The sequence below is a fragment of the Glandiceps talaboti genome, chromosome 21 (genome assembly GCF_964340395.1).
Source record: "Glandiceps talaboti chromosome 21, keGlaTala1.1, whole genome shotgun sequence".
In the NCBI taxonomy this organism is placed as follows: domain Eukaryota; kingdom Metazoa; phylum Hemichordata; class Enteropneusta; family Spengelidae; genus Glandiceps; species Glandiceps talaboti.
In genome coordinates this window covers 6,750,619-6,884,039 of record NC_135569.1, presented here as the reverse complement: position 1 = coordinate 6,884,039, position 133,421 = coordinate 6,750,619, and the positions used below count along the sequence as shown (strand labels likewise).

General features: G+C 35.1%; 2 protein-coding genes across 2 annotated transcripts in view; one reads left to right on the top strand and one right to left on the bottom strand.

Annotated features, from left to right (window-relative positions):
* LOC144451780 (H(+)/Cl(-) exchange transporter 6-like) overlaps nucleotides 1-1,836 on the bottom strand; it is an 18,845-nt gene extending 17,009 nt beyond the window's left edge. The window contains exon 1 of the mRNA XM_078142683.1: nucleotides 1,774-1,836. Within this exon, the coding sequence (XP_077998809.1) occupies nucleotides 1,774-1,836 (63 nt within the window). The remainder of the gene's footprint in view (nucleotides 1-1,773) is intronic.
* Nucleotides 1,837-19,408: 17,572 nt separating this feature from the next.
* Nucleotides 19,409-113,036, top strand: LOC144451096 (calmodulin-binding transcription activator 1-like). The gene is made up of 20 exons (XM_078141868.1): nucleotides 19,409-19,612; nucleotides 30,250-30,374; nucleotides 87,201-87,268; nucleotides 91,394-91,532; nucleotides 91,803-92,013; nucleotides 92,606-92,649; nucleotides 93,397-93,592; nucleotides 93,832-95,378; nucleotides 96,123-96,249; nucleotides 96,856-96,990; nucleotides 97,705-97,793; nucleotides 98,479-98,672; nucleotides 99,282-99,357; nucleotides 100,095-101,217; nucleotides 101,525-101,589; nucleotides 102,080-102,154; nucleotides 102,822-103,018; nucleotides 103,441-103,515; nucleotides 104,900-104,923; nucleotides 106,799-113,036. Exons 1-20 carry the CDS (start codon nucleotides 19,525-19,527, stop codon nucleotides 106,896-106,898), a joined length of 4,698 nt encoding a protein of 1,565 aa, XP_077997994.1. The 5' UTR covers nucleotides 19,409-19,524; the 3' UTR covers nucleotides 106,899-113,036.
* Nucleotides 113,037-133,421: the final 20,385 nt, after the last annotated feature.

The window sequence follows — 133,421 nt, the reverse complement described above, 5'->3', positions numbered from 1 at the left end:
TTTGCAAGCACAGCAAATTTCAGTCAATATTGATGAGTGCAATCATACATTTTGGTGTACCAGGAATGACCATGTACTCATTTGCATATAATTTGCATACATGCATGCAATGACTAGTATGTCCATGCACCAAAACAAGTAATCACTGGTAAATATGTAATAATAGCGCTGGGGGGGGGGGGGGGGGGGGGGGGGGGAATTGACGTTCTGTCAAACACGTACGTACATCAGTCGAGTCCAGGGTACACAAAAATTATGACTTTCCTGGGTCTCCTATTACTGCTGCAGCTATGATAACATCAGCATCAACTTTGTTCCCCATAATTATGACATTCCATTTACCTCTTTAGCGCATTACTATGTACTCAGTCAGACTTTATGTGGAAATAAGACCGCTTCCTCTTTTCAATTCCTCATTTATAATTACTTATTATAAGTATTTTGTCTAACAACAAGTGGCTATTATTTTTGTCACATACAAAACTGCTTCCCGCAAACATAATGTCTGCAATATCAAGCACTTGATACATTTCTACTGCAAGGTCATATGAAAAATTTGATTTGTCTCGTCTTATCTTGTCTTGTCTTGCCTGCTGTACAAAGTAATAACTGCGGGTGATAGGACTTACATGACTAAGATGTCATGATGGGCAAATGGTTATCTAGAGTAGCCAGCTTACACTGTGTGTTTCACAGTCTACAGTAGTTTGGGAAGGCGGCCACTTGACAGATGACAAACAAAGAGTTCATTAAAGACAAACACAATAGATGTGAAAAAGGGTATTCAGAGACCCTGGAGTGAACCCAAAGATATCTGAATAAATTAAGCAAATAGAGCCTCCTACTTATCAGATTTTAATCGGATTAATCACAGGACCATATCAACCATGCCATGTAACTGCTATAATCATGTCTGTTGGTCTGGTTTATATACAGGGTTTAAAATTGGTCATCACAGTGTACAAAATATTACACAGACAACAAATATCACAGGTATGGGCCAAATGTGACAAAATCTTCTTTTTGTCATGATCAAACTCACAACGATGAAAACCTGTTGCCAAAATTTACAGAAAAAAAATGTTTCACTATGCAATGTGTTTGCTAATGTTTGCACAAATTACTATATTGCATTAAGTTGTTTCAAACTTAGTGAAAACATTGCAACGTTTATATAACGGAAAATCAGTCCTAAAGTGTGGTAACATCGTATTATCTTGTCTTGTCCGTATAATGTTCCACTACAAATCGCCTCAAATAACTATTAACATACAGTTCATCATATATCGTATAATGAATATTAGTAATTTTCTTGATTGCCAAGTGAAAATTTGGTCCTATACAAATGTGTCATATAACAGGATTTTATAATATAACGGGGTGGAGGCGGGGCGCTAAACTGTTATTGTTATTGTTGTCGAGACGTTTATAAATAGAGTCACGCCGTTTCTAATTTATCTTTCCTGTGTTTTATTCTATGCAGTTACTTTACGGAAGGCAAGAAATAACAACAGCAACATTCAAGAACAGGAAACAAATAAGGCGTTAACCATTACTAGCACGAACACACTGTTGTGGACTCGTGTAGTATTAGTAATACACGCCCCTTTCCAGTTTCTCTTCGTTCACCATGTGGACGCGATCGTACAATACATTAACACTAGTACCACACAAACATCACTCGGTCGACTCGTAGAGGCCACCGTCCCCATGATCGTTATACAATTTGATATCTATATAATATCTACTCTTTCAATATATTCAGAAACTCACCATTTCTTCAGTGTTTTCTTCCGGGTTCCTGCAACAGCAACACAGACATCTTCTCGCAGCCATGTTGAATGAAGAGGCTTTGTCATTTGCATTATCTGCGCATGTCACGGTTAGTTGACCCCAACTTGAACTTACGTCGTTTGACCCGGCGTGACCTTTCTCGATGATTTCGATGATACATGGCCTGTAAAAATCACAGGAGCATGCAAGTTTGCTTGTACAGATGGATATATAGAATATTACGTTATTATGTTCAAACTTTTACTCCATCTTGTTTGCAGTCATATTTTACTAGTAGTCTAAGCAGAAAATTGAAATTAGGGGAGGGTCACGTTACTTTGGGCCATTTTTTTAATTTATGGCATTATCCCACCGCTGCCACCGGTTTCAAATCCTATCACATCCCACCACCACAACCACTACATGTAAAGTACCAAAATCCCTGTCTCTCGCTAGTGGGATTCGAACCCCGTACCCCCTGATTACTATTAATCTTTTTACATTGAAATATTTGGACAGGGGAGGGTAATATTTTAGAGAAAGGAAATTGATGGAGGGCAATTTTTTTAGCAAAACGGATAGGGGGAGGGTCCCATTTTATTGTGTATGTGAGAGTAACTGGCCATCGAGTAACACTTGCTTCAGAGAGTGGTTATTCTGGCAGCTGTATTTTGTGAGCGTAGTAAAAGATTGATAACATTGTCTGGAAGGTCATACAACAAAGCATTAACATAATTCAATTTAGTTGACAAATGGCATGAATTAATAATGTATTGAAGGTTTAATTGCCCGACGTTGGTAATGTATTTATGATATTTTGTGCACTTTTCTGCAAGGAATACGATTTTCGTATCCCACAACTCCTATCTTTGACCTCAAGGAATTTTGTTTCACACTCACAAATTTTTTTCGTACGTACATCTTCCAAAGTTTCTAGACCACTGATTGAGAATAGTTGATGTGGGAATGGCTATTGGGAATGAGAACAGTTACAATTTCTGGGTCAAATACGACGTGATGGAGTAGCATAGAGATAGGCCACTATATGTACATTATTTTGTATTAGGTTGGGCAAGCGAATCGCAAGCTTCTCGTCTGTCGACTCGTGCGTAACACGGGTTTTATTACTAGCGAAATAGTAAAGGGACAGTCGATACCTGTTTACGGGCTGCCGTGCACTGGTTTTTGTATAAATAAACACAGCATGGCCGGGCAATACTAGAGAAACATGATCTATATGATCAGAGAGACTTGCCATTGGTTAGCATTGTTTCACGCAATGTAAGGTTTACAACATAATACGTCGGGAAGCGGTACCTCGTTACCTTAGTAACATGGCTGAACACATCCATAGCTACAATATACAGTTAACACGGTGAGTCAGCTACTGTTTCTTTCGAAACATTTCCATCTATATATCATCTTGTAAGTCATCAGGATAGTTAGCTTATCACTAGTCAAATTCCGTCAAATTTCAAAATATGGGACCTTGTTTTCAGGGATGACATTGCATGCAGCGTTCATTTTGATATAACGCCATAACGCCATAACGCCATATTACATGTAAGTAGAACACAGTCATGTATATATTATGGTTTCATGCAAGGCCGCCGTTTATGATCTGATTATCAGCACATGGCTATTTACGTCTACGTGATAACAAACATTTATATAACACCAACATACCTGTAACGAATTAATATTTATTCCATTACAAAATGTATCAAAATTGCACATTCTGTTCTAAATTTTAACACATTTTGATCATGAACTTGCCTAAGGTGCCATGATGTATTGCAATGTGGTATGACGTGTTGTGTCCACGTTGTATACATCATTTTGACATTCAATATATGGGATGGATTGAAACGCTAAGTCAGTTGCCAATGTGAGATATGCGCATATATTTACCCCCTTTCCGCAGGGAGGGATTACTCCAGTAGAAAGGTATTGGCTGTGCCGCCTAAATGGGTCACCTTTTTCATGTAAAAATCCCTAAACATGCGTCGACCTTTTATCTGAAAATTCTCTAATCATGGGGTTGATATGGGAAACGTATGTCTTCATGCTTTAGTAATACCTTCTTAGCGCATCAGAATAAATGTATAAGTAACCGGATGATTATCCCCCAAAAATCCCTAACAATGTATTTTTGTGTGGATTATATACATCTGTGTATCTGGTTTGGCTTCATTTTCAACTAATCTTAATTTCATATGTAATTAATGTATTCATATTCTGTATATTTAGCATCGATTTTTCTGGTCATTCAATGCAATAATCAATACATACGTATGTTTGATCGTTATGTAGGCAACAGGGACGCGTACTTTTGCTTAGATTGTTGTTTATATTCCACATGAATCCTGCTACTACAAATTATACGATTATACTATAATAAGTGTTCTTACCATAAAAGTAAAATATATTGAAGTCAAAACGTTGTTATACTTAACTTGTAGACATTCAGGAAAGCAGTGATCTAAGATATGCTACCCGTCCCTATGGTGTAGAATTGCTTTGAACGTGAGTTAGATAAGTAACCGAATTTACAGCGGTGGGCTTAGAATTAGCATGGGATTCGAAAAGAAATTGGGTGCGCAAATGGCTGGTCTTATAAAGTCGCACAGGCTAATGGGTGTCTTGAACATTGTGATGGTCTGAAAAGGGATGGGGCTTGAAATATAATGCTCTTGATTTGTGGCTCTTTGCACAAGGCAAACCTCGGGAGTAGTCGTTATTTTGTACGTTTACCAAATTTCTTGCAACTTCGTTGGCTGACAAAAAATTATCAGCAAAGTGGACGTCGGTTCTGAGTTTGCCGTTGAAAAGACTCGTGTGGGTGGTGTATAGCTTACTGTTGTAAAAACAACTAGCCGTAGACCCGAACTTGATCCGATGTCACCTGAGCTTCCAATCGTTATGAACACCTGCAGCTCAGTGTTAATACTGTTTTCGTTGGGTTAGTTTCCAATGCCATGCTAAATTTGGACCAGTTGATAAACATAAAACCTTTGTTCATCACCTTGGGACCATATACGTACTCTCATTTTATACTGTGGTAAAAGATATGTCTGCAACCAAGCTCAACAAGCATTGTACTGAATAGTATAAGCTAAGATTACTTTAATTATCTCAGGTACATATAAGACGTATAGTCACGACTTACAGATATCGAGTTTATATACGAAATAAAACAAAAATTCTAAGATGTATGCATAGCATGAATGTATACCTTCATCATTTATACAAAGTGTACATTTATTTGCAATTTATTTATCTTTTTCCAGGTAGCTTATGCGCATTCTGTTCAGGGACGTTGTTGAAATTCTTATAAAAACTGAAGGATCGGAATGATGAAATTTTAATGCGACATTATGGCGGACGATTCCATTCTACCACATGAAAGGGAGGTAAGGGTATGGATGTGAATAGTTGAAAGAGGCACAAGCTGAGTTCATGATAAGCGGTTAAAATTACTCAAGTGAAAACACTGACATAAAACCTTGATTAAACTATTCTAGTATAATGCTAATGCGTCCGGCATTGTAATAGGGAACTTGCAATCCAGACTGAGCATGCTCAGACGCAAAGAACTATGGGATTATCTGTGCTTATCGTAATACCTTATCTGGAGCTACCGATAAAAAACCTCCCACAATAGTCAGGGTAAACTATGAATTGACCATTCGTGGTTGCAAACAATGTGACGGTATTGTTTACAATACCAATTTATTAGTGTTTATTATCGCATTTCCCATGATGCAACATTCAACATGGCGGGTTTGCAAGTTCCCTGTTGTCTTAGTAACATTGTTAGAGCTGTTGACTGCATAGTAGAAATCTCCCCAACATTGTTCATAGTATAGTAATTACGTCACCAGAAAGCTTATAGTTATAGCTTAATACTAGAGTTCAGTTAATTGTGAGTGGTGGTTAAGTATACTTCAGTGAGTAGAATACTACCGACATCTTTTTTAAAAAATATACAGGAAAAATTGTTCCCCAAAAATGTATAAACTCAGTGTGTGCCCCTATAATTTATAGTCGATGAATTTATATTATGATCTGACATGCAATCAATGGCTGTTGTACTAGAAAGGACACGTATGAAGTGTATTGTCAGTATTGACATCATTTCGGTTAATATTCTTTCACTAAATAAATCACCACTGTGTGACACCGATCCTATCGAATTTCTTTTGTTTTCTACAGCGCTATTGTCATACGAAGGGTTCAGTTTTTACGCTCAACTCATCGGAACGTCAGCTTGGTGAATTTCAGTTACAGTACTCATCCAGACGTGGTCGGTATGAACGAGGGAATAAAAGTAAAGAATGTTCAACTATAGAGGGATGGGAAGCAGGTGCATTCTACCATAAAGGAATTGACAACAACAGATATATCGAAAAGGTATTAATCAATATCTTTATATTTCCACTACTTTTGGTATTTATTGCCTTGTGAAACAATTGGCCTGACATCAGAGAACGAATACTAACAAGATACCGATAAAAAGTATTATAAGTAATCACAAAGTGATGAATGAGAGAGAGAGAGAGAGAGAGAGAGAGAGAGTTTGTGTGTGGGGGGGGGGGCGACAGAGACAAAGAGAGACTGGGAACAACAGACAGACAGACAGACAGACAGACAGACAGACAGACAGACAGACAGGCAGACAGACAGACAGACAGACAGACAGACAGACAGACAGACAGACAGACAGACAGACAGACAGACAGACAGAGTCACACACAGAGACACACAGAGAAACACATGGAGACAGGGAAAATGTATATATGCTCATATCGTAATGTGTGATATCGAAATTGGCCCCTGCGCAAGACAGGAATTAAGAACACAAACGGATAAATCTAAAGGAGTATAGAGTGAAAGGGGACACCTTAATGTTATGACAAAGTTAGACTCTATTAGTATTTGTGATTTTCAGAATGGTCACGTACCTGGAATGGCGAATGAGGACACGGCCTTGATTGCCTGGAAGTTTGACTTTGGAGCTTATCGAGTGAATGCTGGAAAAATTAAATGTTTATCCCACTCATCAGTGCAGTGGAGATTATTTACCAGGAAAGATGACACTGGTGGGTATCCTTGGCAATCACAAATTACAGGTAGGTATGGATTCTCCACCACCACCACAACCTCCTCCTCCTCCTCCAGTAATCCAAGGGATGCACGAATGGGTTTTCCCCCACCCCCACCTTCCTCCATTTATCGCAGAAACATGCATATTTAGAATTGTTTCTGTAGCGTTGCCCTTATTCCACCAATTATAGGTTAAACGTGAACGTTGGAACCTCCAGAAATATTAAATAAATGACACGTTTCACCCTCAACTACTACCTCCAAACAATTGCGATGTATTTGTGCATGTTGAATTTCATCCCTGCGGTGACAGCTATTATAACATATAGATATTGAATTTTAATAATTGATTCACTGCATGGTTGTGAACAGTGTTTTGAATTATATGTACTGACAGTACAGTACAGTGGTGGCAGCGGTGGGATGCGATGGCAGAAGTGGGATGCCAAAAAATCACAAATTAATGGATAGTCAGAAGATACAATGAATCAATTAAAGTAAAAAATACATGACTCGCCCCTAATTCTTATATTCTTAAATATAAAAATCGATTTGCAAAACCCCGAGAATCGATTTGCAAAATCCCCCCACCCTCCCCCACCTTTAGTACTGAATGCTCCCAGGCTGCAGTAATTGACTCGACATCATATGCTTTTTACAGGTACACGTCAATTAACTGATATACGTGGTGCTTCATTTCTCATATTGACAGCAATATTTCCAAACCACCAACCAAATCAGGACTTACCAGACGTATTGAAGGAGGGCTGCAATGCATGTCATCTCTTTAAAATCAGTGTTAACCTTGAACGTCACCAACAACCAGTCGATAAAGTGAGTTTTATTTTACAACAAGTGACAGGCAAGCGTTAATAAACGGCGCACTTACTCATTCGATAATAACACTTGTATGACCTCTACGTAATAGCTCTCATTCACAAACGAATTTCGAGTTTAACTAGCATTTTATGTACACGTAAATAAATTAGGTGGTTGACTGACTGAATGACTGACTGGGTGGTTGGTTGGTTGGTTGGTTGGTTGGTTGGTTGGTTGGTTGGGTAAACGCAGTCAGTCAATGTACTGCAATGCTATGTAACAGTTGAGTCATGTGTTTACTAATTCTAGAGCATATAGACATGCTGTTTTAGGTAATGGCTCAGACTCTTGGGGGTAATGGTTGGCTAAGAGTCAAAATATGGATTGCTGACACAGTCCCGTCATGTTGATGGGATTGTTTGGTTCGATGTGTATGTATGGAGGGAGGGGTATTTGATAGTGTTTAGTTTCGTTGACGCTTGCTTGCTTGTTTGTTTGTGTTTGAGAACTGTGGCAGCTGGTTATTACTTTGCTGAGTATAACTATTGGTTTGTTTGCTTAATATTTGTATGTCTGTCTGTCTGTCTGTCTGTCTGTCTGTCTGTCTGTCTGTCTGTCTGTCTGTCTGTCTGTCTGTTGGTTGGTTGGTTGGTTGGTTGGTTGGTTTGGTTCTGAAGTGTGTGGTTTTCACGAATCAACCTTGTGTGCATTTCATATAGCACCAGTTCTATAGGAATGGTTTCACATAAGTTTTGAAGATAGTCTCAATAGTTCCGTTTCAAGATACGACCCTACTAAGTACCAACTAAGTGCTTGATTTCATTTTGTTTACAGGGCAATGACTTGTCAGCAGCCGCCGTGAGTAATGACATTGACAGAATTGATAGTATTCTGCAAGCTGATTATTGTCAAGATGACTTGAAGAATTGGAATTCAGAAGGAGTAAGTTTAAAACTCACTCCAAAAGATCATTCAATTTGCTAAATTTTTATTTAATGAATATTGTGTTTATCAAAAACCTTCGAATCGTTTTCCCCTGTACTGTGGACCATATTCTATGAACATTGGCTTGATATTAAACTATATATATGCTTTTGCCTTTGACCACAGGCCAATAGCAAAGAAAATGATACATATTTAATAAATGTATAAATTGGTTTGATATAACTTATAATCCTGTACATAATGTCGTGAACAGTGACATGTATCACAAAATAGATCTAGAACACGGTTATTTATCAGCTAATTAATTTCGTAGATTGACTTTGTTGAGTACACGTGAACTAGCCCTTTAGCTTTACAAGTAACACCTTTCCAGTTCCATTTAACCCAAGTCTGAGATAAAACATACTCCTGACTACATATTTTCTCTATAACTATAGACTGCTAGATAACACATATATATGTGGCCCACTATTTATCGTCGAAGTCTGGGGAACTCTTAGACTATAGTACCAATTGCAAGCCTCTACAAATTTAACGGATAAAGTAATCTATATGATTTGATATGTTACATTTTAGGATACTGCTCTCCACGTGGCCTTCAAATGTCGTTCAAATGATATGTGTATTCATCTGATCCAGAAATACCCTGAACTAAAACACATTGAAAACAAGAACAACAAAAAACCTTGGACTTATGCAAGTAAGAAAATGAAACGTCTTATTGAAAGCTACCAATATGAAGATACAGAAGAACAACATAAACATTGTAAGTATTGAGACTATGGGGGAGGGGGGGTTATGCATTGGGAAGAGAAATCAAAACACCATACGTCACTCCTTTTCACGGAAGGATGCTACTACCAACGTTTGTCATGTAAATGCGGGTAGTCCCCATTTAACAAATCATTCGATCATATCGGAATTCCCTTTTCTATTGTGTCAGTTGGAACCTTTGACCAATTGACATTCTTCTGGCCTCCAGGTTCCGTCAGTTGATTGTTTCAAAACAAAACCGAAGACTGTTGGTTGGTTGGTTGGTTGGTTGGTTGGTTGGTTGGTTGGTTGGTTGGTCGGTCGGTCAGTCAGTCGATCCATTCATTCATTCATTCATTCATTCATTCATTCATTCATTCATTCATTCATTCATTCATTCATTCATTCATTCATTCATTCATTCATTAACTGTTAATTTCTATGATCAGCCAATTTCCCACCTTACAAAATAAATGTTGTACCTACTTTCACTTGAAATACATTTTGTTGAATTTACGCACAAAAATACTTCAATTTATTTATTTCGTGTTAGTCTGAAGAACAAATATATTGATGCCATTTTCACAGATAATGAAAAAGTGTGTGTTGGATATGACCTACGCAATGACCGTGACATTGGAAAAGACGCAATCGGTCATGATAACTATGCAAATGGGCTGGCAAATGCTTTGTTTAGTCCACGATTACCTACCCCTCTCACTGTGGGTATATTTGGACCTTGGGGATCTGGTAAAACATTTCTGCTCAAGAGGTTAAAACGTAAGTTGTCCGTCCTATTATAAATTTGTCCAATTACATGAGTGTTTACGAATTGATATAAGTGACGTATAATGCATTTACTGACCTGATGATGTGCTGTTAACAGAGCAAAAGCTAGTCAGAATTTTTGGAAACCCTTTGAGTTGAGTTTTATTGGGATCGTCAAGTTCCCATGTGTGATTTCATCCAAGCCATCGAATCGTTTATTGTTCGGCTAGTGCCAAAGGCAAGTGATTCGATGGCATGTTTTCATAAGTACTGATAGAGACGTACACCGAGTACATGATTTATTTAGGAGTAATATTTCCTCTAAAGCAATGCACACATACACACACACACACACACACACACACACACACACACACACACACACACACATACATACATACATACATACATACATACATACATACATACATACATACACACATACATTGTATGCATACATACACACGCACGCACACGTACGTACGTACGTAAACACACACACACACACACACACACATACACACACACATCAGTATGGAGTTGGCATCAAGCAAAAGTTAGGGGAAGTGACGTACGGACCTTGCCAGGTAACTTCCGTTAAACGTAGTGCAGACTGGTCGTAGTCAAATAGTCAGCATGCCCTTTTTAAGTTTTATACTGACTGACTGTTTAATACCAATGAATGTATTTTTATCAACAGAAACAATGAAAGGAATGGCTCAAGGATATCGCATCAGTAGGGTCAAACTGTGGAGTGAATTTAAGCTGCTCTTACAGATAATCTTCTTCCTCCCTCCGCCACCTACGATGAAATATGACACCAAGGAAATGGATTTTGTGTTCGTCAGCTTCGAGGCATGGGAGTACGCAGGTTGTGACAAACTTTGGGCAGGTATTGTGACCAATCTTGTCAGTGAAGTGGAAAGATATGCCGGGTATTGGAAAACGAGATTTTTTCGAATCGTGGTGAAACAAAAAGAGCTAACATGGCGAAAGACCAAAGATAAAGGCAAAAAACTGAAACCAAGGAAAACTATCGGTATTGCAAACTTTGCCTGGGCTGTTTTCCTTTTGATAACATTGATTGCTGGAATTGTACTGGCGATTTTATATGGTACCGGTGACATTACTATTTCGGAAAGTGCGGGAAATGCAACTAATTCAACAACTGGGGAAGATGAGGGGGTTTTTAAGTCAAGATTGGTTGCCATAGAGGGCGCTATCGCGACCGTACTTGGTGGCGCTGTTCTGATTAACATCAAGAATGTAGGTAATGGAGTTGTGACATTCTCCCGCTCTCAGAAAGATAAGATTGAAGGTATGGTCAACAAACCTAATATGCAAGGAAAACTCGGTTTCATGGCAAGTGTCAAGAAAGAAATCTTAATTGCAGCTCGACTTATTAATTGGATATCTCGGTACAGGAAGATACCTATCCGCATCGTTATCAGCGTCGATGATCTCGATAGATGTGACAGTAAAAAGGCTGTCGAAGTCATTGAAGCCATAATTGTCTTGCTGTCAGATGGAAACTCCCCCTTTATTTGTATCCTTGCAGTTGATCCGAGAATCATCAGTGAGGCCATTGAGGAAAGTCTTGGCAATGTATCAAAGGATGCCTACGTCACTGGACATGAATATCTCAAGAAATTCATCCAAGTTACATTCTGTATTCCTCCCATGACAACCAAATCAAAACAAAAGTTACTCGAACACTTGACAGTCGAGGCACGTGCCAGACCAGCTAATGCAGATTCAGGTGATGATGATGACGATAGTTATAAAGAGGAACTGAAGACAACAAAGTCGAAATCTTTTATACAGAAGTCGTTCTCGTCAAACGTGCGGCCATATACATGCTCGACTGGAAACAAAAGCAGTGGAGAATTAACGAAAGTCACCGTTGATGGCGATTTATACATGGAGGATTTACTGAAAGAGTTCGAAGACAAGGCTGTCCTATACTATATGCAAGGAAACCCAAGAACCATCAAACGAATCTTCAACCTGCTTTGTCTCACAGCCCACATGGTCAAAGTCAACGGCGGCCCCAAATTTCTACCACGTGATATGATACTGTGGACCATATTGGTGGACCAGTGGCCATATCGGACCAATCAAATGATTCATTGCATCGAAGACAATTTTCAGAGACAGGAACTTGGCATCCAATCAGAGAAGATTACATCGTCTACAAAAATGAGGGACATTTTGAAACTGGTGAAAGATAGGCTACAAAGACCAAAAGATTGGCAGATGTTGATGTCCCTTGATAAGGACCCTGAAATGCTTGTACAATTTCTTTCATCTGAGATGAAGGACTTCGAAGTGCAAGATGCTATGCAGATTGTCCGCCACACACCCCATCTTGATCGATCTATAATGTTCTCAATTGCGCACGCTCAGGCCTTGCATACTACCGCGGAAAACGAACTTTCACCATGCTAAGACAGACACAAACTAAAAATGCTGTTGTTCAATATGGTTTATTATACACATGGGTGATAGCAGTGCTTTTGTAGGGATATCACCACCTATTAATACATTTAAGTATAGAGTGAACACTGGTGTTTCCCAAAAAGTTACACTGCAAGATTATCACCTTAAGGTGAAATGCACCTCGACTTTGAAAGTCGTCGGATCACTTTCAAATTTGTACCAGTGGTAGATTATGATGGAAGATTTATATTTTTGGAAAAAAAATTGGGGGTCCACCGTCTAGTTTTTGAAGGAGGGCGCCCTCTAGAGTTTCATTGTTCTGGTTTCGGTCAAAAAAAGCATATGTCAATAAATGAATCCCTGGCAATATAGTTTTTCGATGAATATAATTTTTTCAGGTCATTTTGCTTTCTTAATAATATGGTGCTTACATTCATGTCAAATAATAGCAATATTTGTGTTTTATTTCAAGATTAACAATCAAAAATGAAAAACTTTTTGACATATTTTTTTGAAAAAAAAAAAAATTTTTTAAACTTTTTGCTATTTCCTCGTTTTAACTTTTTGAAATAATTTGACGAAAGATAAACCTAATCATGCCAATCGATTGAATGGGAAAAAAAATTGGGGTCGCGGTACAAACTTTTCAGATATTTTACATCAAAGTCACATGGTCACAATGCATTCCAATGTCTTCCAATGGGTATTTATGGTATCTTGTTGTCACATTCGTTGCCATGGAAACAGTAAATAGTGGTAATCGTTGATGTAACTAATGTTCCCTCCTAATATGAGATTTGGTTGGAAAACTATAAATGTGTGTAACTATAGTTACTATAAAAGAAAACAACTTGAAACATACACCCTGGGAGAAACCAAGATGGCTTCTCCTATTACAATTACTGGAGGTATGGATCAAACAACCATAACATAACAATGCATGTAATTGTGTGTGTGTGTGTGTGTGTGTGTGTGTGTGTGTGTGTGCGTATGTGTTGTCTGTCTGTCTCTGTCTCTGTATGCTTCACCACCAATCTGCCTTGCAACCTGAGAGAAAGCAGTAAAACTTGAATAGGCAAAGGCTACAACAGTCAAAGTACACAAACCAAGAAACAGAAGACTTGATTTGATCCAATCATTCAAAGACCATTTTTATTCCTTTTTTTCAGATTTCAGTTTTGCTTCAAGTTAATTTAAGGCAAGCAGTTTGTATAGAAATGAATAGAACTTACAATCAAGACCATCTCAATCAATACCATGGTAGTTTATCTCCACTTTTCTGTCATGATTGATGTGTTTGTACGCAGTGTATACATAAATGAGAACTATTCCTGTCTCAGCTAGTAATGTAATGAAAAGATGTAAGACTTTGCTAACTATTAAACATGGAGTATGCTCATTGCAACTGAATTCTGCTGGAGAAGAAGTTGATCATTTACAAAACCATAATGTGTCTGTGTTGATATACAGACAATGAACACACAAGCAATCAATCAAAATACAAATTAGCAACCATCAGCAATTTTTTGACAAATAGAAAGTAATATTTATTAACATTAAAAACAACTAGAAAACTTGACAGCTTTTTAGGAAAGTGAGGATAACATTGTCTTCTAATTTCATCAAATAGATGACAATTATTGCTAAAACTCGATACGTTCAAATCTGAGCCATATTTATATCTAAACTTAGATAAATATCCAAACAATGGCATGACTACTTTTTTAACCATGAACTAACACAAATTTCAGTACTGTAATATTCTGAATTCAACAGTCAAAGCATAGAAAGCATGTATCATGTTACATAATCTAAGCAACATTAGGACACATATATTGACAACATCCATAAAAGACACGTTACCTTCAGTTAGGTGCATGAATTGTGTAAGAAAATTACCCCCACAGAGAGAGAAATACTTGAGCCTCTAGCCTAAGAATTGTCAAGTTTAGGTGATGCTGGCATTGAAGTATATTTAGTCCATCAAATATTACATGCATCATTGTTCACAAAATTATTTAGTAACACTAGCTGGCATTTTATGAGAACAGTTTTGCAGAACTGAATGGTATTCAGAGGGTGTGATTATCATTACCACTGTTGATCACTTTCATCAACAAGGAACTGTAAATGGCTGTACTTTTTCAGTAACAATAACATTTCTGTACACATTCCCCTGGAGAGAGTGGTGTACTGGTTTCTAAATTGATCTTTACTTTGTGAATTTGGAACAGCAAAGTGTATAAAAAAAAATTTCTTAGACACTCGGATGAAGATGTAATCTTCATGTTTACTGGGTTAGCTAGTGGTAGATTGCTGACATCTCAATATTGGCCTGGCAATAGCTGATGTAAGGTCTTGTAAGCTAATACAAGTGACACCACTAGAGGGTTGTCACCACAAACATCACATCTGACAATCACTTTCAGTCCATTTCTTGCAGTGGAATTTGTCAGCATTTGTACATGTGTAAGCCCTGAATAGAAAATAAAACATAACAGACATTTAATTAATAATCAGTTGGTAACTTACATTATGATATCAAATTAGTTCACAAACTTAACTTTCTCTAAGTGAAATAAAATACTTATAATAATATTTAAAGTTTATCTCACACATTTACTTGAAGTAGTGACATTGGAGACATGGCTATATTATTCACACATGAACAGAACATCATCCCATCAACACAAACAAAATGGTAAACCTAAATGATGTTTATTTTGTAAATTTGCAAAAAGCTGTTGAATCTTTCAGTAAGTGAGCAGTTTTATTTATAAAGTTCATAAACTACAAAATTGCAATTTTAAATGTTGTAACTGAAGGATTTACATCTACATGTGGAAAGCAATGTCTCCTAACAAAACTGTATGATAGACAAAACAAAGTTATGATCAGTCTAGTATTCATAAAGAGAAATTTTTTTTTTTTTACCTATAGTCAAAATATAGCAGCCACACACAAAAAATTTCATGCTAGTGGGAAATGTTGTCTAAATCTCTCTATGTGATCTCATGATCTTTGATTGCTAAACCCACATGAGCTAAGAAAAAAACTAAAAGAAACAAAATTAAAAATAAATAAATAAATAAATAACGCTACAATTATTAGTTAAAATTTCAAAGTTTCAAGGAAGAGACCACAGACATTTCATCATGAGGTCAAAACTATCCACTCTAAACCGTGTCTAATAAAATTGTTTGTAGCAGAGGTTTGTAGTACGTACATGTACGTGTATGACACATGTGACAGCCGATACGTATTCATTTTTGGTACGTTTTCTCTTCATGAACTCTCCCCATATATCCAATGTTGTCATTTGTTTCCTGAGTGGAATGTACATGTCCGTTGAATGAAAACAAAATGGCTGTCACTCGATCATGTTCCAGTGCGTCGGTAATAATCAATGTGCACGTTTTAGAAATACAATAACTTCTAAACTTTCCACAATTTGAGGTTTCGCTTGATTATAGTTGATTATATGCCATTCTGTTATTGGCCCACGCTTGCAAAATTGATACGATCGTCACTAGTGTACTACTCCACAAGTGTACACACATAGCGGATACACCACATAGCGTACAGAAAGTTTGAAACTTACCTTCGGGTTTTCTTCATTTTATCTTTCACATTTGTAAAGAGAGATCCTGAGGTTCGATGAAGGAGGGTATTAGACTACATTTGACTGTACCCGCTGCTGAATTACAACAATTCACATGTGGAAAATATGATGAAAGGTCTCGGGAGAGAGGTGGGCTGTGATGGTGACATTGTACTTTTTTCGTGTCTACTTCCGAGTTTGATCGGTAGTTCATAGAGAAAGTTGGATACTTCGGAGCGATATTCGTATGTATCCAACTTTGCAGTCACAACGATCAGAGGGTCAACACGAACACAATAATGGGAGACCCAAATTGACATTCGCACTCGTTTGTCTACACTTATTTCTAGTTACAGAATGCTTTTGCTACAAAAAGCCCCAGGATCAATTGTCATAGATGTAGTATAGCTACATAGTTGCACCCTTGTCTAAATACATACCTCAAAGCTACAAAATTAAAATAGGTCGGGGTTATGTTGTGACTACTGAATACAGACAGGGAGTACGACCAGATTGCAGATCAATTTTGAGTTTGTGTGGGTCGTCGATCCGTTCGTCGTCCATTCTCTACGTTTCTAGATACATAATATCAATGTACCATGAAATAGATGGATCATTTAGCTCGTGATCGAGCTACAAAAGCAACAGAAGATGTGGCTAATTTTACATTACGGCTAAACTTTGAAATGGAATGGGTACATTTTTAGTTTAGATGTATGATGGACTGTACGTTTATCGTAAAAAACTAGACGTGTTTATACCGGAAGTGATAGTTGTTCTTTCACTGGGGATGCGCACACACATGCGCAGAACTCCAAAATAACCGAGGCGCGTTCTACGTTAATCTTAATTTTTATTTCTTATAAAAGTGCATTACATTAAAAAATAATGACAATGTGCTGTACATAGGAATATAGGAATCTGCAACATAAAAGACAACAAAAATACACCATTTGAAAAACTGTTAAAAATGTCCAGATATCAGTAAAAACTAGCAAAAAGTACACATACATAAAGGTAAATATATAAAATGTCTAATGATAAAAAGGTAACTTTTAAAACTGTTGAATGAAGAAGCAGCTCGGATCTAGTGATGGCAAGACATTACATAGACGAAGGGTACAGATTGAAAGAGCGTACCATAGTACTGCCAATAGGCTAATGGTACCATTGAACTGAGAACGAAGGGTACGACAAGTGTAGTCCACCCCTAACCTCGTAGATAGAAATATACAATACATTTCAAACTGCATGTAATAGCATAGAGGAACAATCTATATAATTTTTATATGAATTGCATATTACCATGATTTGAAAAAAAAAGAATTTATAAATACTCAAGAAAATAAACAAGTTGCATTCACTTCATATGGCGTATGCTTTGTTTCCTTGTAAAGATTTGACACCAAGTAATAATTTGGGCCTTCTTTCTGACAATCACTGGATCAAATCTGGTAGACAACCATTCAGGATGAACGGATCTCGGGACAAAATTTGTGACATTGAGATTGATAAGAGTATTTGCGTCTTTGTCTTCAACAAGAAGCAACTTTCAAAAACTATAAGGCCAAAATAAAAATGTTTGTTTGCTTCCGGGAATGGCTTGTTATTTTAATTATTTGACTTAGATCCAAAATACTTATCCTTGCTTTTTAACTCCTGTATGATAAAATTTAACTATAGCATGATTGTGTCACTAGTATTCTCCCCTTCTATACTATAGCTATTCTCTGGTTGTTTGTTGTAGTTTGTTGCTGTTGCTGTTGCTGTTCTGCTGCTGCTGCTGCTGCTGCTGCTGCTGTTGTTGTTGTTGTTGTTGTTGTTGTTGTTGTTGTTGTTGTTGTATTATTGTTAACATCTTTCTTTTTATTTCAATCGTGAATAAATAGTAAACAACTGAGTGAATTAGTGCCTTAAGGACCTAACTCTTACGCATGGGCTGTTTTGAGAACTTGAAAAATGCCAAGAACGTAATTACGATCAGGCCCTAAACAACATCTGATATCACATTTTTATCCACATTTTATCTGCCTTCATTCAGAAGACTTTTTGTGATCTTGAGATAAGAGAAGAAACAGTAAACTATCGGAAATATAATTGGGGCTTTTGAGAAATATGTTATTTTTAGAAAAGGGTCTATGACTATAGGCCTCCTGGCCAACTTGTATTTAAAGATTGCTGATAAAATGTCCACGGTCCAACAAGGTTTTATACTTTGATCTTGTATTGTAACTGTATTTTTTACTGGTTGTCTTTTTTGATATTTCTATGTATATTTGTTTCGGGGTCCACGTTTATAGGTGTTCGTCACCTGTGTTGACTGCCTGACTAATGTCAAAGTTAGATAAATAAATAAATAAATAAATAAATAAATAAATAAATAAATAAATAAATAAATACATAAATAATAAATAAATAAATAAATAAATAAATAAATAAATAAATAAATAAATAAGAAATAGCTACCGTTCCGGACCTTTACTCGTGTTACCACGTTATCTTTAAGAATAAAGGTTGACGTTTCCTAGATCAGAAATCACACATGGACGAAGAATTGTTAAAAGTGAACCCCCACCCCCACACACCCACACACGCACAAAGAAATGGAGGATGGAATTGGCATGCGCTAACCCCATTTAATTACTCTGTTTAGGCTATAAAATAATGCGAGCAACGTTCGAAGTTTTTTCCGTCTAATTTTTCTTCGCTTATCAACCTTTCAATATTAAAATAACAGTAATTTTGATGGTTTTGTGTACCTTATTCATAACATTCGGTTGTGTACACCAAACGACAAATAACCAGACTCCACATACTAGTAACGCCGTCCTGGGTTTTGGTCTAGGCTCCGGCGGAATCAGTCCCAAACGTGATATTCCGAAATAAACACACACCTACCTTCAAAATATAATATAAAAAGAAAAACTAGGAAATATGCGTAGTAATTATATTACAAAAAAACCTTTGCACACTCAAGAATATGCGGCCCTGGTGGTGGTGTAGATGTTCATCGTCATTGCTCGTTGGTTGGCGTTCGAAAGTTTAAAGCAGTTGCCGAGGAGACCGAAGGTAGGACGCCCTCATGCAGTATGACTATACGAAGTTACAGGCACGAGATCTGTGGCAGATTCTGAATCCCGCGAGACTTTCCTACCGGAGACGATATGAATGTTTTGAAGAAACATGGACTGAAATATCATGGCGTTGACGTCCAATGAAGGTAGGCGAATACTAACGGTAGAGAAATATGATTTGCAATCGACTGTCGCTAACATTATGACTTAGGTATCCCGCTGTTATAGCCAACGTTTGTGCTGTCCATGTGCTCAGAATTTGGAGCTAGGTCTATGGATATTTGCGTTGATGACCAAGACGGTGCACGCTCGGCTCGAGTATCATCAATGTATAGTGAGTATATAACAGTTATATTCATTGGGTTGGGTTGTATGGATAATGTTTATATTTCATCGAAGATGCACCACGACACTGTTGTCACATACTTGTGGTAATTGCCCGTTATCGCTATCTCAAAGAGCCGTGTGAGTGAGTGCAATTTGCGATTCGACCCACATTAACTCGCACTCCATCGTTTGTTTTGGTGCGATTTGATCGAGTAAAAGTGTCAACACTGCCGTGGTAATACCAAATGAGCTTATGAATACTCGAGTGACGAGAGGGGGCGGAGGATGCTATAGCTGACACCAGAAACATATCTGTATTATTATGCGATAACTGTTATCAAAATCATGACAAGCATTCCTCGGAGGCGGAAAGATTTATTCGGATAAGAGTCTCGAGCCCTTTCGCTTATTATTAATTATTACTGCGTGTAAAACTCGTGTGGTGTAGGGGCCCTGCCTGGCATATGATATTGTTCGTACTATCTGCATAATTGTAGGGGCCTAGCGTGGTGTTGGAATGGTATGTCACAAGTATTTCCTAAGACGAAGTCAGCATGCGAAATGGAAGAGACTGTTTTCGTAGTTGCTCTCTCAGCTGTTGTGTCAGTTTGACATAAAACGCATGGCAAAGATCACATGCTTATTTTCTTAACCAGAACAGTGATTATAAACACTGATGTGATTTACTTTTTTTAAGTTTATACCAATTTCCCTTTTAAGTGTTACAGTGTTGACTTTCAATTAGCAAAGTGGTTATTGTGGGTGAAAGGCAATTAATTATACCATAGAGAATAGACTCATTTATAGGCAGTTAAAAAGAAAAGATCGCAATTACATAATACAAAGAAACCATTCTTCTGGAAATCAAAATAATTTCAACTGCAAATATGCAAATTAGTAAAATTTCTCTTTCTCAAAGCAGGGTCAGCTTAAAAAGCAGATGTGGAGGCCCTTTGACTGATATGATGATGTCTTTTCGAAACCATCTGATCATAGGACAGGTCAATGAAAGGTCAGGCCACAGTGTGATGGTCGTATATACCATGCACAAATAGGGTGAATGTGATCTGGCACTGTGCAGTTAAATGGTGGGATTGGGGTAGGATGTAGCAAACCCCCCCTAACAAATACCTAGAAGTTTAGTATGTTTTGATAGCTGTTCTGCTGTGCTTAGGGGTACGATATCATTTATATGCAAATTATGCAACAAGTGGATACTTGCAATCCTAAAGTTTACCACTGGTGTGGTTCCCCTTAAAAAATCCATGTGCATATATTTTTTCAAAGGTACCATGCATATATACCGTAAATCCTAAATTGGCAAAAATTAGGTTCAGGTGAAACGATGAATTACTCTTTTGAGTGAAAACAAAATGAATATCCCATGAAATTATATGCCATTGAGAAAATAAAACTCTGTTCCTATATTTCACTACTGGAACATTTTTTGCTAATTTGAGGAAACTTGTCAAATATTCAAACCCTGTTTGTAGGCGTTTGCTAGCGATAAAAAATATTAATATAAAAATAAAATAACAAACCCAAAATAAAACGTTTTCTTCATAATTGTAAGCGTAACATTTTCATTGTCACTGCGTCATTGCATAACGTGCAATTCTTAAGCCTCTTGTCATTATAATGGAAACATAAAACCTCTGTTGATTTTCAGTCAGCTTTAATAAGCACGATGTTGACTTTCTGAAATATTAATCTAAAGAAAACTGTGGGGTATAGATTGCCAAGTCATGCATATCTGTCATCATTTGTTTATTTTGTAGAATCTGCCGTAATGCATATGATTGTCCGACCAGGCTATTTCATAGGGACACGTAATGTTTCTTAGATTGTTGTTTTCCTTGTCTACAGGCCAAATATTTACTGCCAGTTTTGCCTTGAATATATTCCCCCATACCTTTATGGAAACGACACTTGTCTTACACAAGTACTGTAGTAAAGCTACAATGTACTGTAGTCTAGTGATGTCCTTCATCGAATCTTATAAGATCTCTGTGTATTGACTCGATACCTTGTTGTCATCTAGACTGGGCAAAATAAAAAAAGTTGTTTGGTTGTGGTTACCTTACCCCCACCTAGTTTTTCACATCGACCCTAAACTTTTTTTTACATATTTGAGAAAAATAATAATAAAATCGCAAAAATCGTGAAGTCTCTCAAGAAATAGTGGGTGTGGAAACTGACATCAACTTAAAAAGACAATATAAAACTATTCTTCCAATCTGTAATGGCTGTACATCTGATAGGAAGAAATAAACAACACAGAGACCATTTGGAAAACAATGGAAAACCTGAACTAGACGCTCACACACATGAAAAAAAAAATATAATAAAATAAAATAAAAAATCTACCTACCCCACCTATTTTGAAATTGAATGTAATCAGAACCATGCAATTTTTTTAAAAGTCCTAATAAAGAGTATATTGATACATTTGTAGTAGCAGGATTTGTGTAATATTTTCCTTAGGAAAACAGTAATTTAAGTAATACTGTATAATATATCCCTATGGACTGTTTACTAGATTATTCCGGCCTACCCAGTAATAGTAGGAATATGTGCCAGATTCAAACATAATCCTTTATTTATTTTGCTTCATTTGAAGCATTACATTATTTTGTAATTATTACTGGTAACCATGACGTCTGTGGCATTGAAGTTTATAGGCAAACTTTATTAATGGTAATTTAATTTTGTGTGCCTTTTAAAAATAAAAATTGGCAATGACATCATGTTTGTAGATTAATGACTATGTACATTTGTACTTATGTGTATGAAGATGTGACATTTATTTCAATACAAAATATCAACATAATTTTAACTCGGGGGTGGGGGTGGGGGGTTTCTGCTCCCCCTATTTGATTATACAATGTATATATGTGCCAACCTTCAAGGTGCATTTCCTAGCTCTTTGGTCTAAAATTGTTCCTTTTATTTTGAGCTGAGGAGTCTACATGGGCTTCTACAAATTGTAGCTACCTTATTTTCAATTTTGTTTGGTCTAAAATGTGGTCCATTATCTACCATATCATAACTGTGCCAGTAATTGCTCCCAAAATGTTGCCTCCTGATGGAAGAAAAAACAAGCGTGAAAATTACATTTTTGCGATCCACAATTTCCTTAAAGTATGGAACTACTAGTAAGTTACAAATGTATTTTATCTAAAATTTGATCTTCCAAAAACCTGTAATGGTCGAAAATGTTTTGTTTTTGGTCAAAATGGGTCTAAAATAGAGTCTGGGGATTAGTAGTATTAGCCACACACTCCTAGCAGACCTGGCCAGTGGTGTCGTCCCTGGGACATAACTACCGGGTACAATGTATTACTATGGAGAATATATTATCAATGTTTCCTAGAATCAATAAGACAATGAACAGATTTACTTCGGGCAGTATCTAGGAAATTAATGCGATGTTTCAGTCTGTCTACTACTAGGGGCCTTGATCACACAATGATTTTATTATTCTTTCAGAATAACATATCCAATAATAATGTGATCAAGGTCTGTAGTACTATTAGTAGACAGAAACATGGGTTGTTCCAAAGTAACAATATTTTACTGTCTGGCAAATAACCTAGATACGGTTTACATAATATAGATGTTTATTGAGTAGATGACTCCTCAAGTTGGAGATACACATTCAAGGTCTTCAATTTGTATGCCCCAAAACCACCTCCACAATAAACAATGTTTCATTTACGGTTAATCGTTATTTCAGTTCTGATACCTAATTATTAAGTGTTCGTGTTTAATATTGAAATCTGAGATGGTGGTTGATTGAATAAATGGTAATTCTATACTCCTGTGTTTTTGTAAGTATTTGAGATATTGCTAACTGTAGAGGGTCACTGCATTGATACATCTGTACAAGGTATATATATATATATTTTATAAACATAATATATAAATACATAATTATATATATAGCAAAATTCGAGGACAAGACTCAAGTGCAAGTGTGGCTTATCTAGGATATTTGTTGTACATGTATATGCATATAAATATATATATTTATTGTGTTTCTACATGTACATGTACATTTTAGGTCACCAGCCCATGTGCAAAAAGTTAGAAACCGTGAGAAATTATACATTTTTGTCGTACAGATAGCAGAAGTGAGAAAAGTAAATGACATTGTTTTGATTTTAGATGTTCTCAGCTCCATCGCTACAAATATTTACATAAATATATTTCCACGATTAATAATATTATTATCTGAGCAAAATATCCTAATTTGAATTATTCATTAAAATTATTAAACTTATTGTAATTAAGGTGTGTACTACTGGGGTAGATGTATTTACATGATTATTATTATTTATTTATTTATTTATTTATTTATTTATTTATTTATATTGTACATAGCAGCCTACTGTGATAGTATTAAAGTTACAGATCATATTAAAGGGAATCACAAAATGTTATATTAAAATAAAATAAAAATTAATGTATTTTAATATTATGACTTACGCGGACAACAACATCAAAAAGTGTACAATACAAGTAGGAAAAAATCTGCCACAAAAAAAAAAGGCAAATGGTCTTCAAAGGGTGGGATGAAATATTGTGCTCATGATTTGAACCAAATTACAAATGTACCTGTACACCTAAGAAGCGGTCGTTTATCAAGTACAATTGCATTAGCTAATAAATATTGCTCTAATTTAGATTTAAAGATTTAATTTTGATTTTTTCCATCAGTTGGTTAGTGAATGCCAGTGTTTAGTATTAATGAATATGACCCAGTTGATCTTATGCTCATTTGCATATCATTTGCATACAGGTATGCAATTATTGTTTTTGGTATTAAATGAATGACAGTGCAAATACAAAGTGTACCAACAGTATGTAGGGGTACTGAGGCAAGAAATCACTGGTACATACATATAGTAATAAACCATTTTTTCATTCCATTCTCTATAAAATATAACACTTAACCTTGTTTGAAAAAACAAAATATTTGGTTTACTACCGATATATTTTTTCATTATGAAGATAAAAAAAAATCTGTCAATCAATAATTTTGAGAATGTAATCATTCAAGTGAAGGTTAGACATCAATTTGTATTTCTGTTGCAGTGTCATTTCAAAAAAAGTGAAATATATGCATGATTGAGTGAAATATACATTTTTCCTGTAGGCCACAATATAAAAATTGTGAAATGTATTTATGCGTAATATACATGTTATCTCGGCTATGGTGACATTATTACAGATAGGATCATCAGGAATAGTTTCCGGGCAAGCAAAGTTAATTTATTATTTTCCGTATTTAATGACATTTTTAATAGGCTTATTACAAAGATATAACTCTTTACATGGGGAAACCTTTTTTACTTTTTGTATGTGGAAACTTTTCGGAAGTTATCAATTTCAAAAACTGTCCCCATTTTCTTAATATGTGCATTTAATTTACTTTTTCTAACAGCAGTATGAAACTCTACACTCTGAATATTTTGCAATTATTTTTACCCATGAGTAATAATATAATATGCAAGAATAATCAAAGCCAGGATATGTTGAGTTTTGCGGACTAAGTTTGTATGACGGAAGGACCCAAGTTTCAAGTTCAAGAGAGTTGTAAGCTGCACTACTGATATGAGGTTCTTAAAACCTATATGTGGGCCAGAAAGGTTTTACTCTATGAAATGGCACTGAAACATCATTGGAATCATATAACCATGTATATTGATAGGGAAACATTATTTTTTTGCACAGATATGGAAATATAATATTAAGAAAATATTTAGCAGAATTACTAAGTGAACAGATATCAATAAGCACGCCACTTGCCATATTTGGGGAAAGTGTTCCAGGGCGTGATGATATATGAAATTAAAGCAAACACACACGCTCCTTTGAATTACATATTGGTAGCAATATTGGGTATCAGTATGTTTGCTAAAGGCTAGGAGGGAACTAGTAAAATTTGCATTTAGCTTTCCATATAGCATGTACCATAATGGGGAACTCGGTAAAATGCCCCACTCTTAACAAAAACACTGGTATTGAACCCTGGTGAAACGACTGCAGAACTCAGGTAGATTTTATCCGCTTACCACCCTTAACAAAAACACTGGTAGGGAACCCTGGTAAAATGACAGGGGAATGCAGGTAGATTTTATCTGCTTATGACCTTGAACAAAAACACTGGTAGGGAACCCGGTAAAATGTCTAGGGAACTTGGGTAGATTTTACCTGCTTACCACTAACAAAAACACTGGGTGTGTAAAAAGAAGTGTCTTACCAACATTGTGAGTTGTAAGATATTAACGTACAATTTGTATCTTGTATTTTAACCAAATGAAATCATAATTATATAAATCAGTATAATATTTTACACCATGTAAACATTCATTTGATAATGATAATACAAATTACAATCATACCTTTGGGTTGAGAAGGGTTACATGGTATTTGGCTTACTCACAGTTGGCAGATTTAATACCAGTTCAACAGTTGATCCAAAATGCCAACATTGCAGCTAATATATAGAATACTTCCACTGAATATTACATAATTCTGAAGGCGACATACAGTTAATAGAAATTGTGAAACAAACACACTGACTGAAATATGACAGTGTTCAACAGGTCAAAATGTGGATAATAGTGAATTGCTCAATTAATGACTGAAATAACACACTGCAGGCCACAAGATAGCAATAAATATGTGTACAGTATAGGGAAAGTTGAAATGTTACATATTTCTACAGTCCATGATACAGAAATATACAACATAATTCTGCAGGACTGCTCATAATATAGAAATATAGTACATAATTCTACAGTCCATAATATAGAAATAGTGAAATATGGCGTCTAAAATATTACATAAATCGACAGTCCATAATATAGAAATAGTGAAATATATGATATCTGAAATATTACATAATTCTACAGTCCACAATATGGACTTGTTTACATGTATGTAATCCATGATATAGAAATAGATAAAAATATGGTGTCTAAAATATTAAATAATTCTACAGTCTATAATATGGACTTGTTTACATGTATGTAATCTATGATATAGAAATAGATAAAAATATGGTGTCTGAAATATTAGATAATTCTACAGTCTATAATACTTGTATATATTACATAATTCTATAGTCCTTAATATAGAAATAGTGAAATATATGGTGTCTGAAATATTGCATACTTCTACAGGACTGTACATAATATAGAAATATATGTATATTACATAATTCTACATTCCAAACATAGACTTAGAGAAATACAGTGTCTGAAATATTACATAAATCGAAAGTCCATAATATAGAAATAGAGAAATATACAGGGTCTGAAATATTCAATAATTCTACAGTCCATAATACAGAAATATATTACATAATTCTACAGTCCGTAATATAGAAATAGTGGAATATATGGTGTCTGAAATATTGCATAATTCTACAGGACTCAGTGTACATAATATAGAAATATAGTATGTCATTCTACATTCCAAACATATACATAGAGAAATATAGTGTCTGAAATATTGCATAAATCGACAGTCCATAATATAGAAATAGTGAAATATATGATATCTGAAATATTACATAATTCAAAAGTCCATAATATAGAAAATATAATAGTGAAATACATCTTACATAATACAGTCCAGTCCATAATATAGAAATAGAGAAATATACAGGGTCTGAAATATTACATAATTCTACAATCCACAATATGGACATATGTAATATAATTCTACAGTCCATGATATAGAAATATTGAAATATACAGTGTCTGAGAGATTACATCGATGATAATTTATACTTTTTTGTTCACAGTGTTGAAAAGATTTAAAAGGAATGAATGAAAGCTCTTACCACACACACACTTCACATATAATAAATAATTAAGATCGATAATTTTGTGTGAATGAATGAAAGTAAGAAATAACACCAATTAATTGTTAAGTAGTGTGCAATCAATAACTTTGTGCTACAGGACTCTCTTAGACTTGTGCATTCGCCCTGCAAGTGATTTATTGCAGTCCTTCCCTTTAATAAAGAATTTACAAGTGACCAGGACGATATATGAAGCAGTTTGGCCTTCGTTACTAATTTAATACTGAAACCACATAGACGTCACTAGACTGGAAGTGATCCAATTGTGTTTTCTCAGTAATCATTGCAAACAGAAATATTTGGTGATCATACATTATGTATAGTCTGGCTTTGGTTTTGCTGCTAGATTTAATTTTCTATTTGATCTACATGTAGGTATGTATAAACATGTCAGAAGGAAAAAAAACTACTTTGGGAATAAGATGTTTTGAAAATTTGTGATACATGTACTGTGTCAGAGCACTTTTCAGCAATGTGTTTTGTGTGTATGTGTGTGTATGTATGTATGTATGTATGTATGTATGTATGTATGTATGTATGTATGTATGTATGTATGTATGTACGTACGTACGTACGTACGTACGTACGTATGTACGTGTATGTGTGTTTGTATGTATGTATGTATGTATGTATGTATGTATGTATGTATGTATGTATGTATGTATGTACGTACATATGTATGTATGTACGCTCATATGTACATGTATGTACTATAATGTTGAACTATTTTTCAGCTATTTGGACTTTGAGATGTATGTATATACAGTACTCTTGGTATATTTTTTATTTGAAACTTCCTTCCTGTATGTAGTACATGTCCCAGCATACATAGTTAGAAATCATAATAATCCCTGGGCACATTGGTTCCAATGCATGTTAATAATTGTCCCAGTACAGGCAGATTTTAAAACCTAGGTGCATAAATGTGCGTTATTTGAAACTGTACATTATATATAATTTTCAGCAAAACAGTAGAAATTTTTCAGTGCAACAAATGCTCATATTCATATACAAATTAGCAGAATATACTTTGAGAAAATCTTATGACAAAGATATATGAACCAAATTTGTGACCAATTCGTCGCATGTGATGAAGCTAGCAAGTACAACTGAGTGCGTACATTTGGCAATTTTCTGGGCAACATGACGAGCAACTTGTGATGAATTGCAGAAAATCTGACATACCAGATTCCTTGCGACGAAAAGAACCGAAATCAAAATATTGCTGTGTGGATTTCAAATCAGAATATTATATTTGATTTAATACCTTATATAAATATTAGAATATAATGTGTTTTATTCTTTAAATTATCATAACAGGTCACATCTGTTTTGATGATGTGTGACGTACGATAATAACCACAGTCAACATAAATCATCTCACTAACAAATGTAGTTTATATGCACATATCATACATAGGTAATGTACAGTGTGTGTTCAACTGTATACTTATACCTCAATATTAGAACTGCATACTTATTTTTGCGCAAACAGACTCTTGAGAATGTAAACGTAGCTTAATTTAGGCACATTTAGTGATTCACAGACTTACATTTGATTGTCAATAGTTTGTACCTACACTTGACAACACAGGGTTATTTTCACGCAAGACGATGAATGTGAAATTCAGCAAAACTAAAACTGCGTTTTCAATTTCCAGTTATCTAGTACCTTATGTACAATGCATAACATTGTTGTATGCTATATGCTATCTGTTTGTCAACTATGCCATAAATATTGTATGTGAGATAATACAGGAATTTATTAGGTGGTAATAACTTTATTGCAAAAACTGCATAGCAGACACTACATGTCAAGTTTTAGCTAATAATGTGTAGGAAACCCTGGTAACAGAGAATCTGATAACCTGTCAAAGTTGTCCATATAGTTTACCTTACAGCTAGAACCCTCCCACCCATGGTAAAATGACTGCACTTAGGTAGATTTTATCCACTTATAACCCATAACACTGGTAGGGAACCTTGGTAAAATGAGTGGGGAATGGGTGGATTTTACTATATACTTTCCACCCCAAAGGGCAGCACATATACAATGTACGTACATGCGTACTGAAAGTACCCCCCCCCCCCCCCCCCCCCCCCCAGCCTGAGGCATGTGTGTGTGAATCCGATGCCTGCTGTGCTTGGACTGTCAATTGTTATCTTCAGGGCTTGTTTTACCTTAGATTATAGTTACAATCAATCAATCAATACAGCCAGCATATAGATGAATTCAAATGACCATTCGTGCAGTAGAACACAGGCTAGAGGGGTTTTAACATGTGGATTATGGTAAACTAAGGAGGACAGGGGATTAACATTTAATGATTTCTTTTGTCATTTAATTTCCTGTGATGTGATCTTTCCTTCCAGGTAAATACCTGTAGTCATGTACATTGGATTTTGTCTCAAACACAGATGCATGTACATGTAGTAGTTCTTTATCTGTGTAGTGAAATCCCACAGAATGTAAACATTTCTTAGTTATATTTACATTTGTATTTACATTAACTCTTAAAAATCTGGAAAAGGTAAACAGCTAGGTGAAATCGGGTAAAAATATGGCCTACATACATCACAGATAATCGCATAGTCCTTTGCATCTGAGCATGCTCAGTCTGGATTGCAAGTTCATTATTCTGCTTCAGGTTCATAGTTAGTCATCAGCTGTAAGACATACATTTCTTTTAGTATAAAAATACAAAAATGTTTGACTATATATATCAGTTTACGAGTGATGACATTTATTTTTTGTTTGTTTCTTACAGATGATCAGCATCAACAGAAGCAAAAGAATAAAGTTGTAATTTCAGAAAAAGTGGAAAAATTTATTTCAAAATTACCTAAAGCTGAATTTTTCCCCAAGGAAAGACACCGCTGGAACACGAATGAGGTAAGCGGTTATATCTTGTAAAACACATCAATATTTGGTATTTACCAGTTATTAGTTTCATCAAACATCACCAAAACTGAAGCCCTCATTAAAGCAGTGATGTTTTCAAATGAAAACACAACTGTTTTGTTGCGTTTGTATGAAAGTGCAACAAATCAAAAACGCAATCAATTCTCGTTTGAAAATCGAGTCTGTGTACATGTACATGTAGACAGGCAAAAATGGAAAGATTCAAAAATGGAGTTTTGTAAAATACAACAATCCGAAAATGCACAAATTTTACCTCAGAAATGACCTCATCAATGGTGTATTTATGCACACACCTTTACCACCGTGATATGTTTGCGCATGTGCAACAGCATCACTCCAGATTTTCGTCTTCGTCTTTCCATTTAAGCAATCAAAAACATATCCTGTAAACAGATGGAAATCCATTGAAATGAACATAGTAATGGCGTTTTTATTTTAAAACGTCATGTCAACTCAACCGGAGTCTGTGTTTGCTTGTCTGTTTATCTACCAATATTAAAGTGTCTTGAGTCATATACTTGTAATAACACACTTAATTTTAGCAAGGTGAGATGAAATTGATTCTGCATTGTATTTTATAAACTGAACACCTGTTTATGTTTCAAATCCTCGTAAAATTTAATTTCCCTTCCCTTCATTTCCCTTTACCATATGTACCTGTAAATGAATTGAACAGGCTAATGAAATATTTTACCTCACATTGTGTTCTAAAATATAAACATTTTTTTGCATTCATTTATTTTTCCTGAAATTTTAGTCCAGCGAATTCAGGATATAAAGTAAATAATGGCACAGATCTGTATGTCTTTTGTAGTCTGTATTGTTGACAAACAAACGTCGCTTGTCACGTTACGTCGCGTACATAGCTTTGTAATCTTTGCCTGTTTAGTTACTTATTCTTCCACATTTCATAAACCCTAGAGCGTGAAAACCCTGTTCTGTAACGAAGACATTTTTTGCATAATGTAATTTATTTTGTCTATAATTAGAGTCGTGGGATTTCAACATATCAAATAAATACTTAATTTTGCTGTTATACCCTTGGGCAATTCTGCTAACTCTGAAAGTGCCAAAGGCGCTGTTGACGACTTGCCAGAGTTACTTTCATCCTTGGGTTTTGTCTGGCAACCTTCTGAGTGTAGTTCCAAGGTCTTTTTATGAGACTAATAAATACATGTGTGTAATGTTAGGCTGTGTTTTCATTGGGGATAGTATTTTAATAGATATAATATATATAAATTCTCCAAAGTTTGATACAGAAAGAGTTTTGTCCCATTAGCCATGTCGCTAGACGAGTAGTGACAAAACCCTTAGATCATCAGTATTTTCCGACCGAATAAAGAAAAATATTATACCAGCTTTAGTAATATCAAAGAAAAATCAGGAGAGATATAAATGGTAATTTTGAACATTTTGAATCATATTTTGAACACAACAGAACCAGTGAATGTAGACATGCGTTGTTGTGACATAGATGCACTTGTTGTGATGTAGAACGATCAGGGTATAATTTCCATATTTTTGGCTTTTGCATGGTCATTATGTCAAACAAAACTGTTACAAAAAATGTTTCAGTTACAGCAAGTGTACCTTTAAGTAGAAAGATGATCTGTGAAATAGGGAAAAACTGAATTGAAAGTGACAGGAGAGAAGTCTTCATTTATCACATGTTAATCTGATCACATCTATTGAAAGGCTGACCATATGGTTGTGTTCATTTGTGGAGTGCCTCAATATTGTAGTTACAGAAATTGTGTTGTTTGTGACGTGTACTTTATAGTTGTATATAGTTTCCAGGCTTTGTGTTTCACCATATGGGATTTTCTGGGAAAAAAAATGAATGTATTAAAAGTTACTTAGTTTACACACTATATATTGTAATGTTTCACAGTTGAAGTCTTCATTTCAAGGACATGTGTGGTATTGTAGCCTACCTGTAGACATACTAGAACAAACACTACAACACTACTCTGCTATCGTAACTGACATTTTTTGTCATATAAAGCGAGTGAAATTCAAAAATCAAGATGTCAGTTAGGATAGCAGAAATAGTGTTGTATTGACACGTCTCCAGGTAGGCTACTAGTATCTGGGTAATCAAAAAAAATAACACCATTGATAAAATATTTTTCTGTAATGTGATACATCATACTGTATTCTGTTGTTGAAGAATTATTTAAGGTTTATAAATTGTGTGCCTTCTATTAATAAAGGCAACTTTTTTTATGTGAGTCAAATAGGAAAAAACTGGATATGCTGTGAGTCACAACATATATGCATTTTAGGGATTGGGAACACCAAGATTTGTTGCCTCATGAGAAATTTGCTGTATACCAGTGATGTGTTAAATTTGCTTCAAGGGCACAGTGTTGGGAAGTTTTTGTTGATAGACCTCCCTGGGGCCCCTTTTACCTGTTGCTCCTCATAATAATTCTCCCCAAAGTCCTTGTACATGTACATGTCCTACCAAGCCAACAAAGTGAAAATTCAATAATTCAAAATGTCAGTTGGGATCCTATAGTGGAAGAGTGTAACGATAGTCGTTCTCAAGTCTACAATGAGGGTATACTAAACCACAACTTAACCTCAAAAGTTTGTGTGTTTTTAACAGGTTTCAATTTCTGCTTAAAGACTTGATATATATGTCCGACAATTTTGGAGATGAGGGGGGCATAAGGAACTCTACGATTCTCCTATAAGAGACTGGGCTATCTAGCTTGAAAGTGTCATTTGACAGTGTCAGATAGCCAAATATCTAGGCTATTTTCTGAAGGGAGTGGTTGCTCTAAAAAAGTAACTTCTGTTGGCAAAAGTGTGTCACCGTAGAAACGGATCACTGCTAAACGGGAGCATTTTACACGCTTCAGTATTGCTGTCCTTTAGATACATGAGAAGTATAGAATAGGTTACACCTATGGCAACTCATTAAAGGAGACCTGTAAACAATCACTCAAGGAGAGAGAGTTTTGTTCTCAGACGAATTGAACACAGGATTAACCAAACAGCTGTGGTGACCTCTGACCTGAGCATGTTTGTTGAGAACCAACACCCCCCATGAAGGATTTTCAGTAGGCTTTACCATAGCTTCTAGCTTACAAATGTGGTTTGTTCTGAAATGACAAGAACACAATGCATACACCAAATATAACTACAAGTGTGGCGACCTTTGACATTGGCAGTTTTGTTCAGAAATTTCAGAAGACCGCAAAGGGTTTACCTGCAAGTCTATTGACCTTTGACCTCCTTTTTTTGTCCTGAAATGAAAGGACAACAAATAGTTTACCTTGCAGGTCGGTTGACATCTTGAGTCCCTTACATCTACGAGTGTTTGTGTGGTTGAAATCAGAGATATATATATACATTGTAGCTAGGGTTGTACTGCAGGTTAATGACTTTAAGAATATATGTACATGTTGTATATTGACCTAGCCTGGATGTCAATGTGGTCTCTAACTAATAAACCACCAAGTCTGGTCAGAGTCTCTCAATCAGCACAAAAAGTTGTTCATCCAATCAGTGAACCCCAACTGTTATAGTGACGTAAACAGTGTATAAGTAGCATACTGAGCTGACAAATATACCATATTTGGACATTACATAACTGCCCCAATAAACACTAACTTTATGAGGGACTGTGTTATTGGTTAGAATCGTGTAATTGGTAACAAAGACATGATGTTAATGACTGTGTGGGTGGGTGGCTGAGGATGAATTTTGAATTGCATCTCATGCATCTCAGAACTTCTAGAGTAATGACTTTGACTATACTGTGAGTGGAGGTGTAAATCGTAATGATATTGTATAGGAACTAGACTAATATCAACCTTGAGTACTTCAAGATAACAGGGTTTATGACTTGTAGACCTAGGGTGTTTGCATAGCCAGGAATGTGTACTGTCTTGTTTTAAGTTGTTACATGATATAAAACATGAAAGAACATACATTAAAGGGCCAAAGTGACCTGTATTAAAGATACATAGTCCAGATCCAAAAGTAATTCAATATTATTTTTGATATGAAAAATTATATATGTATACAGAAAAGCGACATTTTTTCATCAAGGCCGAAACGTCAAACTCAAGTCAAAATGTGTGCATAATTTTGTAAAATTATATCTGCACACAAAATTACAAAATTTACAGACCTGTACTAATCATTGCTAGTAACTTAGCCTAGAATCCAGGTGAATGGGAACTTTGAATTTTGATTCCATCAGTGGGGAAATTACGAATTGCCCCCACCCCCCACCCCCACCCCCATCACATGGACTCTGGCAGGCTTCTAGTAACTAAGACGTAAGAGCAGCATCACATTTAGAAGTATAAAAGTCCGGTGGACTCTCCCTTTAAAACTACGAACTCCAAATTTGTACTGCAGCAAATTTCCGGACACCTGTCTAAGAAATATTACTTCTTCCTATTACTAAAGGCAGAAATAAGTCTGATAGACTTTTCCGTTAAAACATGAAGTCTGAGTTTGCACTACAACAAATTTCCTGACACCTGTCTGAGAGACATTCTTTCTTCTTTTCATATTTTTTTATTTTGTGATTTTTATTGGGTGCACAAAGATTGATATACAAGCTTTTTTAGCTCCGCTGTCAGCGAAAGCTGAAAGCGTAGCTTTAGGTATAGGTGGGTATTGAGGTATAGAGAGTAGAGTGAATCATAGGTGTCCGTCAAACTTTTATATTTTTACTATCTACTCCGGAAGTGACAGTCGGAATTCTTCGATATTTGGTGTGCATGTTCCCTGGGGGGAGGCTATTCAGATTTGTTCATGCCAAGTTGATCTGTGCCATTTTCAATTTTTTATGATTTTTTTTCATAAAATGTCATTTTCATCAACTCCTTGAAAACCTCTTATTAGATTGCTTTGATATCTGGCGTGTTGATGCACAGGGGGTAGCTTACTCAGATTTGTTAATTTCAAGTCAGCACATCCTCATTTTTATTTTTTATGATTTTTTTTTTGTAATTTGAAAAAAAAATGAATATGTTAATGAGCATAATGACCGACGCCATATTGGAAATCAGTCGACGAGACTTTAAGTAAACTGCCACTTTTCAAAAGACACTATTGACGTCAAACAAGCAATGTAATATGTGCTATAGTCATAATTCTACGCATTGGACGCCCAAATGACAAGCGTTTGTTCGAAACAGGGTTGTAAACTTCAAATCAGTCCGCAACATCCTCATTTGCATACTCTATCCTGATTCGACCAGAAGCTGAAGGTGACCTCATTTTACCGAGCGATTTTCCACAGCAAGCATCTTGAGTATCAACACAGGACGTTCTTGGTACTCACTAAAATCACACTTCAGACCCACTATAAAAGTGTGATGTTTTCAGATAACATGTAACTTGTGGTTAATTCTATATTGTCGTGCAATTTGGAATGACAGTGAACCAGAATTCAGACAACTTGCGTAAGGAAGGGCATGCCAGACATGCGGTTGAAGTTATGGCCGACAGTTCACATGTAAAGTTAAACGACATGAACGTGTCTTGCCTTTCCAAAATGCAAATATTTGGCAAGTAAAAATAATTAAAATAATTACAACTTTAATTTGGCTTTAGACTTTGCATTATGTTTTGCGTATCTTTCCCCGTTTTACATGTAAATCCGAAAAGGTTCTCTCTCATCATGTCATCAGTGTCAGTGATCATACCGCGCGGGGCTGCTTTGAGTACGAGCGAAGTGAGGCATGTTGAGGTATTTTGTTGAGAATTATAAATATTGCGAAATGTCAAGTACAAGGTTTAAATACAATGGAATGATGAAAAAAATGGCAGAGTCTGCTGACAGGCGCCGGTCACAAGAAATACTGTGAATTAAAATATCAGACGATGTAATCGCCGACAATCCACCCGTATGCATGAGGGACTAACCCGGAAGCAAGTCGTTGTCAGCCATACGTTACAGTGGTAACATCGTCCGAGAAATCGCTGCGTTCAGAGTGTCATTATTCACAGAATTGTTGTTTTCGAGTGAAAACCCGTCTTGAATTGTATAACTCTAACAAATGAAGACATGTCAAGTTATATTTTGAAAGTTGTATCGCTAGTTTGAGACGATTTTCTCACGTACTATAGTACTATCGAGGCTTACTTGGAAGTAGTAGGACCTTACTCCAGTTCATCGGGAAGTTTAGCCAGTCCGATAATTCTTTCTGGTTTAGTTTACAACACTTTTGATCAATCACGCAGATTTTGTTGTTGTGATGAAAAGAAATAAAAAAAAAGATCATTTCAACCATTTCGTTGTGTTTTCTTTGTGAAAGGTAACCGAACATGAACGAGTGTTACCACTGTAACGTATGGCTGAGAATGACTCTCTTCCGGGTACTTAACTTGAGGTTGTCGCCATACGGAAACTAAGATGGCGATTAATACATTTCTTCCCTATATATATCTACCACAACTAGTACAAGTTGAATGTTGTTGACTTTGTAAATTTGTTAGAAAATTGAAATTCAAATTGCCTCAAAATTATTTTAGATCCCTAGTTTATTTCATTCATCATTAAAATTTTCCAGGGTTACAGCTGTAAGACACTGGAATTATTTATAGCCAACCTCAAAATCCTCTTTTTTTCTTTTTCTTGTGTGCATTTCCCAGTCATTTTTTTCTGAGATTTTGTGCAATTTTTCATAACAGTAGATTTTTGTTATAAAATGGTGACTATGGTATAAAAGTACAATACATTACCAACTTCTGTGTAAAATGTGTTTTATAGTGAGACATCATATGAAACCACTAACCACTTTATTGCATCGCTAAAACAAAACTGCATAGTGAAGACCTGAACCACTTCTACATGTCACCAAAATAAAAAATTAAATTAAAAAAAAAAACAGCGGAGCTATTCTGACCGATAGGTCGCTTGTTTACATTTCAGATTTCCTTTGACAGAAAACAGTAAAAAAAATATCGTTATTCATGATGCTCAGTGTAAATATGTTATCAGGGGAGGCCACTTCTTTAGTAAAGGAAGCATTTGTTGATTTTTCTTAGCAATAAAAGTTTCACACTGAAAAAACCCTAAGACTTGTAACACGATATGAAACTCTCCAAAGTGTGGTACATGTACATGTAGCTTTCTTTCAGTTTACAAAAATACATGAATTTCCTTATTAGCAAACTAACAAAATTTATCAGCAATGATTCCTCTGGGTCAGAGACAATCATTTCTTCCTAGCGTTATTTCACACAAACAATTTGTATTCTTAGTTTGTATTCTTAATAATGAAAATTTCTTCTCACAGAGTCAAAAAAATTCTTGAAAATGAATCTTAAATTTTTGCTGATGTTGTATCAGCATTGTCGGAGTGTACTACAATGGGCTATAGAAATTTTCAGTACTGAGTTTAAACCCAGCGACCATGAATAATCATTCGTGCAATTTGTATTCTGGTGTGCCTACAGTCATACTACATAAATCAACTTTTGGATAGTATCTAGGGATTTAATGGACAGGGGTGTCACATTCTCTAGTTTTCATTTCTACTCACGGTATGTACAGACAGTTTTTGTAGCTGTTCGATAATAATTTTCTACATCCAATAAATACAACTTAGTTCTCGTAAAAATAAATCTCCACTTGAATTTAGATTTACTTCTCACTACACAATCAGTTTCTAATCCTAAAGTGTTTGCCCAATCCAGAACTTTTGAACAAATTTGTTCCTCCTTTTTTTTTAGTACGCTGTCAGTTTTCCTTTGATTTGCATAATTTATGCATATAGTCTTGGATTCATCCTGTCCAGACAGCATGGGCAAATTCCAGGCTATTATATTTCCTAATATCTGTTGTCTGTCTGTTTGGTATCATCCACAGCACTTTAATAGTTCATTGTGCAGATCCCAAATACATTGTGTGAGACGACGTTGTTTGTGTTGTTATGTTTATGCATGTTTTGTCGTTATTTTACATATTTTGAAATAATATTTCCATCGTGAAATGACGACAAGACATGTTGACTTCTTTGATTGTGAGTGATTTTTATAGAACAAAGAGTAAACACCATCAATGAGAGAGAACGATTTTACTGCTAAATCCCAGGGTATCGTTAGGTGATAACCATTCCCTTGAGTAGCGTGTGCAAATCTCCTATGCATACAAAATACATACATGTAGAGCTGTATGGAGAGACATGCGATGCATCCTATAGCTGGCAACAGGTCAATTGTCTAGATCTGATGTGTACTATCAAGCTATGGTCAGGTTCATCAGACATAAAAAATGTACAATTTTATGAAAAATACTACACTTGTTCAATGTCATGACAATTAGTCTAGTTAATTCTTAATCCTATACAGTATCGTTACGATTTATTTGTACTTTGTACCCGTCTGTGACTTGTATTAATTAACAAGGCCCCCTATGTCACTTACATTTTCAATAGCTGAATACAGAAAAAATTGGGGAAATAATATCTACATGTAAATTGTGACTTTTAACTGTATTTTTACGTATATACAAATGTACCTGTATGTGCCATTATGAGTACAAAACAGTATTTCTCTTGTACATATGAATAAAGAGATCGTTTATTCCCAAATCATTTTCCTGAAAGAAAATGTCACACATGACTGAATTGTAATGTTCTCTTCAAAGTGACAAGGCATGTAAGGCAGTTTTCAAGGCAGTTGCATGTAAATGAGTCATGATTGTGTGTGTGACAGAAATAGTTTACATGTAAAATGCATTTTCACCCAATGTATATATGCATTATCACAGCGGGAGACCTACATGTATCTGATACAGTGATAGGTGTGCTACATGTTTTCTGTTAGTGTTATTGATGCGTTATCATATAGGCTGTGAAATACTTAGATGTAATTACCAATATTTTTCTAAGGTCAGCCAAGGAAAATACGAGTGATCTAAGGGGGCTTTGTCACTACAAGTCACTAGATGCTAATTTGCATGATAATTTACATATCAATATCATGTTAATTTGCATACTCAGCATATAATATGCATGTCTTTAACACTGACACTTACCTTGATATGTTTATATTCAATACATACACGTTCACATTTGGACCTCATGATCATCTGTTTCTCTTCACTTGATAATTATAATATTGTCGTTCAAAGATTACTAAAAGCTCAAGGATGGTAAAACAGTTTTGAAGCACAACAGAAACCTGCCAAGCATGTTGGCCTCGGTGGCAAGGACATAGTTAGCACTCTGTTTTTTCTGTGTAATGCAATAAATCTTACAGATTGACAGAAACCTGGGCCATAAGTATGGTGGCTTTGGTTGGATATTGTTAGCACCTTGTTTTGTCTATGGTGGTGAGAACCATGCACAATTTTTTCATATTTTGTATTTAAAAAAACAAAACCCAAACAACACCAATCCTTAATATGGAAACAGGTAATTTCTTCTACTACCCTCATGTACATTGTAGTTAGTGATGGTAATGTGTACACTAGTGGAATACACCCAAATGGAATCTGGTTTCCTATGGTCGCCGCTCCTTCTCTTCAGCAGCTCCTGAACTTTGGAACTCTCTACCCCTGGACATTAAAACCTCTCCCAATGTTAACATTTTCAAAAGACGCTTGAAAACCCACATATTTCAGAGAGCTTTTTCATCTCCTTTCTAACTCTAAGCGCCACTGAACATTGTTTTCTTTGGATATTTGGCGCTATATAAATTTATTAGATAGATAGATAGATAGATAGTGTGATGTATGTGTGTGTAAACACTGTTGTCTGTGTAAACATTTCAAATAGTCTACATGTATAGATGAGAAAAGTTTCAGTTATGGAAAAAAGAAAAATCTAGTTACTACATATATAGGTTGATGGTACTGTGTACACTAGCTTGATGTCTGTGTGTAAACATTTCAAATAAATAGTGTATGGTAAAAAGGTTCCAGTTTTGATAGAGTAATAGAAAGACGAAAAATCCAGTTACTACATGTATGTTGATGGTACTGTGTACACTAGCTTGATGTCTGTGTATATTCAAGTAAATTGTGTAGGGAATAAAGTTCCAGTTTTGATAGAGTAATAGGAAGAAGAAAAATGTAGTTACAGTAAGAGAGGCCTTTTATGAATACACAGTTGTGTGAACACATATACATGTATGTAAACGTGGCATAGTCATTGAGTGTGGTTTGACATGTCTGAGTAAGTGTTCATCACGATGTTTGTATTCTTATCATTGATCATGCAATATTTGGTCTCTAAAATACAGTGTTTCTTTGTCCTAGAATAAGGGTTTTGACACATTTACTTCTGTTTTCCCACGCAAACAAGCATTTGGCAGTTTTCTGCTAAGATTTAGTAACCATGGTAATAGGAAGTGAGGGGGACGTTTGTGAGTAGGGTTGTCACCACAATGTTTGTTCTGTATCATTGATCATGCAATATATATGCCACTGAAATACTGTATTTCATTGTCCAAGGGAAAGGGTTTAGTGTTTGGGCATGTTTACTTCTCTTTTGCCGGGAAGGAATTATTGAGCCTTTTTCAGCTGAAGTTTGGTAACCATGGTGATAGGACTACATCAGTGTAGGAGGGGAGGGGGACATATCAACAGTAGGTGTTCACCACACTGTTTGAGCTGTAGACAAAAATGTATCATTGCTCATGCACTATATACATGTATGTCACAATACTGTATTGCGTTCTGCTAGGGGTAGAGTTTGTGCACATTTACTTCTGTCTTTCCATGACAGTTTACTGCTCAGATTTGGGAACCATGGTAACAAAGGGAGGAACCATGGTAACAAAGGGAGGAGTCTGGTAAGAGATCCATTCATGCATTGTATGGATTTTGATTGGGAACCCGGGTAACTCATATAGATTTTTACTATTTACTGGACCAGGTACACCTCTCAGACAGTCTTGTGAATAGTCTAGTGTATTGAATCCCAATGATTCAGTAACACATGTAACATATAGACTATGTTGAGAAAGGCCCAGCTGGATTAAAAGTTATGTGAAAAGCAGTTGGCTAGCAGAGCTGTAGAAAAGTTGGCACTGAACAAAAAAAAAAAGATCCTATCTAATTCTAATGGCTTGACTTGTAAGATTATATGAGCATGTGGGATTGAAGTATGGGCCTTTAAGGTTAAGGTTTTGAACTATAGGGTAATTGAGGACATGTGTGATGGGGGATCTGGTAAGAATACCTAAATTTCCATATCTTATATTTTTCCTTAATTTGGATATACAATGTAGACAGTGGAGGAGAACCAACTGTCTATGATTTGGATGAAAAACATGTAAGTACATTTTACATGTACCTGGGTAGTGTGTATGCCAATACGGTCTCTATGAGTGGAGCTGTAAATCGTAACGATACCGTATAGGAACTAGACTAATACCTGGGAACCTCGGTTAGGTTAGCCCTTCTAACTCTCCTTTAGAAAGACACTGTTATTGTGCTGTAGCTATGGCAGTGACAAATCACATTGGTAGAGTGGAGGAAAGAATTCTGTATATGTTAAAAGAGTAAGGACAAATAACACTTGGTAAAATTTACATGACCATGCACGGATTCATTGACACAAAAACAGTTTATACAATCTCCTTGTAATAGAATACTTGACAATTGTGATGTGTTGATCTGACTATATACACAACTAGTATTAAACTTTCGTATTGGAGTCTCTTGTGAAGAACTATAGGTCAATAAACTTTGCTGAAGCTCCTCGGGACTTACATGTAAGGGTCCACCTAGAAAAAGTATTTATGTCTCAAAAGCAGTTGCCTGACAGAGCAACACTGTATAGAAAAAGTCCTTATGGCTCCATTGATACGATAGTGTGAGAACATCTGAATGAAACCCTAGCCTTTACGTAAAGTGGCCATATGGATGAGGATTGGGTATTTATTTTGGATTTTTAATTTATAAGACAATTTTCTCATGGCGTCCTACTTGAAATATCAATATGAAACAACATATCCAAAATACTTGGTTGTAACTCAATAAATTGCAGGAGATTGATAAATATGTAAAATCTTTGTTATTGTACATACAATTTAGAACACACTTTTTACACGCTTTTGAGCTTTTTGCACTGAATTGAGCTACAAACACAGACTTGGTCTATGTTGATTCACATTGATTTTTCAACAAGGAAGCCATGATAAAACTGTTTTGTAAATCAAAAATCCAACATAACTACCCTAGCCTCATCCATATGACCACTTTAAGGTCCAGTTTTGATTAGGATCGAAATAAGGTCTGAAAAACAGTTGTCTGGCAAAACTAGAAAACGTTGGTCTAGAACAAAAGAATGATCGTATGGTTATCCTTATGGTTTCGTTGATAAAATAACACGAATTGTAAGAACCTGGGATTGAAACCCTGGCCTTTAAAGTAAAGGCCAATGTTTGAATCTCATCTTTTTTGCAAAAGTGTTATCTTATCAGTAGCCTAGAGACTTGTCTTGGTGTTACCATCTCAAGAAGCTCTCAAGACTTGGTGTAGCTTTTTGAGATAGTAACACCAAGACAAGTCTCTGGGGTAGACTGCTTCTTAAGACAGTAATACCAAAGACAAGTCTCTGGACTAGACTGCTTCTTGAGATGGTAATACCAAAGACAAGTCTCTAGGATGGAGAGCTTCTTGAGATAGTAATACCAAAGACAAGTCTCTGGGCTAGACTACTTCTTGAGATAGTAATACCAAAGACAAGTCTCTGGAGTAGACTGCGTCTTGAGATAGTAACCAAGACAAATCTCTGGGCTATTTTATCAGTAGAGTCTTGAGAGTTGTATGTGTAAGGTTATTCTTTGTTCAGGGCCATCTTCTTCTATAGCTCTGTCTGACAGTTTATCTCACCAATAACTTAATCCTAATCTGCCATATGCATGTTCTTCGCCATTCAGGAAGTTGTTGCGAGATTTACAAAATTTCCTTTCTCTGTTGCCATGGTTATACATCTTAGCAAAAGATTTTAACTCTGATGTAGTGAAGGATTGTCATGACAACAAACGGAGAAGTCGTTTGCTTTATTGTGTAGATTACTTTTTGCATATATGTCTGCTCCAAATGTAGACAGAATCATGCAAGGTTATGATTTGGTGTACAGTATGTACAAGCAGTGACGACCACTTAACCAGATGTCTTTGTCAGTCTAAGATAGATCAAGGAAAGACGTGACGTGACATACAACTTACATGTACAGATGTACATTCATAGTCTTTATAAGTTTGCCAAGATTTTGGAATGCTGTTAACAGGAGCTATAGTGTGTGTGTGTGTGTGTGTGTGTGTGTGTGTGTGTGTGTGTGTGTGTGTGTGTGTGTCTGTCTGTCTGTCTGTCTTTCTGTCTGTCTGTCTGTCTGTCTGTCTGTGTCTGCTTACCTGTCTGTCTGTCTGTCTGCCTGTCTGTCTGTCTGTCTGTCTGTCTGTATGTATGTCTGTCCATCTTTCTGTCTGTCTGTCTGTCTGTCTGTCTGTCTCTCTGTCTCTCTGTCTGTCTGTCCATCTGTCTGTCTGTCTGTCTGTCTGTCTGTCTGAATACAAATATATGTATTGAGGATAATAGTGGTTCGACTGGGAGTGATGAAAGATTGATTGAGAGTGATGGGAGTAAAATTTGTATAAATTTTCACATTTAGTACCTTGATGTTGATGGGAAACCCTGGTAAAATATTGAGAAACTCAGGTAGATTTTACATACATGTATTGTACATTGTATAATCCGCAACAAAAACATTGTAGCTATACAACATAATATACACAGTTTACATGTACATATATATTTAAACTATTTGATTGACCATAAATTATTCAGTAACATGGTGTGACGACCTGCATGTGATGTGAAATACTGAATACAAATTACACATTAATAAAAAATGGACTGAGATTAACCGAAGAATACTAGAAGAAGGGTGGAAATGAAAAATACAATACCAAGAACAACATGTGGGCTTTAGTCGGTGAACTAGAAATGTCTCATTTCATCCATAAAGATTGTATGGTGGAATTAATCAAATAAAATTGTATGAGGAATGGATCCTTTATGTCATGTATTGTATGGTATTCACGCTTTTTCTGCCTCGATGCAAAAGGTCTTAATGATGTAGTAGTTGTTACTGGAAGGGTAACATACATAATTTAGTATGTTTTGCACAAGCCTAGTTGTACCTCTTCAAACAAGAAAAACAGGATTGATGTCTTTGTCGCTCTACATCATGACAACATGCATTGTTATAACAAGAGTTTTGGAGGATCAAATAGTCTTCAATATAACTTGACACTTTTTTCCCTAAAAAAATGGCCATTATCAGCTTGCCTGTTTGTGTACATTTGCATAATATTAGCATATATATAAATTATAGCAGTTAACTCCAGTGTTCATGTGAGGAACGAGTGTACATTTACATAATGACTTCATTTGAATATAGTCAAATAGTGTGACATTAAATGATCAATTAGTTTGAGGACGTTTTTTCAAACTACACAATTGTGTTCATGCTGATAATGTTACATATGTACAAGCTGTCAGCAAAAAGCAGAAGCAAAATTACAGATCACAGTGTAGACAGGCGACTAAGAACTCTATATTTTATAGGTTGCTACATAGTGAAATCTAGGCTATACAGTAAGGTGGGAGTTACAGTTTATATGTTGCCATAGCAACAATGAGAGGCTGGCAGCGAGGGAATTCTGGTTTGTAGTTAGCTCTAACAACTAGGTACGAAACAATTGCTAATGTGTGATTAGAAATCAATCTAGTATTTCAAATGATTCTATTTATCCAACTTAATGTTAAAATACACCATAAGTGAACATCATGGGAATTTTCCCACAACTTAATATAGGAACACAGGAATGTAGTTCAATCTATAAAGATTACCATACCATTGTTTGTTTGTTCAATGCCTGTTAACAGGCCTATATAAATTGTACTAACACTTTGAAGTGTTTTCATAAATCAGTTATTACACTGTAATTTGTGAAATATCCTTCGCACAAGTAGTTAATTTACCTTTGAGCTGCAGTAATTCTAGTCTGGATACCAATGTTGTATCAATCATTTCAGAATCTATAAACTTGAAGGAGAGATCTGAAGATTTACTGTTGGATAGTACTAGTGTAAGACTGTTATAATTCCAGAATGTGTCAAAAAACGTAACAGAATTATATCTGTACTGGTATTGTGGAGAGGTGTCTGATATGTGAAAGGTGGGCATGATAATTCCAGAATGTGTCAAAAAACGTAACAGAATTATATATGTAGTGTTAGTGTGGAGAGGTGTCTGTTATTTGCAAGGTGGGCATGATAATTCTAGAATGTGTTTAAAAAAAACGTTATACAGAATTATATTTGTTGTGTGCTTGTGTGGAGAGGTGTCTGATATTTGAAAGGTGGGCATGATAATTCCAGAATGTGTCAAAAAACATAACAGAATTATATATGTAGTGTTAGTGTGGAGAGGTGTCTGTTATTTGAAAGGTGGGCATGATAATTCCAGAATGTGTAAAAAAAAACGTTACAGAATTATATCTGTAGTGTGTTAGTGTGGAGAGGTGTCTGATATGTGAAAGGTGGGCATGATAATTCCAGAATGTGTCAAAAAACGTAACAGAATTATATTTGTAGTGTGTTAGTGTGGAGAGGTGTCTGTTATTTGCAAGGTGGGCATGATAATTCCAGAATTAAAAAAAAAAAACGTAACAGAATTATATCTGTAGTGTGTTAGTTTGGAGAGGTGTCTGAAATTTGAAAGGTGGGCATGATAATTCCAGAATGTGTAAAAATAAATGTAACAGAATTATATCTGTAGTGTGCTTGTGTGGAGAGGTGTCTGATATGAGAAAGGTGGGCATGATAATTCCAGAATGTGTCAAAAAAACGTAACAGAATTACAGCTGTAGTGTGGAGGGGTGTCTGATATTTGCAAGGTGGGCATGATAATTCCAGAATGTGTTTAAAAAAAAAGTAACAGAATCATATCGGTAGTGTTAGTGTGGAGAGGTGTCTGAAATTTGAAAGGTGGGCATGATAATTCCAGAATGTGTCAAAAAAACGTAACAGAATTATATCAGTAGTGGCTTGTGTGGAGAGGTGTCTGTTATTTGAAAAATAGGCCTGGGATAGTGTAAGCATAGTCTAGTCCCTATATCATGGTATTGGTTACAATTTACACCTCCACTCATGTATAGTAACATACACAAAATGTACAGTCACGATCAATCACAGTTGACCATTTTGAAAAGTTTAGATTGTTGCTTTACTTGATAGAGAACATCACTTTTACTGCTGAACACAGCATGACTTTTTGAGGAGAGTCTAAACAGGTGAATAAACATAAACAAAGATCTCTTCAATTACAGTATTCAGTAGTAAAAGTGTAAGCCTCACATCTTGCAACTGAAACAACAACTCAACTTATCAAATGATCAGCTCCGATCATAAAATTCTTATCATCAAATTTGTATGTGACACAGTCTGCTGAGAAGACTTCCTGTTTTAGCTGTTAGGTGATCAATAACATGAATCCATGGTGTACCTTGCAAAACAGTCTAGTGCTATCCATGACATCGAATCTCAGATCTCGCTTCAAAGAGATGACTTGAATCTCAAGAGCTAGCTTACAGAGATGATTCGATAGTATAATTAAGTAGATCTACACTACCATGTACATGTATGGACAGAAGAACTTGTATTGAGATTGAAAATATTTGGAGATGCAAGGCACGTTCAGATGACTCCCAAATAATTCAGATAAATTTTTTTACTGAGGACTTCTATTAACTATACTACATCAACATGTTCCAGTATGTCTGGGATTTCATCTGCTGTGTAAACACCAATAAACATCTGACTTTTCACTTTGAGAAGGCATCGCAAGTATCTGAAGTAGGGAGAGTTTTAAAAGCACTTGTATACATGTAGGTCATAGTGGGTGGTGGATAGATGATATACAGTAGGTGAGTGTTAGGCCAAAACATTTCCTCTTAGATTATCAAGTCTGTCGTTTGTTCAGTACATGTGTAGGCCTACAAAATGTAACTGAAGGCTCTTGTTGTATCAAAGCATATTCTAGTTTATACATGTATCTACCCGTGGTATCAAATCACCTATTTACCCAATGCAACGTACCTGAATGAAAAATCTTAGGCTAGGCTTAATCTACATGTTGAACTATCCGTGGCATCAAATCTCAAGAGCTCTCTATGTCTAGCTCATTGATGTCCTGAGATGATATTTCAAATTCAAGCCATCCACAGCCATTAACATCATGTCTATGGTAATCAATCACAGATGCCCAATGATAAGTTAGTTTTTATAGGGACAGATACATGATGTCCAAATATGTACATATGTCAGATCAGGACGCTACATATATTATCGTAATTGTTTACATCATTCTACTAGCAGTTGTAGTTTACTCATTTGCATAAACAACTTTTGGGTCATGATTCTCATTGAGTTAGACGGTGAAGAGAGCTCTTGAGATTTGAAGCCATCGATAGCTTGTGGACTACATGTACATGAATGTGTATATAGATAATGCTCAGTTAAAAGTACATGTACAACTGTCGACATCAGACCATGGACAAACAGGGCAAGTAAACAACTGAATTGGATTAATAACACTTGTCACAGCATGTACAGGAACTTGTATTACATTCCATCATTTGATGAGAACAGTTTTATGACCACTTTACAAATTTCCAGTTCCCCTTTCATTTCATGTTCACATAAAGAGGCCATAAAACTGTCCTTATCAGACTATGGTGTGTAATACAAGTACATGCTGAGGCAAGTGTTATAACAATTTTCGTTCATCTATGCTCTGGTGTCTGCAGTTGTATGTATGTACCTCCTTATACCTGATTTGCATAAAGTGAAATCAAACATGACATGCATGTATAATTTAATCAGGTAAACAGTTTTTTTTCTCCCACAAGGAATTTATATCTTGACATTTGCAGAACTAGTTTATATTTCTGTATTACTGAAATAAGGTCATAGAAATGTATGATATATTATATAGCATTTAAGGATTATTTTTGTAAATCAGGTCTTCTGACTGAATCACAAAACTGTCAATCTTCAATGTCAGGGTTCTCATATTTCATTCTGTGGTAATTGTTAGTAACAGTAATCCTGCTCACATGGGAGTAAATACGCCTCCACAATTTCAACCTCAGATTATTAAGGAAAGGATTCATCCTTGGCTCCACTCCTTTGAACATTCTCTCATGTTTAGTTGATAGCTAAAGGGGAACACCAACACAAGGAAATAAAAGGCATTTTTATTGACTTTTGGTTCTGGAGAGTCATTTCCTCCATTACACATTATTTCAGAGCAACTGTAATTTTCAACCAGTAACACTGAAGTAAAGCACTTTCTCTATGTGCTAGACTTGTTTATAGCATTCATATTAAGTGTAAAAGTAAACTGTTTCAATTGGTTTATTTACAAGCCTATGCATGTGGCCTTTCTAATGTGGTCAATTAGCAAATGAAACAGCATACTTTTACACTTGATACGGATGCTATAAACAATTGTGGTACAAACAGAAAATGCTTTACTTTGATGTTATGGGTTGTAAAGTTGTCTCCCATTTATTGATCTTTGCTATGGGCCACTTTGCATCATGGGAGTCAGCAGAAATGGTGATGCAATGGTTGAACAATGAATATTCATGACATTTTCACAGATGGTAATAAGCACTTAGGAGTCAGAAAACTCTGACTTGTGAGAGTGATTGTGGTACAGATATTGTGTGATGAGCTGAAACAAGTTTCATTATCGTCTAGTTACTATACAAAATGTACATGTATGTGTAGTTGTTCTATGCAATCTCTTTCTAATGTATAGTCAGACGGACAAATTGTATCGAAAATCTAGCTAAATCTGCTGGGGAAGGGATGAACAGCATAAGTCAGTAGTAATGCATCACACACTCACAGGCAGTTGTAATTGGTTACTTTATTCTGTTTACCACAAACTCAACCTCCAGTTTGAATGTAAGGACGCGATAATGTCATTACGTTTTTATCAACCGCCAATAGCATAAATAAAGAGTTCTATTTTTGTGATAAGCCCAATAAAAACATTAAATTAAATACAAAAAAATGAAACTCGCGGTTGGTGTTAAAAACGAAATTCTGTGCTAGAGAAATCCATTTGACTAAAATGTATACGGTGAAGCTGATCATAACGCTTTTAGGACTAGACCATACTTGACACTATGCAATATGACTACCTACATCATACATATACATGTATGATATGTAGCCTGGGGACTTGGTATTCAAGATCATGCAGGCAGTCATTTCCAACAGTCAGCACAGTGCAAGCCTGAAAGCCACAGTCTTAAGTGCTACCAGATGAGTTGAACAGAATGCATGCCATTAGAAATTATAGAGTGTATAGACCCAAATACATAAAATGTGGAAGTCATCAAAGTTAATGGATTGTGAAAACTTTGTAATGCGAGCTTTGGAAAAAAGTCACACTCTGTATATTCAAAGTTTGAAGCCACACAAGCGTACTCAGAAAGACTGGAAAATGAGGTCCCAGTCATTTAACTTATATGACTGTGTACGTTCAGTCTTTACCAGAAATGTGATTTTGAATCGAAAGCAATCAATATTGAAAAACTTTCCACATAGGACACTAACTGTAGTAACAAGTTGGCGAACCCCAGGAACAGATAGGGAAATACATGTACATTGTATAGTAAATCTGGCATAGTTGCTGATGTATTACTTTGTGCCAAAAGTTTGATGGAGTCCTAACCCCGATAAAGTGACTTGGGAACTCAGGTAGATTTTACCTGCTTACTGCTCTTTCATTTATATAGCAAAAACACTCTGTACGTGTCCCTCCTGTTATCGGGTACATGTACAAATGTATATATGCTAAATTATACCATGCACGAGCCATTTAGAACAAAAAATATGGAATATATACTGTAGTCGTTCTGCTTCACAACAACGTGTGTCTATGTCACGACAACACATGTCTACATCACTGGTTTTGCTGTGTCCAAAATATTAGTCAAAACGTTCAAAATTACCATTACATTCCCCGATTTTTCTTTTATATTACTGGTTTTAATAATTATGTTATTCTCCAATACATTTCTTCATTCACCTGCAAAATATGCGTTTATCAACTCGTCTTTAAAGCCCCTTAGGTCACTCATATTTTCTTTGGCTGAACAGAGAAAAATATTGGGGAATAACATCTATTTGTGCTGTGCTGTTAGAAATACCTTCTGAAGGCAGCGGTTATTGTTGAAAAGCAAACTTTGATGTCTATCAAGGATATATGCGTAACCTGATGTTCGTCTCGGACTCCTGAGACCGTTGTATTTTACATGCAACCAATTTTAAAAGGAAGGAATGATTTATATCTATAAAATCCTCCTTACTGTAGCAATTTGATTCCCAGTAGATCCAGGTATCTGGTATTAAGGATCTCAATTCCATATGTGTGTATTAGAGTCATTCCTCCGGAAAACAGGGACTTGCCAGATTTGGGACATGATAGGGGTACAATGTATTTAAAGTATTTTATATTGTACATGTACGTGTAGACTCTCTCACAGTCTTCAGCGCATCGCATTGCTACAATGTAAAAGGGCTGTTTTGAATGTATTGATATCTACTGCATAATTGTACTGTGGGCCCTCATTGGCTACATAGGGCTTATCATTTGTTGACGACGTGTTACTGCATCGCAATAACACAGAGTCACAGTAACATGCGATTATCCCTATGTAGTTGATGAGGGCCCACAGTGCAAGGATATTCTAGTACAATTATTTGGTAGATATTGGTACATACAAAGCATCTAATAGTGATGCTCCCAATGACTGGTGAGAGAAGGTACATGTACCTCCAGAAATAACAACTTCTCAGAATTGCATGTGCATGTGTATCAATACCATACATCCAGAAAAACATTGACTCTATGCAATAATGAAAAATATATTTATTTAGAGTAGCTCAAATAAGTGTTACAGTACTAAAAGTAAAAGAAACCTTTTTTTTTCTATTGAGGCCCTCGGGCATCTGAACAGTCCCACTATAAAAAAATTAAAAACTTTAAATGTAAGTAAAATAGAACTCAATACTTTAGGAGATACATGTATGATAGAGCAAAAGAAAAAAGCTACAAAACAGATGTGTAAAGTCAAAAACCAAAAGTAAAACTGCAGATATACATGTATCTACATCATATGTATGTACATGTAAAAACATACAGAAGTCATATTGAAAGGTGAAATGTAATCTAAGTTACATGTATGTTGAAGGAACTAGACAATTGAAAATACAGGTGACAACGTAGTGTGTGGCTATATACATGTATGATGTACATGTACACATACTGCGCAGCCCAAAAGTGGGTTTTGTATTCTAGGCTTTTGAGTATTTTCTCAGCTTTCTTATATATTGTCTGGCATGAGTTCCAAATCGTGCCACCCCAATGGATGAACTTTTGGATTGCATCGTTAGATTTGTTGTAGGATGGATAGGTGTCAAAACATGATATATTTGCATATTAGAGTCATTTATATTTTTTAGAAAAGAACGACTTTTAGATCTGTTACAGGATAGGGGGTCTGAAAACATTTATTCAAGCATACTTTCAATCAAAACTGCTATGCCTGAGAGCTTTGCTTACTTGCAGGCTATTATTGTCAGAGCTCTCTATTTTGTAACCAACGCCATACTACATGTAGTATTAACAGACATACATTAACCAGTTATTAACTACTAAACATTCACTTGACACCTCGGTAAATGAAAAAACATTCCATGCATGTAGATGGACTCCCTAGATCAATAACTTTAAGTGGCCAGATGAATCAGGACTGGGTATTTATTTTGGATTTTAAAACAATTTTATCATGGCTTCCTACTTGAATAAAATCAATGTGAAACAATATATACCAAGTCCTTGTTTGTAACTCAATAAATTCCAAAAGATTAATAAATGTGTAAAATCTTTATGTACAATAACAAATATTTGATACATTTATGCAACAGACATTCATATCGTAGGAGCAACATCTATATGGATTTTATTTTGCATAAATAATATTCGATAAGTACATGTATATGATGGTGATCGACAGGAGTTTGTAGTCGATCTTGTGTTGCACTGGTAACCAGTGAAGTTCCTTAACGAATTAATGTATCTATGTATCGGATAACCAACAGGGAGCTAGTCCCATTAATAGGCTCCTTTGGTTCAGTGTTAGCGACAGGAGGAAACCGGAGTATCGGGGGAAAACCTGCATTGTTCGGTAGAGTCAAATTGAACGACACTCTTCTTACTTACAGCGTGGTAAATTTAATCAAACCCCGCCAACATGGCAGGTTCTAACCCAGGCTGCAGAGGTTATAGTCACGTTTCTTGATCCGTGTAATAATTATGGATTGGATGATATAGTGAAAGAGCTAGTAATACCAGAGATATTTGTGGATAAATTGAAACCAGTATCTTGTATATATGTGTACATGTGATTAATAAATAATACTATATCTTCCAACATCTTCCAAACAGCTGATTCTGAGCCAGTTCAAGTAGCAATTCATCACTTCATCATGTTGTAATAAAACTCCACAGAAAGTCACTTTGTATACTATAAACTGCATAACAAGGTGACAGCTTTCATTTTTACATGGAAAGATTCCATATGTTTTTGTACATGACTGTATAACTTTACACAACATAACAAGGCGTTGTCTTTTGTTTTTTTACCAGGTACATTAAAAGAGATACAAAATGTCAGCCCACTTTGACATATGACTGTAAATTCAAATGGTGTGGCTGCTTATAAAAAATATCAGCCCACTTTGACATACGACTATAAATTCAAATGGTGTGGCTACGTATAAAAAATATCAGCCCACTTTGACATATGACTATAAATTCAAATGGTGTGGGTACGTATAAAAATATATCAGCACACTTTGACATACAACTGTAAATTCAAATGGTGTGGCTACGTATAAAAAATATCAGCCCACTTTGACATACGACTGTAAATTCAAATGGTGTGGCTACCCATAGCCAAGATTGTACTATTACATATCAACTGTTGTTTTTTTCATGGCCATATATCACTCCATGTTAGTCATTGAAGTAGAATAAAGATTCGCCATCCCCATGGGCACTAGATCGGAATTCATGTATGCTTTCCCGACTCAAGGAAATAATTGCATGGATTCCAAGTCGTATTTACATGTATGCCAAAAAAAACAATATAAAATTTCATTACGATTAACATCCTTGCTAGAGAAATTGAGTACGAATTGTAGGAGGTCTTTTAAATCTATCAATGCCAAATGTGAAAAATGAAGCTAATGAAATATAGCCATCATATATATTATACATGTATCTGTTCCCCTTGGGTGATATCAATCACCATGTGTGTTTATGACCCCCTGCAGTTTTTGATACGCTGGGTACAACATCGCATTGGACTGAAATCTAGAAATGGGGTCGAAGTTCAGTTAGACCTAATTACTGAATGACATGTTCAAGGTTAATAGTTCACTGACCTGTGAAAGAGCTACACACTGTTGACCACCTTTTAAAAATCACTTTATACAATATAGTGTGATAGTGAGAGTTTTATTATGAAATATGTCGCCAATGTGTTCACAGGACTTAATTAAAATGATACGTATAAATTTAAGATCCTGTCAAGTAAGCATAATGATATCGCATATTTTATCAATTTGTTATTGCTCCACAATATTACTTTATATTCAGAAAAATATATGATATATTAATTTATAAATTACGTATGAACACACAGTCATGTATGCTCAAATATGAATTCATAGAATCGAACCACGAACAGTTTCCAACTTGAACTTGACCTGCATGTTTTTAGGCCAGTGTTTCAATCCCAGGTTCTCGCATCATCGGTACCGTGCAACCATACTAATGAAATTAATTTGCATATTTACAACATGGTTGTCATTGATAATATACAAATTAAATCGAATATGCATATTAATGAAATTAATTTGCATATTCAATATAGATGCCATTAAAGATCAAAAATTTATGTAGAACAGTTACAATAACATGGTATAAAAATTATATTGAATATGCATATTAATGAAATTAATTTACATATTCAATATGGTTGCCATTGAAGATCAAAGATTTATGTAGAACAGTTACATTAATATGGTTAAAATCAATATTGCAGATGAGAATTGCGCACCAAATTGTTGTCACTGCTGTAATATCATAACTCACTGTAGAATGTCAGAAATTTCCAATCAGGAAAATAAATTTAGTAACTTTCATCACTGTATTTTGTTAAGAGAAAAAAAAAGCTGAGGACAAAACAAATGACATGTTTGCGTTGTGGAACTTGATATGAATTATGTTGTTAAGTAAGTAACTTGTCTATAAATTGCATTAGGTAATAGCGACATTAAGGTAATTTGATAATTTCAGTCCAGGTCACTGAATTAACCAATTAATTGTCAATTGAATGCCATTAATAGCAAGTAACAGGTTGTGCGCACAAGTGACTGGAACAGATGACAAACGAAATGAATAATGTCAGAAAACTAGTGACCTCAAATTTTGTGTGCGCGGCGGAAAATTTGCTGTCAGCTGGATGACAGTGATCTATATGATGGAGTGAATTAAACAATTGTGACAAGTCATCAATATGGGGATTAATTGGGATGTAATCTACGGATGTCAAATACTGATGCTGATGTTGTCAGATATTGAAATTTTAATGCACTTCTTTTATTATACCAAGTTGACAAAAAAAATATTTATACCTTTCTGCATCACAACAACGCATGGCTGTGTCATTGGTTCTGATGTGTTCGACGTATGAGTCAAAATGTTCAAAATTGTCATTACTTTCCACAATTTTTCATTGATATTACTGGCACTGGTATAATGATATTATTCCTCAAATATTTTTTCTTCATTTAGCCGGAAAATATTCATGACATAAGGGTTTTATCAATACTACTCTAGCGACTCGTAGTGACATAGCCCCTTTGGTCAGTATTTTCCCTGGCTGAACAAAGAAAATATTGGGGAATAATATCTAATTGTTGTATATATGTACTCAGAAACCATATTTTTAGTTCTCAATATCACTTTTAATCATTCATTCGAACCTGAAATTGTTTTGATATTGAAATTCATAAACCTCTTTCATTTCATGTTATATATATATGCTCAGAAACTATGTTTTCCCTTCTTGGAATCAAGTTGAATCATTCATTCTAAGGCTATACAATTTTGCTGATACATGTACATGTATTGTGATTTTAATAACAGCTCTTTCACTTTTGGTTTCAGTGTACATGTACATTGTGTATATGTTTCTTTTGAACCACTAATTCTCAGAATGCACCCCGATCAAATTTCCCTGAAAATAAAAGTTCTTCAAATCGCTTGAAAATTTACCATATGAAAGCTTGTTCACGGTCCGTTTGAAATGGAAAAGGGAATTTGGGAATTCCCCATTTTATTTTCAAGGAAATAACCAAGCTTTTATTTTCCCATAGAGTTAACACAATATTCAGCGGCCATATTGGATGGCGGCCATATTGTGTGAATATTTTTATCTACAGCATAAGATGTGGTAGATATTTTTAAAGGCCGTATATTAAGTGGATAAACTTATAAAGAAAACATTGCCCTGAATTTTCAAGGACTTCTCAGTAGTTAATGTTTACCACACAGCTAGTTTGAAAATGTACAATGTAAGTAAAGTTAATTAGATTTTCAATGTCTGTTTTACTCTCAGTTTTCAAAACTACAGCAAACGTACTGGTACCATAACAATGCATAATTGGATACTGCAAATGTATCTCTCGTGTCCTATGTCTAAAATCTAATCACCATACTTACACAATGTACAGTCGCTGACATCAGACCATTGACAAATGGAACCTGTTAGTGTTACAAACAGGAGAAGTAAACATTAAATGAATTAGCCATTCCAGACTGCAAACAGGAAATTGAGAGTACAGCGTCCTCGCTCAGTTGGGGGTATCATCTCATTGGACCATTTGAAATTATTCAAATTTCTAATTAGATGAAACAAAAGTCAACTTATGGCATACATTTATCATTGTAGTTTATTGTTGACATTGGCTGAAAAATAGGGACTTGTCAAAAACCAACATAATTTTGAATTTGAAAGATTTGCATTTATGCTGTATAAATAAATTGTCAAAGAAAGTAGATATGCATCTAAAAATAATCTAAAAATAGTAAAATTCACATTTATGATGAAATAATCTATGGAAAGCATAGTTGTATATATCGATCAAATTACATTTACTTTGTGGTTGACTGCCATTCATAAACTTACAAGAGATGTACATACACCTGCATTGTGCTCAGAACATAAAAAAAAGTGCAACCAGTAGCATCTTGTACACATACTAAGTAAATTGACAACATTAGATATCTTACGGGTCAATTGTCAACCACTGTGATGAACCATGTGGTGATATGTTATATCAGACAGCAAGGATAGGTCACGAAGATCGCCAGTTAAACTCAGTAGGAAACTTATGAATTGCTAGCTCTACCCAAGATAAGACCAAAAACTGTCTAGAATGTAAACAGATAGTTATAGATGATAGATGTCTTGATTTAATGACCTTTGACCTGTTGAGGTATTAGTATCAACAAGGACTTTTTCATCAAGATTTTTCTGGATAAAAATTCTTGTATACCTGTCACTTTATTTTAGATTAGAAATACAGAAAAATTTATTTCATGATAGAATTGCTTAATATATGAAAGTTATGAGAAGTAAAAAAAAATTTCCTAATGATGTATTAAAATGTTACTTGAGAAGGACAGATTAGAATGATCCTGGGAGATTATGCCATTTTGTCAGGGATTGTTTGAGAAGGACACATCATGTACCAGACTGATCACGAAAGATAAGAATTATGCCATCTTGTCAGAGGTGTTACATGTACCAGTACTTACGAATGACTAGTGTGGATGCCAACATGGTCTCTAACTAAACCACGTCTGGTCAAAGTCTCTCAATCAGCACAGAAAGTTGTTCATCCAATCAGTGAACCCCAGCTGTTAGAGTGATGTAAACAGTGTATAAGTAGCATCCTGAGCTGACAAATATACCATATTTGGACATTACATAACTGTCCCAATAAACACTAACTTTATGAGGGACTGTGTTATTGGTTAGAGTTTTGAGATTGATTAACAAAGACATGATGTTAATGACTGTGTGGGTGGCTGTAGATGAATTTTAAATTGCATTTCATGCATCTCAGGGCTTCTACTAGAGTAACAGATATAAACAAACTGACAAAAGCATCACTGGAACCTACATCAGAGTCACCCCCTGCTGTGTTTATATCATTTGTATTGTTGTTTTTAAATAATTTCGTCTTTACATGAAGTCTTTCCATAGCTCACCTCATTCACACAAATACACTGGTGTTTTTTTGCGGGTTGTATTTCTCTATCACACAGCCGTTTCTTTGCATATGTCCACTTCCAATACACATGACCAAATCCACCTATAATCCACATCATTTTGAAAGTGTTACGATGAAAAATACAGAATTAAGTATGGTTGGCATGACAACAAGAATAGGTTGATGAAATGGCATTTTAAATAGTGAATATTCAATGATATAAAAAACACACACAGGAAGCTAAGCATACTGGTACCATATCCATCCATATGGTGTTAATATTTGGTCAATATGGATTGTAGATTAAGTTTTATTTGGACAATTGCTTCACTCATTTACATGTAGATAGTGTAATGTACTATAACCAGGAAAGATTCACTCGATGGGTCACAGGCTGACAAATAATGACTAAAGAATGATAATTTTGAACTAAATACACGGATGTTGATGAGTGTGACATGTACGTAAGGTAGATAAAAGGGGTATGCGTATACATGTACATGTATGCCCATTTGTATCTCATAGAGTAAGACTGCTGCAGTTACACGATTGACATTTTGGGTTTTCAATGGGGCCAAACATGTCTATCACGCCAGCATTTCTTCGACTGTCGGCTTTCAAAAATGCCAATCGTTTTGCATGATTATATTTTTGGTCTGCAAGATTGACATTTTTGGTTTTCAAATAATATGGTTGAATATACTTTACTGAGCATTGGGAAACAGAAAGAGAAGTACATGTAAGTCAATACAAGGGAACATATCAAACCATACCTTGGGATTGCACATAGTGCTAGAAAAAACATAGAAAAATGTTTTAATTGTGTAGTGACAAACTCTTGTTTGTAATGTAAGCATTCTAAATGATATGCTCAATGGAAGATGTACAGACTGAGCATGACCCTGCACTTGAATTGCAACAGAAAAAAACATTACATGCAGGTGATACAACATTTGGTAGTACATGTCATGTACTACAGAATTTGATTGGGATAGTTTGTATACTAGTCTAGAGGTTATCTATGGCTTTGAATCCTTCTCCACGTCTAGAGGAATCAGAAATCGTGAACCAAAAGCTGTTTATGCAAATGAGTAAACCCCCAACTGTTAGAATGATGTAAACAGTGCATTGATATGTACAATATCTAATTATTGGTATTTTAACAATTTAATTGAATATATTGTTGGTTGTCTGATCGAAAACAGAATATCCCAATTACAGCGGCCATAAATGTTGCAATCACACGCCATTGAATTTGAGCTACACAATATTATAATAGTAAACTGGCTACATGTATGTGTTACATATGGACATGCAATTGTTCTAGTAAGTAGCTTTCCAATCAAACTCTGATGGAACTGCAGACTGCCTGCAGTGTTGGGAATTCACAGTAATGGGCATCGGGAAGGTCATGTGTGCTAATAAAATACTTGTGTGTGTCTAATATTCATGTCAAGTGTGGTGTGATATTTAATGTGGCATGATCTGATAATGCCCCTAGCTGTCAATGAAAGAGCTGTTCAAACAAAAAGAAGTCAATTTGAACTATTCATGGTACATCATTCTCTTTACAAGTAACTGTCCATTAGTGTACTGTGCCTCACGGTAATCTTACATGTATATCCACCTAGTTAGAGAGGCCATATGCGTGAGGATTGGTATTTATTTTGGAGTTTTTAATTAATAGAACAATTTTATTATGGCTTCCTATTTGAAAAATCAACATGAAACAGGATATTCCAAGTCTTGTTTGTAACTCAATACATTGCAAAAAATTAATAAATGTGTAAAATCTTTGTTATTGTATGTACAATGACAAACCTTTTACACATTTTTTTTTTAGCTTTTTGCAATGTATTGAGTTACAAACACAGACTTTGTCAAGAATGTTGTTTCACATTGATTTTTCAAATAGAAAACCATGATAAAATTGTTTTATAAATTAAAAATCCAAACTAAATACCAAATCTTCATCCATATGACCTCTTTAAAGCTGCAGTAGCTGCAACTGGAATATTATGTTTTCGATCAGACAACCAAGAATTAATCTGTAAGATACATGTACAGTAACAAACATTGATGCCACGCTATCACAGCCAGCACTAAGAAGCCTGATAGGGCTGAACAACACAAGTCGACTGTCGTAAGTTATAGTCTAACCAACGATAGATTCACTGGAAGTTTGTAAAATACTAACGATTAGACATATGTTAATTAGAGGTACATGTAGATTGCATCCACATATCTACTGTCGTAAGTTATAGTCTAACCAACGATAGATTCACCGGAAATTCGTAAAATACTAACGATTAGACATATGTTAATTAGAGGTACATGTAGATTGCATCCACAAGTGTAGACTCTCTCACCACTGAGTCGTATGTAGGGAGCATTGCTAAAACTTGGACTGTTTTGTATGTACCGATATCTACTGCATAATTGTACTCGAATATCCTTGTAACTTTGGATATTGGAGTACAATAATTATGAGGTAGATATCGGATAAACAGTCCTTTTAGCGATGCTCTCGAGGACTGGTAAGAGAGTCTACACACATACATGTACATCAATTACTACAATGAGAGGTTGAAATCGTGATCGCATAGGGCACTGACCTGTGGGTGGGGACACAATTCACATTTGTCATTGATTTTCAATTGTGGTTTGTTGGCTTGTACTTTTACTAGGGCTAAATGTCGTCAAAACCTTTTCAGCAACTGTACAATGTAGAAGGGTTCTATTGACAAAATACACCTACATACATGCATGCACATCAATATAATCTCCTGTATGTGTTATAGTAAGAAGATGCAAACGAGACATTTTGGTTCGATGCCATCCTTGAATCGCTGTAATGTTGGAAGTTCTATGATGAAATCTGGGAGTTCATCCCAGTCCCTTAGTGTCATTGGGTTAAAAAACTTATGAATCTACATTTGTATATATATATCTCCCATTCCATTTTTCCACAATTCCACAGACTTAAATGTATGAGAGGATTTCTGTGGTTGTACATGCATCAGTGGTTTTAACCTATAAAGATGTATTCTCATCTAACTGTACTGATACATTGTACCTAACCTAATGTTTTGTTTTCTGTTGCCATGGCAGTGGCTGTTTTTTTTAACCTCGGGCAAACAGCTGAATTATTGATTTTTATTTGATACGAGTGAATTCATTAGAAATTGAGTAATTAGTCCAGTACATCAACTGTACACGATCAATAATTGCAGTTGAGGATAAAAAAATGTATTAGAAATCTAAAAATAATAAAGTATATACATGTATAAAATGTATAAGTGCAATGTCTGAGCGTGGCTACTATGAAAACAGGTCTACAAATGACACCCTGGTTACGAATTATACAACTTACGACATCAGACCGTGGACAAATGGAACCTGTTTCAAACAGAAAGTAAACAACTGAATTGGATTAATAACACTTGACTTAGCATGTTGAAAGTACAGAGACTTGTATTACATTTTATCATTTGATGCGAACAGTTGTATTTAAAACTTTATGACAGACCCATGGTCCAGAGAAGAACAAAAATATACCACAAGACAGCATAATTTTTATATAACATGTATATGGCCACTTTAAATAATAGTTCACGATCAAAAACAAATTCCAGTTCCCCTGACATTTCATGCACACATATTTAGAGAACGTAAAAGTGTTCTTATCAAACCATGGTGAGTAAAACAAATCTCTGTACTTCCAACCTGCTGTGCCAAGTGTTATTAATCCAATTCATTTGTTTTCTTTCCTCGTTTGTAACAGGTTCAGTGTGTCCACGGTCTAATGGCGACAGTTGTAGTTCTATGTATAAACAGCTAAATTGATGAAATTCATTGAAGTTTATAATTCTCTGTATACATTATAGATATTGAATTGGAACATCAAATACTTGACATTGGCAGGGCACTGTGTAATCATACTATATTACATTACAGTTATTTTAATGTTGTGCAAAGACTGTTTTAAAAAGTGGATTTTCTCACAATTCAGTAAATCGCAAGTTATAGGAGCACACCAAAAGCTCTGCATTCATAATATTCTGTTCAGACAGCAACTGAGTTACATCGGTGTAAAGTTACAACAAAATTCTTACAAGCTACCAAGTTTGCTCCTCACACCCTATACATTGTTTTCGCAAAGCATAAGACAGGCAAACTTGGTAGCTTGATAGAATTCAGTTGTAACTTTACGCCTGTGCAGCACTGCCATAACTGTGTGTGTCTGAACAGGGTAAAGTCACAATGTTATAACCCCTGCCAACCTGTAGCTGGACAGAAAAATGTCACTTGTAAACAATATACAATATACCAGGTGCATTATGTCATGGACATGCACAGCTGTCTTCAGCCTTGAATCCATACTGTCCATGAAGGATACTGCCCTATATGGTTGGAATGCTACACAGAGTAAGAATGGATAGTAGGCTATGTTCTTCGATGAAGAGACAATAAGCAAGTATCATAATTATCTATCTTCTGCTCACATAAATGTACAATAGTAGATTTATACCTGCACTAGCTGCAACTGTGACATTTTTTTTCATCAAATAAGAAAAACTATTATATAATAGTTACTTAAAATTGGTCAGTTCTATATAAACGACATTGTATCTGTTAATTAATGGGAAACACAAAAAATAACCCTCCCTACTTCAGTGAAGACCACTGCAGAGCCAATCATGAACAAGCAAATGACATCTGCCCCACATACACACTTGCTCTAAAGTAAAATAAAAAGAACAAGAACAGTAACTGTCATAAATAGTAGATTTACTGACAGGTTTGTTGAGAATTTAAAAAAAAAAAATAATTGTGTCATCGCACCATTTTAGACAAACAATCCTGACCAGACAAAATTTTTTTTTTTTTCCTAACTGAAAAGTGATAATGTCAGTAGTGTAGATTCAAGGCTTTCTGAAGCATTGACAAGTAGGAGAGAGGCTGTTCAGTCCATTTACTAATGAGTTTTTGAGAACCTGTTTTAACCTTGCATACTCCCCCTCTAGGGAGACATTCTGAGCTATAAAAATGGTCTCCTGTATCACTCCCTCATATGTTAACTACAACTGTTGACATCAAGCCATGGACGAATGGAACCTGTTACGAACTAGGGAACGAACTAGGGAACGTAAACAACTGAATTGGATTAATAACACTTTGCACAGCATGTTGAAAGTATAGAGACTTGTATTACATTCCATCGTTTGATAAGAAAAGTTGTATGTCTTCTTTACATGATAGTTGACAAACAAATTAGAAATTCACGTGGCATTTCATGTACACATAAAGAGGCCATAAAACTGTTCTTATCAAACCATGAAATGTAATACAAGTCTTTGCTGTTCCAACCTGCTGTGCCAAGTGTTATTAGTCCAGTTCATTTGTTTACTGTCCCCGTTTGTAACAGGTTCCGTTTGTCCACGGTCTGATGTCAGCAGTTGTAACTACATAATCAGAAGATGAAAGCTATGGTTAGGTCATACAAGGGTTTGATTTCCACATCAGGTGACGATTTGATCACCTGTCAACCAACCTTTTAGCTTTTTAGCATTCTCAATTTTGCTTGAGTGCACACAACCAATGGAGACTAGGAAATAGAATTGAGATTTGCTGGAAAACTTGGTTAAGTAGGCAATGATCAGATCTTAAAGGAGTCAAATCATCTATGGAAAAAGTAATGTCATCGCTCCGATGAGGTTTAGAGTGTTGAGTTTAGTTAATGCATATGTCAAAAGAGCGTTGTAAAATGTCAAGATGTCAGCTGAAATGACAGGATATTATTCAACGGGCATAATGAGCGTAAAGACTTAAACATTGACGTGTTTACCACAGTACAAGTACATGTAAGTCAAGGTACACACCTTAATATAGGAAGTAATACTATAGGGCAGTAGGGTGGCCATCCTTGTACATGTAATTCTGTGGTTCTCATGACCCGACCGAACCTGTTTCTTCAATCACGTGGAAAAAATTCAAAAAATGATGCCCTCTATGGCAGGATAAGAAATAAATCACATCATCACTGATTGTACGATGATGACCCCATCCTACAAGCGCATATCGGAAGGAAAATAATTGTTTATTGCTGAAATTTTGAAATTTTAAAAAAGCAAACGGTTTAAGATCTTTCCTTATTCTGATTTTAATTCTCATTTCTAAGAAGTTCAGAATTTTAAATATGATTATGAAATGAAAGTATCACCAACATGTTTTTATGTGTACTTACTTTTTTTTAATACATGAATATTCATGATTCTTAAGAGCTTATGCCCTTCATGAATATTCAGTGTGCATCTTATGAATATTCATTAGACCCAAGTATCACTGAAAAAACAATGGAGGTGAAAAAGATTTTCAATTGGTGTTTCTTAGAGGCCAAGAAAAATCTATGTATCGAAAGGATTTAGTTATTTATCCGACTATACTATTGATCTCGCCACTTAGTAAATCCAAAATTGACAAGTTCATTAAAGTTACTGTGCTTTCAAAATGATGTCTTAATATATTCGATTTTTAAAGTACATGTCGTAGTAGTGGTATTCTAAATCTAAGTACAGTAGTTCTCAGGGGAAGGGGAATAGGAATTCATTGAGATAGACACCAGCTGATACCGTAACCACCAGATGGGTTAAAATAATCTAATGAGATCTGAAATAATTCTGAAATTGTTCATTACATTATGCTATGCAAGGAATGTCCTAATTTTAATGGAAATCATTCTTTCTATTATACTTTACTGATGTATAAAGATTTCCCTTTGAAATTATTCCTTACGTTTTCCGGCATTAGTATGTACCCATGGATTAAATTGTTGGTGTTGTATTATATGAATGGAAGTATTTAGGATTACACGCTGGCGTGTTGTACTGTAGATCTCTTATAGTCTTATGAGTAATAGAATTTGAAATACCGTGGATATCTGGTCGTAAGAATGGTTTGCAGATTTGGTAATATTAATGGTCTTTGTTGGATGAAATAGGCAAGTTTATATAATAAGCAAGTGTGTAATTATTTTCTCTAGCGTGCTGTTACATATAATATATTTGATGACAGGTCTGCATAATTGGACACTTCTATACTCACTGCTACTGTTTGCTAGTCAAGGTTCATCATTTGAAGTGTGTAGCTAGTCATTGTTCAGCCTCAATCTGATTAAAATCCAATGTAGTGTACACAGCATGATTTCTTTTTGGCTGTTACGTTTACTGTCATTTGTTTTTTTGTGAGCGCTCATTACATACATCTGACACAATGCCATAGGTTTTCCTGAGCCGCACGAGAGTACTGAGTGAATTCACCCAACCAATGAAAATGCTTTAGTTAATGTGCCAAAACATACGGGTATAGTACTTTAGTACTAAAGTAATACTTTAGAGCGTTCTGTTCATAAAAAGCCAGAGCACAGAGCACAGACAACAATGTTATCGTTATTATTTGGTGGTTCTCTTTCTTCCGATTTCGAATGTGGCATGTTATATTGTAAGATGGATTCTGATTGGATACTTGTTAAGAACAAGATTGGGTATGGGAAAACCTATGGTATTATGGCAAATGTACATGTACATGTATGTAACGAGTGCTCACAGAAGAGCAAACGACAGTAAATGTAACAGCCAAAAAGAAATCGCGAAGTGTACACTACACCAGATTTTAATCAGATTAAGTTCAGCTTATCATGCAATAATAGCCTAGAGTCTTGTCATGTGGGGATTTTGGCATTTGTCTTTCCCCACCTGCCTAGTATATTGCTAATGGTCTTTTACATATTACTCTGGGAATTGTGCCTTCATTTTAGACACAGACTAAAACTATTGTCAGCAACATTTTGATACAACAGTGACAACCTATTGAATGGAAGTTGGTTTAATTGTAGTTTCAGTAGGGAGGCTTTGCAGAATTTTATTGACAGCATGCTATGAACTTGCAGTGTACTGTTTTGGGACTTCCAATGTTTACACTATCTTGATCACAGGGTGATTAGAATTGCACAACCGATGAACTGCTGTCACCAACTTGTGTAATCTACCACATTGAAAAACAATACATTTAGATTGCATGAAGGCCAGAACTGTAATGAAGCTCCAGTGAGAAAACAGGCATAACTTCTTATTGTGGATTTGTAATATTTCGGATTCCTGTTGTGGGAAATAATACCTCACTTATACAATGAAGCTTACACAGCTTTGAAGTTTTCCTTCATTTTGCATTTCATCCTTGTTAATGTTATAATTGACTGTTTTTGTTTATTATGCATCAGAATACGTAAATTCAAACCTGTAGGCAATGAAGTAGAGATCCAATTCTCGGTACTTACAATAATATTTTACTTCATGCTAGAGGGTCAAAATAGAACAAGAAGGTCGACTTATTCTCACGCAAGCCTGTAGTATTAATCTATTATGTGAAGTGTATGCAGTGGAAGTTATGGTGACAAAAAAAAAAATTGAATATTCGTTGTTTTTATGATGAGCATAGGCAGTAATGTTCTATTTCAGGTACTGAGAATCAACGTCCGAATTCACAAGAAACTTTGATGTCATTTTATTGTAATGAAAGACGTAGTTTTCCCGCCTTGTTGTTTTACTGTATTTGATGTAACCCGCCAACTTTGATCAATAAATTATATTGTAAGTGGGTATTCATGCCGACACTGCGTGTGTGAACCTAGACATAAATATCCATAATGAGCAAAGATATATACCTAGTTACTTATAATGAGTGGACAGTGACTTCCTCCTGGATCTATACAATGACTCCAGCTGCTTTGAGATCATTATGTTGCCATGGTAACCAGCAACGGTAACCATAGCAATCCACTCAACTTACGCCATTTGGCAGGTGATGAGAATGTGATCTGCTAGAGGGATAAGAGATTATAGGTACAGATGAGTTGTAATTGAGGAGGGAACGTATAGATGAGTCAGCATCAAGGAGGAAAATTGAAGTCATGAGGAACTAATGATGGAAAAGATTGGAAGTTAGAATGTGAATGTCACATGTCACACTCTGAGAACTGTGTAAATAGGTCATGTCACATGTCGTACTCTGCTCTATAACTCACACACACACACACGACATTCTGAGAACCGTATAAATGTCACACCACAGTTAGAGGGTTGCATAAATATCACATATATCACACTCAGATCTCTATGAATGCCACACATCACTCTTTGAGAGCTGTATACATATTTTGTAAATATCACATGTTGCTCTCTGACTCAGAGTCTGAGAGTTATTTCTAATAAAATTAAAAGCTATATCATTTTAGGATTTATATATACCAGTGACAAATAACCGATCAAGTTGTCACGAAAAACTGTCAAATTCATTGAAAAGTTTACAAAATGCAATGTACATTTACAAAAACTCAGTGCTAATACCAGACTGTCACAAACACTTCACCAGCATGTGATAGCAGCTTGAAAGGTTAATGTCTGCATCAGTCTTATTTTAACACCCGGCCAGCTCAGTGCTAACAACACCAGGCTGGCACTACATGTATAACACCTCACCAGAATATGTTATAGTGACTGTAAGGGTTAATACCTGCACCAGTCCTATCATGTACATGTACACATATGTTAACACCAGGCTAGTTCAGTGTTAACACTAGGCTGGTAATAATATACCTCACCAGAATATGTTGGCAACTGGAAGGTTAATACCTGCACCAGTCCTATGTTAACACCGCGGGCTACATGGACATGTAGCTCAGCGCTAACACCAGGCTGACAGTGGCACTAACACCTCCCCAGCATGTGTTAGCAACTGGGAGGGTTAAGGGCTAATGCCTGCACTCGTCCAATGTTAGCACCAGGCTAGCTCAGTGCTAACACCAGGCTGGCATGAATACCTCACCAGCATGTGTTAACACCAGGCTAATTGGAGGTGATGAACAAGAAGTTGTAGGTGATTGAAACATAATATTAAGTCCATGAAGATTTCATGTCGTGACATTAAAATATGCTCTGATTATACAGTCAAATATAGACTGTAAGGTAAGTCGTGTCTGTCGCTCCACCCTCACTGGTCAAGGGGAGGGTTTGAATGTGCGAGGGCGCCTCATCAAGGCATACCTTACAGACTAAGCCAAATATAGACTGCCTGGTGTATGGTATTACGTACTACGTATTCTCTATGATTCATTCATTTGCATATCCAGTCTAGTAAACAAGATATATAAAGTACAACTACCTTCATAATTCTGTAGGTGTAAATGTGTGATGTGGAGGACAATGTAGTACATGTGTTGTCTTCACATTGCTGTTCGATTTCTTTAAAATTAGAACACAGCATTGCAAGGACCGTTGCCGGGCGTTGACACAATGTGATTTCTGCCCAATGCTGTGAATGTCAAAGTGAAGAAATTCAATCAAGCGTGGGTAAATGTTAACTTTAAGCAGGACAGTCATTTCAGTCATTCCTTCGCTATTTTTATTGGGTTATTGACCTGATTTGAAAAATGGGTCCCTGTGACCAATGACATCATGTGACCTTTCAGTCACCTTTGGATTTCACATGTGGGTATTTTTCCATGGTTGTGTGTATTGCTGTAAAAATGTGTTGGTCTGCACAGCTGATAAAATTGTAGACTTTTGTTCAAGGGAAAGTTATCTTGTCGTTGGAATATAGCGGTAGAATGGTATTCCAGCTGCATACAGATGGAAATTTCAGGATGCAAATCAAAGGTGTCATAAGTGGTCTTTAAAAGTGTCATGAAAGACAAACAAAAATTGTCCATTTAGCCATCCAAATTTTCATATATCCTACAGAATGACGCAACCTTCTTTGGAAACAGGGGAATACAAGGTAAGGGGTATTGGTACAACTTACACAGATTTCAATATTCTGTACCATCGTTTTCATGATATTGGTGTGGAACCGTAGTAAAATTTTACCTTGTTACCGATTCTACTCATTGAAAGCACCTGTCAGAATTTGACAATTTTGCTCATATAGATATTTGGATATCACAGTCACAATCACAGTGTGCTACATATAATTACATATTATCATTTATCTTTGTTTGTCTGAAAAAATACAAGTGATCTAAGGGGCCTTGTTAATATGAATCAAAGATTAGTAATGACAAGGCCCCTTATGTCACTGATATTTCCTTCTAAATGGAAAATGATATAATTATACCAGTGCAAGCATAATATAGTGAAAATAATGGTGTTTTGGAATGTTCTGACTCATATTTTGAGCACCACCGAATTAATGACGTTGATTAGTGTTGCCATGACGGTGAACGACCATAAATCTTCAAAAATCCACAACTAGTATAGCTCTGTGTGTAGAGTAAGCCTTGTGTTTACATGAAGTTTGATTGAAATTTATGTGTTTCCATAAACTTAAGGAAGATTTAAGAGTGTGTGCACCTAATTTCAGATGTTGTATCCTAAAGCAGTAAATTCGCTGAAGGGACTGACACCGTTATATTGAACAAATTTGTTTGACTTCATCCTGATTTTTAAATGCTGTTAATATTGTGGATGTGGTGGGAGAGGGGGTGGGAAGTAAGATCGACAGTTTCTTGAAACTGCTGTGCAGTTTTTTGATGTATCGATCCTTGTATTCAATAATTGTATGTGTTATAAATGCCCTAGAAACTCAATATTTCCAACATCCGCTTGAAATAAAACGCAGGCAATTCTGATATTTTTTAACGCTAAGCTTAGCTATTCTTCACTGTTTTTATATCACCATTATTGCAATATAAGTTACACGTTATCTGTTGTCACACCTGAATTCAATGAATAAAGAATACTGAATAAGGTGAACGGGTGCAGAGGTTACAATTAGATTTTACTCTCAGCTTTCTAAAATGGTGATAATTTATGGTAATTTTTAAGCCGAGTGTAGCTACATAAATTGTGTACTCTTGGCTGTCACCATTACAATATAAGTTACACGTTATCTGTTGTTACATGTACACCTCAGTGAATAAAAGATTCTGTATAAGGTAAACCTGTGCAGATGATAATTAGATTTTTCTCTCAGCTGTCTAAAATGGTGATAATTTATGACATTTTCGAAGGTAAGCTACACTTGACTGTTTTAATATCACTATTACCTGTGTATCTAATAAGTTACACTTCATCTGTTCCTACACCTGAATTCAATGACTACAGAATACCCGGTACTCAAAGGTAAACCAGTGTAGCGAATAAAATTAGATTATACTCCCAGCCGACTAAAACGGTGATAATTTATGATATTTTTGAAACTAAGCAGTACTTGACTGTTTTTAATATCACCATTACCTGTATATTTAATGAGTTACATCTCATCTGTCACTAGATCTTAATTCAGTGAATACAGCGTCGGCGATTTAAACGGGTACAAAGTACAAAAAAGCCAGGATCTGAAATCCGTCGGCAAGATCTTCTTAAGAAATCGACGTCAATGTGACGTCTTTCTGTTCAATAATCTGAATCAGAATGTGACATTTATTTCCTGGCAAATAGGCCGGTTGTACGTCATGTTTGTATTGGAAAATAATTGCTTTTTTCTGGAAGGTGTATCGGCATAATGGAAACGGAATATCCACAGACAGACTAGTAGGGTACATCGTGTATTTTAATAACTTTTATCCGTGAATGTACATTTGTATCAAGTTGTAGTAAATTTTAGATTTCTATAAAATTATATTGATAATAATGACTATATTACAAGTGTTGTAAAGCGAATATATAAAAAAAAAATTAATTCTGATAATGTGACTTCAAAAAATAGGGTAGGTAGGTCGGAATTTTATTTATTTTGCTTATATATGTTAAGTTTTTGAGAAATTACCTCAACACTTAGACAAGATATTTGTTGGTCAGAATACTTTTTTGTGGTAGTTTGATGAAATGTAAAAATAGTACATGAAGACAGTCACTTGTGAAGTAGTTGGACACAATATGGAGACTACACTGTATAAATTCAACTTACATTGTACTTCTTAAAAAAACACGGTTTCTCTGGAACGTGATTTTAAAAAATTGACCAACGGTACTTTGGCAAGAAAATTTACATGCCATTAGGAGTAAATTCTCCCTACGTGTATTTTACCTTTGTGAATTCAAAAGAAATGTTTCAATTTACATGGAAATAGACTCTAAGGTAAATTCTCACCACTCTTACCTGTTTGGATGTGAAAAAAATGTTTAGTGTAGCTGGCTAAAACTAGGAAACATACAATATTTTTTATATGGCCTAATGTGTGTCCTCATAATGGGCTATCCTCTAAGTACAGCACATGATGTCTTTTAATAGAATTTAATATTGATACAGATAAGTAAATTTTGTATTTCTACGAAAATATATTGATAACGTAATGACTATAAGTTGTTCTGAGCAACATGATATGTTACTATTGTTAAAGGTAGTATGGTAAATGTATTATATTGTAATATATGAAAACGTTTTTCTAATGCATGTGTATTAAATCTAGACTAGTTGCAACTGGGTCATGTTTTTTGATGAAATAACTGAAGATTTATTCATTAAAAATTGGTCAATTACGCATAAGACGACATTGTAACTTAATTAGTGGTCAATATTATCTGTAGGTGTTGTAGTGGCAAGTTTAAATCTTGAGCGAAAGCTCAGTTTTGAATCTACATTTTTTTGTATCACCATTTTAAAACTGTGTTAGCGGTAACTAGAGTATCATTTTTCGATCAGACAACCACAATATATTCATTGAAAATTGTTAAAATACGAATAATTAGACATTGTACATGTTAATCAGTGATTGATATTATCCATAAGCAAGTACAGAAACAGGTTGAAATTGTGATCACTGTTCAGGGCACTGATGTTTATGTGCAGACCCATAGCAACCATAGATAAATCCATAGCAACAAGGAAGAGTAGCTTGTTCAAAGATGATAACTGGGATAGGTGGGTATGAATCAGCTTGCCAAGACAGAATAATATTTTACTAATCAAACCCTCTGAAAAGTGTATATCAACTCATTGCCTAAACTCAACATCAGTGCCATTGGTGGTTTTTAGTTATAAATTGTATCTTAAATTCTGGTTTGAGTTCAGTCAATTGCAAGTGATGGCTAAGTACATGCATGTTCAGTAATTAGAATACTGCAAGTGCCTTTGAAACGAGTAGCAAAAAGTACTCCCAAAAGCGTATAAACTTGAGCTTGTACTGACCCCTTTAATAACATCAGGGGTTAAAAATTCTTGTCAAAACCTACTGGACAGGACGAGTGGAAATTGAAATCTACTAATCCTGCTGGGAAATCTGCTAGTCCTCATTTAGTTTCTTATTAAGCCTGTTTACGTTCATAGGGTATCAATACAGTAACTTGGATGTGTGGTTTTTATCATACACGTCTGTATCTGATATGCTTGCAGTATGTATAACTTTTAAAACTAACTAATGGTGAATTGAGCTTGAAGCAGTCCTGTCTATTCGGCGGAAATGTCATATCCAACAGGTGCATGTTAATACTTTTATCTACACAAGATTTTAGTATAGCTTCTTTTTTTTTCTTCTTTGTATGCTGGGAAATTGCTCCCAGCAATTTTCTTTTTTTCTGTCGATGAATACACACATAAACACACCCACTCATTTCTGTAGAAATCCATTTAGATTTGAGACTGCATTTGTATTTGACAGGGCTATGTTGCGGAAAATTATTGAACAGATTCAGTGTATTGAATTACAGTGGAAAATGATATGGTGTCTGATAATATTCCAAACAGGTTCTGCCAAACAAATTCTAGTCTAGTTCCTATATGTTATCGATACGATTTACAACTGCACTCACAGTATAGTCAAAGTCGTTACTCTAGAAGTCCTGTAGTCTTGATCCTATACGGTATCATTACGATTTACACCTCCACTCACAGTATAGTCAAAGTCGTTACTTTAGAAGTCGTGTTGTCTAGTTCCTATACATTATCGTTATGATTTATACCTCCACTCACAGTGTAGTCAAAGTCGTTACTCTAGAAGTCCTGTAGTCTAGTTCCTAATATATATACAGTATCGTTATAATTTACACCTCCACTCACAGTGTAGTCAACGTCTTTACTCTAGAAGTCCTGTAGTCTAGTTCCTATTCAGTACTAGTATCGTTATGATTATACCAAACAACTTTTTGTGCTGATTGAGGGACTTTGACCAGATGTGGTTTCGTTAGAGACCATGTTGGCATCCAGACTAAACAAATACATGTTCTAATATGCAGAATAGATTTGGGTGAAGACTACTAAATATGTACATGTATGGACAAAATTATGTCTAAAATGGGGTCTGGGGTTTGTTGCATGACGCCCCTTTTCAAAGTATACCACAGGTAACATACCCTCTCTACCTCTGATGAATCTGAGATAGAATGTAAAAAGAACATCAACCAAAATATGAGTTTGTTGATAATGTAGTCTTTCCTAATATTAAAAAGTATCATTGAAAATTGTAGTCTGTAAGGTACGCCATGACAGGGCGCCCTCAAACATCAGGCAACCCCTAGAGAGGAGGCCGGTGAGGGCGAAATGTCACAACGTATCTTACAGTCTATGAAAATTGCAAACTTGTACTAAGTTTTGTCAGGTAAAACTTGCTCAGTGTATCCCATGATGAAAGCATCGGTGTGCCATTTACAGAGTGTGATAAAATCAAGCACTCATCTCATTGGCGTTATCTTAGTTTGAAATAACATTTAATTTCCTCTTTCTTTGCTGCGATAAGTGTTTATCATGTTTTTTTTGCAATGGGTGGCATCATACTTATCTGATTGACTGTCATGTGAAACTGTAAGTCCTAATATAAAGAGATAAAACACTGAATGATAGTAAAGATGTATGACAGAATCTCGTGACACGTGAGTGTCTGTGCGGCTTTATACTCAAGGTATTTGTACGATATGCTTTTATTCGTATTACACAATGTATTAAGCCACCGACCTTTACATTCAAAGATTATAAACCAAAATTTGTACAGTAGTTTACCATCATATCTAATTATCAATCAATGAAGCTCTGTTTTGAAAAATAAAGTAAACATTTCGTGAAAGTTGTCGTAATAAATGTTTATGTTTTTTTGTTAATAATTTATTAAATTTATAGAGAACAGGTGGGTCGAAAAAATAATCTGGAATATAATTCCTTCTTATGTCATCATGTGTAGGATAGACAAGACAAAAGTGATCTTCTGTTCATCTTTTACTTGTCTATTTTGACAAGTCGGGGTATTTGTACGACTACTTGCAGTGTTGTCTTTTGTCTTTACTTGAAGAGGAATGCTACTCCAGGAAATGAAGTCATTTTCATAAAGTATGGCAGATAAAAAGTAACAGAATTTGACTACCATGTACTTTACAAACACATTTTGCACTGAACAGTGAAAAATAACAGAATTTTGGCTACCAACATCACTTGCACTGAACAGTAAGTAGAACATATAGCTTTGTTCCCAAAGTTTTTGAGGAAGACAATTTTTCACACTTTGCCAGACAGCAGCTCCCTTCATTTTTTAGACTAGCTAATTTGCTTTCTACGAATCAAATAAAATAATGTGTATGTGAGAAATTGTTTAGTTTTGTGCAGGAACATTATTTACACGCTTTGCTACTTATTTCCTACATTATGGTGGATGAAAATAGGAGAAGTTTTTGCTGATTTAATATATGTGTGCAGGCACTTTGTAAGTTAATGTGTTATTCGTATGCCTGTCAATTGTTCTATAATGACATGTACAATGTTGTTGCTCAGAATTGAAAAAGTGAAATTCCACTTTCATGTTGATGTAATTTGGTGCAAGCTGTGTTTCAGCCATTAAAGTATGCTAAAATACAATCTGTAAACATAGACTCAAAGTACATGTATGCATATATGAATACACTAAAAGGCGGACACCACTTAAAAAGCATTTTCATAAATTGAATACTGGAAAGTCATGTCATGATTTTACACAAACCACATTGTGCGCAATTGCTGAGAAATACAGAAGTGAAACTTGTTTCATATTCATTGTTCACAGGATGTTGTTGCTATGGACATGGAATGTCTCATGGCAGTTAGCAAACAAAAATATGCAATAGCATGTTATGTTGTTGGAATATCCTCTTGGAATTGAGTTCGTAGTCTGGTATAATTGGCATTCTCCTAGATTCCTATATAATTTTGACAAGCTTGATAATGCAATACCCTGGTATATCCAATTACATACAAGTCACTAGTATTGTATGAAATTACTTGAATAAATGAGTTACCAGTATCAACCAAGACTAAAAATTGATTTTTCTCTGATTTCCATTTGTGGCTTGAATTCTGTTACATGGATTTTTTACAAAATTCTTGTATTAATTTCTATATAGAAGAGCAGTACTATTAAGATACATGCTTGTGTGATATTACTGCACACTAGAGGTATTGCCATCCTTGGCATGTTTGGCAACCTTCAGAGCACAGATCAGAGTTCTTACTACAAGACTATAGGAGTTGGCAGGTTAGCTGTTTGTAGCAGTTCAATACATGTACATGTACCAGTAGACAGGCTAGGTGTATGTAACAGTTCAATTCCAGTAAACAGTCTAGGTGTATATAGCAGTTCAATACCAGTAGACAGGCTAAATGTACATGTAGGTGTGTGCACATGTAGCAGTTTAATACCAGTAGACCATCTAGGTGTATGTAACAGTTCAATTCCAGTAGACAGTCTAGGTGTATAGCAGTTCAATACCAGTAGACCATCTAGGTGTATGTAACAGTTCAATACTAGTACTAAGACAGTCTAGCTGTGTGTAGCAGTTCAATACCAGTAGACCATCTAGGTGTGTGTAGCAGTTCAATACCAGTAGACCATCTAGGTGTGTGTAGCAGTTCAATACCAGTAGACAGTCTAGCTGTGTGTAGCAGTTCAATACCAGTAGACAGAGTATACATGTGTGTGTAACAGTTCAATACCAGTAGACCATCTAGGTGTGTGTAGCAGTTCAATACCAGTAGACAGTCTAGCTGTGTGTAGCAGTTCAATACCAGTAGACAGACTATATACATGTGTGTGTAACAGTTCAATACCAGTAGACTGTCTAGGTGTGTGTAGCAGTTCAATACCAGTAGACTGTCTATAGCTGTGTGTAGCAGTTCAATACCAGTAGACTGTCTATAGCTGTGTGTAGCAGTTCAATACCAGTAGACTGTCTATAGCTGTATGTAGCAGTTCTATACCAATAGCCTGTCTATAGCTGTATGTAGCAGTACAATACCAGTAGACTGTCTATAGCTGTGTGTAGCAGTTCAATACCAGTAGACTGTCTAGCTGTATGTAGCAGTTCAATACCAGTAGACTGTCTATAGCTGTGTGTAGCAGTTCAATACCAGTAGACTATCTAGGTGTATGTAGCAGTTCAATACCAGTGGACAGACTAGGTGTGTGTAGCAGTTCAATACCAGTAGACTGTCTATAGCTGTGTGTAGCAGTTCAATACCAGTAGACTGTCTATAGCTGTATGTAGCAGTTCAATACCAGTAGACTGTCTAGCTGTGTGTAGCAGTTCAATACCAGTAGACTGTCTATAGCTGTATGTAGCAGTTCAATACCAATAGCCTGTCTATATACATGTGTGTGTGGAAGTTCAATACCAGTAGATAGGCTAGGTGTGTATACATAGCAATTAAAAATGTAAGGTCAGTAAGCTGTAATTTAGAAAAAGATACATGTCGCGAAACTGAATGGAGATTACAACGTAAGTCTAAGTTATCAACTGACAGACTTTTTTAATCAGATTCAATCAATTAACCAAAATGTGTTTCATAAATATAGACAGTTTGTTGGATTAAAGAGTTTATGGGATAAAGACCAGAGATGAACAGGAAAGGTGTCTTGTCCTGTACTCTCTCAATTTGTATGTGATACATAATGTAGGGTCAATACAACATACTGGCCTTGCATTTACAATGCATTTTCTGTTTGTATGATGAGTTTCCACGTATATCGTTCAATGTACACTGTAATGAACTCAAGGTAATCAGTGTGGTTGGGTATTGTGTTATCTCAAGGATTACTACCGAATCTTGAGGAATTAACTTTCAGAGCTAGGATGAGTAACTTGTGTATGTACCGGTGGTATACATCTGAACAGAATCTCTGGTAGATTTAACTTTTAGATAATTGGATGAGTAACATCTTTATTAGTATACAATTGAATAGTCTCGTTCCCATCGGTGACGTTGACTGCATACTTTCACCGTCTAGTCAAGTCTGTGACTCAAGGTGTTAATTGTGGTTCGACCCCCATAGTGAGCAAAGTGTGAACGCCGCATGTCAGTAGTAAACCATCACAAATTGACAGGCTGTCTTCATCGCTCAAATGGTTTTGACTTTTCTCATTTTTTCTAGGATTGATATGATATGCAAATGTCCAACTAGGACACCACCTCCAGTCTGTTTAAACTAAAATCATGTGGAGACGCGATGACATCATCATGTTTTTATGAATGCTGTTGGGGAGGGAGGCACAGAATTCTGTGCAAGAGTCACAAGATTAACTAGACGGTGAAAGTGTGAAGTCAACGTCACTGTCAGGAACTAGACCCGAAATTGAATAACATCAGAAGTTGGTAGCTTTAGCCATTTAAAGCTTAAATGATTGTCTATGTTTAAAATTGAATAAAATCCGAATCTCGTAGATTTAACTTTTAGATTTTAGATGAGTACTCTATATTTATAAGATTGAATAAAATCAGAAAATTGTCGATTTCGCTATTCAAAGCTGGGATGAAAATGAGATAAAATCAGATGTTTATAGATTTTAGCTTTCAAAGCTCAGTCGAGCGTAGTCTATTAATGGTATAGCATCCGAACTTGCCCATTTAACTTTCATTGCTTGGTTAAATAGGAGTTTACAAATGTATGTATAAAATTTGAATTGATCCCTGAGTTTTGTAGGTTTAGGTATTTGTATTCTGTAGCCTTACATGTACTTTGAGTGAAAGTACAGAAGAAAAAAATTTGGAGCACAAATGCAAATAAACTAAAGTCTATGTCTACACGTATGTGCTATATCCAAGGCATTGAATCTCAAGACGTCTTTTTCTGTCATGATTTCGATACCACTAGCATTGAATCTTGAATCTCAAGACCTCTCTCTTTCGATACGCACATTGTCCTAAACCACGGCCTCTTTTATGGCACTGTCCAAGACTCGCTACTCTCATGAAAGTACAACCGCAGAGAACACTGCAATCACTCACGCAAATACCCGAGTGCACCATACATGTACTTATATTCGTGCGTCATGGGGTTCTGTCATATTACAACCTCCTTATACTCAAGTGAAGTGTTTACCTTGATTGCCGCACTGTTTATTTCATTCATACCAAGTGTAAACTAACTACATGTAATCATAACAAACAGGTAATGTGACAATTGTATTACAATTAATGTATATATTAAAGTCACCCTCTGCATGGCATCATGGTATTGATTCTCATAATAGATTGTGTACTTAATATGTAATTAGGAGATATCGAAGATGAGCACCACTTTCTTTTAATTTGTCCAGTATATGATCACCTTAGAAACCAACTCTTACCAATCAATGTTAACAACTAACCCAATTACAATAAGTTTAACATTCTAGTGAGTACTGCTATATTAAATTCAGATATCTTGCTCAGTTTGTGTAAATATGTATATAAAGCTATGGAGATGAGAACTTCCAAAGTAAACACTATCATAGACCCCCCCCCCCCAAAAAAAAAAAAAAAAAAAAAAAAAAAAAACACATACAGGGTTTATGATAGTATGTAATATATTTCTCTCTCACTTTTACGACAGAAATGTATTTTTCACTATCTGTAAAATAATGGGCTGGTTGCCTAGAAACGCAATAAACAATGTCATATATCTAACCTTACCATAGACGTTGGTGGAGGATCTATAATCTAACACCCTCTGCAAGAAACAGACATTTCTGACTTCTGTTCAGTACGGCTTATTTCTCCTGCTGTAATTAGATTGAAGAACTAATACTAAGTCTTTAAGAATACCACTGCAGTGTTTTCTACAAAGTAAACTTATATGCCACCAAACACACATACACGTAATGCTATCAATTACACAATACAATGTTACAATACATACTTTGAGATTAACTCTTGTATCAAAACCACAAGTACATATATCTCTGTAAAAATTTGTTAAACTTTTTCCAATACATATACACTTAGTTACCTTAGGATAATATTGAGAAAAAATTCAAGCCCGAGGTTCATTATTATCAGAAATAACTAACATAGTTACTGAACAGTATGGGATTAGGATCATATTACGTGTATTGTATAACCATATTAAGTTGATGTTCTATAGTGATATTTATACGATATGTTGTACATAGAAGACAGCTCTTTGCTTAAAGGAAATATGACAGAACCCCGAATCGTATACGTGCCAATGTGGTGTACTTGGGGTATTTGCATGCTTATTAACACCGTTCTCTGCGGCTGTACTTTCAATGTTTTCACCATTTTTTTAAGCCTGAGCATATTTTTCTTCTGACACAACAATGGTGCATCTTAGACATTGCCATTAAAGAGGTTGTGGTTTACATACAATGACATACATGTACGTCCACAAGTGTAGTGAATGAGAGTGCTGTAGAAAATACCATAAGCACAAGTACAAATACTGATTGATGTACATTTTTGTACATCATATTCTATTGATTGCTTACAAAATGTATATCAACATGTTGCAATAACTGTTTTAGTTCATGTCTATCTTAGTTTGCCTATAGCTTGATTTCCATAGTAGTATATCGACAATAGTTTTAGTTTGTGTCTATCTTAGTTTGTCTATAGTTTGATTTCCATAGTAGTACATGTATATCAACATCAGCAGTTTTAGTTTGTGTCTACCTTAGTTTGCCCATAGACTGATTTCCATAGTAGTACATCAACCATAGTTTTACTTTTGATTGTCTATCTAAAGTTTGCTAATAGTAGTATATCAACAATAGTTTTGAATTTGTCGCAAACGAGGAAAGAAAAGTGACCCGTGTAGGAATTGAACCCACGTCCCCCAAACACTGGGTTTAATTCCTACACAAATTTAAATTACGTTAAGACGAGTTTCTTCCATTTATAGAAAACCCAAAAATATTTTTAGTTTGTATTTATACTAGCTTGATTTCCATAGTAGTAAGCCTATCTTTTGTTGTCTTGACATACTTGAAATAATAATGCAAGAAATTCACTGTAGGCAAATTTGTAACTTGAGTCAAATCCTGACATCAGATACACACAATATGGTTTCATATGTAGCTTCCAGAGCCAAATATTTTCCAATGCCTGTTGGTGAGCCAGTAAGAATAAATTCACAACATTGTTGAAATTTTTTCCATTGTTACCATGGTTATCATTCCTTCCTAAATTGTCATTCGTATCTATAATACCTTTACTTTTGGTAAGCTTGGGGGGAGGAGTACGGGGAGGGGGAGGAATACATGTACAATGTAGCAGTATTTTTGCCAAGGTTTGGTACACCATGAACAGAAAGTGTGAAATTCTGATAAACAGTATCATTCTGTATAGATTTTCATACAATCTGAAATAATGAAAGTTGACTATGTAATGTAAACAGCACAATAACCAGGCTAATTTTTGTTTAGAATTCCTGTAAAATGACAGGGGAATGTACATGTAGGTAGATTTAATTGACTTACTAAATACATTGTACTACCCTTAAAGTGGCACAATCTAAAGTTTACAAGCTTTGTGACTTGAGTGAAAATACAACCATTATTAATTAATTGATGTTGATACATGCTATTGGAACATTGATATAAAAATGATGACATTATCGTGTTCTCACTTGACTTTAAGAATGGAAGTTGATTTTTATAGTATGTAACAAAGTAACTATTTACAATTGTCTGTCAATGTGTGATGGATTACAACTGACAAGCACTGTTCAGCCTTTCCCCAGCAGGAGATGTAGCTAGATATTTGGTAAAATTTGTCCATTTGACTATACATGGAGAGAGAGATCATAGAAAACGAGCCCAGGAGTATAGTTTCTATACCTCAAATAGCTCAATGCAGTAAATGAAAGTTGCTTGGGGGAATGTACATACATGTACCCTTTCCCCAGCAGGAGATTTAACTAGCTTTTCAGTAGAATTTGTCCATTTGACTATATGTGGAGAGAGAGAGAGATAATAGAAAATGAGTTCACACGTATAGTTCTTTACTGAAGTGTGACACACCGATATCTGATTAATATCACTGATGTCGTGGGTTTCTAGGTATATACTCTCATCAATACACAAAATTACAATCGCAGCTGTTGATCTAATAAAGTATGTTTTGTTGTGATGTGTCCAAAGAACAACTGCAATAGCAGTATCTGACAACAATAACACATGTATTATGCAACCTGTCTTGGATCAACCATTTTTAAATCGTCTGGTCTGGACTGTTTTTATACTATTTATACAAAACATGTACATGAACATCAAGTCAGTGTACACCATATGATCAGTGACGAGTTTCAAAAGATATAAATGCGATGGTGTGGTAATTTACCCCAGAGAATTGCTGTCATCTTGCTTCATGTACCTGTTCATGTATCTCACCCTGACATATCTCTGGGCTAAAAAGTCAACTCATATCAAGAGAGAGCATCATCAAACATTAACAGTGATTTTTACATGTATCTCACCCTGACAGTCTCTGGGCTATAAGACTCACTTCACAAAGAGAGCTTTACTGATGTGAAACACATACGTGTAACAGTGACTTGTGCATGTACATGACATGTACATGTATCTCACCCCGACAGTCTCTGAGCTATAAGACTCACTTCACAAAGAGAGCTTTACTGATATGAAACACATACATGTAACAGTGACTTGTGCATGTATTGTACATGACATGTACATGTATCTCACCCTGACAGTCGCTGGGCTATAAGACTCACTTCACAGAGAGCTTTACCGATATGAAACACATAACAGTGACTTTTACATGTATCTCACCCCGACAGTATGTGGGCTATAAGACTCACTTGAAGTTGAAGCGAGAGCATTACCAACATGAAAGGAATGTTTTTAACTGCAACATAACAGTGACTTTTACATGTACATGTATCTCACCCCGACAGTCTTTAGGCTTTAAGACTCACTTCACAGAGCTTTACCAAAGTGAGGCACATAACAGTAACTTTTATATGTATCTCACCAAGACAGTCTCTGGGCTAAGACTCACTTCAGTAGAGAGCGTAATCAAGGTACATTGTGTTCCACAACAAAGGGAAAGTTTTGAACAAACGCAACATAACAGTGCTTCAGTTTAGATGGAACTAAACCGTATTGCACATGTTCTCTCCAAAAAAACAAGTGTTTCTCTTGAAGTATATATTATTATTATTATGCCCAGTAATGATCTTCAGAGTTGGGTATCGTCGTCGCTATTATAACCTTGTATGAATATGACACACATATTTGAAATCTGAAACCACAGAGTTGACAATATGATATGCATTATGAATGTGAGTGTCTAGACTGTGACATCGTTGTGCGAAGGCCAAAACTAGTATTAAAAGTCAACCTATGTTGACCTGATGTATTGGCCAATCAGAATCTTCCTAGCGCACATGTACTTGCTACAACTTCCAATTCATTAAGAAAATGTGTTTAATACAGAGTTCCATGTTTGTATGGTGCCATTTTCAAATCAAAACTTGACTGTTTTGTAGCATTTGCACCTACCGTTTACACAGAGACATCAAAACATGTGTTATAAAACTCAATGATTTGAAAACGCTGCCAAAAGTGGATCTTGATCGTTTATTTCGTTAAAAAACAGAGTTTGTGTAGACGAGTGACAATGGAAAGATTCAAAAACAGAGTTATGGAAATGGACAAAAATGTAACTTTTCCAAAATACACAAATTTTTAACTTGAGCATGCCATTACCCCATCGATTCCATACTCACTCACCCATGTGCTTCAAACCTTTTGTTATGTTTGCGCATGTGCTCCAGCATCTTTTTCAAATAATTTTCTATTTGTTCAGTCTTTGGTGTTTCTGTGTAAACTTTAAAAAAAAATATTCATGGGAGATGTTTTACATTGATGGGATAATCACTTCGAAGTCATGAATATTCATTGTTCAACCATGAATATATTAATTCTGCTGACTCCCATGATGCAATAGCCAGTAGTAAAGATACTCTATAAATGCACAAAATCAACGTGATATTTCTCTGAAATTGCAAGTAATTGTAGGTGATGTAAAATCAGGAACTGCACTCACCAGAACTCAAAGGTTATAATTATAATAATTTCATATGACAACAGCCCATTGTAGTATACTTGATGATGCTGACGAGATGTTGACGAGATGTTGGTGAAAATTTGGGAGTTTCATCATTTTTTTCTCTATATAAGTAGACACATGATGTGCAAATTTTGTGCTTATTTTTCGTCAAGATTGAAAATTGGATATAGTGAGGTATGGCCAAAAAAGTATACTGAGATTGAATTATCAAGTTTGCAGGCTGATTGGAATTAAATGCTTTTCTTCCACCCACCCAGTCTCACACGTATATGGAGACGAACATTGTTGAAAAATCATGAGTGGAAATTTTCCATTCTGCCGCCCATCAACAAAGCAAATGCCAAAGTACTATACTTGTAGGCAGACTTTATGCAGCCTAAATGGTAGATGCAATTATCAAGATGACATTAAATGTGATAGGGGTAACATTTGAAGAAGAGAAATTGTATATCATTTTTATAACCTTCTAAATGTCGGATAGGTCAGTTTGATATGAAAATGGAATTGAAAAAATTTAAATTAATTGTGCCTGTGGGACTAAGTTTTGTTATAAGTATGCCATATTATATTTTTGTTAAGGTTTGGGAACCATGGTAACAGAGGTAGGACATGAGGTATATAGTAATTTGCATCTATTCAGTAACAGTGTTTTTGCTTAAGGTTGGGGAGCCCCAGTAACCCTGGTAACAGAAAGAGGGAAAGAAGTAAAAGTAGCATAGTTTCCCATACCATAATTTTGTTTAGGAATAATCGCGGTAAAATAATTTCAGAGCCACAGTAGATTTTACCTGCCTACCAAGAACACTGAGTAATCATTCATTTGCTAAGTGATCTAGACGTTCCCACTTCCGGCAGAGTAGGGACATTAAAAAGTAAAGTGTGATCCTTCAGAATATCAGGTGGTGCCTGGAGACGTTGCTTGCGTGTGTTTCCAGGTTTCGTTCGCATGTAATATGTACGAATTCAATAACATTTTATGACCAGTAGGGGAATGTAATACATTCATTTTTCACTTGTTTGTAAAATGGTATACTTTTATGATTGTATCAGGTGATACATGTAGCTGGGATGTATAAATAAGGGTTGGTTGCCAGAAAAAAACAACCTGGTACTCTGCAATATATTGCAGGCTCCTTTTTTCAGAAATTTGTATTTAAAACTTCTTTTTTCCTGAAAGACACCATTTTAAATGTGTATACCCAAACTGTTAGAGGAGAGTGTGCTGCTCAGACTGACATTTGACTTTGACCTTTCTCTTCAAGGTCAAGTTTAAAATTGTACAATAACTTTGCCACACAATAAACCCGTTGGGTGCTATGTTATATGTGAAGGCTTGTTATAACTTTATTACATAATTAGTGAAAATTTATGCATTTCGCGTTCACTTGTTAGTAAAATTTTACATTTTTACTACTACATGTATTACATGCAATGTGTGAAAAAATGAAAATTTATGTATCCCGCCTTCACTTTTTAGTAGCAGTGTACCGTTTGTATGATCCCATGATGATAACTATTAAATTATGCATCCTGCATACACTTGGTAGTAAAACTTCATATAAATTTATGCATCCTGCATACAGCCGATAGTAAAACTTCTGAAGTAAATTTCAATGCCATTGTCACCTCTGACATGTAGAAATTTATGTTTGCTAAACTGTGCCATCGGTTTTACATGATAACTTTAGTGACGAACTTCCGTATTTTTGACTTTTTGACAAAATTGATTAAATTTTGAGAAAAATAATGGCATTTTCATAGTTTTTAATAATTTTAATTCAAAATAGATTCAAGATTGGCAATATAAAAGATAATTTTTTTGGTAAATATTCATCATTTTGGCAAGAAACATGTTTCATTTTATACAAATTTTGATGATAACTCAGTAACTGAAAGAGTACATAATTATGTACTATAAACCTAGAAAGTCTTATTTTTGCCTGTTTCGCTGCCAGGATGACAAAAATGCAACAATAAGAAGTGTAGTCTTGAATATGAACATAATGTACTAGTCTGGTAATTAGTCCGAAACTTTGCTGTCAATTAAAACTATGTGATGTACATCCCATCCTAATACAGCTGTCCAAAAAATAAAACATCAGGTTTTTCTCAAGTGTAAAACTTTGCAGTTGTTCCATGAATGTGGCAGTGCGTTGAGTGAACCAGTCCCAAACTTTGCTATCAATCAAAATATCTGATGTACCATCTGAATACAGCTGTCAAAAAAATACGAACTTGTTTGCTTTTTTAAGTGTACAACTTAGCAGTTGTTTCTATGAATATAGCAATGCATAAACTGAACCAGTCCACATACGTTACTGTCAGTGAAAACCATGTGATATCTACCATCACAGCACCCTCACGAAACACGAACAGAATACTATGAGAAATTACATATTCAGTCCGCACAACTCTAACTATTCCACCAACATGACACCATAATAAAAATGCACACAGTACATACCAGTAAAGGTGATACCCGTAAAATAGATTTGAAGCAATGGATTTATGGAATAACGCTTTTACTTAATAAAAAATAATCAGCATTATCGATATTAATCTTGATATTTCCTGCTACGTCATATGTAAATATATGAGGGATTTTCATTTTAATTATTGTTTGTGTGTCATAGCTATATTTTCAATTTAAACTGCCTATTTTCATTGTCATAATATTCGCTAGTAGAAATGTCAACCGTGGAAATATTATTTCATGCTTTTACCCTCCAGTGAAACATGTTAACCTTTTTAAAATTGGATGCCTTGGAGTTATAAATATTATTAGTATTAATGATATTTTATTTGTAAATGTCAAATGAAATAGTATGATATATCAATGTATTCAGGCAGAATCTGATATGTTTTGTAATTGCTTGACTAAAACAAAAGGTTTTTTTTTTTAATGATCAAAATTACTATCTGAAAGACATACAGTATAATTTAGTAAATGCCAATATTTCATATTACTACTATGGAAATCAAGATATCGTCAAACAGTGATAGACGCAAAATTATAAGTACCACAGCAACATTTTGATATACATGATATAAGCAAGTAATAAACATTGCTGTACATTGTAATTAGGTTAGTGTTTGTGATAGCAAATTTTCTTTAAGTGGCCTCATATTCAATCTCACACACGTTTATTAGTCCCCTACGGGTGGTACCTGTTGGGAACTAATAAATGGGCGTCAGTTGATATTGTCTATAGTGTGTCTATACTATTGTCTGACATTTTTAGATGCAAAATGAATTGTTTTGCTTGCTTAAAACAGTGAGTTTTATGTAATGTGTACATTCATCATTTGAACAGTACTGTTGCAGTTTTAAATACTCATTTGCAAAGCGTCCGAACTCTGTAGGGAGGCAGGTTAAAATAGCCTTTAGTGCAAACATACAGTGTACATGTTGTATATTGTAAATGTATAGTACATAATTCGGAAAGGAGGTTTTTTGGAACATTAGTATGTATGTGTACTGTCTCAAAAAATGCAAAGAGTCATTGTGTTGGAAGGAATGTTAAATGGAACCAAGTGCAAAGAAATAAATGTACGTTTACTGTATAGTGCATAATTAGGAAAGGAAGTTACTGGAACCTTAGTGCAAAATACACAGTCAGTATACATGAATTGAGAATCATAAATGCATAGAGTGTGCAATACTGTAGGTAGGAAGGTTAATGGCGCCTCAGTGCAAAGTTAACTATCAAATGAATGTACATGTATGCATACTGTATGTCGTAGATGCAGAGAGTCAGGAACGAAAGACTTGAGTGCAATGACTTGACTATTTAATATTCAGTGTTTACCTGTAATGGTATATGATGAAATCTAGTATGGTGATGTTATATGTATGATATGATGCGATGCAATGGTACATAATAAGGTTGTGACACGCATATTAATGACAATTAAATCAAATCCACATCATTCTCGATGGACTTCCACTGATTCCCAGGAATACCTTATATCATTGTTGACTACTTATTGCATGTCGTAAATGTGTAAATATCTTCTAACACATCGTGTTTCTGATTCACTTCTTGCAGGAAATTGCTGTGTATTTGCTGAGTTTTGATAAACATCAGGAATGGCTGACAACAGAGAAAGTACAACGGTGAGTTCAAATGTTATAATCATGTCAACTCCTTCACTTTCAAACCTACATTGAAACTATAATGTTGTCACTTCTATAAATTATACATAAACATTGGTTCCATAAATATTTTCATACATCTACGTACGTACATACGTACGTACCATACATACATATTACATACATACATACATACATACATACAGACAGAGAGACAGACAGACAGACAGACAGACAGACAGACACAGACAGACTGACAGACAGACGTATGTACGTACGTACGTACGTACGTACATACGTACGTACATATATACATTCATACATACATACACACACACACATACACACATACATACATATAACATACATACATACATACATACATACATACATACATACATACATACGTACATTGTACATACATACACATACATACATACACACATACCTACATACATACCTACATACATACATACATACATACATACATACATACATACATACATACATACATACATACATGTACATACATACATACATACATACATACATACATACATACATACATACATACATACATACATACACACACACACATACATACATACATACATACATACATACATACATACATACATACATACATACATACAAATTACAAGCACACACTCATACATGCAGACAGACAGACAGACACACACACACACACACACACACACACACACACACACACATGCATGTGTATATGTGCAGTAGAGAGTACAACACAGAAATGTTTAACTACATCAAGTAAATTATTAGAGTTTAGAGTTTACCATTATATTCCTTTCATGGTACAATCATTTAGTATTCGCTGACAGTTTATCAATATTTAGAAATGATACATACATACAAATTACAATTTTATATTAAAAAGCTAAAATGACTTGAGAGTTTGAGGACATCTTGTCTGTCAAAGCTGTGATCAATAATGTGAAATGCTGAAGGTGATATAGAAAAATAATTTTTAAATCAATGTAATAAAAAATCTAATAACGTCAGCAATGTTTCTTTCATGACATGAGCTTTCCATCAATTTGACTTGATAAATATGGTCAGATAAGGAAAAAAATGCATAGAAAATAGAATTCAGTGTATTCTAGATGCTACAGTGGTATCGAATCATCTCTTTACCTTGTATACATGTAGCTCAATAGTGGGAAATCGTGAACCAAAAGTTGTTCAATGACATATATATGAGCAAACCTCAACTGTAAGAATGATGTAAACAGTGTAGTAGTCTGGTTGCAGACTGTGGTCTACCCCGGTAACCACAGTCTGGTCAAACTCCCTCAATCAGCACAAAAGTTGTTCATCCAATCAGCGAACGCCAGCTGCTATAGTGATGTAAACAGTGTATAAGTAGCATCCTGAGCTGACAAATATACCATATTTGGACATTACATAACTGCCCCAATAAACACTAACTTTATGAGGGACTGTGTTATTGGTTAGAATTGTGTGATTGATTAACAAAGACATGATGTTAATGACTGTGGGTGGCTGTGGATGAATTTTAAATTGCATTTCAGGACTTGTAGAGCAATATGTTTGACTATACTGTGAGTGGAGGTGTAAATTGTAACAATACTGTATAGGAACTAGATGACAGGACTTCTCGAGTAATGACTTTGACTATACTGTGAGTGAAGGTATAAATCGTAACGATACTGTATAGGAACTAGACTACAGGACTTCTAGAGTAATGACTTTGATTATACTGTGAGTGAAGGTATAAATCGTAACGATACTGTATAGGAACTAGACTACAGGACTTCTAGAGTAATGACTTTGATTATACTGTGAGTGAAGGTATAAATCGTAACGATACTGTATAGGAACTAGACTACAGGACTTCTAGAGTAATGACTTTGATTATACTGTGAGTGAAGGTATAAATCGTAACGATACTGTATAGGAACTAGACGACAGGACTTCTAGAGTAATGACTTTGACTATACTGTGAGTAAAGGTATAAATCGTAATGATAACTGTATAGGAACTAGACGACAGGACTTCTAGAGTAATGACTTTGACTATACTGTGAATGAAGGTATAAATCGTAACGATACTGTATAGGAACTAGACTACAGGATTTCTAGAGTAACAACTTTGACTATACTGTGAGTAAAGGTATAAATCGTAATGATAACTGTATAGGAACTGGACTAACATCCTCATCTGGCAACAATTTGATATCTGGACATAACTGCCGCAAGAAATACTAACTTATTACTGGGCAAAATTCATATTTTCCCATGACTGAATGAAGAAAAACATAAGCGAATAGTATCTAACTGTCGTCTACTACGTGTGTATATAAAATTTGACAGTGGTGAATTTCTTAATAACGTAGAACTCGGGAGTTTAAAAAAGCAGAACAAAAAATATTTGATCAGTCTTTTGTTAGTTCGGTTTCCTTGGGGAGAACATATAAAGAAGTGAAAAGTGGAAAACTGTGTTACTGAACATTGGGTTCGTTTCCTTTCATTAAATTTGTATGTCGTCACTTAGTTACTGTAGAGACTATAAAAGGTGTGTGTGTATCCAAAGTGAACTATACAGTAATTATTCATGTATGCCTCCAGGGCAAAAAACGCGAGTGATTAATGGTATATATGAAGTCTCGTATATGTAGTCTAGATCTGAAGCTATAAGTACGACTCTGGTAATTGAGCCTTCGGTTTTCTAAGATAGACACAATCTAAAACTATTGTCGTAACATGTTGACGTACAACTGTGATAAGCTACTGAATGGATGTTTGTTTAATTATAGTCTCAGTAGGAAGGCTTTGCAGAGTTCCATAAACTTGCCGTGCTGTTTTGGGACTTCCAATGTTTACACTATTTTGATCACAGGGATATTAGAATTGCATAACAGAGGAACTGCTATCACCCACTTGTGTAATCTACCACACTGAACAACAATAAATTTAGTTTGTGTCTTAGAAAACTAAAGGCTTGATTACCTGTGTAATATTCACCAGTCATCGAGTTAATTTTTGTCCTTCCAGCGTTGTCTGTCACTGTTAATTATTTATTTGTTGTGCATGATGTTCTTGGTATGGTTTATGCGGCCATCTATGACAAGTCTCACTTGGGACTGATCCAAATTATTTCAATATATTAAAGTTATATTAATCAATATTAATGATTAATTAATTTATGTTTGGCTGTAATTAAATATTCATCAAAGTGTCAGTTTGACATGTATGTTTATTTTAACTTTTTTTGGCATAATTGAACTGGTTCAGTAGTTCTGTAGGCATGGTGAAATGTGTGTATGTCTGTATGTATGTATGTATGTCTGTCTGTCTGTCTGTATGTATGTATGTATGTATGTATGTATGTATGTATGTATGTCTGTCTGTCTGTATGTATGTATGTATGTATGTATGTATGTATGTATGCATGCATGCATGCATGCATGCATGCATGTATGTATGTATGTATGTATGTATGTATGTATATGTGTATGTATGTATGTATGCGATGTATGTATGTATGTATGTATGTATGTATGTATGTATGTATGTATGTATGTATGTGTGTATATGCCTGTGTGTGTGTGTGTATGTATGTATGTATGTATGTATGTATGTATGTATGTATGTGTGTATGTATGTATGTGTGTGTTTGTGCGTGTGTATGTGGGGGGGGGGGAGGGGGGATGTGAACAACTTCAAGTCAACCAGACCAATTGGGAATTGTTCAAATGCAATTTGAAAACAATTACATCACGGATGTGTAATTTGAGCCAAAAACATGCAATTCACACTTAATTGTTTATGCTTAGTAATAATACAAATAACAGACTGCGACTAAAATAAATAAAAGAAATCTTGAAAGTGTTCGTAAAGTGTTCAGTTTTAGAGTATACACAGTGTTAACCTGTGTGAAAAGGTGACTTTTCAACTTTCAATTTTCAATCCTGATTGTGAAACTTTGGTCAGCACTTTCGTGAAAATTTTTTGCCCAAGATGACAGATCATTGCAAATTTCGATTTGCTGTTATAGCGCCACCTAGTGGTAGGAATTGTTGTTCTGAGTTTCCCAATATTGGCACAATGTTTGAAGTATTAATAAATGATATTTTATGATTTGCAGGCCTTCCAGTGGTCGCATGTTGCTGGTCAACAGAAAACAAATGAAGTCTTATCGTCGAGATGGGTTCTGCTGGAAAAAGAGAAAAGATGGGAAAACCACAAGAGAAGACCACATGAAACTGAAAGTCAACGGAGCTGAGGTATGTCTATATGTATACACACTACTTTGGGTGAAAGGTGAAAGGTTATACACATACTTGTGACCTCAGGAATTTGTCAGTTTTCTATTTTACACAAAGTGACAAAGTCCCTTGGGCCACTTGTATTCCTCTTGGCTGAACAAAGACAAATATTTAGGAATAATTTCTACTTTTTTTTCGTATTTCAGCTGTCATCTATGTACGTATATGATAGCTGTGTAAACATAAAATTATAGCACTAATATTGTTTTTGCATCATTTTCATTTCAGTGTATATACGGCTGTTATGTACACTCAGCTATCGTACCAACCTTTCACAGAAGATCCTATTGGTTGTTGCAAAACCCTGACATTGTGTTATTGCATTACCTCAATGCTCCGTCACCCGATGAACCCAAAAGTAGCGCTTTATCTGTGTACACCAGTGTTGATCAAGAACAGTGGTCTAAGGAAGAGCTCGTAGACCAGATCAAACCCATGTGTAAGTTTTCGTTTTGTTTTGTTGTTTTTGTTACTGCTAATGAAAATTATATTTTTTCCAATGAGAAACCTTCTCCAGGTATGATTTATTTGGAACACATATTTGGAATAGAAAATTTACTAGTTGCAAAAATGAATTTGAATAATCAGAGAAATTTGTATAATGTGTTCACCAATCATGTATATGCACAATGATTTTGTTAAGATCGGTAAGAAGGTAAAATCTATGAAAGATTTCCAGTCAGTTTACCATGTTCCCTACCAGTGTTTTTTGTTAAGTTCGGTAAGCAGGTAAAATCTACCTGAGTTTCCCCTTATCATTTTACCAGGGTTCACTACCAGTGTTTTTGTTGAGGGTGGTAAGTAGGTAAATCTACCTCAGTTCCCCTTATCATTTTGCCATGTTTCTCACCAATATTATGCTACATCATTACATGACATGAAAATCCATGTAGGTATTACCTGCTGAAATGAATCTCTTCCAATTTTTGGTTTCTACAGCACTTTGAGTTTTACACTTACATCACCCCAAGTCTTCTTTACTTTACAAAAATATCTCATCACAATTTTTCTTTATCTTATTTCATCAACAGTTAGCGGTGTTCAGCTTCCTATTAATGGCAAGGAGAGTATACTAGTAAGTTATATCTTGTACTAGGATTTCTGACACTTCAGTTTACCCAGAATCAATCAATCAATCAATCAATCAATCAATCAATCAATCAATCAATCAATCAATCAATCAATCAATCAATCATTCAATCAATCAGCCAATCAATCAGTCAATCAATCAATCAATCAGTCAATCAATCAATCAATCAATCAATCAGTCAGTCAGTCAGTCAATCAATCAATCAGTCAATCAGTCAATCAATCAATTAATCAATCAGTCAATCAATCAATCAATCAATCAACCAACCAATCAATCAATCAATCAATCAATCAATCAATCAATCAATCAATCAATCTATCAATCATTTAATTTGTAGAGTGACAGTTTCCAGTCTGATATATAATTCAGTAAAGTGCTGCACAGTTAGAAGGCTCTCAAGAACTGATAGGATTTGAAAAACTTTCTCAAGGCATTAGTTGTAGGTTTTTTGCCATAATTTCCAGTGGTAGTTTGTTACAAATTTAGAGCAAGTAATCACTGATACATGTGTAATAATAATATACTGTATGGTAGCCAAAAGATCTCCTTAAAGGCCAATGTTTCAATCCCAGGTTTTCTCATTAGTATTCTCTTATTAGGAGTGGCATACTGATTAGATGAGATATAATGCTTTTGTTCTGGGTCAGGTTTTCTACAACTCTGCCAGACAGCTGATTTTCACACCCAAACTTTGATCCTGAAATAACTTGCATTATTTTGTTGACTTGCTAGGATAACAATGCAATGGAGGCATTAGTTGAACAGATACTGAGTCAGAATTCTTCCAAACAACAAACTTCTTCAGCCTGTGTGTGTCAGGGTCCTTCAACAACTCAGTCCACAGTCAATGGTCTGGCCGATAACATGGTCCATACTGTACGTCAAGGCTTTATATCTCCAGTCAATATCTCACCCAAAACTACAGCAGGTAAGCATTGATGTAGTGTACTGAACTGCATTAGCGCCCTCACTCAAGCTTGAGCCCAGTACTTTTGTTTTAGCAAGTTTTTGGTAGAGATTCTAGTCAACACCCAGGCATACCCTTACGCAATGCGCTCCCTTTTATCAGTATTTTGTTGAACTCTTGACCCAATTTACAGTTTTCATCTCCAAAATTACCAATTTGAAATAATAACAGTTGTGTGTTTGTTTCTATCCTTTCTCAAGTTGCCGGCAATGTCAATAATTTGACAACTGTTCATCCATTGAATTTTACAAACATCACCTTTCCACTGAGTCAGCGTGTAACTACGATCCCTGCTACCACGGTGACAGGTCAACTCCAGAGCACACCTACGAAAACAGTACAAGTACTGGTGACGCCTGCCAAGCCCACAGCAACAAATGCAGACAACCAGACAATGACTCAACCAAATCCAGTACTGACACTCACCTGTGTACCCACAACCACAACTTATACACTAAACTCAGCAGGGAATTCCATGCCACAGATAACTCGTATAATTACAAATAGCATTGCACAGCCAACCCAAAATGTTCTAATGAGTTTACCGGGAACAGTTAAACCAGGTATTGTGACGCATCAGACTGCTACCGGAAAAGGCACCTTTGTCTTGAGTCCAAGAAATGGAATCGCCAACATCGGAACACAGCCAAGCCCTGTGACATCACTTCCTGTCGCTGTCACAAAACCAAATGCTGTTATAGTAACATCCCTGCCCAATCAGACCACTCAGAGTACTTTTACGCAGACTTTAGTTAAGCAGGAAGTTAAATCATCGTGTTCAGCATGTGGAAGTATTTTACAACATTCATCCAGTGCCAACAATGCAATGACACCGTCGAGTAATGAACAGTTTCCCCATCCAATGAAAACTGTGAACAGTGGGGTGAATGAAGGACATATGCCTATGGAGTGTGTAATGACTAATAGCCAGCCACCAGGTGAACCATGTGCAATAGCGAAAACGAGCGAAGAGGCTGGTTTGTCGCAGCTTCATGCAAATGGTAACTCAGTTCCCATCACGTTAAGTGGTCCCGTACCTATGAATACCAGTACACCAACATCCACTCCTCAGATGGACAGTGAACTTCACAATAAATCAACGATGCTCCATCAAACTCACATGGGTAACCACACCTCCTTGATTCAACAATCGCCCTATAACTTGCCTTTGAATGACAGCTCATCCAGCCAATCACCAAACAGCTCTGGTGGATTGCAGGTGATTGACAGTTCCAGCAACCAATCAGAACAGAGAGAGATGAATAGTTTTGAAATGACCAATGATGAAATCCAGCAAACATTAATGGCTAATCTCAGAGGACAGAGTGAACATTTATCGGAAGAGAACTCACTGGACGGATTAGACATTCTTACCTCATCGACATCAGCTGTTATGGACTTCAGTTCTTTCGATGCTTTTGATGTTCTTGATGGACAGTTAGCAGATCTTCTGCCACACCTTGGAAATGAAAGTGCTCACGACTCGGATAGCATGGCAAAAGACAGGGATACACACTCCAATCAGTTAGTGAATGGTACGGCGATGGTGAACGGTACAGAGATGGAGAGGCGAGACTCTCTAGCCCAGCAAAATCAGCATAGTGACCAATACATGATACAGGATAGTGGTATCCATGGCGATGATCAGCAGCAGACAACAAACGCAAACCTGCTAACTCAAGAAACACTCAGAAGTGATGAGTTAGTTGAGGTGACAGATTTTTGTCCGGAATGGTCATATCCTGAGGTTTGTAGTCCAACTCTTTTTGTTTTTTATCATCAGTAGTTTGTAGAGTGTTTTTCAAAATATATTGAAACCTATTAAAGCTGCACTTGCAGTAATTGGAGTATTGTTTTCAGTCAGACAACCAAGAATTTTATTCACTGAAAATTGTTAAAATACCAATAATTAGTTTATTACAAGTCAATTTTATCCATAAGTAATACAGTAACAGGTTGAAATAGTGATTGCATTGGGCCGCTGATTTTAGGGTGTGGACCCAAAATCAATTTGAAAGGATTCATTGTATCATTGTGTGTGTACAGCTATGCAAAATCTTTTACTCACAGGTGATTGAATACTATTCAGGGAGTCTAATATTATGAATATGTCAATTATATCTAACAAACATTTTCAAAAAAAAATGTTCTAGTTACAGCTCGTGCAGCTTTAAGTAAACATAGAATGCGTCTCGGAAGTAAACTCTTTAAACGGTTGCTGTTAATTTGTTCAATAGAGATTCAAAATATTCTCAGTTAAAGTCAATAAAAAAAACTGGGGTCACCGTTGTTGTTAGAAAATTAACTAAAATATTCTTGGTAAGAGTTGCCACCATGTGAGTAATGTTGTGAGTCAACCTCTCACCTCACAGCCATCTTGTACTATAGCATTCTCCAAGGCTCTCCAGCAGCTGAAGTGAGAGGAGTTATGGTACTAACCAAGACTCACAGTTTCTACATATGACATACGGAGTATTGTTCTACATTGCAGGGTGGTATCAAAGTGTTGGTGACAGGTCCATGGATGTCATCTGAGGCTGAGTATTGCTGTTCGTTTGATGGCTTTAGTGTACCAGCTGCTTTGATACAGAACGGTGTACTGCGATGCTATTGTCCAGGTATTTGAAACTAATGGATTACTGTTAATATACATGTACATGTACAACCTTTATGATAAAAATTATATATTAGTTGTTATGCCACTCTGTGATTTAGAGAAGAACTCAGATATGTTTGCATAAGTTTTAGAGTGTAGAATTGTGAATTTGGTGAAATTTACACAGATTATTAAGTTCAGAAATATGAATGCATATTATATTATATATGCTTGCATATATATATGTGAATGTATATGTGTATGTGTCTGTCTGTCTGTCTGTCTGCCTGTCTCTCTCTGTGTCTGTCTGTCTGTCTGTCTGTCTGTTTTTGTGTCTGTTGGTGTATGTGTGTGTTATGTGTCAATGTATGACAACATTTTGTAGATGGGTATATGGCTGTGTCTGTCAGTCTGTTTGTCTGTCTGTCTGTCTGTCTGTATGTCTGTCTGTTTTTCTGTCTGTCTGTCTGTCTGTCTGTCTGTCTGTCTGTCTGTCTGTCTGTCCGTCCGTCCGTCCGTATGTATCTGCATGACTGTGTCTAAATGTGCCTGTGTGTGTTTATGTGTCTGTATGTGTACATATTTTTTCATTTTCATTCATGATATTTGTACTTGACTGTCACTCTAGCCCATGAGAATGGAATAGTACCATTACAAGTTGTGTTGAATGGAAGGATAATCTCTAAAACAGTCATGTTTGAATACAAATCAAGAAGTATGCCACAGAGACCCACTTCACAACAAGAATGGCTCTCATTGGATGGTAAGTGATATCACATTGAAAATATGTAATGCAAGTATTGTGCAAGTGTCTAGTACTAAACCACAACATTTGTATATTTCACTGCACAAGTGTCTAGTACTAAACCACAACATTTGTATATTTCACTGCACAAGTGTCTAGTACTAAACCACTACATTTGTATATTTCTTTGCACAAGTGTCTAGTACTAAACCACTACATTTGTATACTTCATTGCACAAGTGTCTAGTACTAAACCGCTACATTAATATACTTCATTGCACAAGTGTCTAGTACTAAACTGCTACATTTATATACTTCATTGCACAAGTGTCTCGTACTTAACTACTACATTTGTATATTTTATTGCACAAGTGTCTAGTACTAAACCACTACATTTGTATACTTCATTGCACAAGTGTCTAGTACTAAACCGCTACATCAATATACTTCATTGCACAAGTGTCTAGTACTAAACCGCTACATTTATATACTTCATTGCACAAGTGTCTCGTACTTAACTACTACATTTGTATATTTTATTGCACAAGTGTCTAGTACTAAACCACTACATTTGTATACTTCATTGCACAAGTGTCTAGTACTAAACTACTAGTACATATGTGTATTTTCTGATACGCCTCTAATACCCCTTTTAGACTCTTCATATCCTGGTTTCAGGTTAGTTAATGTGAACATCTCTACAATGCTAATTTTGGTGTTGATTTACTACAGAGAACCAATTCAAAATGGCAATTCTTGAAAGACTGGAACAGATTGAGAAGAGAATGGTGGGTCAAGGCACAGCTGATGAACTTGTACAGGTAGGTTAATAATATGACAGAAATCCATCACACCTGAGTGCTAGTGTGGCATACTTGGGGTATTTACCTGAGTGCTTGCTTTTCTCTCTGTGGTCGTACTTTCACTCGCATATAGCTGAAAACATTCCCCTGACTACCTGCCACTCATGCGACATAGCTAGCGTTTTGTCATTATTACATATTTTATCTGCAACAGCAAAATTATGAAAGAATCGTGTCCCAGGAACAAGTATCCTCATTTGCATATAATTTGCATACATATATTCAATAATGTATTCGGTATTGCACTGCAGTGCAAATACCACTATTGTGTGCGGTATGAAGGGTATAATATAAGTAACCTTTCAGTTGGAAACGAAAATGACAAAAAATACTCACAAGTTGCAGACCATGTCCCACTTTTAAAGTTATAAATGAGAGTGAATGTGCCAGAAAGAACAAGTCTTTCTGTATCTGTTTGAATGTAATTTGTTTTAATCGCCTGAATGGCATCTGTCGTAATAGTGGAGACATCAAGTAGGTTGATAGCAATTGATTATGTACATGTAAGTGGACCAATAACTAGATCTTTCAGATGATTGAAATATTGCAACAATACTCTCAGTTGTGTCTGTGTTACTGTTAGTTTGCCGATAGTCCATCTGCCACTGTTGTTTATTCTGAAGTGATTTCTTTCTATTTGCAGGATTCCATGACCAGTAACTGCAGTCAGTTATCGTTTGAAGGTCGTTTAGTTCAGATTTGTGTCAGATTGATGCAGAGAGAGTGGTCAAATACACCAGAATTACACAATGCTACTCCAATCAGGGGTATGACATTGCTTCATCTGGCAGCAGCACTCGGATATAGTCAACTCATTAGTCAGTTAATACAATGGAGGTAGGTTTACTGGTATTTAAAGTGAAACGCTACTCCAGAAAATATACTTTTTTTTTCTTTTTTTTTACAAACTATGGGTTCTGGAGTGTTATTTCATGATTGTACATCACTTACAATTACTTGCAATTTCAAAGAAACATCAAGTTGATCTTGTGCCTTTATAGAGTATCTTTACTGTGTTCAATTGCATGATGGGAGTCAGCAGAAATAATATATGCATGGTTGCACAATGAATATTCATCACACCTGAGTGCTTGTTAATTTCAGTGAAAAACATCTCATGAATATTCATTGTGCAACCATGAATATATTATTTCTGTTACCTCTGTTTTCTTCTGCCATACTGTAGAGCATTGCTCAGCATGACTCATGAACACTATACAGATGTATAATTTATGCACTCTTGTGTCCTCTCACCATTGATGTTATATTTTAATACAAGACTTGTGGCCTATCTAAATGTTATCTTTGTCAGCAATATAATTTTCTGAGCCCCTTTGCACTTCTCAGATTTATTTTTGGTGCGTAATCGTTATTTGTAATTTATGTCACCTTTCCATTTGATTAGTATGATGCTAAAAAATTCAACTTTCTATTTATCTTCAACAGAGCTAATTCACCAAGTGTGGTGTTGGAAATAGAGTGTGACCCCCTGAACATTGATCATTTCTCCTGTACACCATTGGTGAGTAGAGTGTGACATGACACCCCACCCCACCCACCCACCCCCCACCCCCACCCCCACCCCCCTGTACACCATTGGTGAGTTGTTGTGTTCACTTATCATTGAATACAGAGTTATTATGCTCTAGGCTTTGAGAAGTTCTTGAGAAAAATCTCGGAATTGAAAACCAGTCGTGGAAAGTAAAAGCACCCTTGAAAATTCCTAGAAAGTCCCTGAAAGTTCTTAGTACAATTTCAAAATCACTCCTGGATAGTTCGTGAAAGTCGTGGAATTTTAAAATCACTCCTTGATAATCCCTGAAATTCCTGGAATTTCAAAATCGCTCATGGATAGTGTTTGAAAATCCTGGAATTTCAAAATCACTCCTGGATAGTCTCTGAAAGTCCTGAATTTTCAAAATCACTCCTGGGTAATCATCTCCGAAAGTCCTGGAATTTCAAAATCACTCCTGGATAGTGTTTAAAAGTCTTGAAAAATTTATCTCAACCTTGTGAGAATACTACATCACATTATATCCATCTTTACATGTTTTGCAATTTTGTGATGCCAGAACTATGCCATAACTTTTGTGATGAAAAATTGGCATCTTTCAACTTACACGGCCTGTATTAGATAATACTAATAATAGATGATTCCTGATGTTATACTACCCTTAAAGAGTATTTCCACGAATTTCATGAACATAGACTTTTCTCATGTCACTTGTTTCATGTCTGAAAATGTTGTCTCTTTTCCAGATGTGGGCGTGTGCCTTGGGTCACTGTGATACGACGTTACTCCTTTACCACTGGTCCTCCCAAGCCTTAAACATTCCGGACTCCAATTGCCGACTTCCCGTTCAAGTAGCCAAGTCTCGTGGTCATGTCAGCTTAGCTGACCAATTAGAGCTCTTACAGAGGAAACGATTGCAGGGAGTTTCCATGACAGCAGTTACCAAGCAACAGCTCGCAACTCCTACTGTCACAGTTGAAGAAAGAACAAGTAATTCGACTTCTCCTAGTATCACCATAGCAACAACTGCATCATCACCTTTGAATTCCCCTTTCTCGACACCATTTGACCTCTCACCACAGTCACTTTCTCCCAGATCTTTTAGTCCAAGAGGTGCCTGGTCACCAAAATCTCAACCGTCCACAAGTCCTCTTTCTACAAGTCCGCTGCCTAACCGTAATAGGTCACTTTCTTGTAGTAACTTACTAGGCAAACAAAATCCCCTTCAGAATATAAACCTCAGTACAGTTAGCACAAGTATTTTTTCGCAACCGTTGTCTGTGAACATGGAGAACAGTACCACATTTAAGCACCCTGGGATGGACAACAGTCTCCATGGCAACAGTGTGCCAGATGTTCAACTGCCAATTCCAATGCAAATCGATGAAGATGGAGGTTGTGGTGGTGGACAAGTTTCCATGGAAACTGAGGCAGCACCAGCCTCTTATCGATTCTCAAGTTCTCAGATTGCTGCAGAATGGTGTCGGCAAAGATCCCAGTCAATGCCGGAGAGCTCACAGAAGGAACAGTATTTGATGCTGGCTGAGAAAATCATCGATGCCCTACCAGCTAGGATAAAGGTTGAAAACACATGTCAGGAAAACAACAAACCGTGTCTGCAACCTGGCAACCAACAAAACATGAACGGTATGGAAAGTGAAATGCATAGGACGATTTGTACCGATTTGATGAACTCGCCGGCAAGCACACTGAGTCCTGAATCATCTTGTCTACAAAGTCCTTCAAGCATGGCATTGGATGTGAGTGACAGCGAGGATGAAGACGGTACCCCGACAACTGCCGATCTAACAGAATTCTTACGTGGTGGAGAAGGAGTAGAACAAGATCTGTCTTTGCTGACATTATCCGGTAGGTTTTCATGTGCTTTTGTCATTTCAAAGATACTCTGTATGAGAGCAATATGTGTCAAAAAGTGTGAGGGGTAGTCTAGAAATTAGTCTAGATACTATCTGTGGCTCCAAATCTCAAGATCGCTTCACTCCAGCTAGCTCAATGGAAAATCATGAACCAAAAATTGCTCATGCAAATCAGTATACCCCCAACTGTTAGAATGATATAAATAATGATGTAAACAATGTATAATTAGCATTCAGTACAAGGTCAGTGATAAACAATGTACCAGACTATTCTATACTGTATCTTTTTCCTTACCTAGATTATGAGCAGAGACAGTTGTACAAAGCTGCTAAAACCATCCAGAATGCTTTCCGAATATACAGGGTAAGTCACTATATAAGTACAGTTTGGGAACATTGGTACCAGAAAACAGAAATATCTAGTAGAATCTCCATGGTAACAGAAAATGGGAAAATCTAGTAGAATCCCCAATTTAACAGAAAATGGGAAAATCTAGTAGAATCTCCATGGTAACAGAAAAGAGGAAAATCTAGTAGAATCTCCATGGTAACAGAAAATAGGAAAATCTAGTAGAATCTCCATGGTAACAGAAAAGAGGAAAATCTAGTATAATCCCCATGAAACAGAAAATAGGAAAATTTAGTAGAATCTCCATGGTAACAGAAAACGGGAAAATCTAGGTAGAAACATAGTTCCTCTTAAATTTCCAATTATATTTGTAATGTACATTTAGTTAAAAAGGCAGCCTTGGAGTCGATTATTAAAACACTGGCTGGGAACCCTGGTAAAATGATGGGAACTCAGACTAGAGTTGAATTTCAAGTTAATGTTTCTAATTATTGTATGTTTATAGGGTCGGCAGAGACAGAAGCAGCAGGAACTAGAGGCAGCTGTTATTATACAAAGTTACTACAGAAGATACAAACAGGTTGGTTAAAAGGGAACATCACTGTATGTAGTGAACATATAATTTTGTGTTAAATGAATATTAGGCCAAAAAAAACAATTGTTTCTGGTCAGCGCACGCATCACTTCAGTATCCCTGCATCAGTCTTTTTTGTGTGTTTGTCCAGTCCATGCAGTGTGTAGATCCATGGGGAAACACAAAAATAACCCTCCCTATTTCAGTGAAGACAACTGCAGAGCCAATCATGAACAAGCAAATGACATCTACCCCACATACACATTTGCTCTAAAGTACTAAATAAAAAGAACAGTAACTGCCATAAATAGTAGACCGAGTGACAGGTTTGTTGAGAATTAAAAAAAAAAATTGCATCTTTGCACTGTTTTAGACAAACTGCTCTGACCAGAAACAATTCTTTTTTTTGGCCTTACAGAGGGATTTTGTAAGTTTGATTCTTTTATGTTTATGTCCAGTTATGGAGAGAGGAGGTTGGTGAGGTTGGGCCAATATGACGTATCTAGGAGAAATAAATATGTAAATATTAAACTCTTTAATTCACAGAATCTAAAATACATACTTAACACATGAATACGTCAAAAACTGGGGGTCCAAAAAAAACCATTCCGTGTGTTGCATGCAATGATAAAATGTACTGAAAGTATAGTACGCATTCTCTTTGATCCAGCAGTATGTTTCATATAAGAAGATGACACAGGCCGCAGTGTTGATCCAGAGCCGTTTCCGTAGTTACCATAAACATAAACAGTACAAGAAGAGTCGACAGGCTGCTATGCTGATACAGAATCGGTATCGTACCTACCGGGAACATGAACGCTATACAAGAACTAAAGATTCATCTGTTCTTTCCCATCTACAACCTCTGAGGTAAGTGTGTAGTAACATGGTGGCTAAAATTTGAATATGCAAATCTATCATGAATATGTAAATGCCTAATGAATGTACAAATCATGTATCATGAAAACAATTTATGAAAAAAATTGCCCAGTTTACATCTTTCTAAAGATAGAATTATATCATGTTTAATGGTGTCAATATTTTCACCCACGAGCCATTTTTGTCAATATTAGGAATTTATTGCTGACTGACACTTCTCTGTTCTAAAGTTCCTAAATTTGTTCTAAATTTCTTCAAAATTGTGCAGCCTTTCTAAATTTAGCCAAATTTAAGCAAGCAATTGGGGTCAGCCCAATTGATATTTCATGGTTATTGTGTTCTAATCTAGGCATTCTACAAGCAATTGGGGTCAACCCAATTGATATTTCATGTTTTTTTGTGTTCTGATTTAGACATTCAGACAGTAAGACAAGGGAACAGATAGCTGCCAGGAAAATTCAGAGATTCCTCAAACAAAACAGACATAGGTAAGTCAAAATATGAAATACATTTTTTTTCAAAACTCTGTTCCCTTCATAGTAAGTATGTCCTCTTTCTTTGTCAGTTGTAGCTATTGTATGACACTTACTCTGGGCTGAAAGGCTGCATACATTCTCACTCCAATGCCATTTTCAGAAACTAATCACACGAGGGCACCGTGGTAGTGGGGAGAATAAGGGTTACATATTTAGTCTCGGCCAAATTGTATAATTCTTTTGTTTTTCTGATAACTGCAATAAAGCATGACTTAGCAAGGATGTACTGGCCAAATTGCAAAATCTTTTGTCTTTTTCATGACCGGAATATAGCAATTTGTAATTTAGGAAGAAAAGACTTAGCAAGGGCGTACTACACCAGCTGTACATAGCTTATTCTGAACAGCACTTCTAGTGGCCAAATTGCAAAATCTTTTGTCTTTTTCATGACCAGAATATAGCAATTTGTAATTTAGTAAGAAATGATTTGGCAAGGGCGTACTACTCTAGCTGTGCATAGCTCATTCTGAACAACACTCTTAGTGGCCAAATTGCAAAATCTTTTGTTTTTTCCATATCTTTGAAGCCTTATCAGTCCAGATAATGTTCACATGTTGATTATTTTGTGTTGTATATAGCTTTGTCTTGTTTTTATACCTTTCAGTGTTTTTATAAGTCATTAGTATTCTACTTTCACTTTTATTATTGTCTACATAATACACACACTCACACTAGAATTTAGTGTACATTTATCAAACCAAATTTGCCAAATTGAGAATGACTGTTTCAAACATATTTTACATCACCAAAAAATATATTGATTCTTTTTCAGATAAAGATCATCGCAATAAAAAGCCAAATTGGTCAAATCTGTAGGGCTGTATATTTCACACCTGTCCAATTGTAACTTTATTTTTACATCACAAAAAAAAATTGAACATTGTTCCCCAAGAAATGATACTTAACATTCACACAATATAACTTTTATTTTTACATCACCAAAAATGAATTTTTTTTTTCTCCAAAAAATGACAAATTGGTCAAATTTAAAATAATTATTAAATTCACACTAGTGTGATTTATTTTTACATCACCAAAAATGTACATATTTTCGAAAAAAAATGTCAAATTGGTCAAATTTAAGATGATTGTTAAATTCACACTAACATAACGTTGTTTTTACATCACCTTTTCTTCACAACAAAATGAATAAGAAATTGTCTTTATTTAGGGTATGCTTTGTTTTGTTACACTGTCAGACATCATGACCTTGACTTTCAAATAAAAAAAACACACACTATCCATCTACATCTACACTTACGTGTTTCCTTTCTCTATTCAACATTTTGTAACGTTACTGATGTCTGTAATGTTCTCAATTTTGTTTAAATCAAAGAATAATCTGGGATATGAAAGACCGGTGAGTCTTCATTTGTCACATGGTCGACCTCTTTCACAGTAAAAATTTAGAAAATCAGTAAAAATCTGTCTTTTTTTTTTACTTTCCATTTTTTAGCTATTTTAGTTGAATATGAAATACAGTGAAAATTAAATCAGTGTTTAGTTGTTTTTTTAAATATATTTCTTCACGCTAATCTGGTCTTCAAAATGATGGCTATCTGAACTCCGAACTCTGAAGTTATGTGACAACTGTGAAAGAGTTGACAGTGACATTCTAAAGCACTTTGTATTTTATTACTCTATGATTAGCTAATTCTCTAGAAAACTCACTGATACACTTTCATTAGTAGTTCTGTAAATCTGATAAAGTACTGCATACATCTTATGGAATACATTTTGTTTCTTTGATTTTGTGGACACCATAGTAACGTGAAATGCACCTCAAAAGTAAACTGATAAATTTGCTTTTACTTAATTCAAGAAAGCTTCATCCCCTTCTCAGTTAAAATCAAGAAAAAAAATCAAGGGTCACCATTCAAATTCTTGAAATAGAGGTCAAAATGTTGTCAAAATTAAGCCATTTTCCAATCCAATATGGCCACCATCCAATATGGCTGCCATCCAATATGGCCACCATCCAATATGGCTGCCAAATACTATGTTTAACTCTATAGGAAAGCAAGATGGTGGCCCCAGATTTCTCTTTTTATATCAAAAGGACAAGAAACAAGCTTCTGTATAGCAAAATTTGAAGGGATTTTGAGAACTTAGATTTTCTGCAAATGAAATATGTCCCTGAGGTGCATTCTACGTTAAAATAGTTTTCAGAATATAAAAATGAACATTTAGCTGTTTTTGTCATGTACGTTGACAAAGTTAGATATGTAGTCTGTATAGTGGTCATCTCTACATTCAAAATGAAAATACATCACACAAGTGAAATAAGTTTTGAGCCAGAGTTTCATTTGCAGAATCTTGCATTATCTTATCAATGGAACCATAAGGATTGCATAGGATCATTCTTTTGTTCATCTGTAACTCTGCCAAACATTTGTTTTTCACACCTAAATTTTGACCCTTGTCCAACTCTGAGCCTTTATGGTCACATTTTCTATAGAATTTGCTGCCTAAATTTCACAAATTTCATGAAAAATTCACATAATGAAGATTTTGAATGTACGACCAATAGTTGTATTGACTGTGGTTGACCTTTGACCTGTTAGGTGTTTCTGTCATGATGCATATTCAAAATTTCCATTCAAAATGGTCTGTTTTCAAGTTCCAAATAGTTTGCACATGTGACAATGTGATTAAAAATCTGATGTAGTGAACTCGGCGCAATTTCTTTTTTATTTATCTCTCACGTTTATTGCGTTTGCTCTTTTTTTTGTTCTGTAAGTGCCTGATACCTACATCTGACACAAAATATATGTATTCTTGAGCCAAACAAGAGCGCTGAATGAATTTACTCAACGAATAAAAACACGTAATGGGCTGAGAATACGGGTACTGTACTTAAGAATGTGCTGTTCGAAAAGAGCTCAAGCATGGAGCACAGACAACGCTATTATCATTAATGTTTGGTGGTTCTCTGTCTTTCAATTTCAAATGTCGAGAGTTGTATTGTAAGATAGATTCTGATTGGCTACATGTAAGTACATGATTCAGCATGAGAATACATATGGTATTGTGTCAGATGTAGGTATCGGGTGCTCCCAGAGCAAAACAAGAACAAACGACAAAAATCATAAGAGGTAAATACAGATATCGCGCCGAGTTTACTACATCGGATTTTAATCAGATTGCATATTTGATACATTTTTTAACATTATTTTTCTGTGAATACATGTATAGATTTCATTCAATTGTCTTTTCTTGTTATGTTCTCACACAGACTGAAAAACATTGAGAGAAGCTGTGCTGATTCAAGATGGCTGCCATCCTTAACTACATGTGTGGACCCCACGGATGGATTAGACTCTCCTTTCAAATGATAGCAAAATCTGTAGTGGATCATTCCATTTTCTGAAAATGGGGAGCAGGAGCAGCTACTTGAGAAAAAAAATGAAGGAAAAATAAGACTGGAGATTCCATAAGTTGCAGGTTCTTGATGAAAAATAAAATTACTACATTTACAAGTTGCCTTAGTATAAAAAAAATTCTACCATTATTATATTAAAATCTACTTTTTCCTAACTTTTATGCCGTATTTACATCTACAACTAGCAAAAAAATACCGGTGTGTTTGCTTGAATGAAGTGAGCTAAGAAAAAACCATGCAAACAAAGTAGGTAAAGACAACAAGAATAACTGATACAGAAACAACAGCAGATGTCTCTAATGTAGGTTGATGCGACGCTTTTATCAGATTTTTTATATCTGTGAAAGTTTGTCATGTTGTAAAATAAGCTCAGTTAATAAACTTACAGTGACAGTTGGACTCGATTGATATAGCCTGTAGCGTTCTAATCAGTAAACATTGTTGTGGGATCTGGGATACTATGGTGTTTACACTTTGACAACCTATAGGGATACTAATTACATTGTATGTCTTTGCATGAATCTTGTCCCATTCTACAATCAAGCAAAAACACCAGTGTTTTTTCATGTGTTGTAATCTAATCTACTTACAAAAATCATTCATAGATTCAAATCTTTCCTACCTACTTATTCGTCATCACTTAAAGGGGCACAAGCTGAGTGTATAAACCTTTCACTTACGTGAAAATACTTGCATAAAATCTCAAGTAAACTATAAGTTATAGTGTATTAATGTAAATGCATACCTTCTATGACATTACCATTGCCGTCTGGCATTGTTAGAACTGTTTATTGCATAGAATGGATTCTATGCAATGGACAGTTTTTGGTACATACCATAAATTATGTCATCAGATGATTTATATGTTATATCTTAATACCTGGTGTGAGTTCAGTCAATTGCAAGTGATGTCTAAGTGTGTCTCGGTATGTAGAATACTATGATGGACTTTGAAATACATAGCATAAATCTCATCCAAAAACTTAAAATCTCAGCTTGTGCCCCTTTAATCAATAAAAAAAAATATGAAAATATTTCAGTAGTTCTGTAGTTGTACTTATTTGAAATACCTCCTTGAGGTTCTTTCACAGTGTCGTACACTTTTTTTTGCTAGGAATGTTAAACTAATAATTTTTGAGATCGATTCTACTAAAATCCATATTTTGAAATCATGTACAACTCTAGACACACAGAATTTAATCTCGTTGGAATATGTATGTCAGCTGTATTTTTTAGGAACTAATTCATTTCACTCACTCTTGTGTCTCAAAAAAAAAAAAGATGTCTTTTTTTGTAGAATGTAGTTATCTAACCCCTTCACGTAATGTCGTCAAACTTAACAATATTTCAGATATTTTCCTGTAACTAAAGACAAAATTTCTAATTTCTGCAGAATGGGCCATTATGTTTTTGTTAGATGATGTCTTAATGGACCGATTATTTAATTTATGCATGTTTGAAAAAAAAATTGCCCCAATATAATCAATTTCAATCAAATTTAGTGCAATATGACTTGAATATGAAATTTTTTGTTTCAAAACAGGGTGTGACATATAATCATGTCATTTTTATCTTTCTTTCGAAAATTTAACAGAAATATGACAGAATTTTGATGTGTTTCACCGCCACAGGTGACTGTCTAACCCCTCTTGAAAAGAAAAAAATTGTTGCCTTTATTTTTTACAGGCTTGACTATACATTTTACAAGTTTTTTATTTTTGTACTATGAAGAAGCTGAGTCCTTGCTTGACCTTCACAGAGCAGGCTTTGACCGACATTTCTCTGGAAAACTATTCTGTAGATATTCTTTGAACTTGTCAGTTTTGACCTCTGACCTTTGAACTCTGTGTGTTGTGTTGTTACTTCTTGATCCGATATTTGAATAGTTCTGTTATTGAGATAAATGTAAGTTATTTATTAATTTTGATTGTAGCTGACATTGTGAAGTGTAAATAATTTTGATTTAAGGATTCTAGATTTTCAACAGATTCCTACAGGGATATTTTAAGAGAAAGAATGAAAATAAGAAGCCTTCGACTACTCTTACCTTGGTATTTTATCTTTCAGCCAAAATTTAAAATGTTTTAGAGAATTGTTGTTGTGAGAGTGATTTCTTGGTCAGCCATTGCTTGCTAAAATGTAGCTTCTTGTGTCTGTCAACAGATTACAACTTCATGGCTTTGCTACTTTGACTCCGTGGTTTTAAACACAGCTCTGGACTGCATCAAGAACTGCTAACATGTGGCGTTGTATTATTTTAGCAAATATCTGGGTATACACATCTGGAGTTCTAAATTGTGATTGGTTAGAGTAACAATATGTCAGTGGCTGATTGGCTAGTATAATGACATGCAGTCGGCTGATTGGCTAGTATACTGACATGCAGTTGGCTGATTGGCTAGTATACTGACATGCAGTTGGCTGATTGGCTAGTATACTGACATGCAGTCGGCTGATTGGCTAGTATACTGACATGCAGTCGGCTGATTGGCTAGTATACTGATGTCAGTAGTTGCTATTTGCTGATTGGCTAGTATACTGACATGCATTTGGCTGGTTGGTTATTATACCAACATGCAATCAGCTGATTGGCCAGTATACCGACATGCAATCATCTGATTGGCTAGTACACCAACGTGCAATCAGCTGATTAGCTAATATACTGATGTGCAATATCGGCTAGTATACCAACATGCTATTGGCTGATTGGCTAATATACCGACATGCTATTGGCTGATTGGCTAATATACCGACATGCTATTGGCTGATTAGCTAGTATACTGACATACAATTGGCTGATTGGTTATTTTATCCAGATATAAATGCTGCAATATACATAACAGTATTGAAGTACATAATTGTATGACTGTATAAAGTATGTGTACGAAATGAAAGGATGTTCCTCGAGGAACATTTTCAATATTTATGCCTTTTAAAAGGTTTCAATTATCAGTGCTAAAATTGAATAGCATTCTACAGAGAAAAACTATCCAACCTCCATTGTGTGTAGCCCAGTAGAATTACCGTACTTATCCGTGTTAGCGCCCTCGTGCAAGAAAGGACCCACAGTATGTAAAAGGTCTTTTTGGATTTATCAAAAGGTCTTTTGCCTGGAATGACAAATGAAATTATTCTATAGATGTTTTCTTTCTGTTACTTACAAGCAATGCTATATATACATCACCTTGATACCATAGCAACCATCGTTATGGCAGCATTGGTTATTTCAGTTACAAATCTTCATGTTTTAAATCAGCATCATTACTTTTTCGGAAAAAAATGGCATTTAATTAAAATTGATTTATGGATGAATATTTTTTCGTTATAAATTACTACTGTGGAAATCGAGCTATCGGCAAACTAAGACAGACACATACTAAGACTTTTGTTGTTGGTAGATTACACACATGGATGATAGCGTTGTCTTGGTTACGTGGATATAATCATGACAAGATAGTGTCAACATTAGAAGTCCACAAAATGGTCGCTGTAAGATCATGAACGTCGTAAGAAACACCGCCTTATTGTGAGTATGCCCTTTGACGTACTTTTATCAAGATGCTGCAACAGTAGTTTTAGTTTGTGTATAACTTAATTAGCTTATAGCTCGGTGTCCGCTGTCATACTTGATCACCAAATGAATGACCGTATGTGATAATATTACCATACAAATATAAACAATTTACTCTCATCTCAGGCTGTAATGTAAACTCTAGTCTGTAAGGTACCCCATGACAGGGCGCCCTCACACATCAGACAACCTCTCTCCAAGAGACCGTTGAGGGCAGAATGACGACGTATCTTACCGTCTAAGTAAACTCATGCTTTCAAATTTTGTTCAGTTTATTTTTGACTAAATCTAGAAAATACTTGAATTTTTGCTTGGGTTACCTGGTATAAGTGAAGTTGTCAAGCATATTTTTGTGACAAGAATATTGTAAACATAAATGTTAATCTAACCAGTTCTTGATTGCTTCACTCGTAAAACTCAGTGAGGTCAGATTGGAGCAGCACATTCATATACAGATGTGTCATAAATATACAAAATTTACCGCAATTTTTCCAAAATTAGGTACGTCATGTCGTTTGCCACTCAACTGTATGATCTTTCATTATAGGGGTGTCACCCCATGTGAGGGGGTGTCCCAACATGACGTATCTTAAGGGGAGCACCATTCTAGGAAATGAAGGCGTATTAATAAACTTTGAGCTCTGGAGAATCATTTCATGATTTCACATCACATAAATTTTGCTCAATTGCCAAGAAACACCAAGTTGAAACTTCTTAGTGTAGTGGTCGAGTGTTGCCATGGGAGCATCAGCAGACATGCACATGTGTAAAGTAATACAAACCTAGAAGTCATGAATATTCATTGTTCATCTAATACATTTGCATTTCTGCTGATGCTTATGAGGCAAAACTGGATGACTGCAAAAAACAATGACGGAGAAAAAAAGTTTTAATTTGGTGATGTATAATCGTAAGAATTTTATGTTGTGCTAAATCCGGAAATGATGCTCCAGAACCCAGAGTTTGTGAAAATAACCTTTATTTCCTGGTAAAGTATATAAATCTAAAATTAGCTTTGATGAAAAAAAAATCAACACAAGCTCACAATGCATATATTTAAATAATGCAAATGTTTTCCCCTTTTCAAAATCTGTGCTGGCACAATAACATCCCATCCCAAATATTAATCATTCAATATACTAACATATAAACCCTTTCATTTTCAGAACTTGTACTTAATTTTTTTTTTGAAATTTTTTGCTGCAAATTTGACCTCGACTGACGCCTACTTATGCAGTCATATTAGGTGTACAAACATTGTAGAAAAAGTAAGATGTATTCTTGAAATGTGTTTGTATGTATGTATAATTATCTCTCTCTCTCTAAAAAAAAAGAACAACTTGGGTTGGTTAATATTTTATCTGATATGTATATATTGTATATTACTACTGGTGTTTTTCAAGACTTTGAACATTTTGACTTTTTCCAGTGTGTTACAGAACAATGCTTGAGTGTACTTTTTCCACTATAGTGATTCCTTTAGATGTGTGGTCTGTATGTATTTATACCTACTGGGTTTCTTGCAGGAAATAGTCTGTAAGATTTGCCATGTTAGGGCGCCCTCACACATTGGTGTAAGAGCTGCCGTGTTAGGGCGCACTCACACACTGGTGTAAGATTCGCCATGTTAGGGCACCCTCACACATTGGTGTAAGAGCTGCCGTGTTAGGGTGCACTCACACATTGGTGTAAGATTCGCCATGTTAGGGCTCCCTTACATCTTGGTGTAAGATTCGCCATGTTAGGGTGTTAGGGCGCCCTCACACATTGGTGTAAGGTTTGCTGTGTTATGGCGCCCTCACACATTGGTGTAAAGAGAGGCCGATTAGGGCTGGATGACATGATGTTTGTTTAATGTCTGATAATGCAATGACCAAGGGATTTCAAAGATTGCCGTATAACTACAGAAAGTAAAATTTGTTTGTTTGTTTATTCTATCTGTCCTCATCAAAATGTCACGATTGTAATACACAGGCATACAAGGAGCAGGTTCCATCTGGGATAATATGCAAATTAGTGGAAAACTGGCAGGCAGTGTTTATCTGGATTTGTACAATGGGTGTGCTATTCTGTAATATCAGCATTTGAAAAACCCTTTCCCCTCGTAAAACAACAAACAAACAAACAAATTACTCAACAAACAAACAGATTGTCTTTTCTGTGTACTTTCGTAAAAATGCAAAATCAAGAGTTGTAGAGATTACACATTTGAAATCAACTTGGTATGGCATATTGAAGACAGGTGAAAGAGTTTAAGTTATTGACATTTGATACGTTGTCATTTTGAATGAACGATGAGTTATGCTAATCAGGTGATTAGGAAACCAAACGTTATTAAAACCTCAAATAATCGGATACAGCAATCAACAAAACCCATTTGCGATCAGAAACAAACAGGTTTTGATTGGTCAATCAATGCATGACAAATTTGCATATCCTGATTGAGACAGAGGATGCAGGTTTTGATTGGTCAGTGGATGGCATAACATTTGCATAGCTTGAGTGAGACAGAGGTTTTGATTGGTTATGACAAAAGAGAGACTAAAGGGGTGTTACATATTCACAAAAAGTGACAGAAATGTAATGTCAAATTTATCAGTTATGTCATTTATTTTCTTCTGAGTCCTGAATGTTTCGAAAACAAATTTTATTTTCAAAGTTTGTGTCCCCCGTTAAACATTTGGCAGGTTGGCTTTTTTAGGCATTATGGACCAAAACTATTCATCGGCTGGATTTATGAATAAGTTGTAATGTTATTTCTGATAACGGGTTCCACTTCCTAAATTATGCATTTTTTTTCTTCATTTTCTTTCAAAGTTTATCTTTTATATGACATGTATTGTATTTGCCAGTACTTACTTGTTTCAATGTGTACTCTTACTCATGGTATTTTCACTGCAGTGGAATATCAAAAAACACATGATTGCATACAAGACAGTATGTAATGAGTGCACAATGACTTGCTACGCTTGTGAAGTACATCTGCAAAGAAAACTAAGTACACTACACATGCAACTCCCTGACCATTACATGCTCTCACGTGCATCTTCACTCAGTGTGCTTGTGTTTTACGTAAACCTGCCCTCTCCAAATTTTTGTATGACAATATTTTCTCACTTCCGTACTTTTTGGCAGGAAAGTCAGAATGCAAAAAAAAAAAGCAAGTTATATTGTAAAGGGAGTGTTCAATTAATACATAAATGACACCTCGGAAATGAACAATTGATAAACTATATATGTATCACCTCTTTTTATCCCTTTGACACATATGTCGCACCATCATTATAGCGCCCTCTTGGTTGAAATGTGAAATTCATTTGTTTTATCAAATTTCAAAAGTTTTGCAAACTCAAGAAAAGTTTCTGATATATGTAAGAACTGCTTGAGCCCTGTATGGTATTTCTTGACAACCTTTTTTTTCTGTTTGAAGATCATTAATTATTAAAAAACTATTTGTATATGTATGATTTCCTAATGTAAATACTATGTATCGTGATCAAACCTTCAAATTGAATATCAGTGATTAATGTTTTTGGATATTTATGGATTGTTATTGTAGAAAACCCAGTAATTTTGAAAAAAAAAATCAGAATTGTCTTTTTTCCCAGAAATCTCAAACTATTAAATTTAACAAAAAATTAATTGTATTTAACTGCCTTTAAAATTTGTCTCCATTTTAGAGAACATTCCACACTTGAAACTTTGCAAATTTTTCAAAATCTTAGAAATCTTCCGTGTTCACCCCCACCCCACACCTAATTCCCTTTATTTTGATTAAGATACACTATAGTGTTCCAACTTCTGGGGCTAGAAGATTTGAAATTTTTGACATTTTTTCCTCTGGTTTATGTAAGTATATAAAGATTCAAATATTTCTCATTTGTAAGTCTAGGAACATGTTTGAAATCATGTCATGTCTCACTACATTCTCTTCTTCAAATAAAGATATTTCATGAAACTTTGGTTTTTATTTCTTGATTGTGTGTGTGTGTGTATGTATGTATGTATGTATGTATTTATGTATGTGTGTATGTATATATTTATGTATGTGTGTATGTATGTATGTATGTATGTATGTATGTACGTATGTATGTACATATTTATGTATGTATGTACGTACGTATGTACATATTTATGTTTGTATGTATGTATGTATGTATGTATGTATGTATGTATGTATGTATGTATGTATGTATGTATGTACCGGTATGTATTTATGTGTGTATATATGTATTTATGTATGTACGTACGTACGTACGTACGTATGTATGTATGTATGTATGTATGTACTTATGTATGTATATATGTATTGTATTGTATTGCAGTAGGAACGGGTTTTAGTCTAGGACTCAACGCCATCCCGCAATGGCTAATATAGACTTCAAAGAAGACGCCAGAGATGTGGTGGCTATAACGCCCTGGTCTGTACAGTCTGTATGGTATACCGTCATGGGGTGCCCTTACCTTACCTTATGCCTCTAATCATGACAACTTTAATAATTTACATTTTTATTGTTTGTTATTCATGAGGCTATGAAACTGAAAGTTTCGGGTATCAGATAGAATCACTGGCAAGGCAGACGCCTATCAGTAAGGGGTATTGTTCCTAGAAGTTAATAGGGGGACTGCAAACTCTGCCATCGTCTCTGGTACTTTGCAAGGTTTCTTTTTGTTCAAACATATGCCGAAAGTTACCGAGTTTCCCGTGATTTACTCTTCGGGAACCATCGGTTTTTGTTTTCCCCGCAACAATTACTATTTGCAATACAAAGAAAAAAATGAAACTGACGTTTATCAACTTTTACTAGTAAATCGTTTTCATTTCAATAGTCACTGAATTTTCACCTCTCCCTTCTAGCCAAAGGTTGGGGTGGGGAGGGGTTATTAATGAAGAGACATTGATTAATATTGAATACAGACACAAAAATATCGTCTAAAATTATGAATAAATAGAGAGGAAAATTTTATTACCCGGACATTTATTTACAGTTGGCTCTCAGGCTGAATCCAACCCTAGCAAAACGAAGGTAAATATAAGGTCGCCTGTAGATGGCAGTATACAGCCCAAAAGCGTGATTTCTTCACAAAGGTCAAAAAAGGCGAAATTGGGGTACATTCGGCTGCAAAAACGACTTATTGCGTAATAGTTGAAAAATGTCACTTTCTTTGTATTATCAATGGAAACAGGTGTTTTGGGCCCAAGTAAAGCACATTTTATGAGTTGTTAATGGTAAAACATTACATTTAGAAGAGTTTCGATGATTTATGAATAATATATATTTGAAATAATAACGGAAAATACATTTTTATCATAAATTCCAATTTTCGTTCACATCCAATCGCACTGGGGAGAATCTTGATATATTAATTGATGTTGAGTACACACACACAAATATCGTCTAAAATTATGAATATTAAAAAGGATAATTTTATTGCCTGAACATTTATAATTGGCTCTCGAGCTGAATCCAACCCAAGCGAAACGAAGACAAACATAAGGTCACCTGTAGATGGCAGTATACAGCCCAAAAGCGCGATTTCTTCACAAAGGTCAAAAAAGGCGAAATTGGGGTACATTCGGCTGCAAAAACGACTTATTGCGTAATAGTTGAAAAATGTCACTTTCTTTGTATTATCAATGGAAACAGGTGTTTTGGGCCCAAGTAAAGCACATTTTATGAGTTGTTAATGGTAAAACATTACATTTAGAAGAGTTTCGATGATTTATGAATAATATATATTTGAAATAATAACGGAAAATACATTTTTATCATAAATTCCAATTTTCGTTCACATCCAATCGCACTGGGGAGAATCTTGATATATTAATTGATGTTGAGTACACACACACAAATATCGTCTAAAATTATGAATATTAAAAAGGATAATTTTATTGCCTGAACATTTATAATTGGCTCTCGAGCTGAATCCAACCCAAGCGAAACGAAGACAAACATAAGGTCACCTGTAGATGGCAGTATACAGCCCAAAAGCGCGATTTCTTCACAAAGGTCAAAAAAGGCGAAATTGGGGTACATTCGGCTGCAAAAACGACTTATTGCGTAATAGTTGAAAAATGTCACTTTCTTTGTATTATCAATGGAAACAGGTGTTTTGGGCCCAGGTAAAGCACATTTTATGAGTTGTTAATGGTAAAACATTACATTTAGAAGAGTTTCGATGATTTATGAATAATATATATTTGAAATAATAACGGAAAATACATTTTTATCATAAATTCCAATTTTCGTTCACATCCAATCGCACTGGGGAGAATCTTGATATATTAATTGATGTTGAGTACACACACACAAATATCGTCTAAAATTATGAATATTAAAAAGGATAATTTTATTGCCTGAACATTTATAATTGGCTCTCGAGCTGAATCCAACCCAAGCGAAACGAAGACAAACATAAGGTCACCTGTAGATGGCAGTATACAGCCCAAAAGCGCGATTTCTTCACAAAGGTCAAAAAAGGCGAAATTGGGGTACATTCGGCTGCAAAAACGACTTATTGCGTAATAGTTGAAAAATGTCACTTTCTTTGTATTATCAATGGAAACAGGTGTTTTGGGCCCAGGTAAAGCACATTTTATGAGTTGTTAATGGTAAAACATTACATTTAGAAGAGTTTCGATGATTTATGAATAATATATATTTGAAATAATAACGGAAAATACATTTTTATCATAAATTCCAATTTTCGTTCACATCCAATCGCACTGGGGAGAATCTTGATATATTAATTGATGTTGAGTACACACACACAAATATCGTCTAAAATTATGAATATTAAAAAGGATAATTTTATTGCCTGAACATTTATAATTGGCTCTCGAGCTGAATCCAACCCAAGCGAAACGAAGACAAACATAAGGTCACCTGTAGATGGCAGTATACAGCCCAAAAGCGCGATTTCTTCACAAAGGTCAAAAAAGGCGAAATTGGGGTACATTCGGCTGCAAAAACGACTTATTGCGTAATAGTTGAAAAATGTCACTTTCTTTGTATTATCAATGGAAACAGGTGTTTTGGGCCCAGGTAAAGCACATTTTATGAGTTGTTAATGGTAAAACATTACATTTAGAAGAGTTTCGATGATTTATGAATAATATATATTTGAAATAATAACGGAAAATACATTTTTATCATAAATTCCAATTTTCGTTCACATCCAATCGCACTGGGGAGAATCTTGATATATTAATTGATGTTGAGTACACACACACAAATATCGTCTAAAATTATGAATATTAAAAAGGATAATTTTATTGCCTGAACATTTATAATTGGCTCTCGAGCTGAATCCAACCCAAGCGAAACGAAGACAAACATAAGGTCACCTGTAGATGGCAGTATACAGCCCAAAAGCGCGATTTCTTCACAAATGTCAAAAAAGGCGAAATTGGGGTACATTCGGCTGCAAAAACGACTTATTGCGTAATAGTTGAAAAATGTCACTTTCTTTGTATTATCAATGGAAACAGGTGTTTTGGGCCCAGGTAAAGCACATTTTATGAGTTGTTAATGGTAAAACATTACATTTAGAAGAGTTTCGATGATTTATGAATAATATATATTTGAAATAATAACGGAAAATACATTTTTATCATAAATTCCAATTTTCGTTCACATCCAATCGCACTGGGGAGAATCTTGATATATTAATTGATGTTGAGTACACACACACAAATATCGTCTAAAATTATGAATATTAAAAAGGATAATTTTATTGCCTGAACATTTATAATTGGCTCTCGAGCTGAATCCAACCCAAGCGAAACGAAGACAAACATAAGGTCACCTGTAGATGGCAGTATACAGCCCAAAAGCGCGATTTCTTCACAAAGGTCAAAAAAGGCGAAATTGGGGTACATTCGGCTGCAAAAACGACTTATTGCGTAATAGTTGAAAAATGTCACTTTCTTTGTATTATCAATGGAAACAGGTGTTTTGGGCCCAGGTAAAGCACATTTTATGAGTTGTTAATGGTAAAACATTACATTTAGAAGAGTTTCGATGATTTATGAATAATATATATTTGAAATAATAACGGAAAATACATTTTTATCATAAATTCCAATTTTCGTTCACATCCAATCGCACTGGGGAGAATCTTGATATATTAATTGATGTTGAGTACACACACACAAATATCGTCTAAAATTATGAATATTAAAAAGGATAATTTTATTGCCTGAACATTTATAATTGGCTCTCGAGCTGAATCCAACCCAAGCGAAACGAAGACAAACATAAGGTCACCTGTAGATGGCAGTATACAGCCCAAAAGCGCGATTTCTTCACAAAGGTCAAAAAAGGCGAAATTGGGGTACATTCGGCTGCAAAAACGACTTATTGCGTAATAGTTGAAAAATGTCACTTTCTTTGTATTATCAATGGAAACAGGTGTTTTGGGCCCAGGTAAAGCACATTTTATGAGTTGTTAATGGTAAAACATTACATTTAGAAGAGTTTCGATGATTTATGAATAATATATATTTGAAATAATAACGGAAAATACATTTTTATCATAAATTCCAATTTTCGTTCACATCCAATCGCACTGGGGAGAATCTTGATATATTAATTGATGTTGAGTACACACACACAAATATCGTCTAAAATTATGAATATTAAAAAGGATAATTTTATTGCCTGAACATTTATAATTGGCTCTCGAGCTGAATCCAACCCAAGCGAAACGAAGACAAACATAAGGTCACCTGTAGATGGCAGTATACAGCCCAAAAGCGCGATTTCTTCACAAAGGTCAAAAAAGGCGAAATTGGGGTACATTCGGCTGCAAAAACGACTTATTGCGTAATAGTTGAAAAATGTCACTTTCTTTGTATTATCAATGGAAACAGGTGTTTTGGGCCCAAGTAAAGCACATTTTATGAGTTGTTAATGGTAAAACATTACATTTAGAAGAGTTTCGATGATTTATGAATAATATATATTTGAAATAATAACGGAAAATACATTTTTATCATAAATTCCAATTTTCGTTCACATCCAATCGCACTGGGGAGAATCTTGATATATTAATTGATGTTGAGTACACACACACAAATATCGTCTAAAATTATGAATATTAAAAAGGATAATTTTATTGCCTGAACATTTATAATTGGCTCTCGAGCTGAATCCAACCCAAGCGAAACGAAGACAAACATAAGGTCACCTGTAGATGGCAGTATACAGCCCAAAAGCGCGATTTCTTCACAAAGGTCAAAAAAGGCGAAATTGGGGTACATTCGGCTGCAAAAACGACTTATTGCGTAATAGTTGAAAAATGTCACTTTCTTTGTATTATCAATGGAAACAGGTGTTTAGGGCCCAAGTAAAGCACATTTTATGAGTTGTTAATGGTAAAACATTACATTTAGAAGAGTTTCGATGATTTATGAATAATATATATTTGAAATAATAACGGAAAATACATTTTTATCATAAATTCCAATTTTCGTTCACATCCAATCGCACTGGGGAGAATCTTGATATATTAATTGATGTTGAGTACACACACACAAATATCGTCTAAAATTATGAATATTAAAAAGGATAATTTTATTGCCTGAACATTTATAATTGGCTCTCGAGCTGAATCCAACCCAAGCGAAACGAAGACAAACATAAGGTCACCTGTAGATGGCAGTATACAGCCCAAAAGCGCGATTTCTTCACAAAGGTCAAAAAAGGCGAAATTGGGGTACATTCGGCTGCAAAAACGACTTATTGCGTAATAGTTGAAAAATGTCACTTTCTTTGTATTATCAATGGAAACAGGTGTTTAGGGCCCAAGTAAAGCACATTTTATGAGTTGTTAATGGTAAAACATTACATTTAGAAGAGTTTCGATGATTTATGAATAATATATATTTGAAATAATAACGGAAAATACATTTTTATCATAAATTCCAATTTTCGTTCACATCCAATCGCACTGGGGAGAATCTTGATATATTAATTGATGTTGAGTACACACACACAAATATCGTCTAAAATTATGAATATTAAAAAGGATAATTTTATTGCCTGAACATTTATAATTGGCTCTCGAGCTGAATCCAACCCAAGCGAAACGAAGACAAACATAAGGTCACCTGTAGATGGCAGTATACAGCCCAAAAGCGCGATTTCTTCACAAAGGTCAAAAAAGGCGAAATTGGGGTACATTCGGCTGCAAAAACGACTTATTGCGTAATAGTTGAAAAATGTCACTTTCTTTGTATTATCAATGGAAACAGGTGTTTTGGGCCCAAGTAAAGCACATTTTATGAGTTGTTAATGGTAAAACATTACATTTAGAAGAGTTTCGATGATTTATGAATAATATATATTTGAAATAATAACGGAAAATACATTTTTATCATAAATTCCAATTTTCGTTCACATCCAATCGCACTGGGGAGAATCTTGATATATTAATTGATGTTGAGTACACACACACAAATATCGTCTAAAATTATGAATATTAAAAAGGATAATTTTATTGCCTGAACATTTATAATTGGCTCTCGAGCTGAATCCAACCCAAGCGAAACGAAGACAAACATAAGGTCACCTGTAGATGGCAGTATACAGCCCAAAAGCGCGATTTCTTCACAAAGGTCAAAAAAGGCGAAATTGGGGTACATTCGGCTGCAAAAACGACTTATTGCGTAATAGTTGAAAAATGTCACTTTCTTTGTATTATCAATGGAAACAGGTGTTTTGGGCCCAAGTAAAGCACATTTTATGAGTTGTTAATGGTAAAACATTACATTTAGAAGAGTTTCGATGATTTATGAATAATATATATTTGAAATAATAACGGAAAATACATTTTTATCATAAATTCCAATTTTCGTTCACATCCAATCGCACTGGGGAGAATCTTGATATATTAATTGATGTTGAGTACACACACACAAATATCGTCTAAAATTATGAATATTAAAAAGGATAATTTTATTGCCTGAACATTTATAATTGGCTCTCGAGCTGAATCCAACCCAAGCGAAACGAAGACAAACATAAGGTCACCTGTAGATGGCAGTATACAGCCCAAAAGCGCGATTTCTTCACAAAGGTCAAAAAAGGCGAAATTGGGGTACATTCGGCTGCAAAAACGACTTATTGCGTAATAGTTGAAAAATGTCACTTTCTTTGTATTATCAATGGAAACAGGTGTTTTGGGCCCAAGTAAAGCACATTTTATGAGTTGTTAATGGTAAAACATTACATTTAGAAGAGTTTCGATGATTTATGAATAATATATATTTGAAATAATAACGGAAAATACATTTTTATCATAAATTCCAATTTTCGTTCACATCCAATCGCACTGGGGAGAATCTTGATATATTAATTGATGTTGAGTACACACACACAAATATCGTCTAAAATTATGAATATTAAAAAGGATAATTTTATTGCCTGAACATTTATAATTGGCTCTCGAGCTGAATCCAACCCAAGCGAAACGAAGACAAACATAAGGTCACCTGTAGATGGCAGTATACAGCCCAAAAGCGCGATTTCTTCACAAAGGTCAAAAAAGGCGAAATTGGGGTACATTCGGCTGCAAAAACGACTTATTGCGTAATAGTTGAAAAATGTCACTTTCTTTGTATTATCAATGGAAACAGGTGTTTAGGGCCCAAGTAAAGCACATTTTATGAGTTGTTAATGGTAAAACATTACATTTAGAAGAGTTTCGATGATTTATGAATAATATATATTTGAAATAATAACGGAAAATACATTTTTATCATAAATTCCAATTTTCGTTCACATCCAATCGCACTGGGGAGAATCTTGATATATTAATTGATGTTGAGTACACACACACAAATATCGTCTAAAATTATGAATATTAAAAAGGATAATTTTATTGCCTGAACATTTATAATTGGCTCTCGAGCTGAATCCAACCCAAGCGAAACGAAGACAAACATAAGGTCACCTGTAGATGGCAGTATACAGCCCAAAAGCGCGATTTCTTCACAAAGGTCAAAAAAGGCGAAATTGGGGTACATTCGGCTGCAAAAACGACTTATTGCGTAATAGTTGAAAAATGTCACTTTCTTTGTATTATCAATGGAAACAGGTGTTTTGGGCCCAAGTAAAGCACATTTTATGAGTTGTTAATGGTAAAACATTACATTTAGAAGAGTTTCGATGATTTATGAATAATATATATTTGAAATAATAACGGAAAATACATTTTTATCATAAATTCCAATTTTCGTTCACATCCAATCGCACTGGGGAGAATCTTGATATATTAATTGATGTTGAGTACACACACACAAATATCGTCTAAAATTATGAATATTAAAAAGGATAATTTTATTGCCTGAACATTTATAATTGGCTCTCGAGCTGAATCCAACCCAAGCGAAACGAAGACAAACATAAGGTCACCTGTAGATGGCAGTATACAGCCCAAAAGCGCGATTTCTTCACAAAGGTCAAAAAAGGCGAAATTGGGGTACATTCGGCTGCAAAAACGACTTATTGCGTAATAGTTGAAAAATGTCACTTTCTTTGTATTATCAATGGAAACAGGTGTTTTGGGCCCAAGTAAAGCACATTTTATGAGTTGTTAATGGTAAAACATTACATTTAGAAGAGTTTCGATGATTTATGAATAATATATATTTGAAATAATAACGGAAAATACATTTTTATCATAAATTCCAATTTTCGTTCACATCCAATCGCACTGGGGAGAATCTTGATATATTAATTGATGTTGAGTACACACACACAAATATCGTCTAAAATTATGAATATTAAAAAGGATAATTTTATTGCCTGAACATTTATAATTGGCTCTCGAGCTGAATCCAACCCAAGCGAAACGAAGACAAACATAAGGTCACCTGTAGATGGCAGTATACAGCCCAAAAGCGCGATTTCTTCACAAAGGTCAAAAAAGGCGAAATTGGGGTACATTCGGCTGCAAAAACGACTTATTGCGTAATAGTTGAAAAATGTCACTTTCTTTGTATTATCAATGGAAACAGGTGTTTTGGGCCCAAGTAAAGCACATTTTATGAGTTGTTAATGGTAAAACATTACATTTAGAAGAGTTTCGATGATTTATGAATAATATATATTTGAAATAATAACGGAAAATACATTTTTATCATAAATTCCAATTTTCGTTCACATCCAATCGCACTGGGGAGAATCTTGATATATTAATTGATGTTGAGTACACACACACAAATATCGTCTAAAATTATGAATATTAAAAAGGATAATTTTATTGCCTGAACATTTATAATTGGCTCTCGAGCTGAATCCAACCCAAGCGAAACGAAGACAAACATAAGGTCACCTGTAGATGGCAGTATACAGCCCAAAAGCGCGATTTCTTCACAAAGGTCAAAAAAGGCGAAATTGGGGTACATTCGGCTGCAAAAACGACTTATTGCGTAATAGTTGAAAAATGTCACTTTCTTTGTATTATCAATGGAAACAGGTGTTTTGGGCCCAAGTAAAGCACATTTTATGAGTTGTTAATGGTAAAACATTACATTTAGAAGAGTTTCGATGATTTATGAATAATATATATTTGAAATAATAACGGAAAATACATTTTTATCATAAATTCCAATTTTCGTTCACATCCAATCGCACTGGGGAGAATCTTGATATATTAATTGATGTTGAGTACACACACACAAATATCGTCTAAAATTATGAATATTAAAAAGGATAATTTTATTGCCTGAACATTTATAATTGGCTCTCGAGCTGAATCCAACCCAAGCGAAACGAAGACAAACATAAGGTCACCTGTAGATGGCAGTATACAGCCCAAAAGCGCGATTTCTTCACAAAGGTCAAAAAAGGCGAAATTGGGGTACATTCGGCTGCAAAAACGACTTATTGCGTAATAGTTGAAAAATGTCACTTTCTTTGTATTATCAATGGAAACAGGTGTTTTGGGCCCAAGTAAAGCACATTTTATGAGTTGTTAATGGTAAAACATTACATTTAGAAGAGTTTCGATGATTTATGAATAATATATATTTGAAATAATAACGGAAAATACATTTTTATCATAAATTCCAATTTTCGTTCACATCCAATCGCACTGGGGAGAATCTTGATATATTAATTGATGTTGAGTACACACACACAAATATCGTCTAAAATTATGAATATTAAAAAGGATAATTTTATTGCCTGAACATTTATAATTGGCTCTCGAGCTGAATCCAACCCAAGCGAAACGAAGACAAACATAAGGTCACCTGTAGATGGCAGTATACAGCCCAAAAGCGCGATTTCTTCACAAAGGTCAAAAAAGGCGAAATTGGGGTACATTCGGCTGCAAAAACGACTTATTGCGTAATAGTTGAAAAATGTCACTTTCTTTGTATTATCAATGGAAACAGGTGTTTTGGGCCCAAGTAAAGCACATTTTATGAGTTGTTAATGGTAAAACATTACATTTAGAAGAGTTTCGATGATTTATGAATAATATATATTTGAAATAATAACGGAAAATACATTTTTATCATAAATTCCAATTTTCGTTCACATCCAATCGCACTGGGGAGAATCTTGATATATTAATTGATGTTGAGTACACACACACAAATATCGTCTAAAATTATGAATATTAAAAAGGATAATTTTATTGCCTGAACATTTATAATTGGCTCTCGAGCTGAATCCAACCCAAGCGAAACGAAGACAAACATAAGGTCACCTGTAGATGGCAGTATACAGCCCAAAAGCGCGATTTCTTCACAAAGGTCAAAAAAGGCGAAATTGGGGTACATTCGGCTGCAAAAACGACTTATTGCGTAATAGTTGAAAAATGTCACTTTCTTTGTATTATCAATGGAAACAGGTGTTTTGGGCCCAGGTAAAGCACATTTTATGAGTTGTTAATGGTAAAACATTACATTTAGAAGAGTTTCGATGATTTATGAATAATATATATTTGAAATAATAACGGAAAATACATTTTTATCATAAATTCCAATTTTCGTTCACATCCAATCGCACTGGGGAGAATCTTGATATATTAATTGATGTTGAGTACACACACACAAATATCGTCTAAAATTATGAATATTAAAAAGGATAATTTTATTGCCTGAACATTTATAATTGGCTCTCGAGCTGAATCCAACCCAAGCGAAACGAAGACAAACATAAGGTCACCTGTAGATGGCAGTATACAGCCCAAAAGCGCGATTTCTTCACAAAGGTCAAAAAAGGCGAAATTGGGGTACATTCGGCTGCAAAAACGACTTATTGCGTAATAGTTGAAAAATGTCACTTTCTTTGTATTATCAATGGAAACAGGTGTTTTGGGCCCAGGTAAAGCACATTTTATGAGTTGTTAATGGTAAAACATTACATTTAGAAGAGTTTCGATGATTTATGAATAATATATATTTGAAATAATAACGGAAAATACATTTTTATCATAAATTCCAATTTTCGTTCACATCCAATCGCACTGGGGAGAATCTTGATATATTAATTGATGTTGAGTACACACACACAAATATCGTCTAAAATTATGAATATTAAAAAGGATAATTTTATTGCCTGAACATTTATAATTGGCTCTCGAGCTGAATCCAACCCAAGCGAAACGAAGACAAACATAAGGTCACCTGTAGATGGCAGTATACAGCCCAAAAGCGCGATTTCTTCACAAAGGTCAAAAAAGGCGAAATTGGGGTACATTCGGCTGCAAAAACGACTTATTGCGTAATAGTTGAAAAATGTCACTTTCTTTGTATTATCAATGGAAACAGGTGTTTTGGGCCCAGGTAAAGCACATTTTATGAGTTGTTAATGGTAAAACATTACATTTAGAAGAGTTTCGATGATTTATGAATAATATATATTTGAAATAATAACGGAAAATACATTTTTATCATAAATTCCAATTTTCGTTCACATCCAATCGCACTGGGGAGAATCTTGATATATTAATTGATGTTGAGTACACACACACAAATATCGTCTAAAATTATGAATATTAAAAAGGATAATTTTATTGCCTGAACATTTATAATTGGCTCTCGAGCTGAATCCAACCCAAGCGAAACGAAGACAAACATAAGGTCACCTGTAGATGGCAGTATACAGCCCAAAAGCGCGATTTCTTCACAAAGGTCAAAAAAGGCGAAATTGGGGTACATTCGGCTGCAAAAACGACTTATTGCGTAATAGTTGAAAAATGTCACTTTCTTTGTATTATCAATGGAAACAGGTGTTTTGGGCCCAAGTAAAGCACATTTTATGAGTTGTTAATGGTAAAACATTACATTTAGAAGAGTTTCGATGATTTATGAATAATATATATTTGAAATAATAACGGAAAATACATTTTTATCATAAATTCCAATTTTCGTTCACATCCAATCGCACTGGGGAGAATCTTGATATATTAATTGATGTTGAGTACACACACACAAATATCGTCTAAAATTATGAATATTAAAAAGGATAATTTTATTGCCTGAACATTTATAATTGGCTCTCGAGCTGAATCCAACCCAAGCGAAACGAAGACAAACATAAGGTCACCTGTAGATGGCAGTATACAGCCCAAAAGCGCGATTTCTTCACAAAGGTCAAAAAAGGCGAAATTGGGGTACATTCGGCTGCAAAAACGACTTATTGCGTAATAGTTGAAAAATGTCACTTTCTTTGTATTATCAATGGAAACAGGTGTTTAGGGCCCAAGTAAAGCACATTTTATGAGTTGTTAATGGTAAAACATTACATTTAGAAGAGTTTCGATGATTTATGAATAATATATATTTGAAATAATAACGGAAAATACATTTTTATCATAAATTCCAATTTTCGTTCACATCCAATCGCACTGGGGAGAATCTTGATATATTAATTGATGTTGAGTACACACACACAAATATCGTCTAAAATTATGAATATTAAAAAGGATAATTTTATTGCCTGAACATTTATAATTGGCTCTCGAGCTGAATCCAACCCAAGCGAAACGAAGACAAACATAAGGTCACCTGTAGATGGCAGTATACAGCCCAAAAGCGCGATTTCTTCACAAAGGTCAAAAAAGGCGAAATTGGGGTACATTCGGCTGCAAAAACGACTTATTGCGTAATAGTTGAAAAATGTCACTTTCTTTGTATTATCAATGGAAACAGGTGTTTAGGGCCCAAGTAAAGCACATTTTATGAGTTGTTAATGGTAAAACATTACATTTAGAAGAGTTTCGATGATTTATGAATAATATATATTTGAAATAATAACGGAAAATACATTTTTATCATAAATTCCAATTTTCGTTCACATCCAATCGCACTGGGGAGAATCTTGATATATTAATTGATGTTGAGTACACACACACAAATATCGTCTAAAATTATGAATATTAAAAAGGATAATTTTATTGCCTGAACATTTATAATTGGCTCTCGAGCTGAATCCAACCCAAGCGAAACGAAGACAAACATAAGGTCACCTGTAGATGGCAGTATACAGCCCAAAAGCGCGATTTCTTCACAAAGGTCAAAAAAGGCGAAATTGGGGTACATTCGGCTGCAAAAACGACTTATTGCGTAATAGTTGAAAAATGTCACTTTCTTTGTATTATCAATGGAAACAGGTGTTTTGGGCCCAAGTAAAGCACATTTTATGAGTTGTTAATGGTAAAACATTACATTTAGAAGAGTTTCGATGATTTATGAATAATATATATTTGAAATAATAACGGAAAATACATTTTTATCATAAATTCCAATTTTCGTTCACATCCAATCGCACTGGGGAGAATCTTGATATATTAATTGATGTTGAGTACACACACACAAATATCGTCTAAAATTATGAATATTAAAAAGGATAATTTTATTGCCTGAACATTTATAATTGGCTCTCGAGCTGAATCCAACCCAAGCGAAACGAAGACAAACATAAGGTCACCTGTAGATGGCAGTATACAGCCCAAAAGCGCGATTTCTTCACAAAGGTCAAAAAAGGCGAAATTGGGGTACATTCGGCTGCAAAAACGACTTATTGCGTAATAGTTGAAAAATGTCACTTTCTTTGTATTATCAATGGAAACAGGTGTTTTGGGCCCAAGTAAAGCACATTTTATGAGTTGTTAATGGTAAAACATTACATTTAGAAGAGTTTCGATGATTTATGAATAATATATATTTGAAATAATAACGGAAAATACATTTTTATCATAAATTCCAATTTTCGTTCACATCCAATCGCACTGGGGAGAATCTTGATATATTAATTGATGTTGAGTACACACACACAAATATCGTCTAAAATTATGAATATTAAAAAGGATAATTTTATTGCCTGAACATTTATAATTGGCTCTCGAGCTGAATCCAACCCAAGCGAAACGAAGACAAACATAAGGTCACCTGTAGATGGCAGTATACAGCCCAAAAGCGCGATTTCTTCACAAAGGTCAAAAAAGGCGAAATTGGGGTACATTCGGCTGCAAAAACGACTTATTGCGTAATAGTTGAAAAATGTCACTTTCTTTGTATTATCAATGGAAACAGGTGTTTTGGGCCCAAGTAAAGCACATTTTATGAGTTGTTAATGGTAAAACATTACATTTAGAAGAGTTTCGATGATTTATGAATAATATATATTTGAAATAATAACGGAAAATACATTTTTATCATAAATTCCAATTTTCGTTCACATCCAATCGCACTGGGGAGAATCTTGATATATTAATTGATGTTGAGTACACACACACAAATATCGTCTAAAATTATGAATATTAAAAAGGATAATTTTATTGCCTGAACATTTATAATTGGCTCTCGAGCTGAATCCAACCCAAGCGAAACGAAGACAAACATAAGGTCACCTGTAGATGGCAGTATACAGCCCAAAAGCGCGATTTCTTCACAAAGGTCAAAAAAGGCGAAATTGGGGTACATTCGGCTGCAAAAACGACTTATTGCGTAATAGTTGAAAAATGTCACTTTCTTTGTATTATCAATGGAAACAGGTGTTTAGGGCCCAAGTAAAGCACATTTTATGAGTTGTTAATGGTAAAACATTACATTTAGAAGAGTTTCGATGATTTATGAATAATATATATTTGAAATAATAACGGAAAATACATTTTTATCATAAATTCCAATTTTCGTTCACATCCAATCGCACTGGGGAGAATCTTGATATATTAATTGATGTTGAGTACACACACACAAATATCGTCTAAAATTATGAATATTAAAAAGGATAATTTTATTGCCTGAACATTTATAATTGGCTCTCGAGCTGAATCCAACCCAAGCGAAACGAAGACAAACATAAGGTCACCTGTAGATGGCAGTATACAGCCCAAAAGCGCGATTTCTTCACAAAGGTCAAAAAAGGCGAAATTGGGGTACATTCGGCTGCAAAAACGACTTATTGCGTAATAGTTGAAAAATGTCACTTTCTTTGTATTATCAATGGAAACAGGTGTTTTGGGCCCAAGTAAAGCACATTTTATGAGTTGTTAATGGTAAAACATTACATTTAGAAGAGTTTCGATGATTTATGAATAATATATATTTGAAATAATAACGGAAAATACATTTTTATCATAAATTCCAATTTTCGTTCACATCCAATCGCACTGGGGAGAATCTTGATATATTAATTGATGTTGAGTACACACACACAAATATCGTCTAAAATTATGAATATTAAAAAGGATAATTTTATTGCCTGAACATTTATAATTGGCTCTCGAGCTGAATCCAACCCAAGCGAAACGAAGACAAACATAAGGTCACCTGTAGATGGCAGTATACAGCCCAAAAGCGCGATTTCTTCACAAAGGTCAAAAAAGGCGAAATTGGGGTACATTCGGCTGCAAAAACGACTTATTGCGTAATAGTTGAAAAATGTCACTTTCTTTGTATTATCAATGGAAACAGGTGTTTTGGGCCCAAGTAAAGCACATTTTATGAGTTGTTAATGGTAAAACATTACATTTAGAAGAGTTTCGATGATTTATGAATAATATATATTTGAAATAATAACGGAAAATACATTTTTATCATAAATTCCAATTTTCGTTCACATCCAATCGCACTGGGGAGAATCTTGATATATTAATTGATGTTGAGTACACACACACAAATATCGTCTAAAATTATGAATATTAAAAAGGATAATTTTATTGCCTGAACATTTATAATTGGCTCTCGAGCTGAATCCAACCCAAGCGAAACGAAGACAAACATAAGGTCACCTGTAGATGGCAGTATACAGCCCAAAAGCGCGATTTCTTCACAAAGGTCAAAAAAGGCGAAATTGGGGTACATTCGGCTGCAAAAACGACTTATTGCGTAATAGTTGAAAAATGTCACTTTCTTTGTATTATCAATGGAAACAGGTGTTTTGGGCCCAAGTAAAGCACATTTTATGAGTTGTTAATGGTAAAACATTACATTTAGAAGAGTTTCGATGATTTATGAATAATATATATTTGAAATAATAACGGAAAATACATTTTTATCATAAATTCCAATTTTCGTTCACATCCAATCGCACTGGGGAGAATCTTGATATATTAATTGATGTTGAGTACACACACACAAATATCGTCTAAAATTATGAATATTAAAAAGGATAATTTTATTGCCTGAACATTTATAATTGGCTCTCGAGCTGAATCCAACCCAAGCGAAACGAAGACAAACATAAGGTCACCTGTAGATGGCAGTATACAGCCCAAAAGCGCGATTTCTTCACAAAGGTCAAAAAAGGCGAAATTGGGGTACATTCGGCTGCAAAAACGACTTATTGCGTAATAGTTGAAAAATGTCACTTTCTTTGTATTATCAATGGAAACAGGTGTTTTGGGCCCAAGTAAAGCACATTTTATGAGTTGTTAATGGTAAAACATTACATTTAGAAGAGTTTCGATGATTTATGAATAATATATATTTGAAATAATAACGGAAAATACATTTTTATCATAAATTCCAATTTTCGTTCACATCCAATCGCACTGGGGAGAATCTTGATATATTAATTGATGTTGAGTACACACACACAAATATCGTCTAAAATTATGAATATTAAAAAGGATAATTTTATTGCCTGAACATTTATAATTGGCTCTCGAGCTGAATCCAACCCAAGCGAAACGAAGACAAACATAAGGTCACCTGTAGATGGCAGTATACAGCCCAAAAGCGCGATTTCTTCACAAAGGTCAAAAAAGGCGAAATTGGGGTACATTCGGCTGCAAAAACGACTTATTGCGTAATAGTTGAAAAATGTCACTTTCTTTGTATTATCAATGGAAACAGGTGTTTTGGGCCCAAGTAAAGCACATTTTATGAGTTGTTAATGGTAAAACATTACATTTAGAAGAGTTTCGATGATTTATGAATAATATATATTTGAAATAATAACGGAAAATACATTTTTATCATAAATTCCAATTTTCGTTCACATCCAATCGCACTGGGGAGAATCTTGATATATTAATTGATGTTGAGTACACACACACAAATATCGTCTAAAATTATGAATATTAAAAAGGATAATTTTATTGCCTGAACATTTATAATTGGCTCTCGAGCTGAATCCAACCCAAGCGAAACGAAGACAAACATAAGGTCACCTGTAGATGGCAGTATACAGCCCAAAAGCGCGATTTCTTCACAAAGGTCAAAAAAGGCGAAATTGGGGTACATTCGGCTGCAAAAACGACTTATTGCGTAATAGTTGAAAAATGTCACTTTCTTTGTATTATCAATGGAAACAGGTGTTTTGGGCCCAAGTAAAGCACATTTTATGAGTTGTTAATGGTAAAACATTACATTTAGAAGAGTTTCGATGATTTATGAATAATATATATTTGAAATAATAACGGAAAATACATTTTTATCATAAATTCCAATTTTCGTTCACATCCAATCGCACTGGGGAGAATCTTGATATATTAATTGATGTTGAGTACACACACACAAATATCGTCTAAAATTATGAATATTAAAAAGGATAATTTTATTGCCTGAACATTTATAATTGGCTCTCGAGCTGAATCCAACCCAAGCGAAACGAAGACAAACATAAGGTCACCTGTAGATGGCAGTATACAGCCCAAAAGCGCGATTTCTTCACAAAGGTCAAAAAAGGCGAAATTGGGGTACATTCGGCTGCAAAAACGACTTATTGCGTAATAGTTGAAAAATGTCACTTTCTTTGTATTATCAATGGAAACAGGTGTTTTGGGCCCAAGTAAAGCACATTTTATGAGTTGTTAATGGTAAAACATTACATTTAGAAGAGTTTCGATGATTTATGAAAAATATATATTTGAAATAATAACGGAAAATCCATTTTTATCATAAATTCCAATTTTCGTTCACATCCAATCGCACTGGGGAGAATCTTGATATATTAATTGATGTTGAGTACACACACACAAATATCGCCTAAAATTATGAATATTAAAAAGGATAATTCTATTGCCTGAACATTTATAATTGGCTCTCGAGCTGAATCCAACCCAAGCGAAACGAAGATAAAACATAAGGTCGCCTGTAGATGGCAGTATACAGCCCAAAAGTGCGATTTCTTCACAAAGGTCAAAAAAGGCGAAATTGGGGTACATTCGGCTGCAAAAACGACTTATTGCGCAATAGTTGAAAAATGTCACTTTCTTTGTATTATCAATGGAAACAGGTGTTTTGGGCCCAAGTAAAGCACATTTTATGAGTTGTTAATGGTAAAACATTACATTTAGAAGAGTTTCGATGATTTATTAATAATATATATTTGAAAGAAGAGCGGAAAATCCACATTCTAAACGTATTAGCAATACAAAGAAACTGAAACTTTTCAAATGTTACGTAATAAGTCGTTTTCATTTTGAATATTCACT

What these genes read in the sequence shown, in the direction of transcription:
- LOC144451096 (XM_078141868.1), top strand. Translation starts at nt 19,525, where the DNA reads ATGTGCTCAGAATTTGGAGCTAGGTCTATGGATATTTGCGTTGATGAC. An exon ending in TGAAAGTCAACGGAGCTGAG is followed by an intron (nt 91,533 to 91,802) that starts GTATGTCTATAT and finishes TTTTCATTTCAG; the next exon opens with TGTATATACGGCTGTTATGT. An exon ending in ATCTGGGATATGAAAGACCG is followed by an intron (nt 104,924 to 106,798) that starts GTGAGTCTTCAT and finishes GTTCTCACACAG; the next exon opens with ACTGAAAAACATTGAGAGAA.